At 40.6% G+C, this 113,795-nt stretch overlaps 1 protein-coding gene across 1 annotated transcript; it reads left to right on the forward strand.

Annotated features, from left to right (window-relative positions):
* Positions 1-18,915: 18,915 nt before the first annotated feature.
* Positions 18,916-93,540, forward strand: ITGB6 (integrin subunit beta 6). Its single transcript, XM_079782202.1, has 16 exons — positions 18,916-19,028; positions 19,136-19,211; positions 19,930-20,009; positions 22,790-22,994; positions 23,599-23,845; positions 35,898-36,063; positions 37,374-37,535; positions 41,092-41,187; positions 56,669-56,758; positions 65,800-65,934; positions 66,153-66,570; positions 71,900-72,122; positions 74,979-75,076; positions 79,781-79,900; positions 85,182-85,348; positions 91,399-93,540. The coding sequence occupies exons 1-16, from the start codon at positions 18,984-18,986 to the stop codon at positions 91,495-91,497; spliced, it is 2,427 nt and encodes an 808-aa protein (XP_079638328.1). The 5' UTR covers positions 18,916-18,983; the 3' UTR covers positions 91,498-93,540.
* Positions 93,541-113,795: the final 20,255 nt, after the last annotated feature.

The following is a 113,795-nucleotide window of genomic DNA, read 5'->3' on the forward strand; positions in this document are numbered from 1 at the left end:
AAGGAGGGTTTAGGTCATCTGCCTGGAAGCCAGAGTGGGGGCAGCTGGCCCAAGGCTCACTCCTCTCCCACTCCACTAGGCTCTCCCATAGCACAGCCACTTGAGACCTGCAGGGCTGGAAGCTGGCGGCTGAGAGGACGGACTGTTTGCATTGTTCTGTTTGTTTTGTTGAAAGAGGGGCGGTCCAGCTCTGGTGCTAAGCAGAACCACATTACTCTGGGATGATTTATTAATGGAGGAACAAGATTTAAAGCCTCTACTTCCCTCCCAAACAAATATGCCAAACACTGAGGCCTCCAGGCAGATCCCGCTGCCTGCTCACTCCCACCAGCCACCCTTGCTCCTGCCCCAGGCCGCTAGCTGTCCCCACCTGATGCTCCATTTCTCTCTGCCTGGAGCTACCTGGAGAAGCTGAGGAGAGAGAACTTCAGCCGAGGCTTTAAGGTGGTTCCTGGGATATGGAGTCCTGAACTCGTGACAGCAGATGTGGCACCAGCAGCACTGTCTGAGCCCTCTCTCTGCTCCCAGGCCTGGCTGCACCGGTGATGTCTCCACCTCCCACCCCCTGGGCCTGCACCCTGTACCCCAGTCACAAAGGAGAGAAGACCGTGAAAGTGAGCAAAAGTGAAGAGTCAAGATGAAGCAGAGATGGGACCAGTTATGACTAGGGCTTTGAGGGGAAAGGGGGTGTGAATCCTGACTTGAATTCAATTATTAGCAGCATGGCATTGGGCTACTTAAGTCTGTCTTAATATGAAGCAAGAGTTACCTTATTTATGAAAAAGAAAGAATAATATTTACCTCACTGTGCCAGTCAGGGTCCAGCAGGAGACAGAAAGGATACCAGCTATTTCAACAGAAGGAATTAAATATAAAGGATTGTTGACAGAGTACAAAGCTGTCAACTGGGCAACTGAAAGTGTAAAAAGATACACTTTCTAAGGTCTAAGGTATCACTGAGATAGCAACTGGGGAAGGTAGCTACCACTCTTGGGGCTGGGAGAAAAAAAGGAAGGATCTGAAAGGATTCAAAATGGAAATGTAAGAAGGCTTCACACAGCACTGGGACTCAGACCTCCAAGAGGGCACTGCAGGGCTGGCACTCAGGTCCCTGATGGGCATGATGAGGCTGGTTCTGTGAGTATTGAAAAATAGCAAACTGGATTTGACTATGCTACTGGAATGAGCTCCAAGGCCTGGGCGAGGAGGCGTTGCTGGGAAGAAACGGAAACAGGAAGCAGACAAGAAGCAGCAGGTCCCTTCTCCCTCCTCAGCCCTCCATTGCCCCTGTTGGCAGAGCCGAACATGAACCATCTGGCAAAGCAGAAATGTGGTGTGCAGAGTCCCAATTTCAGCATCACAAAGCAGGGTATAGAGGGCTGGGTCCGGGGCTCAGAGACATTAACTTCACAAATGGCACAGTTAGGAGTAAATAAAAAAAAATGTGTGCAAAATGCTTAGCACAGGGCCAGCACACAGTAGAGTCTAAATAACTATTGTATTATTTTTTATTATTATTTTATCATCATCATTGTCATCATTATGATAGATAAATGGGCTTGGCAATTAGGTGGAGGATAAAGGATAAGGCAGGCTCTGTAAAGGGTTGATTGTGAAACTGGAGATTAATTTCTGGATTCCTTTTTGGAAGTTGCATTGATTTCAAGTATAATGTAAAGGAGGAAAATGCTACCAAATAGTAGCAAGTTGGTCAATTAGTCACATGAATTTGATCTCCATTCCTCTTCATTCCCATGGCCCCTGCACCAGATCAGGTTCCCTTCACCTCTTGCCTAGATTCGTTCTCCCACCTCCAGCCCATCTAAAATCACTGCTACGAGTGCAATTGAGTGCAATCGTCATTCCTACTGACTGCTGTCATCTCATTAGACTCTCATCACCTGCAAATTAAAAGCCAAATTCCTGTGACTAACATTTAGCACACTTAATTATCTGGTTTGGGAGCTGCAGAAATCCTACTTTCCATTGGATCTGGCACTGCCCTCTAGTTTGACCTTACTTTGACTAGGGTCAAACTAGAAAAGTGAGTGGGGGAAGGGAGGTCAGGTTAGACCTAACACTTAAGGGATCTCACTTTGGATGCACTTATGGCAGCTCTAATTCAGAATATCAACAACAGTATTAATGATTCCTTCACCTCCCACCTATCCTAAATCTTTCACAAGGTCCACAATGCTGCTGAGGTGATGTCCTGATGCCCTGAGCTTATGAGTTGCTGCTCTACTCTTCCTCATTAAATAAGCAAAATCTCCCTTCCCCCTCTTTATTCTCTTTAATGGAGTCTTCTTTTACAGTTATCTGTATCAGTCCGCAAAGGCTAAAATAAGCTGTGGTAACAAGTAACTCCAAAATCTCAATGAGGTTCAATGACAATTTTTATTTCTATAGATGTGACTGTCGGCTCTGGGTCGAAGGTAGCTCTGCCCCACTTGCTTTTCCCTCCAGTATCTGGGCTTGTGGAGCAGCTCCTCTGAGGAACATTACTAGTTTTATGGCAGAGGGAAAAGAGAACATAGTGGGACCTCCCAGTGGCTTGTAAAATTTCCGTTTGGAAAGAGAATGCATCATTTCCCCCATATTTTATTGGCCACAGAAAGCCACATGGTTTCTTCTAAGTTCAGTAGGATAAGTAAGATGTATGTTATTTATTAGATTACTAGAGGCCCAGTGCACGGATTTGTGCACTGGTGGGGTCCCTTGGCCTGGGGATCAGGTTGAAACTGGCTCTCTGACATCCCCTGAGGGGTCCCAGATTGCAAGAGGGCAGGTCTCGGGTGACGCACCCCAGAATCGGGCTCCCTCCTCTCTGGTTCTGGATGCATCACCCGAGAACCGCTGCTGCCAAGTGACCGCAGCTCAGCAGCTCCTGTGTTAAGTGTCTTCCCCCTGGTGGTCAGCATGCATCATAGCTACTGGCCGGTCGGCTGGTCGCTTAGGCTTTTATATATATAGATGGGAATTTCAAGTCAAATGACCAAGCCTGACATCAGTGGTCTTGAATACATAAAATTAATATTGTGATTCAATAAAACAATGTACCACGTCATCCTAGTCAAGGATCTTATCAACTTAAACCTGGATTATTAAGTCCTAGGGGATGATGAATTTAATTTAATCTGACCTCAAAGGAAGTGTTTCCACACATCCTTCTGGGTATCCTTGTCTAAAGTGTCTCCATATTATATTAACAGTGGAGTAGCCACCACAATGTTGTTTCCTAAATGCTTTTATCATCTTGTCATTCTCTTGCTCAGAACCTTCAGCAGCTTCCTTTTGTCAATCACTTCAAACTTAAATGCAGCAGCCCAGTGTTCAAGATTTCCATCAACTGGTCCGTCCTTTTAAATCCAACAGCATCTTAGCCCCAACTCCTCAGATCCAGCCAGGGGGCTGATGCTTATCTTCATAAGTACTCCAAGGTTTTGATTGATATTAATCTTTGCTTGTGCTTCTTCTTGGCCCCTCCTTTCTTTTTTTTTCCAACCAGTTTACGTCCTTCATTTTTTTAAAGAATTGTCTCAAATCTCTTCAAAAACTGTTCTTGAATAATTTTCCTCCACTCTCTACACTCCATAAAATTTAAAATTACAGTTCTATGCTCTTGTTTTTATTTTCTGCTTCTAAAATTATTGTGTACTGCTGTGGGAAAAGACCTTGGGTATTTTTTATTCCACACTCACCACCTCCTTTGAATTTAGATATGAGGAAATTAAGACCGAGGGGGAGAATGAGGATAAAAGTCACTAATTTATGAAGAGGCTAAGTTGGGAAGGGAATTAAGTCTTCTAGCTTCCCCTGTATCAAATTGTCTCTTTTAATTTATATCTATTTCTCAAGGCAGATGATAACCTGCTTTAGGGTGGGGACATATATTATTTCTAATTCTAAGAACAACCTTGAAAGGTAGCAATTATTCTTATTTTACCAATGAGTATACCAAGGGTTATATAAGTCAAATTAAGAATCCAAGACCAAATAATCAATAAATGGCAAAGCCATGGTTCATTGAATGCTTACTGTATACTTCAAATTGTGCTAGTTATCACTTCAAAGAAATACAATTTACTTAAAAAATAAATGCCACCTCCAGCTGGCATGGCTCAGTGGTTGAGCTTTGACCTATGAACCAGGAGATACCAGTTTGATTCCTGATCAGGGCACATGCCTGGGTTGTGGGCTCAATCCCCAGTTGGGGGCATGCAGGAGGTAGCTGATTAAGAATTCTCTCTCATCATTGATGTTTCTATCTACCTCTTCCTCCCCTTTCTCTCTAAAAAAAAAATATATATATATATATTAATAAAAGGAAGCATGGGACCTGTTGCATAAAACACCTATATGAGCAGGGAACATTTACCCAAAGTAAAAAAAAAAAAAATCTACAAAATAAATTAAAAAATAAAAATAAATGCCACAACTTCAATATAGATCATAATGAATCCTTAATATGTATTGTTTCCAGGGCTATGGAAATTCATGTAGAGCAGGGTGGGGTGACAGGGAGTACAAAGGGTAGGGCTATTGCCTTCCCCCAGGCTTATGCTGTAAGGAGGGGAGTGCTCCACTCAAGAAAGATGTCATCTGTGGTATGAGAGAGGGACTCAGCATTGGGATCCTGGTGGCTGTTCCTTCAGCTCTCTCCCCAGAGCCACAAATCCTAGTCTCTCCTTACATGACTCTAGTCTGTTCTAGCCTCCCACCACCAGAGCCCAGGGTGAGTGTGTGTGAAGGAGGTTTGGGGCATTGGCCTTGTAAGAGGGTACCTGTGTCTCTAGCAGACTCCTATCTCTCCCTGATAGACAGAATCCTTGCTGATTTTCACAGGCAGATATTATGTGGGGGCCTCTTCTTGGCTCTGGTGCTCTGCACTGGGGAGTCCAGTATGGGATTGTGACCCCAACACTCCTCATGGGAAATGTTAGCAGCTGAGAAATCCCTCCAGAATCTTAGTGACTGCCCGTGGGAGCGGGGCCACCCTTCCTACCATTCTCCAATCTCACTGTGATTTCTCATGGTGAGAGCTACAGGCACTGCTAATATGATAGCAGTTTGTTGCCTACATTTATAATGGAAGGAAATATTTTATTTCAGTCTGGGATTAATATAAATGAAGATGCACTATTTCCCCCTTCCAAGATGACAGGCCCTCCTTTCTCCTGTTAATAGATAGACTTCAGGTTAAGAACATATATATTACAGGATGGTTTCTAAGTTGAACATAAGCTATCAATGCTCATCAGAGATTATACTAGACTAGTAGCCCTCTGCACGAATCCCTGCGCAAGTAGCTCGCTGCCGCGTGCCTCAGCTGGCCACCTGCCCACCGCCACTGGTAGATCTCCTCTGCACAGGGCTCACTGCCCCGCCCTCCTGTAGCTCTCCGCTGGTCATTACATGGCATAACGGCCATTTCCATATTACCTCTTTATTATATAGGATAACTACTCAGGCCATGTGGAGGTGACTCATTGTCACTCTGGGGAGCTGTCCATTAAGCTTGTTCACCACTGTAACGAACACCTAGCATCCTGCCTCACCACGAGTGATGTTCAGTGAATATCTGTTGATCAACTTGTATGATGAAAGGATTGGAGAGACAATGGAGTGGGTCTGGACTCAACTAACTAAAGGCTCTTCCTACTGCTCTTACATTCTGAGGCTAAATGGCTTTCTGATAAATGCAGAAGGAATTCAATGAAGCCAGCTCAGAGTCCTGTGACCGCAAGGAAGAGACCACAGGAGACAGTACAGGCAGGGGATGGAGCAGCCATGCAATGCAACGGGTGTGGCATGGGGTGGGGTTCAAAGCTGAATCCGGAGTTGTAACTCTGTTCCTGAGATAAAGATCCAGATCAGAAAATGGAAATGCTGCATCTGATGACTACAGAGGGTAACCAAGGGGCAGAGAAACAGCTGAGGCTGCCCACCTGTTTTTTTCTGCTCCATGTCCATCAGCATGGACAACGAACAGGAAATTCATTCATCAGGACCCTGGCTCATAACTCTCTTGATGAGGCGATCATTTGTAAGCTTAGAGTCTTTTTGTATTTCTGACAAGTGTCATTAGCTGAAAGTGTTCACTGAGGATGTCCCCTCATCTCTACCACCTAAATAGGGAATAAGAGAGAATGAATTCACAGAGCCTTGTGAAGTTCCTGGCAGGACTAAGTGTTAGAAAGTAAGACTGTAAAACAATTGTTATGTGAATAACAGTTGTATAAACTAGACACAGATAAATACCTTTATTTCAATAGAAAAATTTACTCAAGTTAACCCTTTTGTGGGGGGAGGGGGGGTTCATGTACAAAAAAGTATTAACAAAAAATGGCTCTCATTTATTAAACATGTTTACCATGCATCCGGTACCTAAGTAATTTTATCTCATATAATCCTCACAATAACCCAGGGTGCATTACTAGCCCCTATAGTGGGTTGAATATGTCCCACCAAAAGATACATTCATGTGGAACAAGTGGATATGATCTTATTTGGAAAAGGGTCTTTGCAAATATAATTAAGTTAAGGATCTTGAGATTAGATCATCCTGCTGGATTATACGGGTGGGCCTTAAACCCAGTAAGTATCCTCATGAAAGAGAAGACACAGACAGAAAAGAAGAAACACAGTGGAGAAGGCCATATGAAGACAGCACTGGAGTGATGTATCTACAAGTCAATGTCCTTGAAGTATATCGGAATGCCAAGAATGGGCAGCCAGCAGAAGCTAGGAGACAGATATGGAAGGAATTTCCCTCAGAACCTTCAGAAGGAACCAACCCTGCCAATATCTTCATTTTGAACTTCTGGTCTCCTGAACTGTGAAAAAATAAATGTCTGTTGTTTTAAGCCTCCCAGTTCCATCCAGGATCTACTCAAAGCTCTGAGACTCAGGGAGCTGTACTAATCTAAAACTATTCTAAAATATTAAATTAAATGGGGTAAATATCAGTACGTCACCTCACAGTGTGATAAAAATTTAGACCAGTGCTTAGCACATTGTAAGGGCCATTGCTCTCTATTATTTGAGGGGTATTTATAAGAACCAAGAAATTCGTATTTGCAATGTTCTATGAAATAGGCCAAATGATTTTTATCAAAAGTAAGATGATGCTCTATTCGTAAAGTAAGGTTGTGAGAAATGTTATTGTAACTGTGGTTTTTGTCTCACTCCAATGCTAGGTAAAGCCAAATACAGTCCCTAAACATTTTTTAAATATATATCTTGATGTTGTTTGGCTTATAGTGTTTCAAACTGATTTCTGACATCCATTCTACTACCTGCATACAGTTCAAAAGAATAAGCTAGCTTCCTTATCTGAGAAACATGGGGGAAAATCTTGAAAATATAGCTTTAAAACATATCCTCTTTTTTTTTTTTTCTAATCTGCTACTAGGTTTAACTTTTTTTAAAAAACACCTGTATCATATTTTACTCTTTCCTTGGAAAGTAAGGTAAAATGAGTTAGTGACTCTTTCTTTGCTATGTTGACATCCCACAAGACAGACAAATGACCTGTTTTTCATATAGTTGTTTAGATTCCCACCTCAATGAAATAATAACACTTTTATTGTTAGAGAATGACATAAGACTGATCATTGTAAGAAATGAGGTTTTTCAAGAGAAGAGAATCAAGCAGATTGTTCTTGCCTTGCCTCCATCTGTGCTTCCAATAGGCTTGAGAAGGCAGGAAAGAAAACAAGTTTGGAACAGAATGTTGCACACTTTCTCACCTGAAGAGATGCTTTCTACCCAAAGAAGAGAATCTGATGTCATAAGGCGCCTACTGTTCTAGCCCTCCCGGAAGCAAGAGGGGTTGATTGATAGACGGACGGGCTGTTGTACCAGTAAGGAACCCGCAAAGGGCAGACTCCGGCTGCTATGGAGTCCTCTGCCCAGGGGAGAGTGTGTCATAGCAATGTAGAGCAGCGCTTGGAATCCACTTCGCAAGGGAAACCGGCCTAGGTCATTCAGTACTAAAACTGTAATATCTGGGCTTTTTTCATAACCAAGGTCAAGGTATGGAGTTTAGAGATTTATAGTGAGTCATCAATACCCCCAAGGGTTCTCTCTGAATTATCATCTAAACAGAGCTGCCTTGTGGACTTCCCTTAGAAAAGATATTTTCTCCAGGGAAGTCCATCTTGAGAGGTTTTTAAATTGGATAATGCACTTTAAGTACATCAAGAAACAAATAAATTCACATTGGATTTTCTTAAGAAATCTGGTTACAATTTTTAAATTTAATTCTTGGTCTTTGACAGCAGGCTAGGTAAACATTCATAAAGCTTTCAGTATATCTGTTCTCTTTTGTAGCACTTTTTAACTATGTTAGTGACAAATGGATCCAGAGATGCTAATGAGTACATGAAGAAAAAAGGCTTTCCTTAAGCAAATACTTGCTTAATTGTTACACAGAGGTACACACTTCTCTTCACTGAGGGGCTTCTTACGTGTTTAATAGGTTAATGTGCATCGTGAATTTCTGATGGGCGAGATTAATGGTCTATATTAACTAGAGCATAGGAACATTTCATTTTCAGGGCAAGGATTAACAGCTCTCTTCAGAACACAGTTTGGGAAATAGTATTGATACATTATTATGTAAAGTCCACACTTTATTCAGTGCTCTTCCTCCAGTGACATACATTAAAATAAACGGTTCTATTGGTGGACATAATATTTAAATCCTGTCTTCCTAATTCTGATTGCCTAAAGTTTAGGCCCTAAAGCATTTCAAAATGAATTTACACGGGGCAACAAATGTCCAATAATCCACCAAGGTCTGGACTGAGCCCAGAGCTGACAACTCCATTCTCCATGCTATTGGGCATTACTCTACTGATGCCGAAGGAATCATAGTTTCATCAATGTATAAGGGAATATTTGCCACAAAAAAAAATTCCCAAAACATTTGCAACTAAGCAATTTTTTTCTAACAAAAATTTTCATTATATTTTGGTTGGGATCTTAAAAAACTTTGAACGCCTTTCTATGAAGAAAATTATTATTCACTACTTTAGTAAATGTTGAAACTATTGTTGAACCGTTCCCTGCACTGTGCACCGGTTGAAGAAACCCTGGTACACTCTCCTCAGCCACTGGCGCAAGGATGGGATCATCTGCAAGCACAGCTCCACCCTAAGTAGTTCTGAGACGACAGGTTGCAGGACAGGCAGCTGGTTTTCATACTCCCTCAAACAAGCCTCTCACACCTCACAGCTCCTGGGCGCCGCTGTTTGCCTGATGGAAATTATGCCAACAATATGTAGATTCATTACTTCTGTTGTATAAAAATCCAACATGCCATCTTTAATTAGATGACATCTGAATTTGCTTTTAAAGGCTTTTCTTCTTTCTCTCGTTCAGTTCTTGAGACATCAGGAGGTGAACGACATTTTTTTAAATAAATCTTTATTGTTCAGATTATTACAGTTGTTCCTCTTCCCCCCCCCCCATAGCTCTCCTCCACCCAGTTCCTACCCCACCCTCTGCCCTTACCCTCCTCCCCGCACCCCGCCACTGTCCTCATCCATAGGTGTAAGATTTTTGTCTAGTCTCTTCCCGCACCCCCCACACCCCTTTCCCCCTGAGAATTGTCAGTCCACTTCCTTTCTATGCCCCTGATTCTATTATATTCACCAGTTTATTCTGTTCATCAGATTTTTTATTCACTTGGTTTTTAGATTCACTTGTTGATAGATATGTATTTATTGTTCATAATTTTTATCTTTACCTTTTTCTTCTTCTTCCTCTTCTTAAAGAATACCTTTCAGCATTTCATATAATACTGGTTTGGTGGTGATGAACTCCTTTAGCTTTTTCTTATCTGTGAAGCTCTTGATCTGACCTTCAATTCTGAATGATAGCTTTGCTGGGTAGCGTAATCTTGGTTGTAGGTTCTTGCTATTCATCACTTTGAGGTGAACGACATTTTTAATGGCTTGTTAGAATAATTTATTGTTTAGCCTTTATAATGATTAGAGTATTTGCATCATGCTCAATCCTTTCCCTGTTTGATTTTGTGTAAACTGACTGATAGGATTCAGTGAGTGGGCATCAGCAGCAATCAGAAAAGTCCATAAAAATGGCCGTTTGAAAGTAATAAATCTTCCACATATTTCCTCAAAGGTATTCCTCAGACATAATTATTGGCCACCATTTCCCCCAGTTTTTTAAAGAATAACACCTTTACCCTGGCCAGGAAGCTCAGTTGGTTAGAGCATCATCCTGATATGCCAAGGTGGTATGTTCCATCCCCAGTCAGGGCACATACAAGAATCAACCAATGACTGGGTAAATAAGTAGAATGACAAATTCAACGTCTCTCTCTCCTCTCAAAAATCAATGAATAACATTTTTTCAAAAAAATTTTTAAAGTATAACAACCTTCGTACTATTATATTCTTAAAGTAAAAAAAAATCTGAAATTCTTCCACTTTGCAAGGATTTATTTTTAAATATACCCACTTCTTCTACTTTCTTACCAAGTGTCCTGATGAGGGACAAATTTTTAAAAAAAATCTGTTAGGAAGACGCTTTTGCTACTGAAATTGACCCAGTCTACCAGAGCAACTACAGAGAAACATTGGACCATGAGGCTTTTCCATGTTTTCTTTTGCTCTCCAAATGCCAAGTCATGGAGAATCCCTAAACAGAGATACCAGCTAGCTGGACTGAAGGAATGTCAAGGACACAAGCATGTATATAGTCTCACCACACAGCACTTGCCTGCATAGTTCCCACCTTTCCTGTTCTGCCACAGAACACCTTTTACAGTTATGACTCCTTCTACAGGACTCCACAGGTCATTAGAGTTGACTAGATCTCACTGTCATACGTATGATGAATAGATACTAGTTGATGTGTTTCTGACACGTCTGGAGAAACCTGTGAGTGATGGTGGGGTTATGGCCATAAAGCTTTTCTTCTCAGAACACAAGTCCAGAGTCCTGAACCTGGCCCAAAAGGCTCTCCTGACAAGCTCCCTACTGCCCTCTTGCCTCTCTGGACTGTCCTCTGTTATCTCCTGTGCTTACCCACTCCCTCCACCGGCTCATCGGTCACCCTGCTTGTCCTCAAGCACTCTCACCGGGTGTCTTACTTGTCCCCAAACACTCTCCAGAGAGCCATGTGACTTCCTCCCTCACTTCCTTAGGGTGCTGCCTAATGCCACTTTATCAGAAGTCTCTCTGGTCATCCCATCTTGGTCACTCACTGACTTCTTATCATTCTTTATTTTTTAGCATTTATCACTTTCTGACATCTTTATTTGTTTGGGTGTTTATTATCTGTCTCTGCCACAGATTTTTTTTAATTGATATATTTTTTAGAGAGAGTGGAAGGGGGGGAGAGAGAGAGATCAAAAGAAAGAGAGAGAGAGAGAGAGAGAGAGAGAGAGAGAGAGAGAGAGAAAGAGAGAGAGAGAGAGAGAGAGAGAGAGAATTGAACCCTCAACTTTGAAGTATTGGGACAATGCTCTAACAAATTTAGCTACCTGGCCAGGGCAGACTTCGTTGGTTTTAATCCATTTCTGTTCCCAGAATAGTACCTGGGATATTGCTGAATGAGTGAGTGAGTGAGTGAGTGAGTGAGTGAGTGAGTGAATGAATGAATCAGAGTCCATTTTTACTAGTAATACCATTGCCCATTGTAGTCCCAGAAGTAAGAGATGGTGCTCATCAGAAAAACAAATATTTGCTTTAAAACGAGGAATCCTAAGCCCTGGTTAGGCTGTTTGAATGATCTTTTAAAAAGAAAAGAGGAAATAATGCTTACCATGCTGTGAATGAGCAAATCCCTTTGCAATCAGTATTTCCATTTGTTCCTATGGCCCTCCTGCCGTGGCATACCATTTGCTTTTTAGATAGAGAAATAGGGATGAAAAGAGAGTGTAGTTCTCAGAATCAAATCTGAGTAAACTCTCATTCACTGGTACTTTACAGAGAAAGCTCATCTTTGGGTTTATTCCACACGCTAAAGGACAGAAGGAGCTCAGTTCTTGTAGACTTCAAGGTACTCTCCGGAACCTGGGGTCAGTGAGTTTCTCACGCAGGACAAATATACAGGATTTGCATCAGACTTTCCTTCTTAAACTGGCAGTGTGACTGACTACTGAGCTCCAAAGTGGGTGGAGGACCAGGACTTAATCTTGAGTCACCTCTGAACCACAGGAAATGCCTGTGACTGCCCTCTCCTGGACTCAACCCCAGGCCTGGCTCCCAGGCAGAGCCTCATGCTTTGTTTCAAGTTTGTTTTTAAGAGATATGTACCGACTTAAATCAGAACAAGAATAGAAAAGATTGTATGATCCAGGACCACATTTCTGTCTTATTTTTGTGGTGAATGACCCACAGGATGAAGAACAAACAAACCAAGAAGGAGACAGCTAGATACAGAGCTGGAGCTGGAACAAGGGGTCTGGAGACTGGGAGACACATGCATTTAAGGGTTCCTTGGAGAATGTCACTTCTTGTTGACAGCTGCTTTATGATTCTACAAACATCTTTTATCTACTAGGAGGCAGTTTGTGTGGTAATGCAGAGTTCAGGTTGGAGGGAGGGATCTGTTTCCAGGGCTCTGCTGCCTGAGCTGCAGTGTGACCTTGGGCAGGTAAGGTAGCCTCTTGTGCCTCAGTTTATTCATCTAATAAATGGAGATAAGATAGTCCCTACATCATAGGCATATCATGAGATGAAAGAGGGCAACGCTAATAAATATTTAATAGTGCCTGGCACATGAGAGGTGCTCAATAAAACTAACTACAATAAACTAGAATCCTGAGTAAAATCAGAGGAGAGATTTACCATGAAACAGATGAAACCCTCAGTTCAGTCCCCTAGCTTGCACAGGTGCCTGGGAGTGCCTGGGAGCCCAGGTGGGGATGGAAAGCCAGAGTACCATCAGAAAGGATTTCTAGGTAACCATTTCTAGTGAATTGCTTAAGGTGATATCAAGTAGAGAGGACCTGGAATCTCTAAGACTTCAGTAATTTGTTGTCATAGAATTTTTCATTCTCGTTTTAAATAAATATACACTTCCATATGTAATTTATTTCCAATTTGCATTCCTTTTTTAAACAAAAGGATTTTTTAATTAAAAATTTTTTAAACAGTTTACATTCAATATTATTTTGTATTAGCTTTAGGTGCACAGCATAGTAGTTAGCAATCATATACTTTACAAAGTATTCCCCCTGATATTTCCAGTATCCAACTGGGAACTTACATAGTTATTACACTATTATTGACTATTTTTCCTTTGTTGTACTTTGCATTCCCATGACTATTTTGAAACTACCAATCTGTACTTCTCAATCCTTTTACCTTTTTCATCCATTCCACCAACACTCCTCCCCTCTGCCAATCTTCAGTCTGTTCTCTGTATCTTTAAATCTGTTTCTGTTTTGTTTGTTTATATTGTCCTTTAGTTTCCACATATAAGTGAAATCATATGATATTTGTCTTTCTCTGACTGACTTATTTCACTTAGCATAATGCCCTCTAGGTCTATCCATGTTGTCATAAATGGTAAGATTTTGTTCTTTATTTATGGCTGTTTATTATTCATATTTTTATTTTATTTTATTGTTTTTCTTAAAGAAGAACCTTTAACATTTCTTGTAATACTGATTTTTTGGTGATCAACTCCTTTAGCTTTTTCTTGTCTAGGAAGCTCTTTATATGTCCTTCAATTCTAAATGATAGCTTTGCTGGGTAGAGTAATCTTGGTTGTAGGTCCTTGCTTTTCATCACTTTGAATATTCTTGCCAATCGTTTCTGGCCTGCAAAGTTTCTGTTGAGAAATCAGCTGACAGTCTTATGGGAGCTCCCTTGTTCGTAACTAATTGTTTTTTTCTTGCTGCTTTTAATATTCTCTCTTTGTCTTTTGCTCTTGGCATTTTAATTATGATGTGTCTTGGTGTGGGCCTCTTTGGGTTCATCTTGTAGGGACTCCCTGTGCTTCCTGGACTTGTATGTTTATTTTCTGCATTCCTTTTCTTAAAGATGGCCTCCTAAACCATATAATATTCAGGCTTCACAAAATCTGGATATATCTCAGAATGGTATAATTAAATCTTTACCATAATCCTGAAAATTATATATTATCACTGTTTCACAGTCTGAAAACTAAAGTGCTGAGAGATAAATACTATTCCCAAAGACATACAGTAGGACATGGCAGGGCTACAATTTGAACTCAGGTCTTTCCACATACAAAACTGGGTGAATATACTTAATGCCAATGAACTATAACTGAAAAATGGTTATAATAATAAATGTTATGTTATATATATTTTACCACAGTAAAAAAAAAAAAAAAAGAGTAAACTCCAGAATGTTAGGCTTAGGCCACAAAAATTTCTCTAGTATTTAGCACATTGTGAGCATCATACACCAAGGTGATAGAAAACTATTGCACACCTTTCTTTAAAAGAATTCTTCTGAAGGTCTTGGAATATGAAATAAGGTATCACTTCCAGATTCTGTGCTTCCCAAGTTACACCCACAAGCTGTAGCATCTGCAAACAATCCACTGTGTGGCACTTCACATATAAAGTTACATCAGGGCCAGATGCATCCATTTCCACTGTCTTTTAGCTACTCTGTCGGAGAGGTTTTCATGGAAAGACAACAGGAGGTAGACTTGTCACCAGTACTCGAAATAAAGCAGGCTAACACAGCAATGCCATCCCAAGACCTGACAGTCATTACTAAGGTCACCAGGGTTTGAACTGGCTCCCAGCCAGGTTGGCTCAGTATTTACTCTCCAAGGGTTGTTTTGAGATGCCCTGGAGTTGGCCCAGCTGGACCTAAAATTGTCATTCTCTGATGTGGATGAGTGACTGAGTCCTAGAAAGACCAAATCAAAACACAGGGAATCAAATGGGCTCACATGGCTTGCTGAAGTCAGGATTCCACTTAAGACAGCCCATTTCTAAATCTCAGAAGCCAAGGCCAGTAGAAGGGCAGAGTGTGGGCAGTGCTGTTTCCCTGGCTGTGAAGTGCTCTGTGAGTCCGCCTTACCCAGTTCAGACCCTTTGAAAAGGGTCAGACCCTCAATTAGATGGTAGCATGCTGCCTTATGGGCCTGAGCAGCCTATCTGAAAATATAGATGGTGTGACTTGTGATATCTTGATTTTAAGGAGCATAGAGACCCCTTCAACCACCCACAAATGATGATAATTTGTTGTAAGAATACACCTTTCTCTAAAAGAGACGGGATGCTGGGGAAACCCAGGAAGAGCCAGGCTGTGGGGAGATCCGATCTGGAAGGGCATTTATGGTCCATGGCAGCTCTTGGCCTGGGCCACATTCTGTCCCCTCAACAGAGTGAGTGTGTGGGTCTGACTCGAGCATTCCTCAGTTCATGGGGCTCAGGGGCCCTTCCTTCTCCACTGCTTTGACACTCTCCACCCACCACCTCATCAACTCATCATAGTTTTCCTCTGCCTGGGGTTCTGTCTCCTTGTAGCTGCAAATTCTTCCCAACACTGCCTCACTCCTGAAGCATTATGTTCCCTCTAAACTCATGTCCTCTCTCAGCCAGCTTCAGCCCTCATGACCAAACCCCTGACTTCGATCTGTATTTTCCAGCTCAAGTTCCATCTATATACAGAAACGGAGGTGATTAATCTGGTTGGCTTGGCTAAGGGGACACAGTTTTCCTTCCAGTGCTGGGGTGCTGGCTGCTCCTGGAACAATGGGGGCAGGGACAGGTACTTTCCAGGAGAGGGCACCAGGCATCACATCTTCAGGAAGCAAGAATGTTTACCCTGTGCCTTTTAGCTGGTACAAATTATCCAGTGTGGTGCCAAGGGGAAAACACAGTGGGTGGATGTTTAATTGTAGCATTGCTGTACTCTGTATTTTCTCTTAAATTCAGCTGCTTTTCTCCACCCTACGTTTTAAGCTTTCATCACCACCCAAGTGGGAAGCACCTTTTCCCTCTCCTAATTGCATTACATACCTTCGAAAACCAGTTATTCATTTAATTATTCATAAACTTAATATTAATGGAGTACGTGTTTTATAACAGGCAAAATCATAGATAATGAAGACTTAAAATTCAACCATGTACTTGATAAATAGTAATTGAATACTTACAAAGTACCAAGCATTATGCTGCTTGCTGGGAATACAAAGATAACTAAGACAGTCCCTGCCTGATACCTAGTAAAAATTCAATAAATGCTTATTGAATAAATAAATGCATTAAAAGACCTCACAGCCTTGTGGGGGAGAGAGGCAGGTATGCAGACACGTACAAGGAAAGTGAACAAGGCTAGCTTGGGGAAAGCCTCCTGGGAGATCATGACGTTCTGTGTGGGGAAAGTCCCAGTAACGTCTACACTGAGACCTCGATGGTGAGTTGAGTTAGTCAAGTGAGAGGAATAAGAAGGCAAGGGCCTCCAGGCAGCACAAATGGTGGGTGCAAAGGCTTGGGCCTGGGGGAGGGGCTGCAACTGGACTGGAGAGCAAATAAAGCAGTGCCCTTATTATTTAGGGCCTGGATGGAATTCTGTGCATGGAATAGTACAAGGTCCCCAGTTTAGCAACAGGGTCACATGGAGTGTCTGGAGTTCCCTGGGGACCTTGTTGTTGCTGCCTGCACCCAGTTCGAGATGGTCTGACAGTGGGATATATCACATCCTATATAATAGAGATGTAATATGCAAATGGTCGTTACGCCATGAAGCATTATGACCAACCGCGTAACAACCGGATCATGGATCAGCAGGAGGGTGGGGCAGCGAGCTACAAGTGGGCGGCGGAGAGCTACAGGAGGGGGCAGGGCAGCAAGCTATGGGGGAGGGGCTGGGGGAGCAGAGGGAGCTACGGGAGGGCGTGGCAGTGGGCAGAGAGCTACTGGCGAGCTACTGATGCACGGATTCCTGCACAGGGCTACTAGTTTAAAATAAAATTCAAGGTCAAGATTATATACAATCTGACCTCTGCCTCTCAATCTAACCTGTTTTGATTACTCTCTGTCTCTCATCTTGCCATCCACTGTCCTTAAAAATGCTCAGCACGAGGCTGTCTCAGGGCCTTTGCACTTTGTTGCCCAAGTCATTTAAGGATCTGTTAGGTAGCAATTGAGCAGAGAAATCCTCCCTGACTATTCTAAATGAAATAACTCACCCTTTCTATCCCTCTTTCTTTTTACCCAGCTTTATAATTTTCATAGCCCTAATCACTGCCTGATTTTAAGAATCTCTCTCTACTACTGCTCCCCAGCCTGGAATATACTAGTATGTTTTATGTCTCAAGAGCTTGCCTTTGTTTACTTGGCTTCTTCTAGAACAATCCTTGGCACAAAGTAGATGTTCAAAAAATATTTGTTGAATGAATCAATGAATGAAACCTAATACTAGATACAAAAATGGAGGCAATATCAGGGACACAGATAACTTGTGTAGCAATCTTTCTTCTTCAAGCTAAATCAACTTAATTCATAGAACTGTATTTTTCTCCCAAAAGGCATACTTCCAACTCTTTCATAATCCTGTTTTCTCTCTACAGGATTCTTGCCATGTTCTTCCAGGTTCTTGCGTATGATAGAGTTCAAAATGAACAAAGCCTTCTGAGAAGAACCTGTAATTAGTTTTCCTCTTTTCATAGGTTTCATATGCTTGCTTAGAAATACACTTTAAAAAAATTAAATTTATTGAGGTGACATTGGTTTATAGGATCATATAGGTTTCAGGTGTTGATTTCTATGTTATAAGATCTGTATATTGCGCTGTGTGCCCACCACCCAAAGTCAAATCATCTTCCTTTACCACATGTTAGGTCCCTTTCACCACCCCCACCCTCTTCCCAAAAAATAAGCCACAAAGAAGCCTAAATTCAGTTTGGAGAGAAACAAAGTGACTATTTTATTATTACCTGTTTGTAGTCTCTACACATCCAAAACATCCTCTTTTATATATATATATTGATTTCAGAGAAGGAGGGAGAAGGAGAGAGAGATAGAAACATCAATGATGAGAGAGTATCATTGGTTGGCTGCCTCCTGCATGCCCCACACTGGGGACTGAACCCACAGCCCGGCATATGCTTCCACCTGGACTCCAATGGCGACCTCCTGGATCAAAGGACAACACTCAACCACTGAGCCACGCCGGCTAGGCGCAAAACATCCTCTTGAATACATTAGGAAAATATACGTAATCACCCTCATGAATTTAGCCATGGCTTGTATAGGTTTTAAATTTGTTACTATTTTGTTCAACAAATAAATACCTCCTTATGCTCCACTTGGTGAGCTAGAAGCTGGGACAGTACACAACAAAGAGCACTTGGTTCCTATCAGGAATGACTCAGAATCTTGGGCATCAATGTTTCCGTTTCCACTATCGTTGTTTTGAGACTAATTCTGGTCTAATTTGATTTTATTATATTTATTTACAATATTGCTTTTAAAATAAAATTTCTATACTTATAGAAAAAAGTATCTTTCATCCAATGTGAAAAACAAGGGAGCACTATGTTTTGCTTTCCTTAGCCTGCCTTCTAAATTGACTGTGAAATGATTTATATTTTTCAGAGTTTATTTCAATTCTCTGCAAAGGATTTAAAATGGAATACAAAAATCTCAGGTATTTTTCTTTAGCTCAATTTTTTAAACCCTCCTTACCTATAACTTATAGATTTGTGTTTTATTTATCATCTTTACTGTTTTTCTTTTAAATTATTTTGGAAACAACTTTAAAACATTTCAATTGCTCTTTTGACATTTCACTGATCAATATTTCACTGAAGGTATTGACTTTCTCTAGGATGCAGAGAGACTAATAGAAATTACACAAAAATTTCTACTGAATGAATTTCTCCACCTTCTTGGTGATTGTACACCTGCTTTCCTTATAAGGAGAACAAGGAAGTAAATCATGTTGAAGTTGCTTTTAAGCACAGCTTTTCTTCTTTACCTGTCCAGGTAGCCTCTGTTTTCATTTGTCTTAATGAAAACGTTTTTATTTGCATCTCAAGTTTCTTTTCAAAGCAGTGTAAGTAGTATTCAAAATTTTACACTTGGAGGAAAAAAGACTTTAACGATGTTCAGCTTTGGTCTTGTAATGTTGAAGGTAATTCATTTTTTAATCTGTTTGCACAGCGAGAACTGAAACGAATGGGGATTGAACTGCTTTGCCTGTTCTTTCTATTTCTAGGAAGGAACGATCACGTACAAGGTAAGACCTGAACTCTCCGATATATTGCTTTCATGGTATGCTTGACAAACCTGTCATTTGGTTCAGAAACTCGATCTGAAGTCATTTTTTATTTAACCGGTTTGATTGCTTTCTTGCCATTGAGCGAACACTTTAACAAATTACAGGCAGACGCAGGACTGTTCCACAGCATATGCTCTAGGCTTAAAGTAAATAAATACAAAGGTTGCATGGGAACTTTAATGAGGAGAATTAAACAGCATTACTACACAATAGGACTTCTTAATACATTTGTGACAACCATTTTGTTAACTTTACTAGCAATTTTTTTTTATACAAGAGTAATGACCTTGAGAGAACAGGGATTTATTTAAAAACTAAAACTATAGTACATTTAAGAGAGAAGCATTTTAAATGGGTACAAATATATTTTTTAAATTAAAGTGGATGATAATGAATGAGGACAGTAAATGATGATTTTATATTTGTGAACATTGGAATATTTCATATTTTAAGAATAAAGAGAATCATCATTTGGGGATAATAAGACATACATATTTTCAACGTGGTTGATGTCAAATATAAACTTCATAAATTGGTAACATTTTGAGGACTGATCTTTGAAGACAAAAATAAACGTTGCTATTGCTTCCTTCAAGTACTTTAAGAGCCATAAGTCTGGGAAGTGGAGTGACTGAGAGAGTGCTGAATCCCTGTGTCTTGCTGGGTTTAAACACAGGTGGCTGTGCCATGGGAGGTGCAGAGACCTGCGGAGACTGTTTGCTCATTGGACCTCAGTGTGCCTGGTGCTCTCAGGAGGTAAAGCAAATGATCTCAACCTGTTGTAAAAGCCTCAGTTACACTTACATTAATGCCACCAGTGGTTGTTCTGATAGTGTCCTGCTCTCTGTGGGGTTAGAGGAGTGAGAGAAACCTAGGAGGGAAAATGTAAGCATTAGTAGATGGATCAAAGTAGTCATTGCTGTGATTACTTTCAAAAGCAATTTGCAGAGGGAGTAAATGTCCAATTATTCTGAAAAATATTTAACTTGGGGTCTGTTATTTCACCTGTTTCCTCCCCTTATATTAAAGCCATTTCTAACTGTTCACCAGTCAAATGCCATCAGCAGTCATGGAGATGGCATTTTCTAATGTTAAAAATATATTGACTTCAGTACCATCGTTGTAGTCCACCTGTGAACCGGGATTCATTCTGAATCATTGCGAGATTCTAAGAGAAGCGTTCTAGATTTGGGTTAAACTTTACTATTCAGACATTACCCAGTTCTTTTAAACATTACATTTCCATGAGCTTGGTGACTGTACCACAATGACCAAGCCCAAAATAGCATTCCTTATCTGATCAAATGGAAAAGTATGTGGAATTAGTATAAGGACTAGGAAATGTATTATAAGCCAGCCTGAGTCACTGCCTCCTGTGACACTAGAGAGCAACCTGTAATGATTCTTGATAAGAACAACAGCAAAAAAAAAGCTGCTTAGCCTTTTCTGGATTTAGAACACTTTGCTACTGAATCTCATGTAGAGAATCTAAACACAAATCAAAACATACCAACGCCAAGTTCAGCAAGGACTGGTAGCATGCTCCAGGGGAACCAACCTGGACATCTAACTCAGACCAGGCTAGAACTGTTCAACACGCCTCCCGGGCTGAATGTACACCCATGGAGGAGGGCTTCAGGGACCCCAGAGTGAAAATCCAGCTCACGCCCCCTACCTCTTGACTGATGAGGCACAAACAAAAGTGCAGTGCGAGGGAATTATGCTTTTTCTTTTCTTCTTTGTATTGAGTTCATTGGGGTGACATTTGTTATTAGAATTATATAGGTTTTAGGGGTACAATTCTATAATATATCATGTGTCTATTGTATTGTGTGTTCATCACCCCAAATCAAGTTTTCTTCCATCACCATATCCCCTTTTGACTCCTCCCATCCCCCTTTCCCTCTGGTAATCACCATACTGTTGTCTGTATCTATGAGATGTGTGTGTGTGTGTGTGTGTGTGTGTGTGTGTGTGTGTGTGTGTGTGTGTTTTGCTTCCTTTACCTTTTTCACCCAGCCTCCGGAATTAGGCCTTTCTGAGCTCATGTATGAAGAGTAGATTTGAGAATATACAAAGAAGGTAAAACCCACATTTTTTTTTACATTGACTCCCTGAAAAAGACAATATTAGTTTCCTACCAGAGATGTAAAACAACAAATCAGTCTAACAAAATGTTCACTCTGGAATTTTTATTTCAATGCATCTTTAAGCACTCATTTAAGAGAGCTTCCTAAGTTACCACTGATAGCTTTACCTGGGGATGATACTTGGTAGTTAGTTATTGTCAAATTTTAAGGCCAGATTATTCTAAAAGATTACTCTAATGGTAGCAGTTATATCAGCTGAGGCAGTTGGAACAAAAGGTAAATTAGGCTTCTCCTTAGAGCAGAGAGAAGAATAGCTTCTATGATTAACACCCGCTCTAGTCTTTTGGCAAAGATGGTAATTATAGGTGGTAGCAGTGACATGTTGAGAAGGGTTCTGAGTCCTTGTCCAGCCACTGTTTACCTTGGATACATCACAGAAAGTTAGTTTGCTACACCTAGCCTGGTGCCTCAGATATGCACAGGCTTGACTTATATAGAACGAATTATAGTCTCAAAAATCAATGTCTGAAGGAAAGTTTCCTAGCTGGTGAAAACAGCAAGAGTGGCTTAGAATTCTAAGGAATGAGAACAACATGAGCATTGATTTGCCTCTTTCCAAGCATGAGAGTCAATGGGCCTCAAGTTTGACTGCTTAGAGCCTCACAAGTTCTTTCCAGGTAAGACAAGTATTTATCCTTTCACTCCTTCTGCCTTTGTCCTGGGAATCCCAGGCCACATGTCTTCCTGGAAACACTCATCTCACTGCCTCCTGCTACTCGGCTAAATCAGAGCTACTGGGAAACTCCCGAGTCCTATACAGAAAAGCACTATATTCTCTTCCATTTCATTTCTCCACTTCCAAATCTTGGAAAAAGTTCTAAAAGATCTTAAATTGAATACTTTAAGACACTGGGTTTAAAGTCCCCAAGAGGTTAACTTTAATGAAGTGATACTGTAATGTAAGGGTGATGCATCCATGTATTAAACCAGGACAGCGAGCTAGATAAAGCGATGTAGGAATCCACAGAAAAAGGTCCCTGGATTTGGTGTTAGACATGCTGAGAACTTGGACAATCCTAGGATTCCACAAACCTACAGGCCATCGGTGAATTTATCACAGATGATATCTACTGTGTTATCTGAATCATCTGTCTCATGATTCTGGACATAGCACAGGAAATTTGAAAAATAAGCATTTTATAAAACAAAACAAAAAATTCTTGGGTAAATTCACTTGAATATAATAAAAAGAAGAAGGCAATTTTACTCTTAATTTTAGTGGCAGAATTCTCTGGTTATTCTGCTATAACTTAATTTTAGACATACTATCAATAGCAGGGATACGATATTCTGAGTATGGCAAGATGCCTAACTAGTAAAGCAAGCAAAATAAAATTGTATTTTACAAAAATACAGATTTGTCTTTTTATTGTTTTTCCTTTTTAGAATTTTACCCAGCTACCTGGAGTTGGTGAAAGATGTGATACACGAGCAAATCTTCTAGCTAAAGGATGTCAAGTAAACTTCATCGAAAACCCTGTCTCCCAAGTAGAAATACTTACAAATAAGCCTCTCAGTGTAGGCAGACAGAAAAATAGTTCTGACATTGTTCAGATTGCACCTCAAAGCTTGATTCTTAAATTGAGACCAGGTACGTTATGATTGACATGAGCATTGGATCATGTAAATAAATCTAAGATCACATGGTAATATCACTGTTCTGCTCATATTCCTTGTACCACATATTACAATACCATTGTTTATTATTTCCTTTTCCCATTCTTAAGGAAATAGAGAACTGCTTTTCTTTATTCATATTGGTCACTTGTACTCCAAATGTGTCACTAAAAAAAGCCTTATCTAATAGTAACCATTTGAACTGCTCAAATGTTGTTAAGGTTTCTCTCACATTTCTTCAAGAGTTGTAATGTAGCTTTAAACTCCTTTTCATTTTGCTCTCCTTTTCTAAAACCACATACAAAAAAATAAGCTTATCTCCCATCTAAATGGATGCTAGTCCTCCCACGGAGATATAAAATATCCTAACTTACCTCCTTCAGTAGCTCTAAACACACTGCTGAAAGACTGCCATGGGCTCATGCATTTATAAACTTTGCCACCTAGCTTATGAAATCTTTAGTATCTTCAGTAACTTCTTATTGAAATGAAATAGCCAGGTAGCCCAGTGATTGGCTAGTCACAAACATGTCTCAATGCATATTTATGGGTTCACTTTTCTTGCGGGGTATTTGCAGGTGGTGAACAGACTCTGCAAGTGCAAGTCCGCCAGACCGAGGATTACCCAGTGGACTTGTATTACCTCATGGACCTCTCGGCCTCCATGGATGATGACCTCAACACAATCAAAGAGCTGGGTTCCCTGCTTTCCAAGGAGATGTCTAAATTAACTAGCAACTTTAGACTGGGCTTTGGCTCCTTTGTGGAAAAACCCGTCTCCCCTTTTATGAAAACAACGCCAGAAGAAATCTCCAACCCTTGCAGGTAAGTAAATGATTCTCTGGAATCTTTGAACACTGATTTTCTGTAGAGATAGCCTTGCTCTGAGCTGCATTTGGCAGGAGCTTGCTAACTCCCTGGCATTTCCCTCCTGTCTGGTTAGATCTCAGCAGCTCTCTCAGTTGCCTGGGTTTTTCAGAACCAAGAGAAAGTCATCTTAATACATGGTGCTAGCCTTGGGTCCTTGCAGCATCTGTCTCTCTGTGTAGGTCCAGATATGGCAAATTTGGCTCTGTGTTCTGCAGACAAGGGGACCAAGTCTTTCGCTGTGGGTTCCACTCACCTGTGCCCATCCCCAGCCCATTTGAGACCATCTATTCTAAATGATCACCACTTTCTGTGGCCATTTGACAGTGACCCACATGTTCTCAGAGTCTCCACTATAATGACTTCTGCCAAAATAGCATGTTTTGCAGCTTCCTCTGACATACTTTGGGAAATGTGGATTTCTCTTACTGCTTGGAGAAGGCCTTTGTAGCCTTCACTGCTACCTAATTCAGTACAAAATTGGGTGGTGACTCCATTATAATATGCTGTAACCAGCTATTAAAATAATGTATTATGCAGGTGGTGATGGTTGAAGGCGAACTGCTTTGTGATGGTTTACCTATAGCGTCAATGACATGTTCCAAATAAAAGTATTTCATAGACTTCTAATGAAAAACAACTATCGTTTGGTTAGTGCCAGGCCATATGCTGAAGGTTTTACATAAATGACACCCTTCAGTCTTCATAATAACAGCAAGTCAAAGCAGATTATCTTATCCCTATTCGGAGGAAGTAACAGAGGCTCTGAGAGTTTAGGAATTTCCCCAAGGCCACATGACTAATCATGGATTTGTACTAAGATCTGGGTTGCTCCGAAACCAAGCCCTTTACTACCATAAATCTGGCATATATGAAATAACTTTCCAAGCCTCCATTGTCTTTTAATACTTGTATGCACCCAGGCATCCATCTCTATAAAAGACAAACAAGTTTAATAATATCACTTTAAGACATTTCAGTGTGATTTCCAACTAGAATCTGACATAACCCAAAATAATTTGACCATGAAAGGAACTCATTACTGATTGTAACTCTTGGGAGTTGTGTTTGCATTCAAGTATCAGAGATGGTGTCTGTCCCCACTTCCTTTTTTTACATATAATTGACATATACTACAATGCACACATCAAAAATGATCAGTTTGATGAGTTTTGACAATTGAATATACCAATAAAATCACTACCTGAAACATGATATAGAACATTTTCATCAACTCAGAAACTTCCCTGAGGCCTCATTACAATCCGTTCTAGTTCACCAGAGGCAACCACTTCTTGGTTCCTGTAATTTAAATAGGTTTTTCCTATTTTTGGATTTTATATAAATAAAGTAATGTAGTATATGCCTTCTGTGTTTGCCTTCTTTTGCTCAAAATAATGTTTTTGAGATTCATCCATGACGTTGTGTTTCTCAGCAGTTTGGTCCTTTTTGTTTTAAGTAATAGTCCATTATAGGGATTTATTATACTTTGCTTATTCATTCTTCCATTAATGGACATTATTTTGGATTGTTACCCATTATTTCGGCTAGCATGAAAAATGCTGTTACAATCACTTGCATATATTTTTTTTGTGTAGATAGATGGACTTTTTATTTTTCTTGGATAGATAACCAGAATTGGAATTGCTAAATGGTATAAGTATAGTTTTAATTTTTTAAGAAACTATCAAATTATTTTCCAAAGTGGACGTGTTGTTTTGCATTTTCATCAGCAATGTTATCAAAATCCTTGCTAATACTTGGTGTAGTCAGTCTCCTTAATTTTAGCCATTCAAATAAGTGTGTATCTCATTGTAGCTTAAATTGCATTTCCTTAATGACAAATAATGTTGAGCATCTTTTCATGTCTATATTTGCCATTTTTATATCTAATTCTGTGAGGTATTATTTCAAATATTTTGCCCACTTTTAAAAATTAGATTGTCTTCTTAATATTCTACCATATATATTCTTTATACATTTTGGATAAAAGTTCTTTATCAAAGTTCTTTATCTGTTTTGAAAATATTTTCACTCAGTCTATGGACTGTATTTTTACTTTTCTAGCAATGCCTGTGGTCACATAAAAGTTTAATGTTTGGATAAAGTACAATTTATCAGTCTTTTATGAAATGATTAGTTTTTTTGTTTTCATACGATAAATACCTTTATTTTTATATGACCACTGAAGTTCAAAAGCTCATGAAAGCATGAAAATCATGAAGTTTGTGCAAAGAGAGCTGGTTTTACTTTAACTTCCTTGGATGCTTAAGTTAATCCTCTCAGGAATGATATGAGAGAATGTAATGACACCAGTTATTTTCTTGAGATGTACAATTAGTTACCTGCCTGGTTAGTTCCTTTTTTGTCCTAAGAAATTTTTGTGAACCCCAATGTCACAAAGATGCTTGCTATGTTTTCTTCTAGAAGCTTTCCCATGGAAGCTCTTGCAGTTATGACTATGACCTCAAAATATCTGTTTTTATTTGAATGAAGAAAAAGGCCTATGTTTCCATGCAAATACCTAGAACTATTTGTTAAGCAAGATTTTCCTTTCCCCATTGAATGATCTTGATGCATTTGAAAAAGAGCAATAGACTGAATATGTGTGAGTCTAATTCTGGGAACTCTATTCTGTTCCACTGATCCTTTGAATATAGTTATGTAACCCTAATGCCTTATAAATCTTTATTACTGTAGCTTTATAAAAAGTCTGGAAATCTGGAGTGCAAGTCCAACTTTGTTGTTCTTTTGTTTGGGCTATTCTACATCCTTTGCATTTCCATAGTAATTTTAGAATCAGCTTGTCAATTCCTTAAAAGAAAATATGCTGAGATTTTTGTTAGAATTGCATTGAAACCACAGGTCAATTTGGGCAGAATGGACATCTTAAAAATATTGAATATTCCAATCATTGCACATGACATGTATTTCCATAAATTTAGATCTTGTCTCATTTCTCTCAGCAATGTTTTGTCATTTTCAGGATAAAATCCTATGCATCATTTGTTTTATTTATTGCTATGGACTTTTGAATGCTGTTGTTAAAGTTATTTTTTAAATTTTATTTTCTAATTGTTTGTTGATAACATATACAAATGCAATTGATTTTGCATACTCACTTTGTATCCTGAAAACTTGATACATTTTCTTATTAGTTCTAGTCTGATTTTTTGAAGATTCCTTAGGATTTTCTATGTAAATAATCAGGTCATCTATGAATAACAACTTCTTTCTCTCCAATATTTGTTCCTCTTCTTTCTTTTGCTTGCCTTTCATGCTGGCTAGGGTCTCTCATACAATTTTAAATAGAAATGGTTAGAAGCTGCCCTTCATCTTGCTTGTGATCTTAAGAGGGAAGTTTCAACATTTCACCTTTAAGTATGTTGTTAGCTAGTGGTTGTTGATGTTTTTAATTTCCTTTATCAGACCAGGGAAGTTTCCTTCTATTCCTTGTTTGCTAATATTTTTTAAAATTACAAATGAATATTGATTCTATTTCCTCAATTTAAAGGGTTTTGCCAGAAAATTTAAGAACTCCTTACACTTGTGTATCCTTGGCCAGGACTTAGTTACGTAGCCTCAGCTAGCTGCAAAGGAAGCACGTTGCTACCCCAAATAAAATCAGAATTTTGTTAGTAGAGAAGAAAAAAAAAGAATGGATACTGAGTGACATCTATCAATTCTTGCAACGTTGAACAGATTTCTATAGAGATATAATGATTTGTATCCTCAAAAATGCTGTATAATAAATAAGTTATGATTATCATTATCAATTGTTTGATTCACTTGTAAAGGGAAATAAGCTTGGTGCTATCAGCCTCCTTACTCTTTAATATAAAAGCATTTCTAATGCTTTTGGCCTTTTTTTTAAAAAATCACAGAATGTTGCACCAGTCTAAAATTTCTATATATTATGTCTTTCTCCTTCAACAAGCTTCAGTAGAGAGTCTAGTAGAACAATTCTATCTAGCATTACGAAGTGCTACCTCTGCCCCAGGGGTTCGTTTAAACTCATTTTTTCTGTCACAGGTCAGATCAGATGTAGTAACATAAAGTACAAAAATGACCATAGGGCCCCAACCGGTGTGGCTCAGTGGTTGAGCATTGACCCATGAACCAGTAGGTCAAGGTTCAATTTCCCGTCAGGGCACATGCCCAGGTTGCTGGCTCAATCCCCAGAAGGGGATGTGGAGGAGGCAACCAATCAATTTCTCTCTTTCATCATTAATGTTTCTGTCTCTCCCTCTCCCTTCCTCTCTCTGAAATTAATTAAAAATATTTTAATGACAAAAAGAACAATAGGTATGGAATGTTATCAGAAAAAAAAATTAAAATTAACAAACTTGAATGGCTCAGCTAAGCTGACAGCCCAGCATCTTGAATTAACAAGATCCTGTCCTTAATCAGGCTTCTAGAGAAGGAAAGCAGTTTGGCATTTTACAGCTTTGATTGCATTTCATTCATGCATTCATTTATTCATTCATCCATTCAACAAAAACTTACTGAGCTCCAACTATGTGCCAAGTATTGTGCTAGGCATGGGATCCCTGGGAAAAAATATCTGGGCCCCGTCCTCCAGGAGCTGAAACCCTTCGGGGAGCAGGCACGAGGTATAGTGTGGTTAAGAGAATGGGCTTTGGAGTCAGCCTGGAATAAGTCCAGATTCATCTACTCACTCCCAATGTCCCTGAAAGTGAATCATTTCACCTCTCAAAGCTTCGGTTTGGCCCTAACTGGTTTGGCTCAGTGGATAGAGCGTCGACCTGCCGAATGAAGGGTCTCAGGTTCGATTCCGGTCAAGGGCATGTAACTTGGTTGTGGGCACATCCCCAGTGGGAGGTGTGCAGGAGGCAGCTGATCGATGTTTCTAACTCTCTATCCTTCTCCCTTCCTCTCTGTAAAAAATCAATAATATATATATATATATATATATATATATATATATATATATATATATATAAAAGCTTCAGTTTGGAATAACAGCTGATCACACAGAGTGGTTTTAAGGATTGGTGGAGGTAATGAAGGGAAGCATTTTTTTATTTTTATTTTTTTAATTTAATAAATCTTCATTGTTCAGATTATTACAATTGTTTCTCCTTTTTCCCCCCATAGCTCCCCTCCATCTGGTTACCACCCCACCCTCTGCCCTTACCTCCCCCCCACACAGTCCTCATCCATAGGTGTACAATTTTTGTCCAGTCTCTTCCCGTACCCCCCACACCCCTTTCCCCCTGAGAATTATCAATCCACTCCCATTCTATTCCCCTGAATCTATTACATTCACCAGTTTATTCTGTTCCTCAGTTTTTTATTCACTTGATTTTTAGATTCACTTGTTGATAGATATGTATTTTTTATTCATAATTTTTATCTTCTTCTTCCTCTTCTTAAAGAATACCTTTCAGCATTTCATATAATACTGGTTTGGTGGTAATGAACTCCTTTAGCTTTTTCTTATCTGTGAAGCTCTTGATCTGACCTTCAATTCTGAATGATAGCTTTGCTGGGTAGAGTAATCTTGGTTGAAGGTTCTTGCTATTCATCACTTTGACTATTTCTTGCCACTCCCGTCTGGCCTGCATAGTTTCTGTTGAGAAATCAGCTGACAATCATATGGGTGCTCCCTTGTAGGTAATTAACTGTTTTTCTCCTGCTGCTTTTAATATTCTCTCTTTTTCTTTTGCCCTTGGCATTTTAATTATGATGTGTCTTGGTGTGGTCCTCTTTGGATTCCTTTTGTTTGGGCTTCTCTGTGCTTCCTGGACTTGTAAGTCTATTTCTTTCACCAGGTGGGGGAAGTTTTCAGTCATTATTTCTTCAAATAGGTTTTTAGTATCTTGCTCTCTCTCTTCTTCTGGCACTCCCATAATTCGGATGTTGGTATGCTTGAAGTTGTCCCAGAGGCTTCTTACACTTTCTTCAAATTTTTAGATTCTTTTTTCTTTTTGCTTTCTCGGTTGAGTGTTTTTTGCTTCTTTGTATTTCAAATCTTTGACTTGATTCTTGCGTTCCTCTAGTCTGCTGTTGCATCTCTGTATAATATTTTTTATTTCAGTCAGTGTATGTTTAATTTCTAGTTGGTCTTTCTTCATATCCTCGAGGGTCTTGTTAAATTTATCGGCCTATTCTATGAAATTCTTGAAAAACCTTATAACCGTGGTTTTGAACTCTGTATCTAGTCGTTTGTTTTCCTCCATTTCTTTTGTTTGTGATCTGTTTCTTTGTCTCCGCATTTTCGCTGCTTCCCTGAGTTGGTAGGGTGGCTTTGTGTGCTAGGTGTCCTATATGGCCCAGTGGGTCAGCTTCCTAGTTACCTGAGGTGGACACTCTTGGTGCATCCCTTTGTGGACTGTGTGTACAGCCTTGTTGTAGTTAAGTCTTGATTGTTGTTGGTGTCACTGGGAGGAATTGACCTCCAGACCAATTGGCTGTGAGGACCCGCTGTGTCTGTAATGGAAGAACTGCTGTGCTGGAGACACACTTATGGGGCAGAACTTGTTTCAGTGGGGCTTTGGTGCTCACTGAGTCTGCCTCTTGAATGTGTCACATATGGATGTGAGTAGTTGAAATCTGGTGTCATCTCACACTGAGCACTAGATATACTAGCTTCTAGATCTCCAATGGTGTGCAGGTCAGCTACTGTCTGAGGCCACCCAGCAGGAACTATAGCGAGAACTACAGTTTTCTCCTCTTTGCTTGGGGTTTGGAGGTTTTGGAGCTGTCTGACCAGAGCTGCAGTTTATTAGGTTAAGCTGCGATAGGGCAGGCCGTTTATATGCAAAAGCCGCTGTGCAGAGCTTGGGTGGGCTTGAAGATTGTGTGGGGCAGGGTCTCACGAAGTCACTAGGCTAGGGCGTAGCAAATAGCGACGGCTGCCAGTCAGCCGTCTCTGCGTTTCCGCATTTCCAAGTCCCCGTGTCCTGTGCCCCAGCGCAGTAAACAATGATTGCTAGGCGCACCTCTGCAAGAAAGTCACTCTCACTTTCCAACCCGATGGCAGACAGTCCAGCTTCTCCCCATAGGAGTTTGGGTCCCCAGCGTCTCCCCAGAAACTGGAGTTCAGAGTAATCAGGAGCTTGTTTCCCTTCGGGTTGAAAAAAGCAGTGCACCTAGTCGCCCGCTGCCAGCCTGATTCGCATGCCTCCGTACCTCAGCTTTTCAGCACTTGTGCACATCTCAATGCTCTTTTCTCTCTCCTTCTAGTTGTAGAACTTCCACTCAGCCAGCTTTCCCGTGGTTCTGGGTGATAGACATTTTGTCTTTTAGTTGTAGTTTTGAAATTGTTGTGCGAGGCAGCAATTTATTTGTTTACCTATGCCGCCATCTTGGTTTCTCGAAGGGAAGCATTTAGTACTGGGCTGGTCTTGAAACTCTAAATAAATGGCAGCTACTATCAATAATAGAGTATTATATATGAGATCTCTTAAAAGGTCAATATTTTTCTATTTTCTAAACTATTTCTTTATTCTTGTTGGCAAAATTACCATTAGTTAAACTTATATATAAAGTTCTTTTTTTGCTGCAACATTATATTTTTTCCTTTTCCATTACATCCTTAATTCTCCCAGTTTCTTTGTCCAGATACCTCCCCCCATACATATACACACCAAGAACTCAAACACTAAACACAAAAGTCAATCCTTTGATCAATCCAAACCTTGTAATTATGGAATAAAAATGTTATTTAGTAGAAAGGCAAACAACGTAAGAGGAAAGAGCATGGAGTTTTTCAGACCTGGGTTTAAATTATAACCTTGGACAAAATCTTACTCTCTTTGAACTCACTCCCTTCACCTTTAAATGGAAATAATAATATTCACCTTTTAGGGCAATCATGAGAATTGAATGAGCTCAGAACATAACAAACATTCAAAAGTGATAATTTTCTTCCTCTCATCAACACTTAGTATCTTTAATAATTTTAATCTAGTGGTTCTCAAACTTAGATCTCAGGACTCCCTTACACTCTTAAAAATTAAGACCTCCCACCAGGAGCTTTAGACTGTGTAGGTTATATCTATCAATATTCAGCATGTTAGAAAACAAATATTAAATAAATAATTAGTTATTGATTTATTTGATAATTACAATAAGAAATGCACTGTATATTATTATAACACATATTTACAAAAAAGAAACCCACACTATTTTTCTAAAACAAAAAGACTAGCCCTGCTTTTGCATTTTAAAAATCTCTTAACATCTGATTTAGTAAATGACAATTGAATTCTTATACCTGCTTCTGCATTTGATCGGTTGAAATACTTTGTTTTGCTTAAATTCCATGAGGAAAGTCAAACATCACATATATAGTTAGAAAAGAGAGACATATTTAACAGCTTTTTCTCATGTCTGTGGGTAATCTTCTTTGATACTACATTCAAACTAAAAGTTAGTTTCAATATGGAATCTGAAACAATGTCAATGAACTTTTCATATTCTATCATGTTAAAAGCCATTGGTCTGTCTTGCACTTTGAATGGCTTTTACTAATGTGTGTGATTTTGTAATAAAATGCTTTGATCTTTTGAAAACCATTGCTTCACTGAGTTAGGCAGATCTTCCAAATTTCATGATACAATGTCAAAAACATCCCATTTGTTAATATTATCAGATATTTCTTAATGCATTGGGTAGCTATTAATCTCATAGGTGGCAGATGAAAGTTTTCCAAAATTTTAATTTTCAAACTATTTCAAATTTTATCTGTGGCAACAAATACCAATGGTTGTTTTCCTTGAAATGACAACCTCACTTCCCTCATGTTTAAGAACATGTCTGCCATATATCTAAGTTGGATTAATAGTGTGTCAAGCATCTTTCAAGTGAAGATGGTATTCTATATATATAAAAAAGGGACCAGTTTAGCTCAAGCAATCACAGAAGTGCTTTTCTACTTTAAACATTTACTTCGGTGAGCAGCAGAAATGCTGTATGCGTATTTCTGTCTTGGTCTCACAGAAAAAGAAAATTTTAAACATGTTTTCAAGGGTGTAGACTTAATAAAATTAATAACTTTTACTGCCCCATCAAGGACAATCAAGTAAACACTTGCATTTTAAAATTTATTACAGTAAATGCTTGCTGGTGAAAATGTAAGAACAATTACACAGCTTTGTGCCTTTATCTGTGCTGAGGCACTAGCAGTTCTGCTCACTGTTGCTTTTGCATCATCACTGCAAATGTCAGCACAATGAAAAAGGCGCATAACATTTTTTGTTATTGTGAAAGAGTTTGACCTTAAGACTCTGAAAGATCTTAGGGATGTCAGAGGGTCTGTGCACCACGCTTGTAAAACTTTTTTTAATCTAATCTGTAATGCTTTTTGGAGTTTGCAAAGATTATATGGAAGGATCACACATATTTAATAACTGAAAAGTTTCTGAAATAAATTTTCAGTAATAGATGGTCAAATAAACTATGATACATATCATAACCATTAAAATTTATGTTTTCATTTTCTTGTTTACACTTTTACATAAAACCCAAATTTTCTTCAATGAACATGCATTATTATTTTAATCAGGAGAAACTATATGATTCTAGAGATATCATTAGCCAAATGTAGACTCTGTGTGAAGTAATTTATGTAAGAAATGACACTAAGGTTTAGGAAGCACTTATTCGGAAAAGCTCATTGTGCTGTGTATTTCACACATTTTATTTCATTCAAGCCTCTCCATTATTCTATTAGGACCATAGATGCTTTCTGTGGTCAACGCTTCAGAATTTCAATGACAGCCCATGCAAAATATTAAAAATAAGAGTTTAAGATTGCCTTCTGAGAGCTAAAGTTAAATATAATGAATCAGAAAGAAAATATGAAAAGTTCCCTGGAAGTGACAGACTGGCTTCTGGGCCCACCAGGCCAGGTATCCTGTCATAGCTAAAAGAATGAACAGAATTGGTAGGTTAGGGGAGGGCGAAGAAACAGGGATCACAGGTTCAAGTATGGGCCACATTCAATCCAAGGGCCTTAGCCAAGGCACTTACAATTTCTAGTCTCATTGACTTTCCTACGTTCCCAAACTTTTATTAGCCGACCACAGATCGGGGTGACCAGGAGCATCCATTCTGGAGATGGCTGTATTGGAACATCTCAAACTGTACCAGTCAGTCCTGGGGTCCTCCAATTCCCCTTATTCTGAACCCTGAGGACACATCAGATTATGACCTGCTTTCTGTGAAAGTCTACTGATAGTAAGAAAATGACTACCCTTGCATTCTGGTCTCAATAGAACTCCATTACTCTGTATGAATGAATCCATAGTCATTCTAATTTGTACATACAATTGATTTTCATTATTCAAATGAGTCTTGTTGTGTAGTCTCCTTGAACACTGAATTAGCAAATGTTAAACCATTGCTCCTAGAGGAGACACAAGGTTAGGTTCCTGTGAGCCTCTGGTCATGTTTTCACCAACTGATCAATATATAATTTTGTTTTCTGTGTGTAACACTCTATTTAATATATATTACTGATTCATTAACATTGAATTCACAGCCAACAACTGCTATAACTCATGCTAGAGCAAAGCATATCTAATACACTTATGTTCTCCATAAGGCATATCACAGCCTTGTGCACTTAGGAACACGAGACAGCCCTTCAGCACCACACTTGAGGGCCCATCTAAATAGCAAAATCACCAATGAAAAGCACAAGAATGCAAAAGACATGGCACCAAATAGACCCTGGAAAGGACACCTGTTTATAGCATGAAAGCTAAAGCAAGAAGACAAAGCCTTGTTTGACCTCAGTTGGGAACATGTGTATCTGGTGATTCAATTATTTGGCCACTCTGTGCATTCACATGAATGACTGAGAAAGTACTGAGAGTATTGATTTGGGAGTTACAAAGAAATTTTAGCAAGTAGGTGAGTTTGCAGATATGGAATTATGATTGATGAGGATTGGCTGTATACCTCAGACAGATGAACTTGGTGAACAGGAGCCTGACTCTGCAAGATGTACTGGCTCTATCTGTGTTGACAAGACAGGTTTCTGAACCTGCAAAGCTGTCAACCAGCTCTCCCCAGACAGCACACCACAACCTCACTGGGAGGTATACCTTTTGTCTCTACTACAACAGTGTTTCTCAAGCTTTAGAATAATAGATTTCTGAGCCTACCCCTAACATTTCTAACTCAGTAGGTACTACAGATTTTGCACTTATGACAAGTGATGATCATGCTACTGGTCCAGGGGCCTCACTTTAAGAACCTTTGCTCTGTACTATTATCTCCATTCTATAAATGAAAAACTAAAACTCAGATTGCTGAGTAACTTGCTCCAAGCCTTATGCACAGTTACTAACTGGCTTTCTGAATAAGATGTGGCTGAATTTATGATCAGCTTTTTCTGTTCCACTGTAATATTTGGGAGTAGATATCCTAACATGATATTTTCCCCATATGTAAACTGTATTAAGTGGTGGTTTTATTTCTGTCCACAATAGTCTATTCAGTCATAGTAGAGTTGGGATCTAGAACCAAGAGCCCTGCTCTGGTTTTTGGGCCGTTGGCAGCAGGGCTGGGAGTGCAGGAGGGAGTAGAGGAGGAAGAAGAAAGGTTTCACTCTCAGCCTTACTACAGGGTGACTCATACCTGTCATCGCGTATGAGTCACCCCGTAATAAGGCTGAGTGTGATGGTGGATTTGGGTTAAGAGGCAATAGTAGGTAATGATTACACACACACACACACACACACACACACACACACACACACACACACACAGGAGTGAAGAGTTTGAACACCTGATTACCTGTTATCTGAGCTTGAGCCAGTGTAAGATACTAAGTGTTAGCTAATATGATTAATTTGGAAGGGGTGGGTGGGAAATGATAACAACAACCCTAGCAGTGAGACTCATAGCCAAGTTAGAGTCAGGCTCTTCAGGAAAATTCATTATCATGTAAGAAAATGTTGCCAGACTATTAGATCTATTACTTGTGTGTTATATCATATTTCATCAAGAATCTTTTCACATTTTGCTTTTGTAGTAGTATTCCATACTTCTGCTTACCTACATTTGGATTCAAGCATGTTTTGCCATTGACAAATGATGCTGAAAAATTCAATGAAATTGTGAAGGATCAGAAAATTTCTGCTAATATTGACACACCTGAGGGTGGATTTGATGCAATTATGCAAGCTGCTGTGTGTAAGGTATGAGGAGGGAAAGTGTATTTTACTCTGATAATACAAATTTCATCTCTTATTAACACATCTTCTTTGAAACGCTTGGCTAACGTAATCTTTACTTTAATTGCCATATTTCTACATTTGATATTTTTATTAAAACAGAATCTCTGTAAAATCTTTCATTCAATCATGTTACAATGGGACAGTTTTATGCCTAATATTTGGGTATCCTAATGAAATTGTAGATGTCTTGGGGAAATTTTACTACAAGTCATGTGTGATTAATTTTCAAAGATTTAAATCAGATTGATTAGTTTTTTAGTTAATCATGGTAAAAAATAAAAGGCAGAAGTCATTTAAAAAGTAAAGATGACCTGAATCAGTATAAATCTCTACATATGAATAGATATCTATTGTTTTGAACTAACAAAATAAGCATCCAAAGCCACACGATCTCTACAACAGTGCAGGAACATCACTTGTCCTTGACAGTCAGCAACGTATCCACAGGAATCATTTCTCTGTCTTCAGGCGTTAGCTCTTCGTGGAAAATATCAGGAAATGGACAGGCTGAAGCTCCTAGAAGGTGGGAGGACCAGGGAATTAGAAAAGGAAGGAGGCAGAGGCGGAGGAGGCGGAGAAGGAGGAGGAGGAGGAGGAGGAGGAGGAGGAGGAGGAGGAGGAGGAGGAGGAGGAGGAGGAGGAGAAGGAATGGTGCAGCCAGGATGAGCTTTTGCCCCACTAGTTCCAAGACTACTGTTAACTGAAGGGGAGAGCTCTGCTAAGAAACAGCCAATAAACCACTTTAATTGGCAGTACCTTGAGGCAATACTTTGATAAGCAATTCTTATCCTTCTATTATGTTTATAATTTTTGGATGATACAGTAGAAAGAGAAATATGTGCTTAAATGTTGGCTGGTAGTTGAATAAAACAGGTTTACTCAGGTCCCATTTTGTGCTGCATTCTGCTTAGTTTTGCTTCATCTTGGATTTAGGATAAGCTGTGACCGACCTCCCTCATTTTTCTGGTACATTGAAAATGGACAGTAAAAATAACCATGTAAAAGTTGGGATCACTGAATATTGATTGTAGTGGAGCTGTTTTTTTTCTGAAGCATAGATCATCTGAAAATGTTATCCAGAAAGAAACAAACATCACAGAAATTTTGTGTTTTTAATACATTAATATTATCAACTCACAATAGATGAAAATGGCTGAAATAGACCAGCAATACAATTTTTATATTCTGAATGTGTCCAATCATAATTGATTCACTCTCCATAAATGCCTGCCTCTATCCAATGCAATCCAAATGTTTCTCTCTCACTGCAGGAAAAAATCGGCTGGCGGAATGATTCCCTCCATCTCCTGGTCTTTGTGAGTGACGCCGATTCTCATTTTGGAATGGACAGCAAATTGGCAGGCATCGTCATTCCTAATGATGGGCTCTGTCACCTGGACAGCAAGAATGAATACTCCATGTCAACCGTCTTGGTGTGTAATCTGTACTCTGCACTGTTTTCAGGGCTATAAGAAGGCAAATGAAGCAATAATGGCTATAGGACATAGGATAACCCACACTTGGTGCACACAGTCCATTTCCTGATTTGAGATGAATAGATTTCCCTGTCTCAACCTCACCACCCTCAGGGGTTCCCGCAGGAGTACAGGTGGGTGGTGGGGTTATGTAATAAGTTTGGATCTGTTATAGCCCAGATGACCCCAGAACCTCCTGATTTTTCAAAGAGCCGGAGGCCAGCAAAAAGAAGCAAAATCAGTTCATTCTGTTCCCAACCATAGCTCCAGAAAGATGGGCTCAGACCAAAACAGTCGTCACCCAGGAGTTACTGTGAATGACGGGCCCAGTGCATGCTCCCTAAATAAGGCCATACTTTCCCAGACCAGGGCCTCTATGGGAACAATTAGTCAAGTACTGCTTGCTTGGTGCATTTTCACATTTGGTGTATTTTTTGTCATTTAAAAAATGCTAGTGACATGCAAGGGGGGAAAAATGCTTGACTTTTGTAAAACAAAGTAAAATTTTCAGAGTTCCTTCGATGTACATTATCTCATTCAATTCTCACCAGAATCCTATGTATCTAACTGCTTTCCTTGAACAGACCATGAAGCTGCCATGTGTGCGTGTATGCTATTCCCTCTGTCTGGAATGCTCTCCCATCCTAGGCTGCTGAGAAACTTAATTATTCTTTAAACCCAGATTGATCATGGCTGCTCCCACGGGGCCCTTTTTGACCTCTGCTGGGCCAGGTAGTGATCGCCTCTCCCTCGCTCCCATACCTAGATGTCTTCTTGCCCATCACTGTGTGGAAATGTGTTTGCTCATGTCTGTCTCTGTTTATTTAATGTGTGCTCCTCAGGGCCAGGAGGGCCTGGAACGCTGTGGGCGCCGACTAATTTAAGAAATAGAATTGAATTATGAAGCAACAAGCTGAGAAAGTTATATTATCCCCATTTAATATCTGGAAAAATATGCCTCAGAGAATTTAAGTGACTTCTTAAAATGACAATGCTGTAGAAGTGTATGGAGTAGAGAGAAAGAGAAAGAGAAAAAAGTTAAATATAAAGATGAAGAGAAAGAGAAAGAGAAAGAGAAAGAAAAAGAGAAAGAGAAAGAGAAAAAGAAAGAAAAAGAAAAATAAAAAGAGGAAGAGGAAGAGAAAGAGGAAGAGAAAGAATGAGAATGAGAAAGGGAAAGATAATGAGAAAGAGAAAGAGAAGGAGGAAGAGAAAGAGAATGACAAAGAGAAAGAGAAAGGGAAAGAATGAGAAAGAAAAAGAGAAAGAATTCTAATTTCAGATTGAAAAGCACTATTCTCCAAAAAAAATTTCAGTGAGATAATGGATATAAATGCTTACTACAGTGTTGCCAATTAATTTTTTAAAATCTAATTGTTCACAAATATCTGCTACCATTTCTTGCCTAAATTTCTAAACTTCAACATGAATATAGTCTCCTAACTTTTGATCAATAGTATTCCCCACGCTTATATATTCTTTAATCATATAAACTGCCTTTCCATATTACAAGGTCAATGAGGTAGCCACATTTTGTCTTTTAGCCAACAAGGAGCAAGAAATTGTGAGAAGTGAGTCTGCTCCCCCCCCCCCCCACCATTTTTGCAATTATTGAAATGTCCCTCATAGAATCTTAGAAAAGGTAGGACCATAGAAGCAAACATTGCCTGTTGCTTAATATGACCTTATCATCTAATAAATGTTCAATTAATTCTTGCTGAGTTTCTACGAACGCACAGAAGCCATGAACTATTTCTGTGTCTGCCTGTAACATAGCTCCCTGTGCCCTTTGAGCACTTCCTATGCACACAGCACTGGGCCAGGCTCCAGGAGCCATAAAGTAATAAGACATGGTCCCTGGCTTTGAGGAACTTACAAGATAATTGTGTGGGAACTAAACCAATTGATGTGGGTCAAATAGAAAATCATGTTCGCCCACCTAGGAAGGGCTACATGGTATGATTCTGATTACACATGCACAGCAGATGAAAGGTTTGAGAACATGTGGAGATAAGGAGGGGTCAGCATTGGAGAAGTTCATGCTTGAGGGTGAAGGATGCTTAGTGTTTGGTCAGTTGAACAGCCGAGGAGACTAAAAATGTCAGACTCGGGAAGATTTACATTATCTGGATTTTATCAATATCTACTAATAAAAATCCAAATGGTGTGGAAAGCATGTATTACACAGCCAGATTTGCCATGGGGTCATTTACCTGAAGTGCTGAGAACATGTGAACACACCACACCAGCATACAGTGTCTCTCTACTTTGGCTGATTTCAGAACCATCGACAAATTCTTAATTTAATTGTTTGCAGGCTACTCTTTCACTTGCATTTCTTCTTTCTTCATGATCCACATTTGGATTCATATAAGAGGCAACTGTGCTGTGTGTTCTTCAGCCTTGGAAAATAGTGGCCATCTTCAGATCTGATAATAAATGGCTTCTTTATTTTTTAAAGTATCCTATCACTTGGGAATGATGTGCCGATGGAATAGAAGTGCAATGTGTTTTCAACTGTCCTGTGAAAACATCGCAGGGCCCTGGCTGGTTTGGCTCAGTGGATAGAGCGTCAGCCTGCGAACTGAAGGGTCCCGGGTTTGATTCCCGCCAAAGGCGCATGTCCAGGTTGCAAGCTCAATCCCCAGTAAGGGGCATGCAGGAGGCAGCCAATCAATGATTCTCTGTCATCATTGATGTTTCTATCTCTCTCTTCCTCTCCCTACCTCTCTGAAATCCTCAGAGGGAAGGTAGGGGAGGGTGGGGATAAGGGGAGGGATCAACCAAATGACTTGTATGCATGCATATAAGCCTAACCAATGGACACAGACAACAGGGGGGTGAGGGCATGAGTGGGAGGGATGGGGGGAGGGGTTATGGGGGGATAAGGATACCTATGTAATACCTTAATCAATAAAGAAATTAAAAAAAAAACATTACAGGGTCCCATAAAACTAATTAGTGGCATCAAAAAGGCAATTAAGACCAAACCCAGGAATTGGTATAGGAATGTCTCAAATCTGACAGACATGGGAATTGTAGTGTGCCATTCCTCAGCCTCAGCCCACTTCATGCAATTGCAGGACCAATTTCAGAGCTACAAGAGCTGCCCAGTCCCATCCTTCATAGTCTAACTACCTCTCTCTCCTCTAACATTCCCTCTAACTGGAGACTGAGTGGCTCTTGGAAGAGGAAATGTGAAAATATGGCCCACTCCTCATTATTAAATACATTTCAAATGATCTCCTTAGAAGTAACAGACCATAAATACACCATACGTCATTGACAGGCACTGATTTAGGAATTCATTGGATTTACAAGATTTAGGAAATGATTATTAAACAAATTAACTAAATAATGCTAATTGTGTATTTGTTTACTTAGAGTGACAGATACAATAATGCCTATGAGCATTGAAATGTCAAACTCATTAAGATATCTGAAAGAAACATTCTTTTCTTTATTTTGCATGTTTTTCTTAAGATGATACTTAAAATCTATATATTAATTTTAGGAATATCCAACAATTGGACAACTCATTGACAAACTGGTGCAAAATAACGTGTTACTGATCTTTGCCGTAACCCAAGAACAAGTACATTTATATGAGGTAAGCAAACAATGCAGGAAATTCTTTCAGGGGCACTATTCAACATGAAACTTTAACATTAACCCTGTGAATTTAACACAGGGGATGCCATTAGAAAATCATTAACACGTGCCAGCTAAACGGGATACTTGGCAAAGTGGACTCAGTTACTGTTTGCTATGTAAATTACAAATACAGCAGTGCAGAGAGGAGTGGGGGACAGAGCTGTGGTGAAATAAGGAAGAAAGAGTTGTGGGAATGAAAAGGTAAGTCTTTCCTTGGACTATTTCACCTGATCAGGAAGAAATCAACAGAAAGAAGAGAAAATTATGAGAATGGGAGAATTGACTTTAAATTCTCTGACATTTGCAAATTAGACACATAAAAATATATGTAAGTAGAGACAGAATTCAAGCTATTGAGGAGTGAGAAGTTGAAAGAATACGTTGTTCAATTGGGCCAAAACGTTATTTCCCCCTTAAAGCAGCTGGTCTGCAGTTCAAGTTTAGGGATGGAAGCACCACGTACAGAAGGAGCATGATCTCCATTAGATGAAATAATGTTTGGAAACCAATGCATAAACTAGAAAATGCTTGTGCAAAGTCAAAAGATTTCTGTGGTTTCTTTTCAGCCTATGGAAAACAGTGTGCCAATATGTTATGAAATGGGATACTAGCAAATGATCTATTCCTAATGAGCAATGCCACAGAGAAGTAAGGAGTCTGCAGCCTGGGCGCTGGAAAATGTAGAGGAAATAGGTGTACATTAAATTGTTTCTGACTTCTATGAGGAAGCTTCAAACACACCTAAATTCAGAGTCTGATCTCCCATTCCGTTTGAAAGGACCTCTTAACAAGCTTGGTGACTTAACAGGGCTCAGGAAACTCTGAGATTATTTCACAGAGGCTTTGATTAAATGCCACTCAGTGCTAAGGACCGCGCAGCCCATGAACTTGCATCAGGTTCTGTAGAAGGAATTCAGGAGGAGATTCTATCTTGCATTTTGAATGAGAGGAGGGTATTGTACTCCAGGTGAGATTGCCTTCTGCTGAAAACCAAGGAAGTCCCTTGCAATCAAGCTGCATGCCCAAGGCCTTTGTTCTACTCAGAGACCATGTGGATTCACCTGATCTGGGTATTTTCTTAGGGCTCTTTAGTATCTGATACTTGTTGCCAATGGTTTTAAGTAGTAGAGCTGCAATACACAAATACAATAGTGAGTCTATTCTGCCTTTGATCCTTAAGGCTAGCATGAGAGGACCCTGGGGGTCTCAACACCTCCTCCACAGCAGGGCTCCTGTTTAGAAGTGAGCAGAGGGGTTGCAAAAAAAAGAACTTTTCTTAAAAGGAGAGTCAGGGAAACACGACTGATGATCATGAACATAAACACCCATAACTCATGTTGGTAATAGCTTTTAAGACTCACAATTCATTTATATAGCTCCTCAAAACTGCGATTAAAAAGACAGAGGAAGGTGAAAAATAATTATATGGCAAAACAGAACCTGTCGGGTTTAAGCTAGTTGCATCCTCCATTCTCCCGTTGCAAAGAAAATGATCATTTCCATGGAAAACACCAGATTAGAGCTTGCCTCTAATGTAACAGCAGGGCATTTATTTTGACTGCCTACTAATCTCATTATGAGACGAATTTATGTTCTGTCAGGATCTGTGGTCTTTACCATCCAGGTTCCACTAAATTCAAAGGGACATTTTCAGGGAGCCATGCAGGGGACCAGGTCAGCAGCCCACTCTGTGACTCCAGTCCTTTCGTGGTTTTATTTTTATTTTATTGGACTCGCCATGCCATTTGCATCAGTGGGGCAGGCAGCAGCCTGGTCTGAAGATAATGACAGCATCATTGCACTTCCCTGAAGGCTTCACACAGCATGAAAATGCTGATGTCTTGTTTTATTGATAATGAAAACTGAAAATAGACCAATAATGGCCTGTGTTGCTTTTCTATTTAAATCTCTTAGATTTAAATGTGTACAGGAAACCCTGTGCAACCTGATGTTTGGATAGCTGTAATAGAAGTAACATAACTACCAAAGAATAACTGAAAAATAAAAACAGCGCTAGGATTAATAAAGCCACTAAGTGGTTGAATCTAATGGAAATTCCAGAGGGCAAATGGCTTGCCCCAGTGCTGTGTTAGGCATAATTATGTGCATACATCCCTGGCAGGGGATGGGCCAGGTTCAATGACACCCTGTCTTGCAGCAAATAAGATTTATGTTGCCCATTCACAGGATGCCGGGGAAAACGACTATTTTTTCCGTAATTTTGGTAAGATGCTTTGGACTGCCCAGGTGTGTAGTGTTGCTGCACTTTGTGGTAACAGCGATGAGCAAACAATGGAAAGGATGGAGTAAGCAGTTTCACCTCAGTTCAATATGACTGCAATGTGCACCCCCAGACTCCGGCAAACAGATGATTTTAAACAAACTGATTATTATGAATAGTTTCCTGTTTGTCCAATTACAGGGTTCAAAAGATAATGATAGATAATAGACTGAGCAGTAGGTAGTATATTATATTCTAGTGCTAAATACCATTTTGATGCAGGATTTAATTATCCAAGCTTAAAAAAAAATGTTTTAACCTCCTCTGTTGTTTTCAAACGTTTACTGTTAATTTACATTAAGATAGTATCAGGCTACTAAACCCCAACTATCTAATTTTCCTAGTCTTTCCTTTCTAGTGAGATACTGAGTTAAAAAGCAATTAAATCAGTGTTCTGTACTACATTGTAAAATCATATTATTAATCACCTGGCATTATTTGCAAGATTTTAAAATAGCCTATATCTTTCAATATGTCTACATCTGCCTGGAAAATATGAGTTTTGTGAAGTTAATAACAATAATTATTATATGACCTGGTATTTATGATGCAATGTTGAAACATAGCACTTGGGAAGTAAACAAGATATATTGGCAATAGACACATCCAGTTTAGTCAGTAACACCTATGACCACTAATTGACATCCCTATGGTTATCAGGACAGAGTGATGTGTCTAAAGCATGGGACAGGGGACCCAAGCAGGTTTTTATACCATCACAGGACCCTTCTCTCTGGAGGGAAAAAAGCCCCCGATTATTAGCTCTTTAAGGAGAAAGCTGAGTCTTGCTCATCTATCTGTTTAGGCCAATTCTCTGTATACAGTAGATTCTCAGTATTTGTTGAGCGAATTCTTTAAAAATTGCAATGCAAGCACCTTATCTTTTCTCAAATGGAGTCAAAGTTTCTAAATAAGGACTTGGAGTTTTGGGTGACAAATACCTGTCACGGTTGAGGGAGCCCACGTACAAGAGCAGGCAGGGGTGCCTGACCCTTGTTACTGCCATCCCTGCAGCCCGGGCTACCCCATCGCCCTCCCCTTCCACTTTGACCCAGAGGCACCAGAGAGGAAAGAAGTGCTTTGCCATCAGTCTTAGTACCAAACTGTTGGAAAAGCTCCAGAGCCTCCTTACTAGGCCATGAAAGGAAACCCCTGAGCAATTGCCCTCTTGGCGGTCGTCATATCTAAAAAAAAAGCATGAAGAGTAGCCACAATATGCTCTGAGCCTGATGTTCTCTTGTAGCTTGTGAAATGTATCGACCATATATGAGTCTCAATTTTTCAGGAATCAATAACCCAGTTTTTATTTCACCCCTTCTTTCTTCTTTTTGTTTATCTTTTGAGCTTTTCACTGTAGCAAGGGAGTTGAAAAGAGAAAGAGAAATTAGGAAGGAAGATAAAACAAAAATTGGATCCCTTTGCCATTTGTTAGCTGTTATGTTATTGTTTTGTTTTAGAATATTCACTGTTGGGAAAGATCAAAACAATTTTGACGGGATGAAAATCCCTTTATCTCTGGCCTCAGTTTTTATAAAACACACACACACACACACACAACCTCCAGCTTTAATAGTCAGTGGCTCAGCCTGGAGGGTGGGAATCACGAAGGATTCCAATGATCTTTGCTCAGATAAAATATAGTTAACTATAAGATAGCTAATTTTAGAGCATGATGTAGAAAGTTGTTCTTTATCCTATCAATCCCATCCTATAATTGGGGATTCCAAATTTATATGCTTTTAGAAAAAATAAAATCATCTAAGAATATAGAGAAAATTTGTGGATTGTGAGAAATATCCATGAAGTTAATTTTTTTTTAAACTCAGGTGTAATGAAAAGGATTCTGATTTCCCTCTCTAATTGAGATTCTGGGAACAAAGACTGAGGAGAGCCAGCTGCCTACACTTTCCTCATTAAGAAAACCTCTCTTGGAGAGGGAGGATTCAGAAATAAAACGCATCCTCAGATTATCAAGGCAAAGTTGTTAGAAATGTTTTCTAGTCTAATTAATACATCGCAATCATGAAAGTCATCAGTTGCTATCTCTTAGAGTCCACATAGTACTTTTCGTCTAAAGAACTCAAAGGCTTGCAATCCAGATGATAAACAAAACAAAAAAGATACCGATTTAAAGTAGGGTATTCATGAGATGCCTATTAAGCCAACCCAAGTATAACTATTACATGGGATTACATCAATACAAGCCCTAAATATTTCAAGATTTACACAACACCCAGAATGTCTAGCATATGATTGAAACTAAGACGTTATTGATTGCATTCATTCATTTATTCATCCATTCATTAAACATTTCATGAGCTCCTCCAAAGAACCAGGGTGTCTGACTATAAAGAAGAATAAGACACAGTGCCTGCCTTAATAAGTCTCATAGAGCATGAGCAGATTTGTAGATCAATCATCTGTTTAAAGAATAAGATAAGGGCATTTCAGAAGTTGCATTCTGGAAAGAGACCCCAAGGCAAAGAGTTTGCTGAGGAGCCAGAGCTTTCATATCTGTCAATATTTTTACTCTTTTCTATTTGTTAGAAGGGGCTGCAAGTTAACTGGCAATCATAAGCTACCTTTGATGCTATCAGTACCATAGTGTTGGACTAAGCCCTTCACTCAATAGCAGAGGGCCAGATATGAAATGCAACTATGATTATAAGAATAATAGGGAAGGTTTGCTGAGGGCTCATTAGGTAGCAGCCTGGGGTTAAGCATTTCAACTCATTTTATCATCTAATTTCCATTTTATGATAAAAGAACCCAAAATAACAAAGCAAGTTGCATAGGAGAACCAGGATTTGAACCTAGGCAGTTTGAGTCCACAGCTTCAACCACTGAGTTAAAGTGCAATGGAATGTGGATTGATGTCGTGAAAGAAGTTGCTAATTTATAGCCACTAGACTACCAGCCTTCTATAGTAACTGACTTTGAAAGTCACTGAGCAGTGAAAGCCCAGAGCCTAAGGGTAGAGGAGAGCTGCCTGACAGATGAACTGATAGGTGAGATTCTTATAAATGGCAGAATCCTTCAAGACCAGTAAACACTAGGGTCCTTTGATGTTGCTGCTAATTTAGCAAGTTTTAAATGTGTGGACTTGAAAAAAGAGAGACATTTGGATTCCGCCTTATGGGTTATTTAAGCTCTGAGTGGTATGAGCAGGTTCGGGAACATGATTTCATTCGTCAACCATCTACAACAGCTATTGTATATGGTAATCACTATCTATTGTTTCAACCTAAGGGGGGTTGGAGGGAAAGAAGGCCTGACAAAGGATATAGGTTTGTTATGGTACAGTTTAAGTACACAGAAAAATAGAATAATGTAATGAACATCCATATGCCTACTATGCAGATTTCTTAAATCTCAACATTTTGCCTCCATATTTGCTTCAGATTTTTTAAAGAAATAAAACATTTCAGATGCAGTTGCCTGCTGTATAACTGCCCAGTTCTGTCTGATCCCATCCCCTCTTTCCTCCCATAGAATTAAGTTCAGTGTCCTGAACTCAAGTGTTTAGTATTTTGTACTATTAAAACTATATGTACATCCATAAATAATTGCATAGTTTTGGCTTACGAGTTTAATTTCTGCAAATGTTTTTTGACTCAATGTTATGTTTCAGGATTTTCTTTAATTATGGTAAAATATACATAACAAAATTTACCATTTTAATCATGTTTAAGTATACAGTTCTGTGGCATTAATTGCATTCACTTTGTTGTACTCACTGTTATGTTTTTGAGGCTTAGCCATGGAGACCCGCATAGCTTTCGGTTACTCTATTCCATGGCCATGCATATTCCATTAAGTGTATTTACTGAAATGTGTTCATTCTGTAACTGAGGGCATCGGATCTCTTCCACTTGTGCAGCATTACAAATGTTGCAGCATGCAATCCTTGCATACATTTTCTCCACTGAGGAGCCATTGCTAGAAGTGAAGTCCCAGGTCACAGGGGAGTGGCATCCTCAGCTCGCCTGGGTGTGTCCAAGGAGCTCTCCAAAGGTTGTATCAGTTACTCTCCTACAGACAATGAGGGAGTGTGAAACCCCCCCCCCCAAAAAAAAAAAAAACCACCACACACTTTAAATTACTTCTTCAGATGGTAAAATTAACATACTATTTGAAAGGGGGGGGGGGGGGGGGGAAAGTGAGGATACAGAAAAGCACAAAGAAGAAAATAAAGATCACTCAAAACTCACCATGCAGACATAACTAACCATTCTTGACATTTTAGATTAAGTCCTCTCTTTTTTCTTTGAATGCATTTACATATTTTAACATAATTGGCATCATACTGTACCTATTAAGTATGTTCACATTTTTTAATGAGTTTATATATTTACAGTTTTATAAAGGCATAAAAATTGCACTTAGTTATATGTCAAACACTCACTTTTATTGACAAGAATAACATCAAGTGAAATCAAGGTGATTGTACCAAATTCGGAATCTGTGTTTGCTATCCTCACAGGGCAGGGCGCCTGCTTTAAAATAAAAGCAAGCTTGCCCTCCTCCCACCAGCAGCTCCAGAACATCACAGTTACTACATTTTTACTTACCAGGTGACGTTTTTACACATTCCCATGATGCTTGGTTACTTTTTTACATGTGATAACTTTAATAGGACCAACAAATTATTTCTAGTATATGTTTTCGTATGCCTGAAAGTTCCCCATTGGTGAGGACTCAACATCTGTGAACAAACTCAGTTTCTCCAAAGACTCCTCTCCATACTGCAAAGTGCTCAAAGCTGTGTGATTACCTTCTTTATGCCACCTCAGAGCTACAGGATGCAGGCACTCCTCTTTAACGCAGTTGCCCGTAGACCCCCTGAAGCCTTGCCTGGGGTTGCAGTTGGCCTCTCTGGCTGGTCCAAATGACACCTCTGCTTAAAGGAAGCTCACTCTGGCTGGGGTTGCCATGCAGGAGTCTAACTGCAAGCTAGCATTCTCCACGTGGCAGAGCCCATTGAACCAGGGACAAGTTAAAGTGATAAGAAGAGTTTGGGAGTATTATATATTTTCCATAAGAAGAGTTTGGGAGTATTATATATTTCAATTTTGTGCCCAATTGTTATTGGTGAGACGGGAACTCGGTTCTTGTCTTCTTGAAAGAAATATTTTAATCAAGAGACGAAGTGTAACAAAGTAAGAATTTATTGGCAGCAGCAAAAATATACTTAAGACAGTGAAACAAGGAAAGGCATAGAAGTAACAGGAGAGCCTAGGCTGGGCAGCTTTTTCTCACTGAGAAGTCAGAGAGAAGGGGACCTTGGAGACAGGTTTAGGGGGTTAGTTAGCTGCTCATTTAGCTGCTCATTGCTCCCCTGGTTGCTTGTCTTGTGGGGTCCCTTAGAAGGAAGAAGGGGGGAAGGAATGGTATAGGCCTGTTCCCCCAGGGTGGGGGATGGGGGAGAGTGAGAACTGAGTCCTTCATCCTGAGCTTATCTCTCCATTGCAGGTGGAAATCTTAGGGGAGGTCACAGGGGAGGGTCTTAAAAGAATATTCATCAGCTTTCCAGGTGTGCTCTTTCAGGGTCCTGGCCCCCACTGATGAGCTGTTACCAGGGCAGGGGGTCATCTGTTAATGTACCTAGTAATGAGGCAGTTATGGTATTACTTGTCTGGTTCTGCTGTTTTTCTGGTCCTGGAGCTGAAATACAACTGAGACCTAGAGGTTATATTTAGGAAGGAACAGGTCAGGGGGTCTGAACCACATGACTAGTGATATGAAAGATTAGGGGTCCAAACTGTGATATGCTAGGTGAGGAAAGGTTACCCTGGGTGTGAGGTTCTTGTTTGCCCACTTTTGCCCCTTGCTAGGCCTCTGGGGTTTTCTGCCCTGGTGAATTGCTATACCTGGCCCATCATCCTTGCTCTGGTCATGACAGTCTAATTGCCACAATATGATTATCTGAAAGAACCCAAAATCTGCTACAAAGGGGCTAGTATTAATTAATTAATAGTTCAATATTTTGTTGCCCCTATATACTGAATGTTCAAAAAGTAAATAGATAATTTTGGAAACAGAAAATATGGTTGAGTTTGAACAGTTTGGGCACACTTCATTCATCAATTCAAGATTGGCATACTTTTTTTCTATAGGATTGCCATAAAAAAGCAGGTTGCCCAGTTAAATTTGAATTTCAAATAAGCCACAAAAATTTTTTTTTTGAATAAGTATATCCCATGCAATATTTGAGGCACATTCACACTAAAAATTTTTGAAAAATTAACGAAAAACTGGGAAAGAATAGTGTGTAGGGATGGAGAATAATGAAAGGAGAGAGTCTAGGATCTTCAATAGGATCTTCAGGGAAGACTTCTTACAGGAAGTATTTATGTTACCACTTCAAGGTTTGTGTGCCTGACACTTCACAGGCCAATATTCAAGACATCAGAGTTTGGAGTAAGAAAAATTTTGATTGAGAAGGCCCAACTCAAAAAGATGGGGGTGCCTTACAATTTTCACAAATCCATCTTAAGAGGGCCCAGAATTCAGGCTTCTTTTATGTCAAAGGAAGGGAGGAGGCCAGGGACAAAAGGTGTGTAACATAGGCACCAGCAGATCTAAGGAAGAGTGCAAACTCTCTAAATCTCTTTGTTCCCAGTCAGTTGACCCCCCACTGATTTGAGTCAGGTCTGGAGACATCTGTAAATCTTTGATAAATAGTCATTATTTTGTATATTTTCCCCTAATTCTTTGGGAAAGGCACCTTTTGGCAAGAGGCTGTTCTTGTGAAAACTTAAGCCTCAAGCAGAATTCCTCTAGTTAATTAGTATATCTACAGCAGGAGCTATTAGCCTAACAGCCCTGGAAGAAATGCAGGTTAGAATTAAGATAGAGTCAGAGAAAGCAAACTTTTCACTGTTATAATTATGAAGCAGCAACCTGAAGTGAAGAGTTTTCAAGAGGAGGAGGCTTGTACAAAGGCCCTGGAGCAGTAAAGGACTCAATGTTCAGGCTAGTCAGTTGATGTGAGCTATAGTAGGAGAGGAAGTGGGAGAGAGGTTAAAACCAGGCCCTCTGTCTTAAAGGCCAAGGGTAGTGAGCATGGTGCCCTTCTGTGGGCAACAGGCATCCAAAAACACTACTTTTGTCGTTGAATGGAGAATTGAGGTCTTAGGTATCAAAATGTTGAACTATATTAAAACTGAGGATCCCTTCTGAATTAAGGGTATACAAGTTTCAGAACATAACACCTTTATTTTCCAAATTGCCACAGCAACATTTTTACTTTTGGTGCTCTTTAGAATCGCTGAGGGAGCTTTCTAAAAAACTCAATGCCCAGGCATCCCCCTGATTCAATTAAATCAGCATCTCTGGGTCTGAGACCCCACGCACCAGTGTTTTTCAAAATCTCCCCTGGTCTATCCAGTCACCTGTGGAGCTTGGTAAAATGCAGACTGATTCAGAAGGTCTAGACCAAGGCCTGAGATTCTGCATTTCTCACAAGCCCCCACATGCTGCTGCTGCTGTCCACCCAGCACACTTCAAGTAGCGTGGGGCCACTCCCTCTTTAGCAGTCCTTGTGCATACACCTGCTTTCTCTTTTCTGCTCCTCTTCATTGTGCTCCCAGCAGTCATCCTTCAAAGTTTTATTACCTGCCATTGAGTCTGCAAAGCAAAGGAGCATGCTAATGACCCCAATGTGGTTTCCCATTTTAAAAAGCGCTTTCTAAAGCTTTGGGATTTGCATTCCACAACAAGGTCTGCAGTTCCTCTCCAAAGGCAGGTTAATCTTATTAAGAGATGATCTGCAGGATCCTCAGTAACAAGGACTCCGTGTAGCCTCTTTGTTCTCTGAAGTCTCCATTCTCCATCGCCTCTCTGCACTTGTTTGTCTCACAACAGTCACGCACGGCGGATCCATTTGTCTTGCCTTATCACTCCAGTACTACTGCCGATCACTCGTTCCGCTGTGTGCTGCAGCTCCTCGGCTGACAAGATAATTACACTCCGGGCAGACTGGAAGGAAGACAGGTAGCGCTCCAAAGTTCCGAAGCCGACTGCTAGTCATTGCTGGTGCAGACTTCAACATCAAGCACCTGATCTAATTAGCACCCTCCCATCCTGCCTGCCTGCCTGTGGAATGCTGACAATTGAAAGCCTGAAGGCAAAGCAAATATCAGGCAACCCAGAGACAGACATTCACGCTCCCTCGTGCCAGAAACAATTACACATTCTTTCAGGAATCCTGGGTGTCCTAGTAACACAGTCCAACCTGGGGGTTAACTTTTGCATAATACTGGGAGCCCTGCATTTACCGGTAATGAACGTGAGAACCAGCCGAATGAAACCTCACAGGGATGAAAGACCTCACGGGAAGAAAGCCTTCCGACTGCCTTCAGAAGAAGGGCTTATTCCAGCACGCGCGCAGGCTGCCCCTAGCTCTGGAACAAGCACACTGCTTGACAAAAGCAAGGCGTCACCAGCAAAGAGCTATTTTCCTTTGACCAGATAAATAGCACAATACAGTCCCCGAGGAAAAAAAAAAATTTGACCTCTATGGTTTCACTACTTCCTACATTTCTTTCAAGAGGTAGCCTTTCAGTTTGAAAGTGATGACAGCCACAACCCTTTTTCCTCCTTTCTTTTTGCTTTGGGTGCACAAGTGTTCTATAATCTCTAAGCCCCTGCATGTAACTACAAAGCATCGTTACTGTGTCTTTCTAAGGAGACTCACCCTCGATGGCTGTTGGCATTTGCGCCAGTTCCTGGCAGGGCCTGGCGGAGCAGGGTGAGCACTGGCTTTGCAGTGGAGACCCGTTCGGACCACTTATTAGCTCTGTGACTGGGCAAGGTTCTCACTTCTCAGCTCAAGCTACGGGTTTAAAGGTTAAAAAAGTCAAAAGAACCAAGCAGAATGTCAGGGGTTGAATTGTGTTCAACCCCTGAAGCTATGTGAAAGTCCTGATGCCTAGTAAGTTCCTCAGACTGTGACCTTATGTGGAAATAGAGCCTTTTGGATGTAACTAGTTAAGATGAGGTCATACTTGAGCATGGTGGACCCTTAGTCCAGCATGACTGGAGAGTACTTAGAAGAAGAGAAGAGACACGGAGACAGAGACACAGGAGGAAGAACACCATGCAGCTGTGGAGGCCGAGAAGCATGATGCACATCAAGCCAAGGATTGCCGGCGACCACCGGAAGTGAGGACGAGAAGGGGCAGACTCTCCCCTTCAGGCTTCAGAGGGAAAAGGGCCCTGCCGACACCTTACTCTCCGTCTTCTGGCCACAGAACTGTGAGACAGCAATTTCTGTGGTTTCAAGCCACCCAGTGTGTGGTACTTAGTTACAGCGGCCCTCGGAAACGAATACATCAGTTAACATGGGCTTCCTCATGAACCTCTCTCAGGCTCCCCTAGGACATCTCCAGACCACAACAGCCGTTGCCCATGTTGGGTATGTCCCATCCGTGTCCTGGTTAAGAGACCTGGCTCTAGGGCAGGGCAGGTGGGTCCAGCTCTGCTACTTCCTGGCTGGATGACCACGGGCAAGTTCACTAAAGTCCCTGGGCCTCAAAATAGTGGAGCTTCTCTGAAGGATGAAGGAGATGACACTGCTAATTGCGAGTGTTAGCTCCAGTGATTCTTGCCCAGATGGTGGTAAGAGGATCGTCATGGGCACCTGTAGCCCTGTCTGCAGCGTGGGCTCATTGCACCAGAACAGCGAGCTATGTAGAACCGGGGAGATCAAGAGCAATGCGGTCCTTTCCCCGGCATTCCCGCTACTTCCCCAAGCTGTGCGTGAGTCCCCAGGACAACATGCCCTCTAGGAGCTTGGGTTTCGGGAGATGTGCCCAAAGGCAGGAGGTGCTTGGGGATGCCAGGAGGCTTGCGAGGACCTCTGCATCCTGTTGTAAGGCCCCCTAAGTTACTAACTGCAGCTCATGTGGGACCAGTTCCCAAACACAGCCAGGCCTGAAACCTGAAGATGAGAGTTAACCCACCAGGAAGTACCAGCAACGCAGGAAGGAAGGTCACTGTCAGGAGCTATGCCTCCTATGGGCCAGAGCACCAACATAGCACCAAAAGTAGCCAGGGTTTGCCAAGGTCCTCAGTCTGAGTCTTTTTAAAGAGAAAGCCAAGCAACAGCCTGTCCACAGCTAGCAGGGGCAGCAGGTATGTCAGCATGGCTCTCTGCCCTCAGCCAAGCAGGCGCACACACCTGACAGCTGGTTCTGGCACTGAACTTGAGCCTCTGAGAGTCTGCAGGTGTGAATTCAGTCGCTTTCTTCTGTATCCTTTCATGCCTGTCCGCTATGACCCCCTGTCTATTTCTCACCCTCTATCCTTGACAGGAGACTTTTGGACCCCAAAAAAATACAAATAAATAGGGCTTGATGAAAAAAAGTTAAGAAAACTAAAGCAATCATCAGAAGACAACCTTGCAAACATGGAGGAGAAAAGCAACCTCAGGAACTCCTGGGTGGCATGGTGGGAAGGAGGGGGGAAAGTCCATAATTAGGATAATCCATGGACAGATAACAGGGAATTCAAGCCCAAGCATAGGAGTTTGCATTTCTCATCAGCTCATGTAACATCGTGTTTTCAGAGCTCACCATTTTTAATATCCAACAGTCATCTTTTATAGTTACAGTGCTATAATTTATCACATCCAGGCATGCAAAAGCATCCTTTTTCTACCATTAAACATGTTTAATCAGGACAATTTATAATAGCACATTAGGGATTTAATGAAAGAAAGGCATTTGACACATGATATTTACAGTAATCATAACACTACAAGATTTAAAGTATAATTTTTTACAGCGTTAGATCAGGACGCCAAATTGTCCATGCTTCTAGTTAGTTATTTGCAAGGCTTTGGGGGGGAGGGGGGGAAATCAGCGTCCAGGCGTTAATTAATAGTTTCCCTCTCCACAATGGTCAGTACTGTCACTGGGTCCCGCTGCTGGTGGCCAACGGCTTTCTGCCCTGGCTCCAGTGGCAATCAGCAAACACGATTCATGCTAAACCACTTGTCCTAATAGCCAAATGCCACATGCCATACCACATATAGGAACATAATTGTGCTTTAGGAAGTACATGGATTTGGCTTTGTTAACCAAGAATTAACCCCCAAACTGGAGGCCACTTGGATTAGTGCTTATGGAAAATACCCTTTAGACCTCAGCCTCGGGGATAGCTGGACATCTTTTCAAGGGAAGCAATTTTATGCAACGCTAAGAGCCTTGACATTCTTTTTCAAAAGGATCTAAACCTTTCCTTGTCAAGCTCTAAAGATTCCATCTGCCTTCTCTTCTGGGACTAGTCAAATTTATACACATTCCAGCTCCACTTGAGTGAAACTCAAGTTCCTACTTGGGTATTCTCCGTTAACCACAGGCCTCACGCTTCACGGCCTTTTTGACGTGTTTATTTGAAAAGGCAAGTTGATAAACCGGTGCCTTCCCTGTATTTGACAAGTTCTACCTGACTCAGGGAAACAGAGTGGGGCCCACCTTCACCGGGGGGCAGGGATGTGGCCGCAGAGAGATGGGAAGAGCGTTACCTGGATTACTGCCCACGGCCCTTCAATAATAAAGCACAGGGTCCAGGCAGAGAGGGACAACAGACACTTTCAAGGGTACAGATTTACATCAAATGCAAACTGAAACACAACCATGAACACTGAAATAAGAGGAACGAAACACACAAATTAAAAACAAAGTCATTCCCTCCCCCCGCCCCCACCTTTTAATACAAGAGGCGTAGAAAGCTTGGACTTAACCCAGGTGCCCACCTCTGGCAAGTGGGTGGGACCTCATAGACCATGTCATCCTGGCTTCATTTTTGTTCCTCTCCTTGGTCCTCCTTGTCCTCATTTAGTTATTTACCATCACAATGATGAATGATAATGATCAGTTGTAAGTTTGCTTTGGGTATTTCCTAAGCTACTTAAATCTTCTGTGGAATAAGAATAGGGTATTATGTTTGAACTACAGGAGATGCCCTAAATCCTTCACTCAACGCTTCCTTCTCTTTTCTATGTACAATTTTAATAAATTCAGCCATCTGATTTCACAGCACACAGCAACTTAGAAGACCGCAGCTGACAAAAAGAGTGATTGTCTCTTCTTGATGTCTCACAGCATAGTAAGCCGACCTAATAGATGTTGTCGATGCCACAGCAAATGAGTAAATTGGGAGGCAAGTGATATCTTACAGCTTAGCAAGAAGAAGGAAACTATTTAAAAACAAATGAAAGAAGCAAAAGCATAGCAGTTGGGGCCCACCTGGTATGGGTGTGACCTATCATGGACTTTAGAAGCCTTTGATGATGACAGAGCTATAGGTATTATTGATAAGCAGGACTCTCTTCAAGAAAAAGAACATCAAAGTATGCTTTAGAGCCTTTATTTAAGAAAACAGGGGCGTGTGCACTACACTTTAGACAACTTTCTGTTTGAAAATAGTTTTAAACATAAAATTTAAGAGAGGGGTAGTTATCAGCTGTCTGGAAAATTCCCTTCTTTGCAATGCCTCATTCCCTGGCCATGTTCAATACCTGGAGTGTTGAAGAAATGGGTGAGTCCTACTCAGGTGGGAACCACATCTCAGGAGAAGCAATGTAGATGGGGATGCAGTGGTGTAGAGGGAGGCTCCGATGCACTCAATACCGCTGGGAAGGGAGGAGGTGACAACCAGCAACCAATAATTCACGCCTTTTCTCCACCAAGCGATTGGCAAACACCCCTGGACTGAATGACTAACAAAGTGACCTGATGGCGGTCAAGGGCCCGTGTATACCAAATCTTGGTTTCTGCACCGTTACAAAAAAAGAGAAGGTAGTTCCTGACAGTACATTCAGAATTTTTTGGACAAAGACACCCCCTGAGTGGAGGATGTTATTATTACCTAAGACTTGACTCCTGTCGTGATCTAGATCACAGCCCTAGACGAAGGCAGTCACTGACACTAGATTTCCCAGCGGCGACGCGGGCCCGTCCATTTCCCCCTTGCGCGAAGGCTGCAGCAGGAGGCAGGGCTCCAGTCTCAGGAGCAACGTCTGTTTATTTTCAGGAGCCTGTTGCCCCAGCCGGTTAACTAAAAGTGATCTCAGCCAGCAGGCGGAACCCCACACTTGACATTTCTCAATTAAAGTGAGCAAAGATTGACTTCTTCTTTTTGTTTACAGAATTATGCAAAACTCATTCCTGGAGCTACAGTAGGGCTACTTCAGAAAGACTCTGGGAACATTCTCCAGCTGATCATCTCTGCCTATGAAGTATGGTACTTTACAGTTGGCTTCTCTTTTTTTTGGGGGGGGGGGGGGCGGGGGGCGGTACTTGTCTGGTATTCAAAAACTGAGATGTGTTTTAGGCAGTTAACTACACTTCTATTTGTTGGTAGAGAGAATGCTTATCCAGAGAAAAATCTCCTTGCATGAATGCAGCCAAAATACACATTTTGTTCATTCTACTTGCAGATATTCTTCCTGAGAGGTGAGGCTGAAAGTAGAAAAAAATCATACACCTAATTATAAAGTTGAGGTTGTTTTTATAATAATAAGCAACAACAAATTTTTAATTCTACTGAAAAGGACCCATGAGTCATACAATTAAGCTCCCCTCTTCTCTGCGTGGGAAGAGAGAGAGAGAGAGGAGAGAGAGAGAGAGAGAGAGAGAGAGAGAGAAACAACTTGAAATTGCCAGCTCCACAGGCTTAGTGAGATTACATCATAACTCAAAAAACACACAAAGCACACCAGGAACAATGCCACTTTGTGATTCTCTGCTTTGGGGAACCAGAGGAATTTTCTATTGGTTTTATAGTTTTTCATATATATACTTTTTTGCCTTGACTTTGTTAATTAGTACCTGAGAGCAGAATTCCTTCCTTAAAGTAGGATATATACCTACAGAGTTGCTATGTTCTCTTTCTTTGTTCCCATTACATAACTCAATTCATCAGTAGTAGATGGCCAATTGTCAACTCTTTTTTATTTTGGTTACTAAATATTATCCCCCTTTCTTGCCTTTACTTACAAAGAAAACACACACACACAAACACAGAGAGACACACACATGCACACACACACACAATGATAAAGCTCTAAATTAGGACAGGAATGAAACAAAAAAATTTTAGAAAGCACTAAAGCTCTAATATTTGCTCTAGACAGCAATTACATAATACCTAATGAATAAAATTCTAATTTTCAGTGTTTTAAAATTACATCTAAATTCCACATGCATTCTATGCCAATACTTAGTTATTCCCCAACTAAATGACATTTTGGAATCATCTGGGAAACCTTTTAAAAAACAGGTGTGTCCAGATGTCTCTCACAGACATCTTAGAAGAATTTTAAGGGAAGAAATTTATATTTTGAAAAAACTCCCCAATTATTTTGAGATTGCCCCGTCAATTTTGAAACTCACCTTAAGTGGGAAAAGCAAAGTATTCCTTCTCAAATATATTTTCTCAGAGAATTAAATACAGATATGTCCATTAAAATTATAGGATGGGTGTTTTCCCCCACACTTATATTCTCAGAAACGTCAGTTTTCTTAGCTCCCATCAAAAATTTATTACCACATTAGCTCATGCTTGAAATTCTTCCAAACAGGAAAGCTTGTCAACAAAATACTAAAAAACCTGTCCTGCCTTTATGCAGTAATTAAGAGTTTTAATGTGTCCAATCAAATAAAATCACATAGCAATCCTTCACCGAATTAGAACACACATTTTTCTTTAACCCAGCATTCTCAAAAGTGCTATCTACTAGCATCTTCAAAGGAATTAAGCAAAACAGTGTCAAAAATATATCCCGCTCCTGTCTGACCAGTCTGGTCCATGTGTCTGCTCACTCTGTCAGAGGTTATGCCTCACTGTGGTTCCAAATCACTCACATCACTACAGGGGCGTTGAAATCACATTTAAAGTGAATCTCCTGTCCTTATTTTACTGTCTCAAAACTACAAAGTGTCTCTTCTTCTTACCCAAACAGTCTTGCTCTGGAGTTACATTGAAACGTCATGATTCCCTGGATGAAGTATGCAGCAGATCTTGGCACTAGTTCAGATTATTTTTCTGTTCCGGTATTTTTAAATGTATTCTAAAAGGACTTTAAATTGTGGGAATCCTTAGACTGGATTTCTTTCCAGTCTATAAAGAAAAGAGCAGGAATGAGGATATGTTGAGAGAAAACAGGAAACGCTTCTGCCTAACTTCTAGTGGGGCAGCGACAGACAGATCGTGTGTATAACTAGTGATTACAAACTTCAGCTCAATATTTTATGGTGCCATGCTGACATAAAAAAAACAACCTTAAATACCAGATGTGTGTTCATTTGACTATCATCCACTAATTTCTTTCCTTCCCTAACCACATAGTAAAAGCTGCTGAAATACTAATGCTGCCAAGGCAAGTTCCTCTCCTGGCATTTAAACTCCAGCAGGGAAGTGACTTGGTTTGTTTTCTTTTGCCTGGTTCATAGTAGACACTCAACAATGGAATGGAGAATATGATAGAATATATAAATAAACACGGATGTCCTTTCTTTTGGAAATTCACATTAAACTATTCCTGGTGAAATTTGCGACGTGATATTTCAATCATATAATGGTGAGAATCCTTCATTTGGGGCAGATTATGTCACCCACTACTCCTCGTTGCTGTCATCTACAGACTTTTAGGTCGCATCCCTCATTTCTCATTTAGTGCTTGACTCACTGGGCCACTCCCTCTCTTTGGCACTACTCCTGTCTATTTTTTTTTTAATTTTATTTATTGATTTGAGAGAGAGAGAGAGAAAGGAAGAGAGAAACATCAGCATGTTGTTTCACCCATTTATGTAGTCATTGGCTGACCCCTGTATGTGCCCCAACTGGGGATCGAACCCACAACCCTGGTGCATTGGGACGATGCTCCAACCACCTGAGCTACCCAGCCAAGGCACCCCTGTCTTAATTCTTGATAATTTGTGTGTGTGTGTGTGTGAGTGTGTGTGTGTGTGTGTGTGTGTGTGTGTGTGTGTGTGTGTGTGTAAATCTTTCCCATATCTGGCCTCTGTTTCTTAAACTCTGTTCCAACAATTATCTTGTCCCCTTACCACTTAATTACTTTCTCATGCCTTTACTTTTTGTCCTACCTTAAACCTTATCATTGCCAATTAAATCTCAACTGCATGCAACCATCCCTGATTACCACTTCTTATCTTTTCAACTCACACCTGCTAGTTCCCTTAATATTTCTTTCAACCCATCAGAATCTTTAATTAATTGACCCCTTACCCTCTCTTTACAGTTCCTCATCTCCTTGATGTTCTCTCTGGCCAGGAACCCCAGCTTAAATTCAATCATTATGTTCACTCTTTAGACACACCTTCAACCCCTGTGCTCATTATTGCTTCTTTGAGGTTGCTTGGCCAAACATGGTCCTGATTAAATACAACTCACCACTCTTGGCTGTCACTCACGGCTGAATGGGAATGCAAAAAACATAACAATCATCCTAACCAGTCTCATTTTAAACTTGGGTTTAGGGTGGACCTCAAGCAGGTCCCAGCAACCAGGCTGTATTTCTGTAGTACATATCCAAGTAGAGATGTCTAAGAAGTCAGTTAATATATTAGTTGACAATTCAGGAGACTGAACTCTCCCAAACATACTTCACTGATAGTTTTCTCCTTCTAAATTGATGGTAATTCCATCCTTCCACTTGTTAGAGCCAAAAAAGTTTGAAATGATCCTTGATCCCCTCTTTCTCTGACACCCCAATTTCATCCACCAGGAAATCTTGTTAGCTCTATCCTCAAAATGATTTAGAACTTGATTCAGTCACTGCCTCCTCTACCCTCATCCTGGTCAGAGCCACCATCTTCTTTCACCTAAATTATTACAAAATCTCCTAATTGCTACCTCCCATTTTCACCTTTTGTTTCCTACATTCTGTTTTCAACAAAACAGCTAGAATATTCTTTTCAAATTATAAAGTCAGATCATATCACTCTTCTGTACATAACCCTGTTTTCTCATTTTACATAGAAAGAAAAACTAAATTCTTTCTGACAGCCTCCCAGGACCCTGTCAGATCTGTTTCCGTTCACCCCATTACCTCTCTGACTTCACCTCCTGTTACTCTCCTCCAACCCTCTCCAAACCCAGTTCTCCTTGCTGTTCTGTTCCCAGAGCAAATCAGACATACTCATGTCTTAGGGTCTTTGCATGGACTGTACTCTCTTCCTGGAACACTCTTTTGACAGTATCTGAATGGCTAATTTCTCCTCACTTCCTTGAAATTCTTAGCAAATCCTGACCACTTTTTAAAAATTGCAGCCTACAGCCCTACACATGCTCTCTTAATCTTCATTATCCCATTCTAACTTTTTTGCATAGCATTTATCACCTTATAGAGTGCTATATAATTTTCTTATTTGTTATGGCTTTTTTTTTCTTTTCTGTCTTGTTTTCCAAGCACCTAAATCAGTGTTTGGTACATAGTGGACACTCCATAAATATTTTCTGAATGAATAAACATAAACTATAACTAGTTGAAATGGAACAGATTTAAAGAGTATATTTTAATGCTAGTTTGGTAGAATTTAAAATCTTAAGACATGATGGAAATAATCTCTAGGATGAGAAATGACACTTTAATATCTGTGCATATTCTGAAAAGTTAGCCTATATCTACTGAAGGAGTGACAATATGAGGAAAATAAAAAGGCAGGGAAGAGGAGTGACTTAGAATTTATAGTCAGCAACTTAGAATTTGGAGGAAGACAAGGTAATATTATGCAGGTGGCAAAATTGTACTTGAGGAAAATTTGAAGCTGAATACGCTTTTGAAATCTGAGCAATGAAGTGGGTATCAGAATTCAAATCATTTTAGATGAACATAAATATAATTTAATTCATAATGTTTTATAATTTATTTATATTGTTTTATTTTTAATAATTGGGATTTGTCTCCCAAATGCAGACTTTTTTTTAATTAAAAATGTTTTTTCAACTACAGTTGACATTCAATATTATATTAATTCCAGGTGTATAGCATAGTGGTTAGACATTTATATAACTTATGAGTAATTCCCCCGATAAGTCTACTACCCACCTGACACCATACATAGTTATTGCAATATTATTGATTATATTCCCAATGCTGCCCTTTACATTATCATGACTATTTTGTAACTGCTACTTTGTACTGCTTGATCCGTTCACCTTTTTCACCAAACCCCCCACCCTCCTTCCATCTGGGGACCATCAGTGAGTTCTCTGTATCTACGAGTCTCCTTCTGTTTTGTTTGTTCATTTATTTTGTCTTTTTTAGATTCCACATGTAAGTGAAATCATATGGTATTTGTCTTTCTCTGTCTGGCTTATTTCACTGAGCATAATACTCTCTAGGTCCATCCATGTAGTTGCAAATGGTAAGATTTTATTCTTTCAAGTAATAGTTCATTGTATATATGCACCACTTCTTCTTTATCCATTCATGTATTGATAGACACTTAGTGCTTCCATATCTTGGCTATTGTAAATATTGCTGCAATGAATTAGTTTCCAATTTCTTCAGATAAATACTCAGAAGTGGACTTTCTGGGTTATAGGTAGTTCTGTTTTTAATTATTTAAGGAACCTCTATACTGATTTTTATAGTGGCTGCACCAATTTGCAATCCCATCAACAATGCACAAGGGTTCCCTTTTTTCCGCATCCTCTTTCCACAACACTTGTTTGTTGACTTACTGGTGATAACCATTCTGACAAGTGGTAGGTGATATCACATAGCTGTTTTAATTTGCATTTCTATAAATATTAGTGATGTTGAGGATCTTTTTATATGTCTATTGACCCTCTGTGTGTCCTCTTTAGAGAAGAATCTATACAGGTACTCTGCTCATTTTTTAATTGAATTGTTTGGAGGTGGGGTTTTTTTTTGTGTTTTTTTTTGGGGGGTGGGGGTATTAAATTGTATAAGTTCTTTATATACTTTGGATAGTAACTCTTTATCAGTTGTATCATTGGCAAATATCTTCTTTCATTTGGAAAGCTGTCTTCTCTCATTTGGAAGGCTCTCTTTTGTTTTGTTGCCGTGCAAACACTTTTTAGTTTGTTGTAGTCCTATTTCTTTATTTTTTCTTTTGTTTCCCTTGCCCAAGGAGATATATCCAAAATATATTACTAAAAGCAATGTCAACAAACTTTTATTTTGTAAGAGAAAGAGGAACAGATAAAGTCTGAATAGTAACACCAACTTTCCCCAAACCAACAGGTCTCCCTCTGCCTTTTTTGACATTTTTCCTCCTGAAAACCTTGCCTTTATCTCCCCCTCTGGTATAACCTATATGCTTCATATCTAATCTTCCTCTCTTAAATCTATGTCATCACAATACCAACCAGCCCAGTTCCTAACCCTCATGCCTCAGGCCAGGATAAATGCAACAACGTTCCAGCTTTCTAGACTCAAGGGTTCCAATCCCCTCCACTGGTCTGTTATGCACAAGCCTTCCGGGCAACTCCCTTGCAGCTATCTTTTCTGTAGATTGTGCCCTTGCTTAACAGCTGCCAGTAATGCTTCCTATGGGTCTAAAGTCATCTCTCCAAACTGCAAGGCTCTTTGTTGTCTGGTATCTCTCAGAACAGTTGGAGTGTTGGCTTGGCCTGAGCCCCCTTGTCTTCATTCTGTCCCATTCCTGGCTTTGAGCTTTTTCTTTTCTTTATTTTTCTTATTTTTTATTCTCACCTGAGGATATATTTTTCAATTGATTTTTTAAGAGAGAGAGAGAGAGAGAGAGAGAGAGAGAGAGAGGCATTGATGTGAGAGAGAAACATCAATCGGTTGCCTCCCATCCTCACCCCAAACCTGCAATCTCTTGGTGTACGGGACAAGACTCCAACCAACTGAGCCACCCAGCTAGGACTGAGCTTTCTCTTTTCTGATCCCCTAGGCTGAGACACCATTGTCAAGGATTAGTCTTCTAATACTTCAACCTTCACTGATCACGCTCTTTTCTGAACTGCCCCAAACTCTCATCTGTATTATACAATTTTTTTAAGTTAATGCACAATGACTGACATTGTATGTTACCTGCTTCACTTGGTTCCATCTTGTTGTTTTCAGTAAGATGATAATCATCTTGAGGGCAGAAATCTGTAGTTAGACTCATTCCCCTACCCTGACTCTACACTAAATGTAAAATAGGACTAGATAAATTCCAATATTGCTTTCAAGGCACAGTTCCTCCCACATATTAATATCTCTAAAATTGAGATGCGTTTTATAATTAACTAGAATTCATGCACAGGTGAGGTCCCTCTGGATGGCCTGCAGGGATCGGGCTGAAACCCACAGTCCAACACCACCTGCTGCTCTCATTCATCTTGGCCCCACTGTGCCTGCTGCGGGCTCGCACCCGATCAGTCCTGATAGGGAGAGGCTCATGCTGCTGCAGCAGTGCTCACCAGCCATGAGCCCTGCATCTGGCGCCCTCCCCAGGGGAGTGGCCAGTGGGATCAGGCTGAAACCGGCTCTCCAACATCCCCCGAGGGGTCCCGGATTGCGAGAGGGTACAGGTCAAGCTGAGGGACCCCACCGATGCACGATTGGGCCAGGGAGGGACAGCAAGAGCTGCTCCAGGACGTGTCCAACCCATCTCCCTCAGTCCCTATCAGCCAGACCCCAGCAGCAAGCTAACCTACCAGTCGGAGCATCTGTCCCCTGGTGGTCAGTGCATGTCATAGCGACTGGTCAACCAGGTGACTGTCTGCCCCTTGTGGTCAGTGCACATCATAGCGAGCAGTTGAGCAGCCTTAGCATATCATTAGCATATTACACTCTGGTTGTTTGGTTGTTCTGCCGTTTGGTCTATTTGCATATTACCCTTTTATTATATAGGAATATTATGCTTTGATTGGTTGTTCAGTTGGTCTTCCATTTGGTCTATTTGCATATTACCCTTTTATTATATAGGAATATTATGCTTTGATTGGTTGTTCAGTTGGTCTTCCATTTGGTCTATTTGCATATTACCCTTTTTTATATAGGACTAGAGGCCCGGTGCACAAAATTCATGCACTGGTGTGTGGGGGGGTGTCCCTCAGCCCAGCCTGCACCCTCTCCAATCTGGGACCCATCGGGGGATGTCCGACTGCCAGTTTAGGCCCAATCCCTAAACTGGCAGTCGCACATCCCTCTCACAATCCTAACCGCTCACCTGCCTGCCTGCCTAATTGCCCCTAACTGCCTCTGCCTGCTGGCCTGATCACCTCCTAACCACTCCCCTGCTGACCTAATCGCTGCCTAACCGCTCCCCTGCCAGCTTGAGCACCCCCAACTGCCCTCCCCTGCCAGCCTGATCACCCCCTAACTGCTTGCTACCCCGCTGGCCTGATCACCCCTAACTGCTTGCTCCCCTGCCAGCCTGATCTCCCCTAACCGCTTCTGCCTCGGCCCCCACCACCATGGCTTTGTCTGGAAGGAAGTCGGATGTCTGGAAGATGTCCAGTCGACCTGGTCTAATTAGCATATTACCCTTTTATTAGTATAGTTGTGTCTTACAAATGCTGTCAGCTGGGCAAAAGTCACACTGTGCTTTTCATTTCCTGCACATGTGTGCACTTGGCCATAACTGTATATATTGTTATTCAATTTGTGAAGTGCACTCTTTGTACTATAAATATTGAGAATAATTGCCATTTAAAAACATCTTCAAAATTATACACTATGATTTGATATTAAAATGAAAAGTTATTATATATGCAGAAATGTACCAAAACAGAGCTTCAGGGTATAAAATTGATATTAAGGAAGCAAATATTCATTGTTGGGGGAATGATTGCAATTCTGTATTCTTTGCAAAGCAACAACCCACTTCCTCATGGGGCATGAAAAATGATGATACAAGAAAAGGAAGCTATTGTTACATTTTGTTGCTGAGTACAAGTGAAAGAATTGCCTCTTATATGTCAAACAATGCAACTCAGGGCTGGAGAATTTGCCAGATCCCTCAGAATGGATAAAATAATTTTCAAAGCAATGATAGGCTGATGGCATTGATTCATATGTTGTGCAGAATGATTCTGAGGTATTTTATCATCGTTCGTTATAAAATAATGTGTTTCATAATTAATAGCATCTTGGATTTGATAAAATACGATTGTGTGTGTATCTTGCTCACTTGATTAATGATACTGTGAATTTCTTTTATACACAGTTTAATTTTATTCATTTGTAGTTTAGTAAATATGATTCTGATTCTCTTTTTGGCTGTGTTTTCTGGTTGTGACTTCATCTAACTCTTTATGTCTTAATGAAAGGAACTCCGGTCTGAGGTGGAACTGGAAGTATTAGGAGACACAGAAGGACTCAACCTGTCATTCACGGCTATCTGTAACAACAGGTCCTTCTTCCCACAGCAGAAGAAATGCTCCCACATGAAGGTGGGAGACACGGTAGGTACATGGCCAGTGGAGGGTCTGAAAAAAATATTCAGGCAAGTCAGAAGTTACCTTAATGCACTGAAGGTGCACTTCCCCTTTCAATAATTTTCAAAGCAATTGTCAAAGATTTCCCAATACGTGCTTTCTGGCAAAGGTGACCCCCATGTGGCTTTGTTTCCCCCCGTACATTTTGGTGAATAGAAGAAGATAATTAGTATTTTCTTTTCCAGGCTTCATTCAACGTGTCTGTGAGTATACCAAACTGCGACAGAAAAAGCAGGCACATTATCATAAAGCCTGTGGGGCTGGGGGACACCCTAGAAATACTTGTCACTCCAGAATGCAACTGTGACTGCCAGAAAGAAGTGGAAGTGAACAGCTCCAAATGCCACAACGGGAACGGCTCCTTCCAGTGTGGGGTGTGTGCCTGCAACCCTGGCCACATGGGTCCTCACTGCGAGTGCGGGGAGGACGAGATGAGCACAGATTCCTGCAAGGAGGCCCCGGATCACCCCTCGTGCAGTGGAAGAGGCGATTGCTACTGTGGGCAGTGCATCTGCCACTTGTCTCCCTATGGAAACATTTATGGGCCTTACTGCCAGTGTGACAATTTCTCCTGCGTGAGACACAAAGGGCTGCTGTGTGGAGGTAGGCTATGTCTAAATCTACCTTACTGTGCGGCTGAGCAAGTATTAAGGAGGGGCTCTTCATCCTTTGAACCATCCACAGTTGCCTGGGCATAGTAGGTGCTCAATAAATACTTGCTAATCAACTGAATGGGTTAATCTTCAGACCCAAGGTAATGATTTTTTCTTTTCTGGCTCTTACATTCATTTGGAGTGAGATCTCTGCCAATTCAATTTGCATGTCTATTATTATTTCCCTAAGAGTAAGTAGGTAAAAGATGGAAATGCCTTCTCTTTGGTTATTACACAGATTCCACAAAACTGCATGTGATTTGAACTCCATTATCATCCAGACTTTTCTGGATCAGACTGCTGGGTATCTGACCCAACGCTTAAATATTACTTTGGAAAAATTAAAAGCAAGACTGCTTAAGGAGCATAATGCCAAGGACAAAGGACACACAAAAACTAAATGGACTTTCAGGGCCTTAGTTCACTTGCACAAATATTTATTGAACATCTATTATGTGGTAGATACAAAATCAGGAATGGGGTATAATAAAGATGAATAAGCACATCTGTAAAGAAGGTTATGATAGGGTAAAAATGAAAATTACAGAATTTTTTGAAATTGAGAAAATTTTAAAATAGCAGAAATTTTTGTTTCTTATCCTTTGTAGATGTAAAATCACTTTATTTTAACCTTTTGCACTCAGATGTCGAGTGTGACTCGACACGGTTAGCATTAGAATAAAGGAATCGAGAAAAAAGCAAGCGAGTGCAAAGGGTTAAGAATATATTATACCATATATAACATGACTACTACATAATCATTCTGATGTATGTACATATATTTACGTATAACCTATTAAGCCGAGAATGACAAATGTGTTTATATACTTTTAAATGATATAAATGTGTGTTACAATCGAAATGTAACTGCTGAATTTAAGCTCTCATGGCTCCCTTTTTCACATTGTCTGAGCAGGCAGCTTTTCAAAACAGAAAGCCATTCTCTTCAGAGAAAACTAAGCAAGTTATGTTTTCAAAAACCACAGGGTCAGGAACATATAAAAGAGACTGATTTTCAGGGGAAAAAAGCCCTGAGAAAAGAAGCCTCAGAGAAGCCTAAGTTCTTTGAAAACCATTTGATACCCTTAGAAGGGTGCCCATGTTTCCTTTCTTTGCTGCGGCTGCTGCTGCTGCTGGCAATAGATGCCTCTGAGGCTGCCTTCTTTCTTACCCCAGAGAGAGAAAAATTCAGGGTCTGTCTAGAGTGGGACACATTTCTCTTTCTTTTCATTGAAAGGTGCATTTCCTTATTTAATGGGTGTGTTTCCAAACCCACACCAGTTGGTTTCTTTGCACAAGACGCACACAGGACACAGTCTAAAGCCAAAGACCATCACCATGTCTTGGAAGGAGTATGCTCAGCAGAACCCCAGATTGCATTCCTACTAGACATCTTTTGATAAAATATGTGCTCAAAACATTTGAAATTACCTTTCAGAAATCATGAAGTGTAAGCTAATGCAATGTAATAGCAACGTTAACCCCACTTTATTTCACCTTAAATCTTAGATCGAAGAGATCTAGGACAGTAATAATTGCTGCACTGTGTTCAGCAACCACAGTTCTTCCAGTGTCTTGATGGGTTTTCATTTTGTTTTGTACCATGCATGCAAACAAAAAGAAACTAAAAAAATGTTTGACTTGATCTGTGCATTATAGTTCATAAGGTCTGACAACAACACCTCCCTCTGTATTAGATACAGTGATTGCTAAAGAAATTCTATTTAGAAAATACAATTATTTCTTCAGTTGGACTCGCAGAACTTTACCAATGCCAATTGCTTTCATACTTTGGGGGTAATTTATGATACGCAACCATTACTGTTTCTCAAAAGCTATTTTGTTTTTTAGTCACATCATAAAGGATGTTTGTTACTCTATTATTAGCAATTTCCCTTATAAAAAGGGATACTAAAATTAAGGACAATTATTCAAATTCAACAAATAGTTATGGAGTACCTACTATGTGCCTGGCCTTGTGAATGGACGCTCTGTTGTTTCTAACAGAGCCCAGAATATGCTATAGCGTCACTTGTGTAGACCTCCCTTATTTTACAACTGATATACTCTGCAATGGCTGCTTCTCTGAAGGCTACTGTCACAACGTTCTTTTTCAAGCCCCTTTTGTCATCCATCTGTAAGCACTCACAGATAGAGGACTCGATTGATTTTTTTTTTCTTGCCCAAATTCCATTAGTCTTTTGTATTTTGGTTCTAGGAGATTGGAAACTCTAATGGTATTATAGTAAAAAAAATCTTCCTGCCATTATGCACTTTTAGTTATCAGCCAACAGCATTCCAGAAAGATCCATTCCTCCGAAAAGAGCCTGATAAATTTTTCTTGATTTTTGGTTATCATCTTTCTTCTACATGAAGCCATTATAAAGTTTTTTTTGTTGTGGTCATGGTGTGAACAGGTATTTAAGATAATTAGTTGTCGTGAATAGCAATTAGCAACTTTTGTGACTAGGTAATGGTTCTGGAAGGCCCCCAGAAAGGAGGGTTTCTTAACTCTGAACAGAGCTCTTGAAAGGTTTTCTAAATCTCTGCCAGCCGATTCTTACATGTGATGATACACTTGGGCATTCCCAAAGCCTTTGGAGATGCACATTTCACTTGACAGTATTTATAAATCATATTAATGTTTCAGGATAAACTTCACTATAGGAATCTTTCCCTATCATAAAGTAAATTTCTTCTTTTGCTGAGGAAGAAACAAAAAGCAATTGCAGTTTAGAGGATAACTTACATATAAAAGTTAAACTAATGGCTTGGCCTAAATCACCTAACTATTCTTAGCTTTGAATTAATTAGTTCAATTATGAATTAAATAGGTTATGAAATGCAGTTGGAGTATGTCTTAATGTCATGGAACCAGCTAAATTTCAACTCTTAATCTTTCACTAGAGAAGTATATGTTTTTAGTATGTATATATATATCTATAAATATGCTAATATATTATATATATTTCAACTCTTATCTTTTATTAGAGACATGTGTGTCTTTTTTGTGTGTATATATGTTTATGCATATATCAGAATCCAACTTCCAAATTTTTGTGGCTGTCTCCTTTGTTCTATGATTTCCTACTTCATATCTCTTAAGCTTAACGCCAGGTCAGCATGGGAGGCACCAAAAAACACACAAGCCCATTATAATAAATACTTTATTTGTCACTTCATAGTATTTCATACAGTATTATGTGGCCAGATCGAAAAGGAGCTTTTCAGGGCTGGATGAGCTGCTTGCCTGTAGCAAGTCTCCAGCCTCCTTCTTCAAGCTGTCTCTGCCCTGGGCTTCTGCAGCATCCTCTCATTCCCCTCTTACCTCTGAAAGCATCCTTTTCTCTGATTGCATTTTAAATTCTGATGCTCTCCAGGGGGTGTCTCACTCCATCTGCATCCCCTAGATGATCTACCTGATTCACAACTTCAACTGCCATCTAGCTTTAATGGATCCCAAACCGCACGCTTCAGGTCCATATTCATACATACAGTGGACCCTTAAACAACACATGCTTGAACTGTGTGGGTCCATAAATACTGTAAATGTATTTTCTCTTCTTTATGATTTTCTTAATAACATTTTATTTTCTCTTTATTGTATGAATACACTATACCATACATATAACATACACAACAATTGTTGATCGACTGTTATGCTATCAGTGGGGTTTCTTTCTAGTCAACAGTAGGCTATTAGTTGTTAAGTTTTTTGGGGGTCAAAAGTTATAAGCAGATTTTGACTGTGTGTGTGGGGGGGGAGGGGGTCAGCACCACCCCTAACCCCCATTTTGTTCAAGGGTCAACTGTATTCAGCTGCCTACTAGGATGTCACACAGGTCGCTCATACTCAACGGAACAAAAAATGAACACATTTTCTCCCCACTCAAAACTTCTCCTCCTCTGCTTCCGAGCAAACTGTTCATTCAATAATGAAGCAATACTCTACGCCAGGCACTGGGGATAAGACAGCGTGAGCTAGTTTCCATTCCAGGACAGTGGAAAGCCCTACCATCCAGCTAGCAGTCTGGTCACCTGGGGAGGATTCTACCCCTCTATCTCTTCCGCTCCTCTTCCACCCAGCACCGATCGCACCCACACCCTAAACAATTCCCTGGTTGCATACCATTTCCTCTCCATTCCCAAAGATGCAAGGTCTGATAGTTTCTGAACTGGTTTTCCCGTCTCTAGTTTGACCCTCTCTACTGATGCCAGGACATTTCTAGAGATGTATCTATCTGTTCAGGTCTCTCACCTACTAAAAATTCTGTAACTTTTGGGACAAAAGTTCTTACTTTAGTCCATAAAGCTTTCCATGATGTGATTTCTGACTTTTTGCAGACCTTTCCCCCCTCCCCTCCTGCCACACCTTTGGCTCTGTCTATATGAAACTACCGTGGATATTAAGCAGGTCACACGATTACACACTTCTGGTGTTAACCTGTTTTCTCTGCTTAAAATGCATGTCATTGTTTTCTATCTTCCTTCTACCTTTATCTTTCAAAGTCAGCTCAAACATCACTTCCTCTAAAAACTTCCCAGAGCTCTAGTCTAATTTGGAAACTCTTCCCCATGAGTATAACAATGATCATATTGTATTGTATTTATTAGTAGTAGTATTTATTTGCCTGCCTCCTAACACTAGACTATAAGCTCAGTGGCCTTGCCTTATTTAATTTTGTATCACCGTGCCTTATACAATATTTTGCACATGATATGTGCTCAATTAAAGTTTGTTAAATAAATGAACTTGTTGAGCACTCACCATATGTCTGTAAGACATCTAATGAGTGAATGCAGAGCCAGGAGACTGACACAGTGTCTCACTGAGCACAACCATTGGAAGTAGATCTTATTCTTTCTATTTTACAGATGAGGTTTTCACGATCATCGAGATTGAGTGTTGTAAAGATGGGCTTTTATCCAGGTCTGTCTTGTATCTTTATGCTATGGCACCCAAATTTAAAGCAAAATATTGTAAAAGCAATTATCTCCTTTCACCTGGCTATGAATTCTCTTTGATATAACATCAGGTAAGCAAGCTGGTCTTCAGTTAAGAGACCAGATCAATAAATAAATACAGTTAGCAAAATATACTACACATTCATAAAATATATCTACACTCACTCCCTTCCCTCCCCCCCCCCCCACACACACTCACTTTTTTCTCATTTTTTCCCTTCATCATTTTGATGGTGTTTAAAGGTAAACAGAAAAGATGGTGCCCCAAATCTGAAAGTGGTTTTGACCCTAAGAAACAGCGTTTTGTTTTACAGATAACGGCGACTGTGACTGTGGCGAGTGCGTGTGCAGGAGTGGCTGGACCGGCGAGTACTGTAACTGCACGACCAGTACGGACTCGTGCATCTCTGAAGAGGGGGTGCTCTGCAGCGGGCTAGGCGACTGCGTCTGCGGCAAGTGTGTGTGCACGCACCCCGGAGCCTCAGGACCGACCTGTGAACGCTGTCCTACCTGTGGCGATCCCTGCAACTCTAAACGGTAATGGCTCTCCTTTCTTCAGTCCCCTTCGTCCATACATTTCCTGGTGATCCAAGTCACAGTGACATTTTATAAACTCAGACCTCGGGTTGTTTTGCTGGATTTGGTCTCCAAGGGTCCGCGGAAACACGCAAGCCTGCGAGGCCCCTGTGACGGTCAGCCTGGAACGCCAGTCCTTCACTAGCCTCTTTCCCAGTCCTGATTACCCAGGACCACAAAGTCGCATTTCTGCTGGAAACCAGCAGGGGAAGCTGAGCTGATGTCTCACACTGATAATATCAGATCACCTCTCAGTTACAAAGCCAGCCACACAGAAGGAATGCCCTGGGGGTAGACTGACGACTCCCACATTCAGTATTTTTTTCAGGGGAAACAGATAAACTTCTTTCTTATCTGGAAGTTCATAGCCTGACCTCACTGATTCATTCCTACCTATAGACCCATGAAAGCAAAGTGGCAGGAACACAATCTTGGCTTTCCATTTTCTTCCTTCTTTACCACTCATGCTCATTGGCCCCTTCCTTTGGTTATCATTCTGCACGACTATTGGGTATTGTGTTATCTTTTACACCATATGAACAACAACAACAAAAACAAAACACATTTTCTTATTTTCTAATAAAGAAACTATTTCTTTGGTTGACAGCTAGCTTTTTTTTTTCTTTTTTTTTTCAGGGAGAGAGGGAGTGAGAGAGAAACATAGATGTAAGAGTGAAACATTGATGGCTGCCTCCTGCACACCCATTACCAGGGATCAAGCCTGAAACTTGGGCATGTGCCCTGACTGGGAATTAACCGGCAACCTTTCAGCACACAAGACCATGCCCAACCAACTGAGGGCTGACAGCTAACTTCGTAATGGAAGTGGGACAATATTTGTAGGTTAAGTGAAACAAGTCTCCAAATTGGCTGTGTTATGACATTGCAGTGCATGATGTACTTTGCAGCAAACATGCTTAAACAGCTCATATTTTCATTAACTTTGGTGCCCCAAATGATGGCATTTGCATTTCTAATGTAAATGAAGTAAAAAAATCAACATTCACTCAGTGGTATTCACCATTCAGGTGTTAAAACTTCTCTGTCACATATGCCAAGAGAAGGATGGGGACATAGACTTATTTGAATAGAATTTAAGGTAAAATGTTCTTTTAAGATGTTTCTTCTATTATTTTTCTATTTTGTCATCTCTGTAAACATGATTCAATCTTAAATCTGATTTATAAGATAAGAAGTTAATAGTCAAGTAGATTAAATTTGAGGAATCAGAGTGATCTTTGTGGTATTTACATTAGTTTTAAGATAAGTCCATTCTTCCATTTATTCACTCATGCATTTATTTATTAAGTAGGTATTAAGTACCTTCTCTATGCCAGAAATAATGCCAGAATCAAATGGGTTGTATTCAAATGGGCACGCAGCGATGACAGAACCTGTTATAGTTTCTACCACTACAGGTGCTGAGAATCTAGTGAGAAAGACATATATTTTTAAAAGTAATGATGATGCGTGTACTACAAATATCAGGGGAAATACTTTGTAAAAGTATATGATTGTCTAACCACTATTCTGTATATCTGAAACTAACAGAAAATATTATTGCTGATAAACTGTAATTGAAAAATAAAATTTAAAAAGAACAAAAATAGTTATGATGATATCTGGACTGACAGTTACAACAGGAGATATATAGGGTGCTATATGGCAGGAACTGTATGTATGACAGGAGATAGGCCCCCAGACTAGCTTGGGCAGCCATCAGTGAGATGCCCAAAGGGGTAGAGGTTCTAAGGGCTTCCACAATCTCCAGCAGCCCCCTGCAAAGCCACTCCAAATAAATATATAACATAGATAAATGCAATACGCTTGCAATGCAAGGAAACTCTCAGACAAGACTTCTATTCCCACTCCCACATAGATTGCTGCTCTTAAGCCCTTCCTTCAGAGGAACTCGGAGGCTTCTACTGCAAGGGAACTAACTGGGAAGGGTCATGGAAGACTTGTCTGAGGAAGGAGGTTCCAGCTGAGATGTGACAAGGCATGGGTGCGGGTGGGGAATGTTTCCAGCACTTACTAGTAGAAGAGTGTACATGTCCATGGCCAAAGGAAGAGAGAGGCACCATGATGTGCCCACAAGTAAGACAACATTTGCTGTTTGGGGTTACTCCAAACACAATCTGTTTGTAGTGATTTTCAGCACAAGATAAATTCAGGGTCAAAGTTTTACTTTGCTATAGAGACATCTTTACAATGGCTTAATTCCTGGGCTATGCTTTGGGAAATACACTTTTCTATAAGTAGCAATCTTTTATTAAAAAGCTTGTATTAATGCAGACCCAGTCTACAATTCTTACCTTTTGAAAATATCCCTATCAAAGCTTAGATGCATTCAAAAGGGTTACAGAAAAGTGAATCTTTAAAATAGTCATTCATGACATAGATGAATTCTTGTTAAGATATGGACCATTTCTATTAAGAAATTCAGACTTTGTCTACACTGTAATTATATTTTAGCAGCCTAAACCCTTCCCAGGAAAAATATAAAATGAAAACATAGCGAAATCAAATACCAAAATAATTGGGGGGATTTTTTGTTGACTTTTATTTTTCTAACTTAAACAATCATTAGAGATAATGAGGATAGTAGCTATTATCAGGGCTGGCTCAGGGAACATTGATTACTGAGTGGAATTCAGAATAAAGCAGTTTCCTCTTGGACATCACCCAACTACCTTTGAAAGTAACAAAAGGCACCGTCCTCTCTGAGACACACCTTTAGCATGTACCACAGTAACAGCATTAAGCACTATCCCAGCTGCCAACATGAACTGATAAACTGTTGAATAATGTTCCCAGGAGCTGCATTGAATGCCACCTGTCTGCAGATGACCAGGCCCGAGAAGAGTGTGTTGACAAATGCAAACTAGCTGGTGTGACCATCAATGAAGAAGAAGGTTCTGCTTGTCTTAAATTGCTTTCCTTTTCTTTGCCTAGTTCTTGAGAGGCACCAACTCTGTGGTGGGCTTTCCAATAGCTGGACTTCATTTGTACCAGGGCATTCATTGCCTCATATTAGTTATTAAGGGGAAATGTATTCCATAAGGCTAAACACCTGGTGGTTGGGGATACAAGACATTTAAAGACATGGCTATTCTATTTGACATCAGCTCTGTGGGCAAGTTCACCTCTCCTTAACAGATACAACTATAGAGAATTCCAGAATGCTATATTGTTTGAATTAGAAGGAAGAAAATTGAAGCAATACCTAAATGTTAACCCCCAAGCCTGAAATTGTCCCCTATTACCCAATTGCTGTATTTCAAAATAGGACAAAGCAAGGTATATTATGGGCCTCCTGATAGAGCCCTCAGACACCAGGCAGTTTCTGATTAGTGGACCAATTTTCTTCTTCTCCCCTCTGTATGCTTTTACTCCCAACTTTCCAAACATGGGCTCTACATGGGCATCCTCAATTCTCCGTTGTCTCACTCTCAAAATAGGAGAAGGGCCTGTTACCTTTAACTGCTTAGCAAGCCCTGCTCTTGTTTTCACCTGTCATTTTTAGACGTAATTACTTAAAATTATATTTTTTCCTTCATGGCAAATTGGCATCTCAAATATTCACATGGGTTGTATTTTAGCTGGGAAAATAATTTGTGGACATTAAGACAAAGAAGATGACTGACTCCTCTCAAAGGGACAGTCTGGGGGGACTGGTGTTTCCCCCACCACACACTCTGCGTCATTATGCTGCTCAGCTAGAACGGCTGCTCTGCGTGCTGTACAGATGCCACCAAGATGTATCTCAGGTGAAGTGGCGTAATCAAGACAATAATTCATGACACACTTGAATATATGGGATCAGAATACCAAAATCAATCCATTTCCAAGGAGGAATAAGTTAGTGTCATTTAGTTTTTTAAAAAAAATTACCTACATTGTTTCAAACTTGAGATCTCTGACTGTGCACCATTGAATAACCCTAGATGGAGGGGCCTGATTGGTGCTCGTAAAACCCCTCGTCTGTGTTTTTTCTGGTAAATAAAGAAAAATATGCCAAATAGCCGTAAATTGGACAAAATGGTGTATACCTTACACCGATACCGAAGGCAAGATGCCGTGAGAGCACTGAGGAAAGTGGCATTTGTGGACTTCCCAGTTTAGTAACTAGTACAAATCTCAGCATATCCTTCTGGCTTCATTTCACACCAACCATCTGGGATATTTACCAGATATTTCCAAGAAATGACTAAAAATTGCAGAAAATGCCCTGCAAATGACTAGAACCCTATGCAGTAGCAGCCAGAGAAATCTAATGTGCTGAGGGGAAAAGGAGAGTGAACCTTGGAAACATAGAAATCGTGAACAGGGGAGTTACCATATTTAAATACACAGTTTTCTAAGTACATTATCATAAGTGCTTAGATTTGAGGGGAAGACTAAATCTCAAGTGGCATTTAAAATATTTGCATTATTATTTTTTGTGTTCTTGTCTACATTATCTTCAGAAAAGGGGAATGCAACTATTTCTAACTCAGAAATTAAAAACAATAATTGCATTTCTAATACCATTTAAAAGCACTAATCTTTAAAAAAATATGTATTCATTAGCCTATGAATTCAAAAGTCATTTTTCTAATGAGCCTGTTATAAGTCCTATTTCAAGTTACTCACCCAGTTATGTTATTGATCATATCACCTTGAAATTATCACAACATATTTGTCCTTCCATGGGGTCTTTATCAGCCCTTCCTTCCCCAACTAGGACATGGAGGGTAACATAAGTATAACTTTATAATCCAAATAAATCGTTCCCCACTTGTGCTGTGGTGATTTGTGTGAGCATTTCCAAGGACATGCAGTTTAATTTTATTCTATCCATTTTGCAGAAAGAGACATTGTTCATTTACCCCAACATTCATGTACTCGGAGCTTTGTTGCTCAAACCGTGTTCCATGGGACACTAATTCCAAACGTGTTAAATGGGAAACTACGCACCCATGGTCATATGAATTTTGGAAATGGGAAGCTACACCTTTTGTTTCCTTAAAGAACTCCTGAAAGTTCCTATGCACATGATGTTAAATGTACGTTGCAAATTTTCAGGAGAGGCAAAGAAAGATTGCTATACTTAAATACACCGTATTCTAAGTACTCACACTTATCAACCACAGAAGCCTTTTTTTCTGCTTGGGAAACTGTTTTCTCTGAGAACTACTGACTTGGCCCTGGAGCAGAGGTCTTAAACACACAGTTATCTTGATTCAGTGGTGCCGGCGGTTTATGTTTTCCACATTTTTCCTAGACCTCCCTAGACCCCAGCCTCCTCACCCCATTCTCACATTTCTTCCTTTTCTAAGTATGATTTCATGGACTGCCTGAGATCTTATTTTCCTTGTATTATTCTAGCACAGCACTGCTGACACTCATAAAGGTGGGGAAAAAGAAAGGTCCATTTCTTATGAACAACAAAAGAAAACCTTAGCAGCTAATTATGCAAATCTCCAGCCCAAGCTGGACCCTTACATTGCACATTCAATAATACCATTTTAATACCCAAACACTGTGAAGCGGGCCAAGTCTAAAGTCATAACCGTCATGAAAAGGAGTGGTGAAGTAATTAAAGCAAGAAGGGAGTCATGACTCAAAGGTCATATTAGCAGTTCCATTAAAACTTAAATAATCCTGGCCAAGTAAATTAAGCCTCCCAGTGCTTCGACATAGCTATTTAAAAGAAAATAAAAAAGCAGGATTAATATTACTGAAAGGAGTATTATAAGCTATCCACATATTTTCTACCTGAGAATAAAATGTTCCATTAAGTAAGCTCGAGAGGAACAGAGTGGGTGTGCGCTGTCGTGGTCAAGAGAAGGAGGGAAGGAGAAAAACAGTGCAACAGGAAATAGCATACTCCCCAAGGCTGGATGAATCCTAGTTCACCAAGTGGTGTGGCAGAAGGATGTGTGTTGAAGGCCAACTAGAAATAACCGAAGTATGAATTATATATAGACAGTTCTGTTGGTATCAAACATATGAAATAACACAAATTTCATTAATCGAGTGTTGCCCGGAGGTTCCCAAATCTCTGAATTAGAATCACCTTATTAAAAATACTATTAAACAACTCACTCAAATACAAATGCCTGTGTATACCGATGACCTCCCAAATCAGAATGCCCAGGGGCGGGCCCCTGAAATCCATGTTTCCAGAACTCCCAGGTGATTTAGATAATCATAAACATTTAGGAATGACCAAATGAGAATGATTTGTAATTAGATTTCTTAATATTCCTGTGTGCATAGAGGCTTCTAATGGATTCAAAAACACCTAAACCTATTATCTGAAATCTTAGTAATAATACTAAAAGTTTTACTAGTCTCTGTTTCCATAGATAATATAAGAATACCTCTCACAGACCCTAACGTGAGACTTTTATCTTAGAGATTGGATGCAAAGCAGCTTATATATTTGTGCCTTTCTATGAGTATGGCAATGCTGAACAACAACAACAAAAATCCTATTAAGTTCTCTTTGTTAGAGTCAGAGCAACACATATAGATTCTCTTTCATTAAAACCCTTTTTTATATTTAAGCACTGAGAAAAGTTATAGGTCTAGCAAGAGTACGTCCAAGATTATCTAGGACAGTCCCATTTTAATATTCTGACCCACTGAGTCTTAGTACACTAAGACTGGATTTGTCTTAAAATTTTAGGTTAATAACAAACAACAATTGTATTTACAGGTTTCTGTAAAAGTGTTTGTAACTATATCAATAAAAAGTCTCCAACTTGTAAGATAGGAGAACTTGAAGCAAGTTGTTTTTTAATTGGGAAAAATGCTACATAATTTTGGCATAGATGCAGGCCACTAGCATCTCTGATAAATAGTATTAACATCTCAGATTGACTGTTTTACTTTATTTTCAATTTCTGATATGACATTCATTTTCTGCTTCTTGAATAAGCTCAGCAAGAAAATAATTTCTATTTGGAAAAGATTTAAGGAAAAATTGATTTTTTTTTTAAATTAAGAAAGGGGCTATGCTGAAGGGTCAGTCAAACTGTTATCCTGGGTTCTTTTTATCTGAGCTTTACCTTTATCTTGCTGGTCCCTGAGCTACATAACACTTCAATCTCTGTTTCCTGATATTAATATATATTTATTGTTGTGACACGGCATGGCCAGAAATCTTGACTAGGGCATTGTGGGAAAGCTGCTCCCCTACCCCCTTAGAAGTATCAATATCAGTTTGGACTGTGGAGTCTCTTTCTGGAGTGTAATCTAGGCTTCCTCCCAGATGCTCGCAGCCAAGAAGAACATATAGCCCCCTCATTACCATAATCAGGGCCATTCTATTCCCAAGACAGCTAGGCATACCTGCCTTGAAGTACTTTTACTCTATTGAAATCCTGCCCCCATCAGTTTGATAGGTGCATTTGATGGTCAGTCCTGATTGACCACACCTGGAACTGTTCTTCTGGAACATGAGTAGAAACTAAAACCTCAGTCGGTGGGAAACATCTTATGTCCTTTCTATTCCTATCGTGCAATGTTGAAATTTCCCATTTGCATATTAAAACTCAATACTACTTTGCTTTCAAAATAATCTCTTTTGGAAACTCATTTAACCTAATGAATGATTCCTTTATCTGCAGATTTCTCAAAGGATAGTTCTGTTTCCTGTTCTCTACAAGGAGAAAATGAATGTCTTATTACATTCCTAATAACTACAGACAGCGAAGGGAAAACCATCATTCACAGCATCAATGAGAAAGGTGAGTGGTGTGCCTTTCATTGTCAATGGTAAGTGATACTACATGGGAGAGGAAAAAACAACCAGAAAGACACTTTGGGTAGCTTGCCAGGAAAGACATTTCCAAATTTTTGATGATATGCCTCTATTTTCCCAATGACTGAAAGGTTTGATAGCTCCCAATATCTCTTAATAAGACTAGATGACAAGATGAGTGTATTTGTACCAATCATCCTCTCCCAGAAAGGCTGAATGCAATGTAAGCAGAAAGCGTACCTTTAGGAAAGACTAACGGGAAGGAGCATAACAGCCTATGAGACTGAGTTTTGAATCAGGTGAACCTTGGTTCAAATCCTGCTCCGCCACTTACTAGCTGCTTCACACTTTGGAAGATACTTGCCTCTATTTCCCCATCTGTAAAACAGGAAAAATAATACTTTCTTTTAAGGAATTACTCAGGGATTAAATGGAATGATGCATATAAAACATGTACCAATTCATAACCTAGAGCCATGGGTCATTAGATGATAACGCCGAATCAAAAAAGACACAAACCAGGAAGTGAGGAAGTGATCGGAGTCCATTGCTTCTGTGGCTTTGCTTCCACACCAGCTTCTGGAGCCACCTTGGGACTCAGGAAGCCCTCAGATAAACACCGCATCTTCAGTGAAGAGGAGACAGAAGTTTATATTAGAAGTTGATATAGAGAAGAGAGAAGAGTGGGAAAGGCACTTTTGTTGAGAAGTTGTTAACCTTTAGGGAGCATCAGACGCACCTAAATCTTGCAGGTCTGAGTGTGGCCCGGGCAGCTCTGATACTGAGGGCTTCAGGACCTCCTTTGAGCGACTCTGTCTTAACAGCCTTGGCCACATTCTTGGATACTCACAGGTGCCCCACCTTTTCTGTCTTCAGTTAAGAATGTGTCCCTCGCCTGGCTGGTGTGGTTCAGTGGTTGTGTCGGCCTATGAACCAAGAGGTCATGGTTCGATTCTCAGTCAGGGCACATGCCTGGATTTCGGGCTCCATCCCCAGTGTGGGGCATGCTGGAGGGAGCTGATCAATGATTCTCTCTCTCATCATTAATGTTTCTATTTCTCTCTCCCTCTCCCTCCATCTCTGAAAGTGTATATATATATATATATATATATATATATATATATATATATATATATTTAAAGAATGTGTCCCTAAACCTTTCCAGCAGAAATGACAACTGCACTAAATCAGACCTTTCCAGACCTTGTCAGCAACTTCCTCCTCCTCCCCCATAAAGCCTGGAGCCTAAGTTCTGCCCCAGACAACAGCAGTGAAGGCAGGCTAGAAGGCACATGTGTTTTGTTGTGTGTGCTTGCTCGTCAGTGTGCTGACAAAATATTAAGTCCTAAATTTGAAACCAAGAGTATCAAACTGCCATCACTTCAGAGTGTAAAAACCAAAGCAATACCAAGGTAACCAAAAAATAAGTTTAAGACATTGAAACCAAGCAAGAGAATATGATTAGAAAAATATCACATTGCAGGGCTAAGGGTCGGGAAGAGGCAAGATGCAAGGCTATGATTGTGACCATGACCTTGGAGCTCAGGTGGGCAGAGTAGACCTGGAGACGTGTTCTTGAGAATCTCATGTAAATAGACTTCTTTGAAATGAATATGTAAAATGCATCATAGGCCATTAGTTAAGGAAAGTTAAGATGAATTCTATTGTATAAGGAAGAATTCTTTCACAGTAATTTTGTCTCTGTCTGTCTTATAAAGTCAAATTCTTCAACTAGACCCTCAACTCTCTGTCTGTGACTGTGGTGGTGGCTTTAGCATGTTTTTCTTAAGTCAAAACCATTCCTTATAATATTAATTCCATTGGGAAAACGAGTTCCAAGCAACAAAAACAAACTTCCAAAATAGGGTCTGTTTTTAATTCAGGGGCTTTTGTATATAGTTGGTTTAATTTTTATTTTATTTTATTTATTTATGTGTGTGTGTGTGTGTGTGTGTGTGTGTGCATGTGTGAAACATCCCTTTAGCTAATAAATGCCTCCTTGGTGTTTTTTCTTTTCTTGTCCCACAAAATATGAGTAGCACATCAACAGGCCATCCTTCCAAGAGCACTCAGATGCCCTGAGCCTTACAGTTTTTTCTGCCCCCCTGCTTTTGTAGTCAGTAGTCACCTGACAGCTCCAAGAAGGCTGCCTTCCTGGCAAAGGTTGGCCTTCCTCGCTAGTTAGGCCAGAGCTCTCGGGGCCCTGAGGGCAGAGCCCATCCCCAGGAGTCCGTAGTTCCCTCTCCCTTTAAGACCAGAGACACTTCGGACAGCTGGTGGGAGGCCTGGATAGAAAAAGAGGCAAAATGGGAAAAGAGGAGATGGAGCTTAAGAATTCCAAACAAATTGAAAAAGAAACCAAGTGAAGGGTCATCATCAGGGGTGTGTGGATGTAGGGGGAGTTTGCTCATCTTTTTTTCTTACATCTGGAAAAACTTTCAAGGATAAGAGCCACATTCATGAGGGGCCAGGCAAGAATAGTTGGGGAGTCTTCCTGGCAGGGATGTGGGTATTGCTTCCAACTTGGGGGTTCCAGGCCCTCGCGGTCTTGAGGATAGAAAAGGGGAAGAGTGAATTTGTTGTAGTAATAATAGCAACTCTCAGCATTGAGCCCTTACTAGTACCATATGCCAGGTATTATTCTAGATGCTTTACATGTATTAATTCATTTAATACCCTCAGCAGCCATATAAAGCAGGTATTGTTATTATTTCCATTTTATAGGTAATGAAATCGAGGCATAGAGAATTTAAATAATTGGTAGGTTTTGCAGCAATTATGTACCAGCGCTGGTCCTGGAACTGGAAGTCCATGTTCTTAACTATTGTGCTATACTGCCTCCCACTGGCTGTATGATCATAATAAATATTTGAATCCCCAAAATATGTTAAATCAGCACTGTCCAATATAAATGTTAATGCAAACTACATATATAATTTTAAATTTCCTAGTAACCATATTAAAAAGTAAAAAAGGTTTAAATGAATTTTAATGCTTTATTTAATCCACTATATCCAAAATGATGTCATTTTGATGTATAATCAATATAAAAACTTAATGAGATTGTTTCCATTTTTTTCATACCAAGTCTTCGAAATTAATGTGCATTTTGCATTTATCACATTAATTTGGAAAGTCACTTTTGTAGTGTTCAGTAGCCATATATGGCAGACCTACCAGATTGGCAGCATTAGAAACTCAGGTCCTTAGAATTAGGTGCCGTACTGACCTGGATTTTCTATTGTGTAATACTTGCTTTGGTACTTGGGCCAAGATCTTGTCTTGAGAAATGAATAATTCCCAATGATTCTAAATTCTTAAAATAATCATCTCTGCTAGGTCATGCTAATTCCTCCTCTTTTTATTCCCTAGTGGCGAGCCCTCCTAATTCACATTCTGGCTGCAGGGTCTTAGTAAGGTTCATCTTGCTTTAAGCAAGAATATGCTATGCCCCGTCCCAGACATTCTGTAGTCAAAGATGTAGCCAATATATATTCTCATTGACAGGCACCTGCTGCTCTCTTCGAAGGAGTGTTGCTAACCTGTTAGAAGCAGCCATGATTCATTTGCTATGCTAGAAACAGTCTTTAGATCCTCACACTTTAGTTGCTATTTCATTAGCTCCTTTACTTATTTCTGCACAATCTCCTTACATGGTTTTTTGGCCAAAGAACAAAGATGTGTGAGGCCAGCCATCACACGGTCAAGGGGTCATTAGTCCCGCTCAAATTCAGACCAGCTATAGATTCTTACCTTGAAAGTAGCATGAGTAATCTGGGTGTATAACTCTCCTTATTAAATATTGAAAAGCACTAAGAGTTAAAATAAACTAAGCATGATTCATTTCCTCCTCAGATGCCATGAATTTGCCTCACTTCTTGCAGAGGGAGGCGGATATTTAATGATAATTTTTATATGGGATATTTTTCCCCATGAAAGCAAGGGGAGAGCTTACTTATAATGTTTCATTAAGACTGTGTCATCTCCTAGGCATATTGCAAGGATTATTAGTCATTCTGCTGTCAATGAGGGAAGGTACTGTATAATTGCAAAATTACATTAATATCATCAATAGTCAAAATAACATTTCATAGAATGTTCAAGTTAAAAGGACTATACAAAACATCTAATTTTCCAAACTTCCCTGAAGATAACAATCACTTGGGGTACTTTTAATAATAAAAAATCTTTGGCTGCATCTGAGACTGACTAAATGAGAATCTCGGGGGAGAGGTCTAGAAAGCTGTGGGTTTAATCAGCATGAGCTCCTGGGCTTAACCTTATTTCAGGGAAGGAAGGGAACAGTGAAGTCCCACACCTTTGTTTTACAGATGAGGGTTCTGGGGCTCAGATAGATCAAAGGACTTGATGGGTTTAGATGGCTACTGTACTTCAATTCAGATAGGAATTGAACCCACCTCTCCTGACCCCAGTCCAAGAACTTTGCAGGACATCAGGTATTAGAGTTAAAATAAAACTGAAAGCCGTGATTCTCTTCTGTCTATTAAAAAAACATTTTAAATAAGAAATCAGCAGCAGACCTTAACTGGTTTGGCTCAGTGGATAGAGCGTCGGCCTGCAGACTGAAAGGTCCCAGGTTCGATTCCAGTCAAGGGCATGTATCTTGGTTGCGGGCACATCCCCCGTAGGAGGTGTGCAGAAGGTGGCTGATCCAATGTTTCTTCCCCATCGATGTTTCTGACTATCTCTCTCCCTTCCTCTCTGTAAAAAATCAATAAAAAATATATATTTAAAAAAAAAAAAGAAAAGAAACCAGCAGCAGTAAGTAGGAAACTTTTCAGGAGGCAGATTTCATATAATTTTGAGTATAATCTCTTAGTTTCAAAAAATAAATAAAAGTAATTATGTGTATGTGTACACATAAACACTCATCCCATTTCTACTTTATCATATACCCAGAAGAGACTACTATGTTTAGTGATTAAACTGTATCTTATTTATGCTCCTTTATATATTCCATGTGCATTAATTTTCACTCTTTTGGATTCTAACTCTGAGTCAGCCTTTCTAGTGTATATCCATTTGCTTTGAATAGCCAAACTGCTACTTTATCTTCTGTTCTACTTTGAAGGAATAGGGCTATCCTTCAACAAGTAACTCATTTAAAAATATTTTTCCAGCAAAACAAAAGGTGTTACTATTTTCCCCTCTACTAGAAAAATGTACAGTTGGAAAACTTAATGACAAATGTTTATCAAAATGTTAATTGTACCATCTTCTTAATATGATTTTCTTTGTTCCCACAGACTGTCCAAAACCACCAAACATTCCCATGATCATGTTGGGGGTTTCACTGGCTATTCTTCTCATTGGGGTTGTCTTACTGTGCATTTGGAAGCTACTTGTGTCATTTCATGATCGCAAAGAAGTTGCCAAATTTGAAGCAGAAAGGTCAAAGGCCAAGTGGCAAACGGTATGTGAACATGTAGGGGCTACTCCTTGTCTAGGGGAGAAAGTGTCTTGTAGAAGAAATGGGAAGTCAGCTTTCTTCTGCTCTAAAAGAGAGTTAGAACGTCATGCTCTTTCTTTGCTCCTCTCACCATGTCCTCAACAGCTTTGACTTCTGTTCTGCCGTGGAGACAAAGGAACCTCTGTCCACTAATTGGGTCCCAGGCGGTCCTCATAGCATGCATTTGTCTCTCAGGACAGTGGGGGATTTCCCCACTCTGAAGAGTCTCCTTATTTATTAGTAGCTACTTCAGGACACCAAGGACATATATTTTATTTCTCACCACCAGGAGGACCCATCAGGCCCCATTTGATAAAGCATAGGTGCTGTGTGTACGCATTTCCATAAACGGTTATGTTATAACTAATGGAATAAGATTCATGAGTACTAGACAGTTCATGCCAATTACCATGGAAATACACATTACTCCAAAATAGGTTACAAAGCAAAGTTGAGAAGAGTTTTTAAATACCATCCAGTTTTTCTGAATATCATACATTTCAAACAGCTACCTGAAAAAAACAATCCCAAAAGTATCAACCTTTAAATATACATACTCAATAGATATAATTTATGTGTCTCCTCTTTACAGTAATCAAACACAAAGCAGGACTCCAATTTTGTGTGTTTCTTTTCCACGGGAGAGATAGTTACATTTCTAGAGGCCCATAGAAACAATTTCATAGTTTTAATTTCATCTTTCTTTCCCTAATGGTGCGTCCAGCTATCTAATAGCAATTATCTTACATTGCTGATTCTAAAAACAGTAATATCACAGGAGAAAATACAAGCCAACACAATGCTCCTGAGCGTTCATCTGCCCAGATAAATTGGTGTTACAAACACTTTTTTCTCTAAGTTTTTAGTGATATCTTCAATTCCTAGAGCAAATGGAATCTTCTGTTTTGGATAAATTTATCGTGATAAGGGATGTTTATATATTATGTAGTTGTTTTAAAATAATCATATTATATGGTGCAGGACAAAGGACCAATAGAACATTTTATATACTTGATCTTCCCTTTAAAAATGCCTTTATATACAACAACCAAATGAAATGTATGGATCTTATTTTGATTCTGATTTGAATAGTCCAAAAAAATACTTTTTTTTTTACAACTGGAAAAAGGTTAATGTAGACTGAGTATTAAAATGATAGCAACATATTGTGATTAATTTAATTAGGTTTGATAATGGCATGATGACTTTGCTAAAAAAAAAATCCAGATTTTGGGGTGAACGAAAATGAAGCCTGGTTTGTCCTGAAATCATTCAGCCAAAAGAGAGAGAGAGAAAGTGAGTGAGAGTTGAAGTAAGTGTGGCAAAATCTTGATAATTGTTGAAGCTGGGCAATAGGTCTACAGAGGTTCATTAGACAGCTTTTATCTTGTATATGTATGGATTTTTCATAATTAAAAAAAAAAACCCTTTCGGAAAGTAAATTGTGGGTTTGCATTGAGTATATAGTTTATCCATCCATAACAAAGTCAATGTAACCTACAGGTTAGTTTGGTGACTTAGAACTTGAGGCCAAAGTGTTGGTGCAGTTAACATAACCTGGTCCCCTGGCCATCGCTGTTTTAACTCTTACAAACTATCAAGCAAATGCCTGACAATGGTTAGAAGGGCAACCAGGCAAAAGAATGTCATTAAGTTGGCATAAAAAACAACAACAACACAACAGCAGCAGTTAGTTGAATAGCCACCAGCCCCGTGAAATCATCTTCATATTCCCAATTTGAATGTAAGGAAACTGAGGCTCTGAGCGGTTAAGAGATTTCTCCAAGTGCTGATCCCAACTGCAGCCTCTTCTTCCAAGCACAGCCTTGACACTCCGGGGAATAATAAGCAGGTGTTCCACGAATAAGCACTTGGGCAATTATGTGATGTCTATCTACCAAGCAGCACATTTTAATGTTCTCATACAAAAGCATGATTACTGACAAGCGATTAATATCTTTAAAATAACATTTTAATTAATAGTTAATTTCCCCAAAACATGAATTGTTTTCTCTTAGGATGTAGAACATGACTGAAATTCAAATGCTAAAATTTTGCCATTTCTACATCTAATATGGAACAAAAATACGCATTATACAGATTAAAGTATGAATGAAAAATGTTATTCCCTTGTTAAACTGAGTTTCTTTGAATAACAAATGTTTGATGTTCTTGACTAGATAATGACTGGATAATAATTATTCACTTGGATGCAAAAGAGGTTTAACTCAAGTAATTCAACTCAAATTTCACTAATATATCCTATTGGGAAAAAATGTTGCTCAGTGCATCCATTTTATGATCTTCAATTTTATTCTGTTTTTATTTAAAAATCTATTTCTTCTTGAAGAATTGAATTTGACTGGTCTTCAAAACCCAGGGGACCTCCATATACTGCAGAGGTAGTTGGGTCTCCTGACTCCAAAAGTGACAGAGCTGAGGATGAAAAAGAGTTTCATTCTTGCCTCCTGGAACATGTCATCAGAGCCATAAAGAAAGGTTACCTTTTACTGCTTTTAAAAATAATGCCCACATCCACATTCTTTATGAAAACAGAAAGGGAAGATATTTAAATTCATCTTTGATTAGACATTTTTTTCCTAGGATGATAAGTCATTCACTAGCGGCAAAGAATGTTCAGTCTGACATTTCTAGCAGTCATGGATTGATTTTGTGCTGTACTAAACAAATCAGGTCTGCGTTTGGCAGTTAGGCAATCATTAAGAGAGCTGTGGGTCATGACAGAGAGCTTTCTTATTACCACTTTTGCAAGCTCTAAAAATGTGCCATTGCATTTGCAGAATCCACAGCCTAAATTAGTACCCCTAGATGCCTGGGGGGATTAGCCTAGTCACCCCAGATGGTTGGGGGAAACACAACCTTGTCAAGGGAAGGAGTGCAGACTCACCTGAAATGGAACCAGACACAAGCCTGTGTCGCAACTGAAAATCTTTTGTGGGAAGTTGCCACTTGCATGGCACTAGAAGAGGCAAGGTCAGACATTGTCACACTTCCTGCTGTCAACAAAACCCGGTTTGAGCTCATTCTGCTGAGCTGCGAGCATCAGTTGAGGGCAGGAAACACTCTCCCCTCCCCAATATATACATGCTCTTTCTTTTAAACTTCCACCTTACCCTCCTACTACAGTGGGGTCTACTTTATCCACCATCACCTATTAGCGTGCCCAGGCCCTACAACTAGTTTTGCAAGAGACTCCCAAAATATTGTAGGCCTGAATAAATTAAGTTGCTTAAAAAATATAGAAAGAAAACCACACAATCAAAATTACACATTCAACTAAGTGTCTACAAAATAACATTGTGTAATCAATCAGTCAATCGCAACTCATCTCCTTTGCAGTGCATATAAATGACATTTAGAGTGAGATGGGGTGAATTTCAATTTGTCTGACATGATATAGGATGGGGTCCCCAAGAGAGTTCCTCGCCCTTCGCTGATCCAAGCTGGCCCTTCTCACAGCCAGTTACTCTGAATTTCAGAGTACCTTGCCTTCTCCCTAAGCCACACTCTTCCTCCAGGCCGGTGCCCCTACTCATTATCCTCACCCTGCCCTTCTTATTTTTTCTATCTTTCCTCTTCAATTCATTTCTTAATCTTCTGTAACCAACTTAAACTGAATAGCATATAGTCTCTTAATAGAATTCCATGATTTTGTTTGCAAATAATACTCGACCTGCATCTAAGAACACATTAGTATGCTCGTCACCCTCCAAATTTCAAGTTCTTATGGAAGCGGAACGAAGTAAGAACTGGAGGGCCCTCAGATTTATGCAGGCTGACCTCAGGAGCAGAGACAACATGCTGACGTAGCCTTCACTCATCATCCACCACCAAGGAGCCTCTTTTCTGTTTGCCCTCATGACTGAGATAGCATCTCACTCCAAAGGCCTGAGCAAAAGTGACATGTTACTCAGTCTGGGGTCAGGCCACTGGCTCTGGGCAACAGAGAAACAGGTGCAAGTGTTATTCCTCCTCAAAATGAAGACTGTGGTGAATCCAAGGGCAACAGGTGGGAGAGACCAGGGAGTATTTTTCATTTTATTGAGGTCTTCCAAGAGCTGAGAGAAATGTACTTAGAAAGCCAATATAATCATGTTTTTTTCAGACCTATGCCTGGAAATTGCTACCATTTCTACAGTTCATGAAATAAGGAGACCAAAGTATAAGATTTAGCAATTTGGAGGCTCTGAGATGATATGTGGACTCCATGCATACTCAGAAATAGGCTTGGGAATGTTAAGAGTACCAAAACCCTGGGGGGAAATAACTTTATTACACTCTCCAGGACAGAAAAGGAAAGCAAGTTCCAAATAGAAAGAAGAGCTCTAAGTTAGAGCTAATAAAAAGAGGCAGCATTTACTGGGGACTGTGTGCCAGGCACTGTGCTAAAGTACATTACCTCGCAGATAAGGTAGGCATTTTGGCAATCTCTCTTATAGATAAGGACACCAAGGCTTGGAGTTGCTTAAGTAAGGTCACACAGTGCTGCTGGGTTTGAACCCAGGCTGTCTGACACCTGAGCCTCTGTGGTCAATCCTGGAAAGAAGGAGAAAAGAGACTGTGCCTTACCCAGACATCTTGTGCCAGCCAGGAGCAGTTAAACCAAAGGAGAGAAATAGAAGGAACAAGCTTGGCATTTCTTTAAACACCTAGAGAGCTTTGGTCCTTCTGGTCCTGGTGACAGCCCCTGGAAACATACGGACAGCCCAAACAGCACAGCTGGATGATCCAGGCATGAGTACCCCACCTCTCACTGCCCCGAGGGCATACGCATCTTGCCCAATCTGCCTTGGGACCTGTGCTCCTTCAGGAGTGCAGTGTCGCAAACACCAAACACCCGACTTGTGACCCTGATTCAAACACTCGTTAACAAAAGCTGTCTGGTTCTTTCTCCATCCAGAGCAGGCAGTCACTGTCCTGGGAATCTTTCCCTGCTTCTCCCAAGCAGCTAGCCACTCCTCTTTCTGAATTTTGACCTCATTTTAGCAAATTATTTGTGCCTTTGTTTGGTGCCTCTCACCAGAAACACATTTCCTTTTTTTTTTTTTTTAATGTATCTATTTTTATTGATTTCAGAGTGGAAGGGAGAGGGAGAGGGAGAGAGATATAGAAACATCAATGATGAGAGAGAATCATTCATTGATCGGCTGCCTCCTGCATGCCCCACACTGGGGATCAAGCCCACAACCAGGGCATATGGCCTGACTGGGAATCAAACCGTGACCTCCTGGTTCACAGGTTGACGCTCAACCAGTGAGCCACACCAGCCTACCCAGAAACACGTTTCTTCTTCTTTTTTTTTTTTAATTTAAATATATTTTTATTGATTTCAGAGAGGAAGGGAGAGAATGAGAGAGAGAGAGAGAGAGAGAGAGAGAGAGAGAGAGAGAAAATTCAGTGATGACAGAGAATCACCGATTGGCTGCCTTCTGCACGCCTCACACTGGGGGCCAAGCCTGCAACCTGGGATTGTGTCCTGGCCGGGAATCGAACCGGTGACCTCCTGGTTCCTGGGTCGACGCTCAACCGCTGAGCCACACCTGGCTGGGCCACATTTCTTAAAGGCAGGTACTACTGTGTCATTCATCTTTGTATGCTCACTTTTTTCATTTTTTACTTTACATTTTACTTTGAGTCATCTATTGGTTCATTCTATTCATTCAATAAATAACCAAATGCTTACTATGAACTGGGCACTGTTTTCAGTACAGTTAAAGTCTTGTTTTCTATCAATAAAGTAGTGCATTTCCAAAAAAGGTAAGATTTTTAGAATACACATATGGGGCTAGTTCTGCATATTAAAAAATAAAATGAAGATGTATTAATTTTAAAATATTAAAAGTATAACATCAAAATTATTTAAATGGCTTTCAAGATTAAGACTGACTCTCTTTTTCCAATTGGTAATGTACAATGAAATTATTTAGATATGTTAAAACAGTGTAATAACAAAATATACAGACTTCTATTTGAACATCCTTTTTATTTTTTAGGGAACCAATCCACTGTATAGAGGCTCCACCAGCACCTTTAAAAATGTAACCTATAAACACAGGGAAAAACAAAAGGTGGACCTTTCCACGGACGGATAGAACTACTTCATGCACGAAAAATGTCTGTTTCACTGATATGAAATGTCAATGCACTGCTTAGTTTTTCTTTCTTTGTTGCTTCAAAATGAGCTTGGTTTAAGATAATAATAGGTCATTTGGAGATCAGTCTTTCTCTGCATGAAGGTTAGAGACTATGTTGGCAAGTTCAAAATAATCAAGAAGAGAAATACCTTAGCAAAGGGGTGACTTTGGGGTTCATTTGAGGAATACTCACTCTGTTGCATTAATGCCTCAAAAAATCATCGGAATGATTCATGGGAGCCTGATCTGCATTTGAAAAATGTTTGAAGTTAGAATCTCATTTGTATCCGGAATATAGCTACCTGAGGTCTTTGTCTCAGCCAAGTCACAAGGCCCATATGTTCTCTTTACATATGCACATTCGCCAACTTATTCCAAACTTTTAGTAAATGTGCCTTCCCTAAAGGAGGATTTTTTTTTTTGTCTAAGAGATACTGATTTTACTTCAGCTGAAAGAATGCAATTCTCTAAAGAAATCCCAAATGTAAGAATGAAAATTAAGTGTTAATTACTGTGAATTTGTCTGAACCTAAAAGTCAGATACACAAATAAGTGTTTTATTTGTTTTACAGATGAGGAAGAAGTAATTTATAATTTTAGGTAGTCGCCAGTAAAAAACAAAACAACAACAAAAAAATAACAAGCCTATCATTTAGATTATTTTCAGTTACTTACCCCAAAATAAACTTCTACACTCAGATCACATGCTTCTGAGTCTTCAAACTATTGCTTCCCCCAAATTTCTCAATCCATTTTACTCAGTTTCACAGTCTTCTAACCCCTGTAATTACCGTATGAAAGTTTTAATTTCTTGTTAAAGAATTACTTTAAATGGTTAGTTTATTCATCAAGAGCCCCCATATTACAAAAGGAACAACATTTTAAGTGGTTTTAAATCAAGCACATCGAGAGTACAAAAGTCCCTCGTGCGTAATGGGTTTCCTTACCTATATTCTTTTCCCACTTGCATAACCTAACTTGACATTTCAGCTGCATATGGTAAATATGCATGATATATTTACTTTAAAAAGTAAGATTTTACTTGCAAAATACATGGGAGTGAATAGGGATCCTTAAATTGACTGAAGAGATGGACACTGCAGAATAACATTTCTTACAGTAAATACTACTTTACAAAGCACATTCTTCTCCTCTGATCCTCGTAAGGAAACTAGGGTTCAGAGAGTAAGTAGAACTGGTCCACAATCCAGACCTTCTAGCTCCAAACCATGTCTTCTTTCCGCAGCATGAGGCTGACTCCTTAGTCAGTGAAACGATAGAAAGATCTTGTGAGTTAAGCAGCAACTCTCATTTGTTGGACAGAACATGCAGCATTTAGACTTCTGGATTACAGGTGAAGTCTTGTACTTTTGTGCCATGTTTATTTCCTTTGAGTAAATTACAATGTGAAGTCTTTTGCTATGTGAAGAGTTCATTCTGTAATGGAGGCTTCACGCTTATCCACTGAATTGGAGCAGATTACTCTATGGTAAATCTCATCAGTCTTACAGGTAGATCTGTACACACTGATTACTTGGAGACTTTTTATTTCTGGTTTCTTAAGAACTCAGGTAAATCTCACACTTGTGGAGTACACAGCTATAGTAAACAATTACTAAGCAATCACCTTGGAAACCTGAAGGCGGATGTTCCCCCTACTTCCCGACTGAAGCCCAAGGTCTGGGGAAATCTAGAGCAACAAGGAAGTTGCAATTCTGATGGCACAACCGTAGTATTCACCTCGACATGTGACATTTCTGTATTGTTACTGGAATGGGGTTTTAGAAAATATAAGTTTTCCTCCTGTGTATATATAGAGAAGAATTTGCTATTTGTCTGAATACTGTTTTGACCCAGGGCTGGACCTTGAAAAGGCCAAAACATTAACAGTAGTACTTCTGTTCACTGAAGAGTTATGTTACATGAAGATAAAATGGGTTTTGTAAGTTGTTTTATTGTATTTTGTGTTGACATAAATAAACATGGTAATTTAAACAATGAGCCGTAGATGGCCGATAATTCCTTTTATTTACTTGGTACAAAACCCCCTTCTTGGATTTCTGGATCCCTGTGTGACCTGCTCTGACCGCCTTGCTGATCTGACGGGGGCCAAGGAGAAGAGCAGAAAGAGGCAGCCACGGGACGCAAGAGACAGCAGAAAACAGGCTGTAATTTGCTGCCTGGTTATAACACTGCCATTACGAGGCCTTTTAAAACAGGCCTGGACATTACCGCGTATTTTGTGAAAACAGGGTTAATGTTATGGGTTGAATTGTGGTCCCCACCCTAAAACTCGTATACTACTGAGGTCCTAACCCCCAGTACCTCAGAATGTGACTGCATTTGGACATACAGTATTTAAAGAGGTAATTAAGTTAAAATGAGATCATCAGGTTGGGCCCTGCTCCGTTGTGATTGGTACCCTTACAAGAAAAAGAGATTAGGACACAGAAGTGCACAGAGGGAAGACCACACAGGGCACCGAGGGAAGACAGCCATCTACCAGCCAACAAGAGGCCTCCGAAGTGCCTGGATCTGGGACTTCCAGCCTCCAGAACTGTGAGCACCTGCATTTCTGTGGTTTGAGCCATCCACACTGGGGTGCTTTGCGTGACAGCCCTAGCGTACTAATGCGGTCAGGTAGTGCCATTTTTCTGGGCCTCCATTTGGCAGATTCCATGGTGCCATGCTCGTTTTCCTAATCAGAAAAAAACAAACAAACAAACAAACAAAAACAGAGAGGCCAAATACTAACGAAAAAAATCAGCCTAGAAAACGTCATGTCTTAGAAAGGCCCATTCCTTACAAAAGGAAAGAGAAAGTCCGGTCAAGAGTAATTTTGTGCCGAAACACACTAAGGCTGGAGGTCTGGAAATCCACAAACCGCCCCCATTTTGAGGAACACGAAGTTCCCCAAAGTTCCTTTATTTTTCCATCTGTAAAATGGTGCCAATGCCTGTCTCTTTTAGGAACTCTAACAATACCTGACACCCAGCAGGGGCTCAATAAAGTCATTCACTCAGTATTTTTAAGTATCTAGTATATGCCAGACTCTATTCTTAGGCTTATGCACACAGCAATGAGCAAAATAAGCAGCTCCCATACTCCCAACTGGAAGAGAAGATAGTAACAATCACATGCATATTACCAGAGTACTGGGTTCAGTTTATTCACATCCCAGATCTACTTGGCCTGCCTGTCTCCCAGGTCTAAGCTGGGAGTCACCCCAGCACTGACTCACCCAGTCCCCTTGGTAGGAAAGCCTCTGCTTCCACCTCACTCCCTTGGGGGTGGGGGACCACATCAAATCCTGTGCCAAAGTCCAGAGTGGCAGCTGATCTGGGTTATAATGAAACATAAATTTGAAAAGAAGAATGCCAGGGTAAGTTGGCCTGAACAGAAAAGCACTGAGCCAATTAGGGAAGGGGAAACAAAAGAGTTTACCTGGGGGAGAGCCAGGAAAGATTGCAAAACGTGGGAAGGAAAAAGAAACAGTCTTTGGGGTAGCAACTATGTATGGGTGTTATTGAGAATGAGATAGATGGGGTGGGGGTGATTGGCTATTCATGCAAATGTCCTCATCCTTTTGGGCCTGCAGCCTGAGGGCTTTGAGATAAGAGTGAGGCCCAGCCAGTGTTGTTCAGTGGTTCAGTGTTGACTCACCAACCAAGAGATCACTGTTCTATTCCCGGTCAAGGCACATGCCAGGTTGCGGGCTCGATCCCCGCATAGGGGACATGCAGGAGGCAGCCAATCGATGATGTTTCTCCCTCATCGATATTTCTATTTATCCCTCTCCCTTCCTCTCTCTCTAAAAATCAATAAAAACATATTGGGGGTGAGAAGGCCAAGCTCCAGAAGGTTTCATCTGAGACTTCATGTGATATATTTAATTTGGTCTTGATTCCCCTTTAAGATTCCTCAACACAAGAAACAATTGTGCCCTGAAATACTCCTATGAAACCCCCCATATGGCAGACCCTAAGTCTTCCCAAAGCAACCCAGAGTCCTCCAATTTGCTCTCTCTTTCATCTCTCCACACACATCCTTCTAATACTTCTTGAAGGGACACAATACTAGGGAAGCAATCTCACCAATAATATTTTTCACTACAGGTGAACACTGACCTCTCAAAAGAGCAAATTTATTTAAATGTTCATGATTCATAACCCTTTTGTAGCATCCTCACCTTATGGGAATCTAAATGAGGAAAAAAAATTCCTTATTTAGAGAGAATGTGAAACAGAGATTGAATGAAATGTGATAGAAATCTCCCTTCTGTTAAATTTAATTATACTGCAACAGACTCAACTCAACACAACTAAAAAGTTAAAAAAACAAAAACAAAAAACTGAAGTAGCTCTTTTAAGAAGTTAGGATATTGGATTTTGGACTTTGGACTAGGATGTTCTAGAACTAGATGCCTGGTATTCTGGATGAGGCTTTTGCAACCAGTAGGTTGAGCACACCATTAGGGCCAAGACATTCATTCTTTGGATGGTGAAACCTTCATTCTTTGGATTGTGAAACCCGGTGTTAAATGCTGTTTCTCTGTGCTTTGGAAACATCTAAAACGTGAATCAAAGGTTGAAAAACTTGACCCACTGTTCTCTCCCACTTGGTTGCACAACCAACAAAGAGAGAGGAGCATGAGCACCCCAGGAGTTTTTCATCTCCTAAGCTTGTCCTGGAGCCAGGTCCTAAGATAAACCAGACCCTGGAAAGCATACATTCGGCCCACACACGTTATCGGGTGTGATTAACGACTTTAAGACTTTATGAGTGGTTCTAGTTCAGTTTGAAATTTCAATCTGACCTTTGTAATTTCTAGGTCATGTTTTATTAGGAAACTTACTGTTCAAATAGTATTTGCTCTTTCAGCCAGAAATGTGTTTACTTTCATGTTCCTTGCATAGCAACCAATGCTTTTGCAGGTCAACTTCTAAAGATAGTGCATCATGAAACTCCATTGTTTGTCGATATCTGACTTGGTAAAAAGTCACTATGTCCATTTTTTTTTTCATCCAATTGGCTTTGCTATACTTAATATAGATATGTGTGAGCACATACAAGCACATACAAACACATATTTCTTACTAGAGGCCCGGTGCACAACATTCGTGCACCTGGGGTGGAGGTGGGGGGTGTCCCTCAGCCGGCCTGCGCCATTTCACAGTCCGGGATCCCTCAGGGAATGTGCAACTGCTGCTGAGGTGGGAGAGGCTCCCGCCACCTCCGCTGCACTCACCAGCTGTCAGCCCGGCTTGTGGCTGAGCAGCACTCGGTCATTCTGCCGTTCAGTCGATTTGCATATTACCCTTTTATTATGTATGTTAATTACTAGACTTATTTATATCTATGTATGTTACTAGACTTATTTATATCTATTACTTAATTATTTATTTATATCTATTAATATAAATAAGTGTATCTTACTATACACATGTATTACTTCTTTCTCATTTTACTGGCATTAAATAGCTGTAATTGTTAGTAAAAATAGGTAACACCTATTGTTCCAAGTGCTTTATAAAATCTAATTCATTTAGAGCTCATAACCTTCCTACGGGGTGGCATTATTATCTCTTACTTCACAGATGAGAAAACTGAGGCACAGATATGTTAAGTAAACTTGCCCAGATCACACATCTAGCAAGCTTTGAAGCCAGGATTTGAATCCAAGCAATATGGATCTGAAATCCATGCCCTTGACCATTATGCTACACTCACTTATAAACCCTGAAGACATAACAATGATAAAAGTCACCATGTATTGAGTATCACCTATGAGCATATCTCCCTCCAAAGCCTTCAGTTTTAACCACTGTTCTATACTGAACGTCCCTGATTGGGTCCACCTTCTGCTCTATCCCTTCCTCTGTATGCAAAGGAAGGTGCTACTACTCATCTGCCCCTGGTAGGACATGTTCTGGAGTTGCTTTTCTAGATGTAGTAATGGATTAGCACTAAGCCATGAAGGCTTAACTGCAGGGTTACTACAGGGTTATGATAAAATCTAGCTATAAAATAAAGGCCCTTTCAGGGCGTTGGACTCTAACCAACAGAATTAGTGAGCTGGAGAATCAGTGTGGGCCATGTCCGGCTCAGTTCTCATTCTATAGCCTTGCCTGCCACCCTTTAAGTCAGGTGTTTTGTAGGACTGCCCCTATGAACCCATGAGTGAAGTTCAAAACTCTGTGTTCTAGGTGGAAGTTTCTCATGTTTTGGAGGTAGGGGTCTTAGCATGTCAAGGAATCTCCTCTTAGCAGCAACAGACTTTCATAACCATACCAGTATTTTCTGGAAACTCTGCTGTTTTATGTTAAACTAGTGGCCTGGTGCACGAAATTTGTGCACATTAAAAGGGAATTAATTAGAGGAAATATTTTAATATTGCTATTTGCCCTTTCTCTATAATAGAAGTATCAGAGATGAAAGAAAATTAGTAAAATTTATATGAAAATCTTCCTCCTATCAGAGTCTGGAGCGTGCTGTGGGACCCAGAGTCAAGTCCCCGCCCACCCACATGTGCCTCGAAATCACGCAATATCCAGACCCCACCAGTCCCACCCCCATCAAGCCCCGCCAGGTGGGGGTGCAGCCTCTGATTCCCCCATCAAGCCCCGCCCAGTGGGGGGGGTGCAGCCTTAGGTCCCCTGATGCACGCCAGGTGGGAAGCACAGCCTCAGGTCCCCCAGTGCACACTGGGCAGGGGGCACAGCCTCAGATCCCCAGGCACACACTCAGGTCCCCCAGCCCAGCGCCGGAGTGGGGGGTGCAACCTGAGTCCCCCGTCAAGCCCTACCAGGCTGGAGGCATGGCCTGAGGTCCCCTGGGCCAGCACTGGGGCGGGGGGCACGGCCTAAGGTCCCCTGGCCCGGGCCAAGGCGGGGGGAATGCCTTGAGGTCTCCCGTCAAGCCCTGCCAGGCAGCGGGGTGTGGCCTGAGGTCCCCCAACCTGGCACTGGGGCAGGCGGTGCAGCCTCAAGTCCCCCACCGGGCCCAGCTCCACGCAGCCTCAGGTCCCTGCTGATCGCTCATTATGGGAACCCGCCTCCACTGTGGGCACAGCCATCTTGTGACAGTGTGATGGTTAATTTGCATATTACCTCTTCATTATATAAGATGGGCGGAACTGGTTGCCTGATGGGAGATAGTCCCTCTTCTTACAATGTCCTCACTGAGGGCACACACTGCTGTCCTCATGGCTGCCCTGCTCCCTTCGGTTTTGCTCAGTAGTTAGAGCATTGGCCTGAGAACTGAAGGTTGAAGGTTCAATTCTGGTCAAGGACACATACTTCGGTTGCAGGCTCAATCCCTGCCCCAGTTGGGGTGTATGTGAGAGGCAAGCAATAGGTGTGTGTCTCTCTCACAGCAATGTTTCTCTGTGTGTGTGTGTGTCTCCCCCTCCCTCCCACTCTCTCTAAAAATTAATGGGATCACTAGGTCCAACGGGAGTTAAGCCCAAAACACTCATCAGAAAGGATATATGCATCCCTATGTTCATAGCAGTGCAATTTACAATAGCTAAGATTTGGAAACAGCCTAAGTGCCCATCAGCAGATGAGTGGATAAAAAAACAACTGTGGTACATTTACATAATGGAATACTACATGGCAATAGAAAAGAAAGAACTCTTACTATTTGCAACAGCATGAATGGACCTGGAGAGCATTATGCTAAGTGAAATAAGCCAATCAGAGAAAGATAAATATCACATGATCTCACTTCTATGTGGAATCTAATGAACCAAATAAACTGATGAACATAAATAGACCCAGAGACATAAAAGCATGAACAGACTGTTGAATCTAAAAGGAAAGGCAGGGGAGGGTGGGTGAGAAGAGATCAACCAATGAACTTGTATGCATATATGCATAACTCATGGACACAGACGATGGGGTGGTGAGGGCCTGTGGGGTGGGGGGGAGGAGGACAGGAATGGTCTGGAAGAGGTTAATGGGGGAAAAGGGAGGATCTATGTAATACTTTCAACAATAAAGATGAAATAATAATAATAAAATAAAAATCCATGGGAAAAATATACTTGGTTGAGGATTAACCAAAAAAAAGTGTGTCAGATCTTGGAAACTTTTTTTACTGAGGAGATGGAATTGAAGAAAAAATATATAAATAAACTAGTAGCCATGAGCACGAATCCATGCACGAGTAGCTCACTGCCACTTGCCTCAGCTGGCCACCCCGCCTGCTGCTGCTGGTAGCTCTCCACCACTCATTGCTCACTGCCCCCTCCTGTAGCTCTCCTTAGCTTGTAGATCGGTTGTGACCTTATGATGTCCTGGCTAATTTTCATATTCCTCTATTATTATATTAGACTAGTGGCCCAGTGCATGAAATTCATGCACATTAAAAGAGGATTAATTAGAGGAAATAATTTAATATTGCTATTTGCCCTTTCTCTATAATAGAAGTGTCAGAGATTAAAGAAAATTAGTAAAATGTATATGAAAACCTTCCTCCTGTCAGAGTCTGGGGCGCACCACGGGACCCAGAGTCAAGTCCTCACCCACCCACATGCACCTCAAAATCGCAGGAGACCCAGACCCGGCCGGTCCCCCGCATTGGGCTAGATCCAGACCTGGACAGTCCCACCCTTGTCAAGCCCCACCAGTCAGGGGATGTAGCCTCAGGTCCCCTGGCCCAGCGCCAGGATGAGGGGCATAGCCTGAGGTCCCCCAGCCCAGACCAGGGCGGGGGGGAGGGGTGCCTTGAGGTCCCCCGTCAAGCCCTGCCAGGTGGGGGACATGGCCTGAGATCCCCTGTCAAGCCCTGCTGGGTGGGGGGCATGGCCTGAGGTCCCCTGTCAAGCCCCACCAGGCAGGTGGGCGCAGCCTCAGGTCCCCTGGCCAGGTGCTGGAGCAGGGGGTGCGGCCTGAGGTCCCCCGGCCTGGTGCCAGGGTGGGGGTGCGGCCTGAAGTCCCCTGTCAAGCCCCTCCTGGTGGGGGGCACGGCCTGAGGTCCCCCGGCCTGGCACTGGGGTCCCCTAGCCTAGCACCAGGACGGGAAGCGCACCTTGAGGTCCCCCATCAAACCCCGCCGGGCGGGGGGCATGGCCCCAGGTCCCCTGGCCTGGCTCCAGGGTGGGGTGCGAGGCCTGAGGTCCCCTGTCAAGCCCCGCCAGGTGGGGGATACCGCCTGAGGTCCCCTGTCAAGCCCCATGGGGCGGGGGAGGGCATAGCCTCAGGTCCCTGCTGATTGCTAGTTAAGGCTCCTTATGGGAACTTGGCTTCAGCTGTGGGTGCAGCCATCTTTGTGATGGAGTGATGGTCAATTAGCATATTCCCTCTTTATTAGATAGGATTATATTAGATGGAAATTGAAAACACTGGACATAATAAAAGATATATATTTGTCATAGAGGCAAAAAAGAAAATATACAATGTTTTTCTCTGAGGCTTTCTTGGTCATGGTCAGTCATTGCTTGATCTGATCAAATTTACTACTCATTTTAAATGATAACCAACCCATGCTTTAATAAAATTCTGTGATTCATTCAAAAACCCAAATATGGCCCTTGGCTGGTTCGGCTCAATGGATGGGGCGTCAGCCTGCAGACTGAGGGGCCCCGGGTTCGATTCTGGCCAAGGGCACATGCCTGGGTTGTGGGCTCGATCCCCAGTCGGGGGCATGCAGGAGACAGCCAATCAATGATTCTCTCTCATCATTGATGTTTCTGTCTCTCTCTCTCCTTCTCCCTTCCTCTCTGAAATCAATAAAATATATTCTATATAAAAAAAAAAACAACACCCAAATATGGTGTCAGTTCCAGATGGACACAAGAAAGCACACACTATTATTTTTATACCATAGTTGCAGAGCAACTTTCTCAGCACTCAAAGTTATCATTTACTATCCCAGGGTTGGATTTCAGTAGTAACAGGATGTGAATATTTAATTGGGCCTTAACTTCACATATAAGAATTTCACCAGGAAAAGAACAATCTGGTAGACACTTCTGTCCTCAACCTGGTTCTGTGTTACATCACTATTATATATAGTCCCCTTATTTCTTAGGGTTGGTGAGAATTAATGAAGTAATATATTAAAATATTTAACATATATGCTCAATAAATGTTCAGCAAATAGTAGCTATTTTCATTAACTGGGTGCCTACAATAACCTCCCCCTCTTGGAAAAAGAACAGAATCTCCAAGGTTGGGGTCTTGGTATGATTGGAGAAATGGGGAAGGAAGGAGGTAAGATGGAAGACAATTTTAAGGGGGGAAAAATCCATGAACTGATGATAAAGAATAATATAAAAAGGTCTCTGATACCATGAGTTAGATAACTCAGAACAAGGGTCAGATAGGAAAAGGAGAATGAGGATTCTGGGTAAAGATGATGATAGTGTCTTAAACCAGCCCTTAAAAGAATTCTACATAAACTGAAGTCTGACCTAGTAAATTCTTGGAGCCCAAGAAATTCTCTTGTGGGGCCCCTTTGAGAAGAGTGAAACACAGAAGAGAAAGATGGGCTCTGTAGGTTCAGAAGGCAGAGCATCATGCTGGGGAGTGGAGGTGAGTGGCAGCAGTAGAGAAGGTACCTGCCAGGGCTGCAGGTTGAACAGAAGCCTGGATACAGGGAACACAGTGGGTGACAGGAACCTCAGATGGGACCTGGAGGCAGGTGCACAGCTCAGGCAGTGGAGTGTGAAGCAGCCTTGTGAGCCTGGGCACGGTGCTGTGGGAGGCAGCTGCCTCAGGAGCACCAACAAGTTGCCAGGGGGCATGTGAGATGCTCCATGAGAATTCCCAGAAACTAGAGGGCAATGTGAACCTCTGAACGGGTCCCTCATTCTACCAGGTACCTTGGTAAGGAACACAGGCAACACAATTCAGGTCTGAATGTTAGAAAGACTATTCATACCTCTGAGTACTGCCACTTAGAAAGGTTTGGGACTCCAAGGGTAGATATATTTGATCTGGATGTAGACAAAGGAAAAACTATTTAAAGCCACATTTCTCAAATTAACACTTGTGGCCCCTTAGAGTTCATTGTTTAGTTCTAAGAATAATTCCACAATAATATATCTTACTCAGTCCTTTCCCCAGCTAGTCCTCCCAGGGGTACAGCCCATGAAACAAATCACAGCTTTTCTGAGAACCAGAAAGGTAGTGGGAAAATTGGGGACAAGGAGTGCAGGAATAATGTAGGTCATGAGGACCAACAGGCAAAGTTAAGATTACTCCTGGAAATAACAAGGCCACAACTATTTATGAAAAAATAAACACAAGTGATTAATTTTTCAGATTTCATTTTTTAAAGAAACTTGAGCCAACAAGCCAAAACCAGTTCAGCTTTGGGTTTAGCTTTTCTTGAAAATAATTGCTCTTACTAACAAACAGGAATTTGCCTGAATAAAAAGTGCAAGTCAAAACAGAAAGATGTAGTAAAGAGATGCACAGATTTTCTGTCATTCACAGAGGTGAGTCACACACACCCCTCAAGGAATACAATTGAAGGCAAAGGACCAGGAAGAAATCCCGAAGGCAGGATTTCATCACACCCAGGGAGTGGAATGGTACAGAACGTACTGCTGTGCTATGTGGGTGGTTTGGCTTCAGACAAGCATCTTTCCCCAGCCCACAGAGGGAAAGATGCCATCTCCAGAGCGGGAAACTAAATCAGTCCAGAAATGAAACCAATAGAAATCAGCACGACTGGAGATGATTAACCCCTGTAGAACTAACCCAAGAGACCATCTTTGAGTAATGGTTCAGGAAGATTTGAAGGTTTAAAAGTAGAAGGGTGGCAACTAGAGTGGGATTGGAATGTGACTTGGGTAAGAAAACCACAGATAATTGATGGTATTTTCTACTGTGTGACCTGAGGGAAAACGGGGCTAATGGAAGGTAAATAGTCTTCCAAGGTAAATAGCCTGGGAAAAGAAAGGTGAAGGGAAGACCCGGTCAGCGTGCGCCCCCCTGTCCCCAACCCCCCTGCACTACCTAAGATAAATAGGAAGCTTCGGACACAGGCCTGGCCTGGCCTGGAAAGGGGTAGCTGCTGGCTTGCGGGGACCACTTAGCAGGCTTCTCAGCGTGGGTGCCTAGTACAGCCTCTTCCAATATCATTCCTCCCAATATCATTTTGGTGAAATTGGAGTAAAACCTGATATTCCATTCTTAGAATCCTTCACAGTATAAGACTGGTGGTCTGAAGTATTCTCTTTAAATAAATAAATAAAACAGACATTTTAGCACAGAGACTTCAGTAACACGCTTCTAAGATTTTACATGAAGTTAAGCTGCTCAAATTTTGTTTTTTAAGTTTACTCATTGGTTCTAAACTATGTTATAGATAAGTATGGAATGCGTTCAGACACTAACACTACACACACACACACACACACACACACACACACACACACACACTTACACACAAAAAACACTCCTTAAGAAAAACCAAACAGTCACGAGCCATTTAAAAAAATTTTATAGTACCGATTTCAGGAGTTTCTATGCTAGTCTCAATTTTGTGCCTCCTCTTCTTCTTCATCCAAAGCAAGTTTAGAGGTCAAATGCAGATATGAGAGAAAAATGTCTCTTAAAAATAAGAGTTTTGGCCCACCTGGCATGGCTCAGTGGTTGAGCGTCGACCTATGAACCAGGAGGTCACGGTTCAATTCCCGGTCCGGGCACATGCCCAGGTTGCTGGCTCCATCCCCAGTGTGGGGTGTACAGGAGGCAGCCAATCAATGATTCCCTCTCATCATTGATGTTTCTTTCTCTCTCTCCCCCTCCCTTCCTCTCTGAAACCAATAAAAATATATTATTAAAAATAATAATAAGATTTCTGCTTCCAAAAAAGGTGGAATAACTGTAACAACAAACAAAATTCATGAAACAATGGTTTTCAAGACACTGGACATCAGGCATTAAAGGATAGTGATCCCTGAGAGACAGGAAACACAGTGAGTCCTACAATAGTCCCAGCTTACCTAATTAACTCTGTAGAACACTACCCAACAACAGTAGACATACTCTTAGTAAGCACACATGAAATATTCAGGAAAATAGACCACCCTCCAAGCCACACACAAAAAAATCTCAATAAATTTAAAAGAATTCAAGTCATACAAAGTATGTTCTTTTATCAGAATGGAATTTTATTAAAAATCAATAGAATGTATAAAGACCTCTCAAAACTCAGTAAATAAGAAAATAATCAGTCCGGCCAATGTGGCTCAGTGGTTGAGTGTTGACCGATGAATCAGGAGGTCATAGTTCCATTCCCAGTCAGGGCATATAACCGGGTTGCAAGCTTGATCCCCAGTAGGGGACTTGCAGGAGACAGCCAATCAATGATTCTCTCCCATGATTAGTGTTTCTATCTCTTTCTCCCTCTCCCTTACTCTCTCTAAAATAAATAAAAATATATTTTTAAAAAAGGAAAAGAATCAAATATTTAGAAATGGGAAAAAGATTTAAACAGATATTCCACCAAAGGCGATATATGGTTATCAAATAAGCACATAAAAAGATTTTCAACATTATTAGTCATTACAGTACTGCAAGTTTGTTTTTCTTTAAGTAAAATTGGTGAATAAAATTGTATCTATTTAAAATGTACAACACGATGATTTGATATACACGTACATTGTAAAGTGATTTCCACAATTAAGTTAGTTAACATATCACTTCACATTGTTACTTTTTGTTGTTTGTTTGTTTGGTGAGAACATTTAAGATCTACTCTCTTAGCAAATTTAAGTGGTCGATATATACTTATTAACTATAGTCACCATGCTGTATGAGAAATGCAAATTTAAAACACAGTGAAATACTACCATACACTATTAGAATAGCTAAAATTTAAAAGAATAATCCCATACCAAGTATTGGCAGGTGTATTATCTTCCTAGGGTTCCCACAACAAAGTGTACTACCAATTAGGTGGCTCAAACAACAGAAACTTATTGGTTCACAGTTTTGGAAGTTAGAAGCCCCAAATCAGTGTCAGAAGGGTTGGCTCCTCCTGAGGGCTGTGAGGGAAAGCTCTGCTCCATGCCTCTCTCTCAGCACCTGGTGGTTTGCTGGCCATCCCTGGACTTCCTTGGCTTGTAGATGCATCACCTCCATCTCTGCCTTCATCCGCAATGGTGTGCATGTCTGACCCTGTGTCCAAGTGTCCACGTTTCATAAAGACACCAGTCACGATGACCTTATCTTAACTTGATCATCCGGAAAGATCTTCTTTCCAAATAAGGTCACATTCACAAGCACTGGGGATTCGGACTTCAAGAACTTTTGGGAGAACACAATTCCACCCATAACAAGATATGGAGGAACTAAAACTCTCACATAAACCAGTGGGAATGTAAAATGACACAGACACTTTGGAAAACACTTTGGTAGTTTCTTAAAAAGTTAAACAGATAACTACAACATTATCCAGTTATTCTACTCATAGGTACTTACCCAGGAAAAGTTAAAAAAGATATATGTAAACAGGATTTGTACATTAATCTTCATAGCAACTTTATTTGTAATAGTATAATACTGGTAATAACTAAAACATCCCTCAACAGCCATTCAATGGGATATTACTCAGCAATAGAAAAAAACGAACTATGAATGCATGCAACAACATGGCCATACTTCAAAATAATTATTCTGAGTGAAAGAAGTCAGATTTTAAAAAGAGTATATACTGTCTGATTTTATTTATGTAAAATTCTGGGAATTGCTAACTAATCTGTAGTGACTGGAAGCAGATCCAAAGTTGACTGGGGTCTGGATGGGATGGATAGGAGAGAGGGCTATCAAGGAACTCCATGAAATTTACAGAGATGATGGATATGCTCATTATCTTGATTGTAATAATGGTTCCATGCATGTGTAGACATGTCAAATTTTTTTCAAATTGTACATTTTAAATTTGTGCGATTACTTGTTTGTCATTTTATCTCAATAAAGCTACAACAAAGGCCTTTGATAATTTAATGCTTCACTGCATTTACTAGGAATATATTAAAAATGTTATTTAACCCATTGATCTGAGTCTAAAAGGCTGAGGTTTCTGGCCTTATACTACTAAACTAGAGGCCCAGTGCATGAATTCGTGTATGGGTGGGGTCTGGCTGGCCCGCCCTGATTGGGGCCTGATCAGGGCAGGGCCAGCTGGAGGGAGGGGCCGCAGGCAATTGGCTGTCAGGCCCCACCCCCGAATGGGGTTGGGGGGTCAGCAACTGGGGGAGGAGCCGTGGGAGGTTGGCTGATCAGACCTACCACCAATTGGTGTGGGGGGGCAATCAGGGCAGAGCTGGCTGGGGGGAGGGTGGTGGGGGCCCATTGGGGGTGGAGCCAGCTGGTAGGACAGGCCACAGATATATGGCCAGCGGTCCTGCCCCTGATTGGGGTGGGGGGCTGATTTTGGTTGGGGCCGGGTCGGGGGAGGGGTTGCAGGAGGTTGGCCAGCCAGCCCTGCCCCCTATTAGGGTAGTGGGGGCGAACAGGGGCAGGGCCAGCCAGAGGGAGGGGCTGCTGGCTAATCAGGATAGTGGGGACCCATCAGGGGTGGGGCCAGCCAGGAGGAGGGGCTGCAGGAGGTTGGCCACCGGCCCTACCCCCCAATCTGACCGATTCGCTGGCCACAGTGGGTGTCATAGCACCCCGTCGTTCCAGTCGTTCCTGTCGTTCTGGTCGTTCCAGAGTTCCAGTTGCTGGCTTTATATATATATATATATATATATATATATATATATATATATATATATATATATATATACACTAGAGGCCCGGTGCACAAAATTCATGCACTGGGGGGTCCCTCAGCCTGGCCTGCCCCTTCTCACGGTCCGGGAGCCCTCAGGGTATATCCTACTGTGGGCCTAAACCGCAGTCTGGCCTCCCTCTGCCAGAGGCGACCGGCTGATCAGGGAAAGGCACCGCCCCCATCACCCTCTCACTGCTGCTGCCTCTGACCTCCCTCTGCAGGAGGGGACCCAGCGATCCGGGGAAGGCCATGTCCCCATGATGCCTCTGCTGCTGCCAATGCCAGCCGAGAGGCTGCCTGAGCCTCGGCCTTCACAGCCACTGTGACTTGCCTGAGCCTCACCCGGCCCTCATTGCTTGAGCCTCAGGCTCTTGCAGTCGCAGCAGCCATCGGCGGCTTGCCTGAGCCTGGGGCCGGCTCTGGGAAAGTGGCAGGGGCCATCAGCAGCTTGCCTGAACCCCGGGCCAGCCCTGGGCAAGCAGCAGCTGCCATTGCGTCCCCAATGCTGCAAGTCCCCACCCTGTCCCCAATGCTGCTAGTCCCCCCCCCCCCCCCCCGCCATCCACTGCGCTCGCAGCCTGCTGACCGGTCGTTACTGTGACGGCATCCTGACCAATTTGCATATTACCCTATTATTAGATAGATTGCTTTTTTCTAATAACAAAATATAAATAAAGCCATTGTGGAGGAACAAAACTATCTATAATAATAAAAGCGTAATATCCTAATAATATCTATAATAATAAAAGCGTAATATACTAATTACTATCTATAATAATAAAAGGGTAATATCCTAATTAGACCGGACGTCCTTCCGGACAACCTTCCTGAGCTGGGGCTGAGAGGGAAGCCCGGGTCCCGGGTGCCAGAGGAAAGCCGGTACCAGCAGCCGGGGGAAGGAAGGCCTACTCTTGCACGAATTTCGTGCATCAGGCCTCTAGTTTATTTATAAATATAATGGAGGAAACATTAAGTTATACACATGAATTCCTGGTCATTTAAGCATTCATATCTTCTCCTTTTCCAAAATCTAGACATTTGATAACAGTGTTGATTCCTGTTTTAACCTAGGAAAAGTTAAGCTATGGAAAAGTTCAGCAGCATGCCTTGGATGAGTACAAGAAGAACCAGCCACATAAAACAGGATTGAGGATTTTTAGTGCTCTATGCGCTGAGCTTTGCAGACCTTCTCAGAAAGCTACACTGAACTCTAATATTTACCCAGTTTAACCTAAAAGATATAGGTGAAACCTTTATCTACAAGTTTCTTTTTAGAGCCCCATGACTAGCTCATGTCTAATCCCCATTATCTCTTCTACCTTGAGCTTTAGAATTTTGAATTGACTTAAAAATAAAACTTGCATGCCCTAGCTGGTTTGGCTCAGTGGATAGAGCATCGGCCTGTGGACCTAAGGGTCCTGAGTTCATTTCTGGTCAGGGGCACTTACCTCGGTTCCAGGCTCCTCCCAGACCCTGGTCGGGGCTAGCAACCAATCATGTTTCTCTCACATCCATGTTTCTCTCCGTCTTTCCTTCTCTCTTCCACTTTCTCTGAAGAATCAATGGGAAAATATCCTCGGGTGAAGATTAAAATAAATAAATAAATACAATAAAAAGAGACAAAGTTTAAAAAAAAATAAATAAATAAAATAAAACTTGCACGATAAGACAAGTCTGAACACGCCAGAGGCTCATTGTCCCTGATCCCTCAGGATCATGTCCCTCCCTGAGAACAGCTGTGTCTGTGCTCCTGGGGCCCTGCTTGTGGCTGGCATTTGGCTCACATTATTGCTTATCTTACAATGATCCTGCAAGGTCGAATTTTATTGTCTCACATGTAGAGAGGAAACTCAGCAAGATTATGTCATTTGACAAAAGTAAAAAGCTAAGAAATAACGGAAGAAAGGTTTTAACCCATCTATTAATGAACTATTCATGCATGCAACGACCTGGCTGTACTTCAAAATAATTATTCTGAGTGAAGGAAGAAAGATTTTAACTCATCTGCCTTCCTCCTCCTTCTCCCTTTCGTGCATGTGTGAACACACCCACAGACTCCGCCTGGATTTATTGGGGTTGTCTTTGGATGAAATTCAAAAGGTGCAGTGATCACTCTATGTTGTTTTTATTTAAAAGGCACATTGGTGATTCCAAAAACTATCTTGTACACTTTTCTGAATATTAAGTGGAGTAAAATATCTAAATTGCTAGAAAATAATTAATGGGTGCTAAATAAATATTGATCCCTCCCCATCCTTTCTATGTAAGTTCTAAGTTACAGATCACAGGGTGGCAACCAGAAAATCAAGGCTGAGAAGGCAATTCGCTGGTTCCCAATGGGGGCTCCTGGAGTCAGGCAGCACCTTTCCCACCTGACAGCCACGCCATGTCCGCTGTGGCTTCCCACGGCATGCTTCTCCCTCCCTTTGTCATTTTACAGCCAATTGGAAATTTTACCTTTAAAATTAGCCTGCTCTCCCCCAACTGGGGGGTTTATTGCAGATTTCACTTCCTTTCTGTATCCCAAATATTACCTTCTGCCCTCAACTGTTCAGAACCTAACATGGGTTCTGAGCACAGACCCACCCAGAAGTTCTCTACCTTAGCTGCACATTACAATAACCTTGGGAGTTTTAAAAAATACTAATGCTGGGGTTCCACCCCATATGGCTGGAATCAGAACCTCTGGGGATGGGACTCTGCGTGCTGGTTTTTAAAAAGCTCTCTAGGGGACTCTGACCACAGTGAGGGCTGAGCATCACTGGGCTAGCTACATTTCAGGGAGCATGTGCTGCTGGTAGAGCTTCTCTGCGGAGGGTTCTCCTCTTTCTTTCAGGGATGCCGGGCTCTTTGCCTGCTTCCTCTGCGCATCCTCAACCCAGGTTTCACACGGGAAGGCGAAGGAGAACATGAATGTGCAGAAATCAGCTACACATTGACAGGGCAGACTGAAGACACCTGGCAGACCTAATCAAAACGGAGAATCAACTGAAACTTCCAAGTGAGTGGGACTTTCTTTCCGGCTAAATACCACACAAGGGAAAGCCATTAATTTAATTAAATTGATGTAAATTGCTGCCTGGACTAAGGTGAAAAACTAGTTCATTAACTCACTACTGAACTTGGCCCTTGACCCAATTAATTTTCATTTGTTTTCACCCTTTAGTACTCCAGCCACTGTGGGTGTTATTAGTTAAAATACCATGGTAGAACATGACACAAAATACTATTTTGAACACATCCAGAACTGTTTAATTAATGGTAGGGAAAGCTGCTAAAAATACATATTAAAAAGGTTAAAAACTCATGTCATATAAAATATATTCTATTTTATCTATGGTACAGTTACCTCTTAATGAGATAGATTATTACATGAAGTTAATGGATAGCCCAGGGTAGGACTTTAACAATAAGTCACTTAAATTCAGTGTCCTCATTGGTATGTAATTACTGAACTACCTACCTCATGGAGTAATTGTTGTGGGTATTATCTAATAATCATAGTTATATTTCATGAGCACTTAATATTTGTCAGGTTATGTGTGCTTTCCAATATATGTTATGGGGTGAACAATTTATTTTATTTTTCAATTTACATTCAATACTATTTTGTATTAGTTTCAGGTATACAACACAGTAGTTAGACAAACTAATCATGTACTTTACAAAGTGTTCCCTCTGATATTTCCAGTTCCCATCTGGCACTAGACATAGTTGTTAGAATATTATTGACTATACTAGAGGCCCGATGCACGAAATTTGTGCAAGCGTAGGCCTTCCTTCCCCCAGCTGCCAGCACCGGCTTCCCTCTGGCACCTGGGACTCGGGCTTCCCTCACAGCCTTAGCTTCAACCAGAAGGTCGTCTGGAAGGACCTCTGGTCTAATTAGCATATTATGCTTTTATTATAATAGATTCCCTATGTTGTACTTTATATCCCTGTGACTATTTTTTATATGCCAAATTTTACTTCTTAATCTCTTCACCTTTTTAACCCAGTCTCCCAACTCCCCACCCCTCTAGCAACCATCAATCTATACTCTATATCTATGAGTCTACTTCAATTTTGTTTTTTTTCTTTAGATTCTGCATATAAGTACATATTCTGCATATGATTTGGTATATAAATATCTTTCTCTGACTGACTTATTTCACTTAGCACAATACCCCCTAGGTCTATCCATGCTATCACAAATGGTAAGATCTTATTCTTTTAATGGTCAAGTAATATACCATTGTATATATGCATCAGGACTTTTTTATCCACTCATCTATTGATGGGCACTTGGATTGCTTCCATATCTTGGTTACTGTAAATAATGCTGCAAGGTCAGGTGGACACTCTTATTACTCCACTTTGCAGAAAGAAAACCGGCTGGCTGAGGTGTAGTGGCTTGGCATAGTTACAGAACAGATTCCCATCCAGGCAGTCTAACCCTCTTAACCACTATACCAGGAGCAAAGCCTGGCACATGGCAAGCCCTTCGTAAATGGCGGCTACTAAAAAGAAATGAGACAAGAATATGGCTTTTCTCTCCACCCAGCAAGAAACAAAATCAATACCCATTCTTTGTTTGCCCCCAAAATATGTTTTGTTTGTTTTAAGTAATAACAGTTAATAATAAAAACTACCTTTGCTGAGTATTTACTGTGTTAGTCACTGTTCTAAGCACTTTTCAGATACTAATTCATTTTATCTCCAAAACAACCCAATGAAATTGCACTATTATTATGCCAATTGTGCAGATGAGGCAATGAAGGTATATGGAGGTCATGCAACTCACTGAAGTCACACACTAGTGAGTGACAAAGCCAGGATCTGAAACTGACAGTCTGGCCCCAGATTCCTCTCTACAAACCCCCACTCGTCCATCAGATTCTTTTCAGACCTTCTCCCTTCTCTCTCAACTACAACAATAACATCTATTCCCATGGCTTTAATTATCAACCACATACTAGTATATGCTCCAAATCTCTACTCCCATCCTGTTTCTGCTATTGATACCCATATATACAACAGCCCCCTGACACTTAGACCTGGATGTCCCATAAGCCTCTACACATATCAAAAACTGAAATCCTACTCCTCCCCCAAACTTTTTCTCATTGGGTGGATCCCAATGAGACATCATTCTTTCTCCCCAACATACTTGGTCAAGCACTGAGTCTTGATGATCCTTCCTCTTAAACATTTCACACTGTGTACTCACTTCTCCCAGCCTTCCACTGTCTCCTGTGTATTCCACATAAGGTCCATTTCTTTATCTGGACTCCTGTAGCTGCCTCTTAATTCTTATGAATTGTTCCCCTGCAATCCATTCTCCATACTACAGCAGGAACATTCTCTTTAAAATGTAACGTATAAATCTGGTCATAATGACATCCCTTAATGGCTTTCTGTTGGCTTTAGCATAAAGATTTTAAACATGATTTTGGACCTACCCCAGGTTTTCATTTAATTTCAATGCTCCCAGAATTTCTTATCTCAATACCTAATATCTTTGCTACAAGAGTTTCTCAAGTACCTTTCCTCCCACTACCCCCCATTCCCATCTCCTTTTAGGCAACCACTAATCTACATTTTGTCACCATAGATTAGTTTTATATTTCCCAGAATTTTATACAAAAGAATCATAAAATATATACTTTTTTTTGTTTGTTTTGGTCTAGCTTCCTTCACTCAGCATTATTTCAAGATGCAGCTGTGTTGTTGCATGCATTCATAGTGCACTGCTTTTTATTACTGAACTAGAGGCCCGATACATGAAGATTTGTGCAAGAATGGGCCTTCCTTCCCCTGGCTGCCAGCAGCGCCTTCGCTCTGGCCAGAGCCGCCTTTCCGCTTTCCCAAGCTGCCCAGAGGCCCGGAGCAGCTGGGGTGGTGCAGAACGCCTGCATTGTTGCCATGGTGATGATGCAAGCGTCCCGCCCCGCCCCTGGCTGCTTGGCGCCTGTGTATTCAAATTAACCTGCCATCTTTGTTGGTTAATTTGCATACTCACTCCTGATTGGCTAGTGGGTGTCATGAAGGTATGGTCAATTAGCATGTTACTCTTTTATTAGGTAGATAGTATTGCATTGTATGGATACCCCTAAATTTATCCATTCATCCCTTGACAGGCATCTGAGTTGTTTTCAGTTTTGGCTATTACAAATAAAGCTGGTATAAACGTTCGTGTACAAATCTTGTATGGACTATACTTGCATTTTTCTTCAGTAAATACGTAAAAGTGGAATGGCTGGATCAGATGGTCATTGTACTGGATTGAATAGTGTCCTTCAATATCCATGTCCACCTGGAATGGACCTCAGAATGTGATTTATTTGGAAATAGGGTCTTTTGGGGTATAATTAGTTATAATGAAGTCATACTGGGTTAGGGTGGGCCCTAAATCCAATGACTAATGTCCTTTATAAGAAGCCATGTGAAAACACAGAGAGATATACAGGGAAGAAGACCAGGTGACAATGGAGACAGAGATTGTAGTGATGTAGCTATGAGCCAAGTAGTGCCAAAGA

The sequence above is a fragment of the Cnephaeus nilssonii genome, assembly GCF_951640355.1.
Source record: "Cnephaeus nilssonii genome assembly, chromosome: 10".
In the NCBI taxonomy this organism is placed as follows: domain Eukaryota; kingdom Metazoa; phylum Chordata; class Mammalia; order Chiroptera; family Vespertilionidae; genus Cnephaeus; species Cnephaeus nilssonii.

Bases quoted from the DNA above. Each gene is read 5' to 3' on its own strand.
- ITGB6 (XM_079782202.1), top strand. From the start codon at position 18,984: ATGAAAACGTTTTTATTTGCATCTCAAGTTTCTTTTCAAAGCAGT. The intron at 37,536-41,091 runs GTGTGTAATCTG...TATTAATTTTAG, and splicing joins ACTCCATGTCAACCGTCTTG to GAATATCCAACAATTGGACA. The intron at 85,349-91,398 runs GTATGTGAACAT...TTTATTTTTTAG, and splicing joins CAAAGGCCAAGTGGCAAACG to GGAACCAATCCACTGTATAG.